We start from the raw sequence: 144179 nt of genomic DNA, 5'->3' as shown, positions 1-144179 counted from the left end.
TAAACCCACAACCTCTCTAATGAAGAAGCTGCTCTTCACTGACAAAAGAGTCATTCCACCATTCTATCAAGCAATGGCTTCAGGATGATGGGGAAAATGGTAAGAACAGTGAATTCTATGATCACCTGTCCATTGACACTTATTTTGCTATTAAGCAAACTTGACTGATCAGAAAGAATTCTGGTATATAAAGCTTTCTGTCTGTTCATACATGATAGTTGTGCCAAAAGATTGCAGGTAGGCAAGGCAAATACATAGCCCAAATAAGTAGCTGCTGTAGTGAAAACAAAGTATTTCCCCTTTCATAACAGAAGTGACCCAATTTAATCAATCTGCAACCATCCCAAGGAATGTTGCTATATCATGGACTAATGTTATTCTCTGCTGCTGGCAAATTGGGCACTCAGCAGTGACTATAGCCAGCCCAGCCTTGGTTACTAGAAGTCACTGTTGCTGAACCCATGCATCACCTCAATACCTGCCACCATGGTCACTTTGATCTTCAGCCCATTGTGTAATGAAGAACTGCCCAGATAAAGAGACTGGACTGCCTATCCACAGAATAGGTTATCCTATTCACTTATTTTAATCCTCATCTACTGAGAAAAACCCTCTAGTGAGCATTCACATGGGACACAAATATCTTCATGTTTTTACCCACTCAAAAATATCTATCTACCTGCTTCTCTTATAACTTCTATGCCATCAGTTTTCTAATCATGTTTTTTTGAAATCTCTGACTATTGAGTTAAACCACTGGCCACAGTTCATGAGTTGGTATACTATTGCAAATCTGGCCATTATTCATTCCATGCAGAATGAAAAACCAAAAGCATTGTTTGAATTTTGCATAGAAGTTGCTGTTATTCACCTTTTATGCTTGCCAAAACTTCCAAAGAACATCTCTATCTGCCAATGACACTTCAAGCACCATCATATGTGCTGGATCATAGAGCATAAGTGGCACAGAAACTTGAATGGAAGTATTGATTTGGTGCAAAGATTTCTCTTATTATGGGTCCTAAACAAAACTAGCAGCTTTTTGGGTAACTCTGTAAATGATCAGGGAAGTATATCCAAATGGATTAGGTTGCCTGTATAACTGAATAAAGCTCACTGGTGATTTTGTCACGTTTTTGTTGTGGGAGTACCCAGATGCAATAATTAGAAGGGACATCTTAACATGCTCTGTACCCCAGGAGTCTTAGAAATTTCATGGATCTGAAGACCCTTGAATTTCTGTGGGATATCTCCCCAACTACTGAAGCAAAATAGTCTTTCCAATAAGTCTAGAACAGTTGCTACTTCTTGCTCAAGGGGTCAAAAAATCATAATGTCATCAAAGTGATGTACTAATTTGATGTCTTGTAGAAGGGAAAGGTGATCAAGGTACCTGAGGGCTGAATTGTCATGTACAGCTGGAAAATTCAAATACCCTTGAAATAGGAGAAAGAAGGTATATTGCTAACCTTGTTAGCTGAAAGCAAACTTTGTCTGGTGACCTCCACTTGGCCTCTGAGACCACAGGATCCAGTTATTCTCATCATATTTAAGAACCCCAATTAAGTGGCAGTAGTTTCAGCTGTAATTTATGACATACAGAGAAGAATGACCACAGAGTACTTCAATTATGCTAGACTTCTCTCAAAAATTTATTTCTCACATTCTGGTTAAATGTGTCCTGTGTGTATGCTTCTTGGTGGTGAGTTAGCAGATCTTAAATGATAATATCACCTTAACATTCCAATTTCCTTAGGCTTTTGTATATTTTCCTCTACAGTGATGCAACACAGTTCTGTCACAGCAAAGTACAATATCTATTATTTTCCATAATCAACACAGATTCTAAACTTTTATGATGCTTTCAGATCTATTGGGAGACAATTCTTTAAGGTGTTTCTACACATCTTATATCAACCGTATTTTCTGCTCACTATCTTTTCAAGCATGTTTGCAAACCAAACAGCTTCTGAGAATAGAAAGAGAATCTCCCTCTGGGGCAGAGTGTAGATTTGCTTGATATACAGGATAATTAAAGAAATATCTCCCTATAGGACAAAGTTTGGGAAAGTTTGCTTGTCCTCCTTTAAAATATTGTCATTTCCTATACTTGGCATTCTGTAGCTATGAACAAAGCCATGATATTTGTTGCATATATGAGGGGCAGCTTTTTGTTCTCATGGGACTTGGGAGCCAAGGAAAAGGGACTTCATGAACATGAGGCTTATTTTCTCTGAAGTGCCATGATTGATGACTTTTTGTTGCTGATGCAGAACACATGCACATTGTATTTGTTCACATCTATGAAGTTACATTATACTAACTTTTTTTTAACTTTTAAAATTGTTTAATATAACATTTACATAAAGCAAAGAAAGAAAAAAGCAATAATTTTCAGAACACTCTTCAACAAGTAGTTACAAACAGATCCTAGAGTTTGTCATGGGCTACCATACCATCTTCTCAGACTTTTCCTTCTAGCTGTTCCATAATATAGGATGCTAGGAGGAATAAATTTTTTTTTAATCATCACAATCAACTTTTTTTTCATTTTTTTGGTGAAAAATAACATATATATAAAAAGGCAATAAATTTCAAAGCACAGCACAACAAATAGTTGTAGAACAGATTCTAGTATGGGTTACAAGTGCCCAATTTTAGGATTTTACTTATAGCTGCTCTAAGATACTGGAGACTGAAAGAAATATCAACTTAATGATTCAATGATCATATTCATTAGTTAAAACTTGCCTTCTATGCATAACTTTATCATAGCCTTTGATCTTTCTATCCTTCTCATTAGGGGTATTTGGATTATGCTCATTCTAACTTTTTCACATTGGAAGGGGATGTCAATAATGTGGGGTAGGAAATATGGAACTAACTGATGTTCTGGAGAGGCTGGGCCCTCTAGGTTTCAGGACTTATCTGGTCCAGGAACCCATCTGGAGGTTATAGGTTTCTGGAAAGTTACCCTAGTTCACGTACCCTTTGTAGAATCTTACTTATTGCTCTAGGTGTTCTTTATGATTGGCTGTAATGGTTTTGGTTGGGGCTTGGCCAGTTACGATAGGTAGAAATATCTAAATGAAGCTTGCATAAGAGTGACCCCCAGAGTAGCCTCTCGACTCTATTTGAACTCTCTCAGCCACTGATACTTTATTAGTTACACTTATTTTCCCCTTTTTAGGTCAGAATGGAATTGTTGATCCCACAGTGATAGGGCCAGACTCATTCCTGGGAGTCATCTCCCACACCACAGGAGAGACCTTTACCCCTGGTTGTCATGTCCCATACAGCAGGAAGGGCAGTGATTTCACTTGCAGAATTGGGTTAGAGAGTGAGGCCACATCTGAGCAACAAGAGGTCCTCTAAAAGTAACTCTTAGGAATACTTGTAGGTAGGCTAAGCTTCTCCACTATTTACATAAGCTTCAGAGGAGTAATCCTCAAAATCAAGGGCTTGGCTATTGATTAGGGTGTTTCATATTTTTTCTCCCATCCATCAAGGGACTTTGCCAATACGTTTTGATTATCTGGTTAATAAACTCTAGGATGTATCCAGGTATTACATTACATTATATAGGATTAAAGGCCCTCATTCTTATTCAAAAATCAATTGACCATGGATTTGGTGGTCCATTTCTACACTCTTGATCCTATTCCATTGGTCAATACTTCTATCTTTGTGCCAGTATCATGCTGTTTTGACTACTGTGCTTTATAATAAGTTTAGAAGTTATGAAATGTTAGTACTCCCACTTTGTTTTTTTTTTTACTAATAAAAAAAGAATTAACAAAACAATTAGAAATCATTCCATTCTACATGTACAATCAGTAATTCTTAATAACATCACATAGTTGCATATTCATCATTTCTTAGTACATTTGCATCAATTTAGAAAAAGAAATAAAAAGACAACAGGATAAGAATTAAAACAATAATAGAAAGAAAAAAAAAAAAACCTATGCCTCACATGCAGCTTCATTCAGTGTTTTAACATAATTGCATTACAATTGGGTAGTATTGTGCTGTCCATTTCTGAGTTTTTATATCCAGTCCCGTTGTACAGTCTGTATCCCTTCAGCTCCAATTACCCCTTCTCTCTTTTTTTTTTAATTAACGGAAAAAAAGAAATTAACCCAACATTTAGAAATCATACCATTCTACATATGCAATCAGTAATTCTTAACATCATCACATAGATGCATGATCATCATTTCTGAGTACATTTGCATTGGTTTAGAAGAACTAGCAACATAACCGAAAAAGATATAGAATGTTAATATAGAGACAAAAATAAAAGTAATAATAGTAAAATCAAAACAAAACAAAACAAAACAAAAACCTATAGCTCAGATGCAGCTTCATTCAGTGTTTTAACAAGATTACTTTACAATTAGGTATTATTGTGCTGTCCATTTTTGAGTTTTTGTATCTAGTCCTGTTACACCGTCTGTATCCCTTCAACTCCAATTGCTCATTATCTTACCCTGTTTCTACCTCCTGCTGGACTCTGTTACCAATGACATATTCCAAATTTATTCTCAAATGTCTGTTCACATCAGTGGGACCATACAGTATTTGTCCTTTGGTTTTTGGCTAGACTCACTCAGCATAATGTTCTCTAGGTCCATCCATGTTATTACATGCTTCACAAGTTTATTCTGTCTTAAAGCTGCATAATATTCCATTGTAGGTATACGCCACAGTTTGTTTAGCCACTCATCTGTTGATGGACATTTTGGCTGTTTCCATCTCTTTGCAATTGTAGATAATGCTGCTATAAACACAGGTGTGCAAATGTCCGTCTGTGTCTTTGCCCTTAAGTCCTTTGAGTAGATACCTAGCAGTGGTATTGCTGGGTCGTAATCCATTCTGCCATTCTATGTCTTTTGATTGGGAAATTCAGTCCATTAACTTTTAGTGTTATTACTGTTTGGATAATATTTTCCTCTACCATTTTGCCTTTTGTATTATATATATCATATCTGATTTTCCTTCTTTCTACATTTTACTCCATACCTCTCTCTTCTGTCTTTTCGTATCTGACTCTAGCACTCCCTTTAGTATTTCTTGAAGAGCTGGTCTCTTGGTCACAAATTCTCTCAGTGACTTTTTGTCTATAAATGTTTTAATTTCTCCTTCATTTTTGAAGGACAATTTTGCTGGATATAGAAGTCTTGGTTGGCAGTTTTTCTCTTTTAGTAATTTAAATATATCATCCCACTTTCTTCTAGCTTCCATGGTTTCTGCTGAGAAATCTACACATAGTCTTATTGGGTTTCCCTTGTATGTGACAGATTGTTTTTCTCTTGCTGCTTTCAAGATCCTCTCTTTCTCTTTGACCTCTGACATTCTAACTAGTAAGTGTCTTGGAGAACGCCTATTTAGGTCTATTCTCTTTGGGGTGCGCTGCACTTCTTGGATCTGCAAATTTAGGTCTTTCATAAGAGTTGGGAAATTTTCAGTGATAATTTCTTCCATTAGTTTTTCTCCTCCTTTTCCCTTCTCTTCTCCTTCTGGGACACCCACAACACGTATATTTGTGCGCTTCATATTGTCATTCAGTTCCCTGATCCCCTGCTCAAGTTTTTCCATTCTTTTCCCTATAGTTTCTGTTTCTTTTTGGAATTCAGATGTTCCATCCTCCAGTTCACTAATTGTAGCTTCTGTCTCTTTAGATCTACCATTGTAGGTATCCATTGTTTTTTCCATTTTTTCTTCTTTGTCCTTCACTCCCATAAGTTCTGTGATTTGTTTTTTCAGATTTTCTATTTCTTCTTTTGTTCAGCCCATGTCTTCTTCATGTCCTCCCTCAATTTATTGATTTGGTTTTTGAAGAGTTTTTCCATTTCTGTTCGTATATTCAGCATTAGTTGTCTCAGCTCCTGTATCTCATTTGAACTATTGGTTTGTTCCTTTGACTGGGCCATATCTTCAATTTTCCAAGTGTGATCCATTATTTTCTGCTGGTGTCTGGGCATTTGAGCAGATTTCCCTGGGTGTGGGACCTGGCTGGTTGAAAGGTTTTTCTGTGAAATCTTTGGGCTCTGTTTTTCTTTTCCTGCCCAGTAGGTGGCGCTCGTGGCACTCGTCTGTCTTCGGGGCCCACCAGTAAAAGATGTTGTGGCACCTTTAACTTGCCAATCCGAAACTCGCAGTCGGCCCGGGAAACTGCGCGTGGAGCGGGGGGTCGCCGGCCGCCGTGGCTTGGGGGAGTGCCGGTCCAAATTGCCGAGCTGGCCCGAGACGCCAAGTGTGGTGGGAGGGCCCAGCTATCCAATGTTCCCAGTCAGACCAGGGAGCCACGTGCGTGGAGGGGACCCCAGTCGCCAGCCGCCCAGGCCGGGAAAACGCGCGCACCTCGGGTATCTCACCGCAGCGGATTCTCCCTACCTGTTCAGCCGTTTCAGAATGGGGTACGCTGTCTTTTTGGTCTCTGTCGTGGCTCCGGGAGCTGTTTCGTATTGTTTCTGTTTCTTTAGTTGCTTTTCTGGAGGAGGAACTAAGACCCGCGCGTCTTACTAAGCCGCCATCTTCTCCGGAAGTCCTATTCTTTTTTTTATGATGCTTTTAGCTATCCAGGGTCTCTTTCCCTTCCAGATGAATTTGATAATGAGTTTTTCCAAGTCTTCAAAGTAGGTTATTGGAATCTTGATTGGTACTGTGTTGAATCTGTAGATAAATTTGGGTAGAATTGACATCTTAACTATGTTTAACCTTCCTATTCATGAGCAGGGAATGTCTTTCCACCTATTTAGATCTTCTTTGATTTCTTTTACAATGTTTTGTAGTTTTCTGTGTATGAGTACTGTACATCCTTAGTTAAGTTCATTCCTAAGCACTTGATTCTTTTAGATGCTATTTTGAATGGAATTATTTTCTTAACTGACTCCTCCGCTGGGTTGTTGCTTGTGTACAGAAATGTTACTGATTTGTGCATATTAAGTTTCTATCCCACCACCTTCCTGATTTTGTTTATGAGTTCAAGAATCATTCCTGTAGATTTCTCAGGATCTTCCAAGTGTAGTATCATGTAATCTGTAAATAAGGAAAGTTTAACTTCTTCCTTTCCAGTTTGGACACCTTTGATTTCTTTTTCCTGCCTGGTTGCTCTAGCTAGAATGTCTAGCACAATGTTGAATAATAGTGGTGACGGTAGGCATCTTTGTCTCATTTCTGATCTTAGGGGCAAAGCTTTCAGTCTCTCTCCAATGAAATGCTGGGTTATCATTTTTTTTTATATGCCCCTTATCTTATTGAGGAAGCTACATTTGATTCCTATCTTTTGAAGTGTTTTCATCAGAAAAGGATGCTGAATTTTGTAGAATGCTTTTTCAACATCAATCAAGGTGACCATGTGAATTTTTAACCTTTGGATTTGTTAATGTGCTTCATACATTAATTGATTTTCTTGCATTGAACCATCCTTGTTTTCCTGGTATAAACCCCACTTGGTCATGGTGTACAATTTTTTTTAATGTGTTGTTGGATTTGATTTGCTAGAATTTGATAGAGAATTTTGGCATCTATGTTCATTAGCATGATTGACCTGTAGTTTTCTTTTCTTATAGCATCTTTATCCAGTTTTGGTATTAAAATGATATTAGCTTCATAAAATGTATTAGGTAGTGTGCCTTTTTCCTCGATTTTTTGGAAAAGTTTGAGCAGGACCAGTGTTAGTTCTTTTTGGAATGATTGATAAAATTCCCCTATGAAGCCATCTGGCCCTGGACTTTTCTCTGTAGAAAGATATTTGATGACTGATTGAATCTCTTTATTTCTGATTGGTTTGTTGAAATCTCCTATTTTTCCTGAATCAGTGTAGCATGTTTGAGTGTTTGCAGGAATTTGCAACACTTCGTCTAAGTTGTCTAGGTTGTTGGCATATGGTTGTTCATAGTGTTCTCTTATGGTTTCTTTTATTTCTTCAGGGTCTGTGGTAACACACTCCTTATTTCTGATTTTGTTTATTAGCATCCTTTCTTTCTTAGTCAATCTTGCTAGCAGACCATCAATTTTATTGATTTTCTCGAAGAACCAACTTTTTGTTTTATTGATTCTATTATTCCTTTATTCTCCCATTCATTCAACACTGTTTTAATCTTTGTTATTTTTCTTCTGTTTGCTTTGGGGCTAGTTTGCTGTTCTTTCTCAAGTTCCTTCAGGTGAGCAGTTAAGTCATCAATATTTGCTCTTTTTTTTTCTTTCTTTTTTGTATTTAATATAGGCAGTTAAGACAATAAATTTCCCACTCAGCATAGCTTTTGTAGTATTCAATACATTCTTATATGTTGTATTCACATTTTCATTCTTCTCCAGATAACTACTGATTTCTCTAGCAATTTCTTCTTTGACTCACTGGTTGTTTAAGGGTGTGTTATTTAATCTCCATATATTTCTTAAAGTTCTTGCTTTTTTGTGGTTACTGAGATCCAGCTTCATTCCATTGTGGTCATAAAAAGTGCTGTGAATAATTTCAATGTTTTTAAATTTATAAAAGCCTGTTTTGTGACCCAGCATATGCTCTATCCTGGAGAACATTCCATGAGCTCTAGAGAAGAAAGTATATCCTGGAGTTTTGGGGTGTAATGACCTATATATGTCTATTAGGTCTAATTCTTTATCAAGTTATTTAACTTCTCTATTTCCTCATTGATCATCTGTCTGATTGTCCTAACTATAGAGGAGGTGGTGTATTGAAATCTTCTACTATTATTGTTCAAATATCCATTGCTCCCTTCAGTTTTGCCAATGTCTGTCTCACATCTTTAGAGCTCCTTGATTGGAATCGTAAACATTTATCATGTTATTTCTTCTTGGTGAATTGTTCTTTTAATTAATATGTAGTGTCTTTGTTTCTTATGATGTCTTTACATTTAAAGTCTATTTTGTCTAATATTAGTATAGCTACTCCTTTCTTTTGGCTATAACTTGTGTGGAAAATCTTTTTCCATCCATTCATTTTCAATGTATTTGTATTCTTTTGTCTCAGATGAGTCTCTCATAAGTGCATATAGCTGGATTATATTTCTTAATCCATTCTGCCAATCTGTATCTTTTAATTAGTAAGCTTAGTTCATTAACATTCAAAGTTTTAACAGAAAATGCATTTTTTGAATCCACCATCTTGTCTTTTGGATTTTATTTGTCAGATCCATATACTCTTTTTCCTTTTTCCCTTTTTATACTTTAAGTTACTCTTACTGATACTCTCCAATTCTGTGCCCTTCTCCAGACCTCTCTCTCCTGTCTATTTTTTAATTCACAGAACTCCCTTTAGTATTTCTTGTAAGGTTGGTCTCTTGTTCACAAATTCTTTCAGGATGTTTTTGTCTGTGAAAATGTTAATCTCTCTCTCAATTTTGAGGAACAGTTTTGGTTACAAAATTCTTGACTGGAAGTTCTACTCTTTCAGGATGTTAAATACATCATACCACTGCCTTCTTGCCTCCAGGGTGCCAGTTGAGTAGTCTAAACTCAGCTTTATGTAATTTCTCTTATGTGCAGTAGATTGTTTTTCCTTTGGTGCATGCATGATTTTCTGCTTCTCTTCAACATTTGACAGACTGATTAGTATGTGCTTTCAGGAATTGTTCTAGTTTGCAAGCTGCTGGAATGTGGAATGTAGAAACACAGTGGCTTTTTAAAAAGGGGAATTTAATAAGTTACAAGTTACAGTTCTAAGGTTGTGAAATTGTCCAAATTAAAACAAGTCTATAGAAATGTCCAATCTAAGGGATCCAGGGAAAGATATCTTTATTCAAGAAGGCTGATGAAGTTCAAGGTTCTCTCTCAGTTGGAAGGGTACGTGGTGATCAGGGTGTAGTCTGTCTTTCTCTCCTGGCTCTCTGTTTCATGAAGCTCTTTGGGAGGCATTTTCTGTCTTCATCACCAAAGGTTGTTGGATGGTGGACTTTCTGCTTCTTGTGGCCATGTCATTCTGAAGCTTTCTCCAAAATCCTTCCTCTTTTAAAGGATTCTAGTAAAGTAATCAAGATCCACCTGGAGTGGGTGGGGACACATCTCTACCCAAACAAGTTTAATACCCACGTTTGATTGAGTCACATTTCCATGGAGTTAAGCTAATTAAAGTTTCCAACATACAGTACTGAATAGAGATTAGAAGAAACTGTTGCTCCCAAAAGGTTGATTAGGATTAAAACATGGTTTTTCTAGGGGACATAAACCTTTTCAAACTGGCACAGAAAGGCATACTTGGATTTATTCTATTTGGAGGTAGTTGAGCTTCTTTGACTTGTAAATTATGTCCTTTATAAAGGTTTGTAAGTTATCCCCCATTATATCTTCAACTAATGTTCCTAGCCCTTTATTCCTCTCTTCTCCTTCTGGGACACCAATGATTCTATTTGTGCACTTTGTTTTGGCCTTCATTTCCCTGAGATCCAATTCAAAATTTTCCATCTTTTTTGCTGTTTGCTGTTTTAAGTGTTTGAAATCAGTTGTCCTGTCCTCTAGTTTGCTTATTTTCCTCCTGCCTCTTCAAATCTCATTGTTTATTTTCTCTAGTGTGCTTTTTATTTGGTCTACAGCATCTTTAATTTTTGTGATAGCTGTTATTTTTCTATTAATATCTTTTACATTCATTTTTATGCTCTTATAGTGCCTTCTTCATCTCTGTATGTCATTAACCATCCCATTTATTTTATTAAGTAGAGTTATATGAACATCTTTGATTAGTTGTTCCAACATCTGTGTCTCTGGTGCTTTAAGCTGATTGTTAGGCTGGTCTATATCTGTTTGCATTATGATACGCTTACTGATCTTCTGTTGCTTTTGCAGCAAATAAATATGTTGATTGGTTTACTTTGGAAGTTGAATTCCCTCAGTAGTCTAAAGCCTTATATTTGTTGGATGGATGTGTAGCAGAATGCAGGGAATGGGGCGGGGCACAACAGTGCAGTGATGCATTGCAACACAGGTATAGGCACAGGTTGGGGATGCTATGCTGATGCCTGTGAACATGTGTTCCTAGCAGCAGGGGAGGATGTGGCTGTGCAACTGCATGGGTCTGAGGGTCTGGGCCTTGGTATGCACTCCTCTAGGGCATGGGGCCCTTTGTTCCCATGTGCAGAGCATGGCACTAGATAAGTCCTATGTTAAGCCTGAGTAGGTTGGGGGTGGATGTGGCCTGGTTGTGCTGGTCAGCACTTTCCCAGAGCTTGAGGGCATGACTGGGGGCTGTGTGCATGCAGGGATCTGGGAAAGCTGTAAACTGATGTACCCATGTGCAGACTTCATGGGGGTGGGGTGAGACTGTGCAACTGCATATGCTGGCGGCAGGTGTAGCCTGGATGTGGAGGTAAGCACCAGCAGACCAATGCTCTGGCAGCTGCCTGCACAGGGCAGGAAGGGGAGGTAGGGCTCAGGAAGGGCAGGGCAAGACTGCTCTTGTGTAGGAGAAGTGGGTTGGGCAGTGCATAGAAGGGGTTCACATGTGAAGGTTTGGCAGGGCAGTGGCATATGGTGTGGGGCAGGTGATGAGGTTCAGGTGCATGGGGTATGGCATGAGTCACAGGTTATGGGGCTGTGCTGGTGAGGGTAGTGCAGTCAAGGAATGTGGCTTGGCTTACTTCCTAGTCCCAGTCTCCCCTTCCCTGCACTCTTGAGGGGCTTCTGCCTTAGGCTTCTGCCTTAGGCTGTTTGCACCAGCCAGAAGTTTTCTGCTTCTCAGTCCTCAGCTTTTGCAACCAGGGCCACCCAATGTGGTGCAGAAGACTCTCCCAGGTCACTTACACCCTGGAATCACTGTCTCAATCACCCTTTCATCCTTTTTCTAGCTGTTCCTTGTAGCAGAGTTGAACTTGATCTATCCTATTCTGTCATCCTTCTGGAACTAGATAACTCTAGACTAACTTTTTAACTAAAAAGTAGGGTAAAATTTAAGCTCCTTCACATTTCCTGACGGGATCCTTCCTTCCTGAAACATTTATGAAATGGGTCAAATCGGCAAGGCTCTTTCAGGAAAATGCAAGGTCTTCTTTCCCCAAATCATTTGTTCCAAGGGAAAATTTATCATCACAAATCTCTGGACCTTTAGGCCTTCACATTACTGATTTTCACTTTAATCAGTGATTAGAACTTTGAACATTCTGCTTTCAGATTTCTTTTGATACAAATTTGCACTGGGTACTTGAAACCCTTGCCTCCATAAGGCTTATGTCAAGTTCTCCCAATAATTATTTCATACTCTGCTCCTGCTGCAGTTCTTACAGTATCCAGCTATTCAGAGGGTGATAATTTTGTCTTTGGCATTGAGACTTAATCTATTTAATGGTGCTACTTAAAATCGGCAGTCCATGAATCGTTTGCTACAGGTGCTTGAGGTAAAAAACTTACACAAGACTGTATATCTGATTCTGTCACTGAAAATGTTTTACTGCAGAAAAAAATGGCAGTTTAATGAAATGGTATATTTGGTGGTGTAGAGCCTATATATTCTGGTGAAAACTCCTTATCTCATCATGAGCCAGAGGAGTACTGCCAATATTACATTTTCTTCATGTACCCCCAGTGACACTTGTTATGTGGGATCATCCCCTTTTCTTTCCAGGAAAATGAAAACCCTTAAAGCTCTTTATCCTCTTGCAGTTTCCTTCAAAGAACTTTTTTTTTTTTTCATTTATCTTTCCTATCAGTGATTGGAAGATTTGGTCACTAATACTTTGTTCCCTTTTATACTGTTGGCATGTGTCTGTCCTATACTTATCCTATCTCATCTTCAGCTTTGGGGCCATCATTAATACATTAAACTATAAGAACTTCTAATATGTGCTGAGACTCAGTTTCACATTTAGATGTGTTTGACAACAAATTATGAGCTTTTCCCAATTACATTGTGCTCTCTTATTGAAAAGCAAAGGCAGAAATAAACAACTTTGAGAAGATATTGAGAAGAATCTGCATGTGAACTCTCATAAGTGGATTGCTTAGAAGGTAATGTCAAGAAGTCTAAGGAAGTGCCTTTTAATTTCTGTTTTTATCTTTTCTTCTGTGGGAGATTGATGCTCTCTAAAAATGATACAAATAATGAGTTGACAAATAAAAATTTAAAAAATACATTTGTTCATTTTTTATCATTCAGCATTTTTATCATTTAAGTTAACTAACATAAAATTGCTCCATCAAATTATTTGTAAAGCTTCCAAATGTTTGATATCAATTTCTGTGCTAACACATTGTAGACAGTAATATACAGTTTATGGAATATAATGAGTTTTTCTTGTTTATAATGTGTGGAGTGCTACGCCAAAGTAATTTGGCTTATTAATATTATAGATAGAACCCCATGCTCTTCCTTCTTATATAAATTATTTAAAATGCCAAAGTTTGCAAATCAAGTATACTTTTTAAAAAAATTTAGACCTCACAAGTCTATTTTCGAACTTAACTAATATTTCCTTTTCAAGTCACGGTGGTGTCTTTGTAAGGGTTCTTTCAAAGGACTATAGTTTCAGGGATTATTTCTATAGTTTGTAAGGGTTATTTTTAAGTTATTGATATGATACTCTTACTTTATGTGATTCATAACTGAAATATATGTATAACCATATGCATGCAAAGTTTAGTATCTAAATTTATTTCTGTTAGCTATTTTCTTTTTTGCTACCTTTTCAAATATCCATACTAAATCCTTACCTTACATAATTTTCTTTGAAAACTTTCATTAAGCTACAAATACAGTGTTATATTTCTGGTTTCCAGAGAACATTTTCTGTTTTTAACAGTTAATTTACTAAGAGGTATCCCAATCAGAGAATAGACATCCATGAATTCTTTTAATATTTGATAATAAAATTTTCCTTCCCATTACTCAAAATCTTTCAGGAATTTGCATGATCTTCATTATTAACATAACTAGTGGATACTAATGATTGCTAATAATTTGTCTGCGTGAAAAACCCTAGATTTAGATATAGTAGTACCAGAATTTAAAAATTCAATCCATATTTATTTAATATCATTAAATCTTATTTAAAATCATATTTCTCTTTCCTGCTATTCTTTTCATACAACCATCAGGAATCTTTGGGTTTATTATTTTTTTGCTTTACTCTCTAGTTCCGAAGCTAAGGAGCCTTATAGTTCATTTCTTTATCACATTTCAAATAATAAGGCTATAACTATAGTACCAAGGCTGTTATTCCAATTCTTATTAAATCTTTTCAGATCCTACCTTCCTTTTATATTCATAGTTACTCCCTTTGCCCACTTAATCCTCCAATGCCATCTAATTTCAAAATATGATTGTCATTCTGTGTTATCTTTTATTTTCTCATTCCTAAAGGACTCTATCTTCTTCAATCAAAACTAATATGTAAAAATGAGTATCACTTTGTAGGCAATGTGACATATGATTTAAAGTAAATGCTAATAATGACAAAGTTCTGGTCTTATGGCCAGATGTAAGCTAAAAGACAAGTTTTCTTTAATTGTGGAATGTGTATTTTTCCCATTCATGTTTTTATGGTTTCTCCCAAAAAATGCTTCTAATATTCACAGTGAAGTCATTCTAATTATGTCCTTACCATCCAACTAGCAAGGGATGCTAGTTCATTTTTGGTAAGAGGAATATGAAAATCGCTTCGAATTAGGTTTTGAACTCAGCTAGAGAAAATAGTGAGGATTTGCATATGATTTGGAATTATTTGCAATCATTAATTTAATTATTAATTTGTTTTTTCTATCAATAACAAAATTATATTTTTGAGTGTCTGTTGTAGTCTCGGGAACAATATGTGCATGCAATAAAATTTAGAAAGCAAATAATAATGCATTAGCTATGTCAATATTTTTGTATTTGATATTTTTGCTTCTGAACTTTCAGAAATGCTTCATATTTATTTGGAGTATCTTATTGTATGAGTCTGAGTGCTATGCACGGCCTCATATGGCAATGTGAAAGCGGAAAGGAGACAGAAGTTTCTATTCCTTTTGCTAAGAGTTAGTTTCTGGACACTGAAACTTTGGTCAATCATATTCTTTTGCCTGGAATTTGGATCCTGAATGATTAAAATACCAAGAACCTGTGTGAAAATATTCATTGCAGCAGTCAACTTAAGTTGCCAGTTCATTGCCAGTGAAGCCAACAGTTGCATCCTCAGGGGACTGCCCCATGTATGGTGGGCCTTGTTAGTCACTGCCCCTCCTGGTTCTTGCTCATCTGAACTTGGTTTTTCAGCCTTCCCATGCATTCTAAGAAATCTCTGTCATCTTTCTCCTAATTCCTTTTCTCTTTAAGTTAATCAAATACAGTTTATGTTGCTTTGAAACAAGAAAGTTAATTAATACCTTATGTAGAAGGCTGTGAGGAAGGAAATATAGGGTAGGTTTTCTTTCCCCTCCAAAGTTTTTTGTTTTTCAACTTCTATGTCTTCATAAATGACTATTATGATTTCTAATAAAAAGGATTGGATTCAGCTAATCTTTGATGTCAAGTAAAGAAAAAGAAAAAAAAAACACCTCTCTCAATGTCTTGAGGAAAGCAATCCAGAAATAGAATGGTAGTCTGTTCTAGTAAGTCCTTCGAGGACCACATGCTTTTCAGGTTTGTGTTTTGTCATCCTGAGGCTGTAGCCCCAGTACCCATGGTCCAAGGAGAAGTTTCACTTTCTAAGCAGCAACAGGAGGAAGGAGGAAAGAAATGGTGATGTGTACAACTTTCTGTTTTAAAAAAGATTCCCAGAAATTCTTAAAAAAGGGTTATATTTTCTTCTGCTAGCATTCTAGACAGATATCTGTCTTTCATCATTCCTCAATCTCATGGCTACCCCTTACATCAAGAAATGCTGGTAGGAATGCAGTCATTATTATGGGTTGCTATTTACATGCTTAAAAAATGCTGGAGAACAAACAGAGAATTCTGCCACATTCTCCGTTTAGCCTCTTTAATGTTTATTTGTCCTCCTCTTCTTACACATAGGGCGCAGTCACCCCATATCGGTCACTGTTTAGCAGAGAAACACAACCAATAGAATTTATATTTGTAGGTAAATATTAAGAGATTTATTAAGAATGCCAGTGTGGAAATTGGCAAGTCTGAATTCCATTAGAGTAACCCACAAGTTGGGAAAACCTGACGAAGATTTTGATAAATTCCTCAGGAGAAGCTGGCAGGCTGAAGCAGAGATAGAAATTCTTTGTTGAAATCATCTGATTGGGTGAGACTACTCTCATTGCTGAAGGCAATCTCTTTTGCTGATTGTAGGTGTAATCAACCATACAGGCAATCCACTGACTACAGTCCTATAGTGCTTGTTTAACTACACAATTGTACACCAAAACTTGATCAGGATGACATAGGAATTTGACCATCACACACAGGTTGTTCAAAAAAGACAAACAGCAGATGTATTCTCCTATCTGGGTAACGCACAATGCTCTCTACCATGTTACGCTTTAGATAATTGTGGTCAGGTGATTTATAAATGAAAATACATATTACTTGCACCCCAGACCTTTTAATAATATGGAGGAGGAAGAGGATAAATGCAGTTGCAAACAATAAAACAAAGCAAAACAAAATACCCTCACATTTGGACAGAAGTTTACTGCTCAAAGCACTCAGAAATTACATGTCCATAGTAATTATGGAGTTGTGCTTGGAAAGGATAAAAAGACTTACTTCTCTCACATAATGACTTCTTTGGCTAACTCATCTGACATCCCCATGTACTGCTCATTAAGAAGAATGATCTTGCCCATTGACCTCCGTATTTCTGACTTTGCTTGGAGGTTTTTCTTTGTCTCTTATCTCCCATTTTCTCTTCTGAATTGCACATTATAGAATTATGCCCCTCCACCACTTCATATGGCATAGCTTTGTGAATCAGGACAGTTTCTAAGAGTTGAAAGTATCAAGCTGTTATGACATCTTTGACAATACAATCCTTCTGAAGCTCAGAAATCTTCTGATTTATTGCTTTTGCTCAGTTCCATCTGCAAGGAAGCACAACCAAAGATCGTGTCTTTCTAACTTTTGAAGTCTGAAGACATTATTTTTTTCTTTTTACTTAGTGGTATATGTACTCTGAACATTCCACTCTCTCAGTTTACAGTTGTCTAGGTGGAGATCACTTGAAATAATGGGTTGGATCTGAAAGCAACCATCTTGATCCAGTTTGTGACAGCAGGGTACTGATTTTTATATGGCAATGCATCAGTGTTACTTTCTACTATGACAGTCACTTCAAAGTCTCTACCCTTAACTGCTTCAATTTCAGGTAGAGAAACATTTAGCTTGTCTGAAACTATGAAACTGAAACTTAAAAGAATCATATTCAAACTGGATTGCAGGCAGAGAATTCTTCCCTTGGTAAATAAATCTGTTTCTCCTTTTCCTGTCTGCTTGAAAGCTAGTATCACTAGTCTGAGTTTATCTCTAATGGAAGTTAATTGCAAACTTCAAAGAAAAAGTCATGGCTACAAATGCAGATTTAATGCTACAATATTGAGCAGGCATAAACAAGTCACCAGTTTTCCAACCTCTGATAGCTGAAATATCACTGTCCACCTCCTGTCTGCTTCAACTCAATACGAAATATTTAGGTGTGAGCACTTGCAGCGCATTATTTTCAGTTACTATCTTCAGTATCAGTTAGGATTATGTTCATTTGCATATAATAGATGACCTTAAATAATAATGATTAAAAAATTGATAGACGATTGGTTATGATATAAAATGATGGAGGTATGCCATTTGGTGAGGGTATGACTTGGCTCTTGTAAAGTTTAGAGACTATTCCTCCCATTCTTTGCTAATCATTTCTTTTTCTTCCCACCTTTACTGGTTAAATAGATTATCCTTCGTATTAACTTTAACTTCCTATTAGCTTTAAATGGGTGAATTTACATCTCACATCTTTGCTATTTGAGGAAGAAAATGGTTAATAAGGAATTGCCTTAAAATGTTGATAATGCATTATCTTCTCTCAGAATTCACAATAGCTAAGACAATTTTCATTTAAATTCTGTGTATAGAAGTGCATTGTCATTATAGAAGATAAGCTTCTGTTTCTGGCAAATTCAGTTTCCCATAAGACCAAAGAAATGTAATACTACTAAATATCTCCCGCTACCCATCACCAAGGCCTTCATAGTGAATTTAAGATGAAAATTGAAATTCCTTACAATGGCATTTGCGATTCTATGTGACTTGACCCCTGAATCTTTCCATGACTTTTCCAACCATCATATCCTTACTTCATTCCATCTATTCGAGTTCTCTTAATTCCTCAAGCATGTTGAGCTCCTTTTTTTTTTTTTGTCTCAGGAATTTTTCTCTTGTTCTCCCTTTTGCCTGAAATGTCTTCTCTTTGAGTTCATATATGACTACTGTTGATGTCTCCTACTGTGGATTGTAATGACGATCTGATTAAATTTTACTAAGTGCTTTCAATGTAGGTCACCCTGTGTTACATAAAATGTTTTATTTCCTTTGTAGATATACCATGAAAGGAGCTTTTGTCTGTTTTTTTTATTTAAGTTACTTACTATTCCTTCTATAAGGGTATAAAAGCAATGAGTGAAAAAACTTGTGTTTTCCTGATGCTGAGTTTTTTGCCTCACACATAGTTGGTAATTAATTCAGTATTTGTGGAATAAATAAATGACTTCCATTTCTATGTAGATTTACTTGTTTTGAAAATAAAATCAAGAAATTTTCTGCAACAGAATTCCCCATACTTAATTTGCTGCTGTCCCTTCCTTCAGAGTTGTGCTCTCTTCTACCTCAATCTAAATGGAATCTATTTATAAAATCACTTTAGACTAGTTATCAAATGAGCTGGTGTTTATTATAATACCTAATTGCATTCTAAACTCTCAGTAACTGTTAATTATCAATAATAGTAAAACGTGCAACCAGAATTTGCATCAGGTTTTTTAGAAATATGATTTCTGAGGCTGCAATTCAAGGCTGATATTACTGAAGAGTATTCAAGAAAGTACTGCAATAATTATTTTAAATCTGTTCCTGAAACTCATGTGGTTTATTTCTAATGTTATTGTAATCAGAAATTTTGGATAAAATACTGCTTCCCCAAGAACACTGTCCATCTTCCCTCTTATGTGAAGTACATGAATTGGGGGGATTTGGGTCATATTTTGGGAATGTCATTTATGAGAATTGGAATAGTCCTACCTACTTGTTATGGTGGATTTCAATCTATTTATATTTGTACTGTAGTTTATGCCAAGCTATAGCAAAATGGATTAAACAGAAAGGCCAAGTACAAAAACAATAAAATCTTATCTAAAGAAATAGCCCTACTAATTTTTTTGTTGATTTCAAGTACAGAATAATGTCTATGTTTGAAACAATTTTGTCAAGTGTCATCAAATTAGGATTGCCAAAGAAAATGAAAAACATGCTTAAAATAGCAGGGCTTCATAAAGGGGATTTTTCCTAAGGTGAAAAATTACATGGGGGATTAAAAGTATGACAGATGTTAGTTTTTAATTTTTTTTTAAGATATCTTCCATCATTGGTTTTGATGTTCTTGTCTGTTAAGAGCAGAAATATCTCTTTAGCATTTAACATATATTTAAATAGGAAACAAAAGTTAAAGAAAAATATTCAGTGAAATCCACAAGAGTAGGAAATTAGTCAGCAATGTGAAAATTAGACTTGCAACTGCCTTTGTGTTTTCCTTGAACAATCAATCCTTGGTCAAGTACTGCATAATGAACATGACATGTAACAATATTGATATTAGGGCATCCCTTTTATAACCTTTGTTTACTAGGCCATGACAAATTAATGAGAATATTACTATGTGCAAGATGGTTTCCAACATGTAACAATACTGATATTATGGCATTCCTTTTATAACTTTTTTTTACTAGACCATGATAAATTAATGAGAATATTATTATGTGTGAGATGGTTTCTTTGATTTTCGTTACTCTCAATGAAAACATGTTTGTATATTTGTTATAGATAATTTTGAGCTTGGGAAATTTATATATTCCATGCATAAAATACAAAATTATCTTTGCTGCTTTACATTCTAAAGTGAAAATTAATTTAATATTTTTCAGACAAATTTAGTACCTACCTCTTTTACTTTAGTTTTTTTTTTTTTTACATGGGCAGGCACCGGCCGGGAATCGAAGCCGGGTCCTCTGGCATGGCAGGCTAGCATTCTTGCCTGCTGAGCCACCGTGGCCCACCCCCTCTTTTACTTTAGGTCAAGGAACATACATTTGTAACAGGCAAATTAGGGTTTTCCATTATATTTGAGTGATTCTGAATTTTAAAGCAATGAAGAAATTTCATAATCAGGTCCAGTGTGGAAAAAAATTGTAGAATGCATTCTTTAAATATCTTGCTGATTGCTTATTGAATGTCATTGAAATTTATACATTACCAAAAAAGCATTTTACTCCCTAATCTGTCAATATTTTGACTGCAAGCTTAATATATTTTAATAATGTTGGCTTTTGTGCAAAAGCATATAGTTTTTTTTTTATATAAATTCATGTTTGTTTTAGTCAGAGAAGTCTGACTAATACAACATAAACACTTTTTGATGTTTTAAATAATTGTCTTTATTTCTGGGGAAATTCTTTCAGAATTTTTACACTCTTCTCAAGTTTATCATAACAACCATACCAATGTACTTACAGCCCTTCTAATCCCCTGAATACTACCATAAACACACATACTTCCACATATGCAGAGATGCCAGCACCTGACATGCACAGTGGATTTTCTATTCAAGCACTCCAGGGGCCAAACTCTCAACATCCCATAGGCTGACACGCAACAAGATAGATTTGCAAATTTCCCCCTTTTTTTTTTTCCTGGAAAATATATGTTGGGAGTTAATACTTGCACACGTAGTAATATGTCATTTTCCCACACGTTTTCTTAAGGCATTCCCTTCATCATTTATTTTATCTCTCTCTTGAATCCTTACCCTCAATTTTGTTAATAACTCTTTCTCCTTTCAGCTTCAAACTGATAGTCTCTCACATCTGAAACTAGTTCTCCCTCAATTCTAAAGTCTTGAATTCATCTGAAACTGCTTTTCTGCCTCATTCCTTCATTTCGCTGCCTAAAAAATTATTCTATACTCAGTAAGTTATATAATTTAGTTGTGATTTTCCTTAATTTTGATTCTGATGTGAATTATATACTCAAGTAACCATTGATTAAAGTCACCCCCCTACTGTATTTTAATGGCCAACCTCAGTCATTGACTTGCAAAATTTTATTATACCTCACAGACTGAGTGATTCAAAGAAAACATGAAGTTAGATGTCCCTAAAGGACACGCATATGTGTGGATGTGAGTGTGTGAGGTTGTGTATGGATGGTGGACGGTTAATCATAGCTTATGATTTAATGTCACCATTGCTCTTGTTCAATGATGTTAAATGAAGAAGATCACAATTTCTCTATTGCCACAGTGATTGTAATTTCTCATAATAATTTAGTAGAAAATTTTTTAAAATCAATGAAACATACTTTCTCAAGCGAAGCATTTGGAAGTGAGATTGTTCATGTTTTATTTATTCTATTTACTGAGTACCTATTAAACTGCCAGATAATATTCCATTTACGTTAAATACTCCAGTGGCTAACATAAAACAAAACCAGAAACTTGACATTTCAAAGGCAAATACTTTAAAACCTACCATGTTCTTTGATAAGAAGGAAATTATAAACCATTTTAGGAAATTATAATGTTTTTTTAGAAGGGCATAAACTAAGTTGGGGAAAGGAGATGAAATTGAACAGGACAAAAGTGATCAATAATCTAGATGCTCAAAGTAGCGTGAAGTTTGAGAAGATATCTGCAAGAAGTGAAGACGCCATGCCCGTATTTTGGGAAGTTTGCCCCTGGCAGAGGAAAATAGCACTGTCAAGGTCCTGAGGATGGGGGATTACTGTTTTGTCTGAGGAAGAACAAGGTTGCTAGCCTAGACTAAATGGAGTAAGGAACTGTCGTAGCAAGTGAGACCAAAGAGAAAACAAAGACTTCATAGGCTCTAACTGGAAATTTGCCATCTCCTGTGGACTCTACAGTTGTTTGAGAAATAAAGACATCAAATCAGTCTAGGTTTCCTGAGAGAAGTACTGACTTCAGAAAATAAAGCAGATTGCGTATTTGACCGTATTCCTGTCTCTGTCTTTTGTTTGAATTCCCAGATAAAGCTGTGAAAATTTAATCCCTTTCATTTAAACCAGGATTTGCAGTTGAGAACACCCAACAAAGTTGCACAAATGTTTCAAATATTGCAGTCTATACAGTTACCGCATGTTAAAGACAGATGCGTTTGCCCTATCAGGGAAATCGGTTTCATACATAGGGCCTTCTGGATTTTGGTGGCACAATATGGACAGAGACCCCAGATGTCCCTCTGATTTCATGCTGATGAATAATACACTGAAACGAGCAAAATCAATTTTACTAATAAGGATAAAAATACCCCAATACATCACATATTTGGTCTGTCATAAAAAATAAATTGAAAGCATTAGTTAAAAAAAAAAACTTTTTTTTTTTTTTTAAAGTTTTTAAACTCCCACTTATCTCCTTTTAACAGCGGCTTTGCCATGGCAGGCTTACCAAATAGAGAACAAAAATCTCAGTTCAAGAGAAAAAGAGGTCAATTTATAAGCAACTATCTATGATACCTCGAAGTGGACCAGGAAATAAATTTGGCCATCTAAACCTCAGACTATCACCTGCTGCTCTGTTGGTGGTATTCAGAAATAAGAAACATTCTTCCTCATTACAGACAGGAAAAAAATACTGACAGAAATTTCCTTCATATGGGATAGGTGGGAAAAGGGATGACAAACATTGATATTTACCTCTTACTATAGTTCATTTAATCCAAAAAAAATATTTTTCTGCCCTAGGGAAGTATTGGTAAAATGATTTGGATATGTATCTGAGTAGAAAACAGGGAAGTAGACTGGAAAATATTACTTAAATGCTAGTAAAACTTTGTATGTTTTCATATGGATACTTGTAAAAGAAGATAGCTTTATTGGAGTATTTATGACAGAACGTTACCAGGAAAAGAATTATAAAAGACGTAGCAATAATTGGAATTGAATATTATTGAAATGAGAGGAAGAGTGAGAAATGTATTTTTTTAAAATATATTTTAGCTTGGAAAACAGGCAGGATAAATCTTCATGTCTGTAACTGAAATAGGGGACATAACTGCAGGAGCAAATTAGAGAGAAAAGAGTGGCATTATTTAACACACACTTGGAAGTATTTTAGAAAGCTCAGGCTAGAAATATAAACCTGATAATTATCTCCATCTATTTAAAATTATAATAGATATACTATATTTAATATATGTATTTTACATGTATATATATATATATATGTATACAAGTACAATTTATACATATATACATTTATATATATACAAAATATATATGCACATGCAGTGCCATGAAATTGAGTGCCATGTCCAAGCAGGCTTTCTCTTTTAAAAATAGCAAAGAAATTAAGCCAAACTGTCAGTATCAGCAACTTAATATTTAAATTTTCCTCAATGATATCCTCCAAACAAACAGATCAAGTAATATAGCAAAAAAAAAAAAAAAACAACACAGTTTTACATCAATTTTTAAAATATTCAATGGCAAGTTTTCCCCAAAAGAGGAGCAAAATGATAAAATCTCAGAAAAAAATCATCCATGGTGTGTAAATAACCTTGGCAGAAGAGGAAGGAACACAGAGACTTTGGAAGATCCTGAAAGCCAGAGAATTCTGAAATCCCAAAAACCAAAATCAAGCTGTGGGCATGACCGTGCTTTCTCCCCACAGTCTGTACTGTGCCGGTGCTGGCTTGCTGCAAATTTTGGGGTTCCTTGGCCTACATCTCTGCCTCCTATCACATGGAGAGCTCTTCTGATTTTTGCTGACTTCTGATTACTTTCTGTGTGGACTTCTGTGATTTCTGGTTTTCATTTTCTTCTCTCTATAAGACCTCCAGTAATATGGATTAAACACTCCCCTCTATTAAGGTGGCCATGCCTTCAATAAAAACCTCCTCAAAAGGTCGTATTTACAAACGGATTCACACCCACAGGAATGTGGTGTAAGATAACATGCATTTTGTTGGAGTACATAATTTAATTTATCACACTGCCTAAATCCTACCCCTTTGGCTAATGGGCTGATATAGGGTAGGACTTGACTCTCTTAACCTTTTTTTATAAATGAACTTCGTATTTATTTGTATGTTATATTTATTTTAAATCATTCTGAAACATCTTACAGAATTTCATTTAAAAATCAGTATCAATATCTGGAATGTAATTGTATCTCAGTGGAGAATTCTATTAATCAAACTTTAAGGAAGAAAAATCAAATGTACAGAAACTTTTCCAGCAAATTGAAGAACAACTTCCAAACTCATTCTATAAGGACAACATTATCCTGACAGTAAAAGGAAAAAGGCATCACAAGAAAAAAATTAGCAAGCAACTATTGCTCAATACCCCTCATGAATATTGATCCAAAAATTCTAAAGAGAACTTTAGCAAATTAAATCAACATTATATAAAAGGATAATATTCTTGACCAAATCGAGTTTATCCCAACAATGCAGGGTTGTTTTATAACAATAAAACAATGCTTTCATAAGTCTGACTATATATAGTCAGTTTACTAGATGCAGGAAAATAAATTGATAAAATCTAATATCCCTTCCTGAAAAATATCTGAAAAATCAAATGCATTGGAATTTATTCAACCTGATATATGTATGTATAAAAAACCAAGTACTTGCATATTTTATGGTGAATGAGTCCATGCTTTCCAACTGTGATCAAGACCAAAATTTTAATATTTCTCCTCAGCATTTTATTCATGCTTCTGAAAAGTATAACCATGCAGTTAAAACAAATGAAAGGAACTCATATTGGAGCAGAAGAAGTAAAACCTTTATTCACAGAGGACATGTTTTCTATGGAGAAAGTCTGATGAAACTACAAAAATACTAATAGAACTAATGATTGAGGTTAGTAAGACTACAGATTATAAAGCCAATATACAAACATCAGTTACATTTAATATTCTAGAAAGAAAAATCATAAATTGAGATACGAAATAATACCACATACTATAGCATTAAAAATACGAAATATGCAAAATTATAACTGAAAAAAGACATGCAAGACCAGTAAACTTAACATAACACTGAGGACAGAAACAGATTAAAACTTCAGAAAATGAAGAGTTGTCCATTGTTCTTGAATCTGATCACTCAATTAAATTGAAATGGCAATTCAAGCCAGATTCATCTATAGACTCAATTCAATCCCCATCAAAATTGAAACAGGCTTTTTATTAGAAGTTGACAAGTTAACTCAAAACTCCATATGAAAATAAAAACGACCTACAAAAAATAAAACCATTTTGAAAATGAACAACAACGTTGGAGGTCTAGCAATATCTAATTTCAAAGCATATTATATAGCTACATTAATCAAAATAGTACACTTTTGGTGTAAAGAGAGACAAAAATAAATGTAGCAGAAGAAAGAATTTATAAATAGATCCACATAAATATTAACACCTTATTTTTGGCAAGGTGCAAAGGCCATCTGCAGTGAAAGTATCACAGTAATTTAAGAAATAGTGCTAGAAAAATAGATATCCATATTAAAATGATCTCTCATCAATACATACACCACGTATAAAAACTAACTGAAGGCATTAATCTAAAACCTAAAGTTGCAATATTTCTATAAGAATACACAGGGGAAAACATTTCACCTTGGACTCAGTGAAATACATTTTACATTTAACACCAAAAGTTGATCCATGAATGAAAAAATTAAATGAATTTCTCCAAAATGAAAAAGGAAAATTGATTTGCAGAAGCCACAAACTGAGTGAAAATATTTACCCAAAAATCTAATGAAAGCTTAATCTGAAATGCATAAATAGCTTGCATCCAGAATATATAAACAGCACAATTAAAATGGGTAACAGATTTGCACAAATGCTTCAACAAAAACAATATACAGGTTTTAAATAAGCACATGAAAAGATGTTCAAATCAATATTCATTAGTGAAATACAAATTAAATCCATTATAAAATATAATTCTAATAACTATTAAAATGGTTAAATTAAAAAAATGACTATACTAAGTGTCAAGGAGGAGGTAGAAAAACTGAAACTCTCATATAACTGCTGGGGGCCATGTGAAATTGAACAACAACTCTGGAATACAGTTTTGTAGTTTCTTAAAATTGTAAACATACACTTACCATAGGATTCTGTAATTCTATCCCTAGATATTTTTCCAACGAGTAAAGAAAGCAGATGTCCATCAAACAACTAAACAACTATACACATATTTATGCAACTTTCTTTTTTAATAGCCCTAAATTCGAAACACCATCAATGTTCATCAATTGGGGAATGCATAGGCAAACTGTCACATATGCATGCAAGGAAATAGTATTCAGCAATTTAAATGAATGAACTAGTTTAACTACATGAATAAATCTCAGAATAATTGTGTTGAATGAAAGAATTGAGACGTAAAAGATGATATACTATATGATCCCATTTATATAAGACTTGAGAGGATGCAAACTAATCTATAGTGACAGAGAATGATCAGAGATGATCTGGAAAAGGGGACCAGAAAGGAAATACAAAGAGGCTCAAAAAAACATTTGGGGGAAATGGAAATGGATATGTTCACTCTCTTGATTGTGACTTCACAGGTTAAACATCTGCCAAAGCAGATTAAATTTTAAACTTTAAGTATGTGCAGTTTCTTCTGTTAATTATGCCTCAATAAAAATTAAATGTCTGATAGCTGAAATATCTGTGTCATGATCATGTGATCTTTCATTTGTTTTTATTTTCTAATCTCAGGATTTTTTTATGGGCTATCAGCAAGTAGAGACTGAAGAAGTATTATACACATCTGGAAATGGGCACAGCTCTTCTGTTTTCAAACTAGCAGTTTGATTTGGTTTGAGTTTTGTTGTTGGCATTGTTACTTTTAGTGAGCCAAGGTTTCAATTCATTGAGCATCAAGCTGATACTTCCCCATGCTGATAGTAGTAGGGTACTGGAGGGATTTTCTCATTTTTTTCTGCACTCCACTCTCAAATTATAGGCGCTCCTACACATCTGTACTTCAGAGGGTGTGTCTTTCCATACTTTCCCATAGGCCAGCTAAAGATTGCTGTTGCCTGATACTCCTGCCAGGTTTGTAGTGGAGATGGGTAAGGTATCTGCTATTCTAGTATAGCCTTTATCTTAGCAGTTCCTGTGCTTCAAAGCCTCCAGAGTAAGACTTTCTCAGCAGAACTGCCCCTGCTGTATAGAGCAACCAAACTCTGCATAGGATCTGAGACTGGTCTTGGGCCAGAGTGTTATGCTCCTCTGTACTTGGAATAGGAAGAGATATATTTACCAAGATAGTTTCCTGCACTTCCCACAAGGCCAGCAGATTGTCTTCTACTCTCCCATAGCCATAACAAGTCTTTACTTGTGCCCTCTGGGTAACATCATTGCCTGCTCCTTCTTCAGAGTTCCAAGACTTTTGTTTTTTATTGGAAAAGTGTCTAGAGGAAACAGAACTTCTTGTCCACACTCTCCCCCACCCTCCATCCTCATCCAAGCTTCGCTATATCTGGGCCTCTTAGTTATTCAAGACCAATAAGCTAATTCTCACATGGTCCTAGGAATTTAATTTGTTAAAGTGTTAAGTGTTTTCTTCTTATGCCCTTGTATAGTATCTGACCTGGTTTCCTCCCATGCTCATGTGTCCCACCTCTCCTTGATGACTTCTCCCATCTGGGAATTGGGATAACTTGGCTGTCTCATGTATTGAACGACTTCAAGACTAACAGTTTCAAGAAAAGTTATTTTGTATTTTATCTTTGTAATATTCTACAACTTAAGTAGAGTCAGAATTCCTCTAACTTTAAAATTTACTAGACTGTACATCACATTATTTTTCTTTATAAAAACTATTCTTAGACATTCATGGATATTTCTTCTAGGAAACTACAGAATACGCCATTCAAATTTCAATAAAGCAATATTTTCAAGAAATTTATGGTTTGAGTTAGAAAATACACTTTCCAAATATTGAATATTTCAATTTAAGAAAATAAAATGCCTACTTATTTAGGTCTTCTTTTATTTACTTTGATAAAAAATAGTTTTTTCTTTATTCCATTGTTGCTGTTGTTATTGTTTTGAACTGATTCAGCATTGTAGAAATTTGTTGACTTTGATTTGGATCCTTTTTATAAAAGTTGTAAATACAGTACAAATAACTTCTTTTCTGAACCACTTAACAGTAGGCTGCCAGATGATGCTCAACTATCCTGGTGTATTTCAGTATGTATTTCTTACAAAGAAGCACTTTCTATTACATAACGAAAATACAACAATCACCATCAGGAAATTGACACATTATACATCACTATCAGCCCATTAAGGGACTGACAATTGTCTCAGTAATGCATTTTGTAATAACAGGATTTGTTCAGAATCATGAGTAGCATTTATCTCAAGTCTCCTTCACTATGGAACACTTTGGTTTTCTTTGTGTTTTATTACCATGGTACATTTTAATGGTTATAGACCAAATATCTTTCCATTTGAGTTTCTCCAAAGTTTTTTCATGATTAGGTTCAAATTTTACATCATTCAAAGAACCATCACAGAGTAATGTTGTGGTCTTTTTGCAACTTTCAATTGGTTTTAGTTTATCCCATTTCTGAAGATGTTTACTTTGAACTTTTGTTTAATGTTTGTCTGCTATTCTTATACTTTTCCAATTTGTGATTGATAAGTATTTTGCGCAAAGGTATTTTTAATATGGTTATACATTCCAGTCCTCAACAAAATTTTGATTTGACTCATTAATTGCTTAGTTGTTTTGAATTTTATTCACAGTCTATATTCCATTACTATTACATTATTAGTTTTTATAATTTGTACATATTTTGTTCAGTGGAAAACCCTTCAAGATGCTTCTGTGTCTTTTTAATTTAAATCTCATCCAGATAAAATACATGATGTTTCCATCCAATGCATATGTCTATCTCACTCACGCAAGAAAAACATCATTATGGTCATGAAACATCTCATTTTTATACCCATATTGCTGTGTAGCTTACTTCAAATTTTCTAGGGAACCATAGATTTCAGGTTTGCTTACCCATAAGCAATTATAGACAAATCAAGTGCATTATGCTAAAAGCATCCCACAGATAAGGGTTCTCTTTTTAACAAAGACTTTGAACATATTTGCCAGAAGATCTGTCATTAGCAGATTTATAAGATTTTAGTGTGTCACCTTCCTTTTTTCCTTCCCGTTAGCATCCCCCAAGCAAAAGAAGGGAATGAATATTAAGTTCATATCAACTCCCAAACACTTCCATTCATTGTTTTTATCCTGCTATCATTTTGAAATCTATTAGCAATTAAAATATATTATTTTATTTATTTTCTGGGAACTTCCACCATTATATGTGAAAATAAAGGAATATCAATAAAATAAGAATAAATAGTAGACATTTATTCAGAACAAGGTAGTCACCACTACCATTGAATTTGGCATAGGCTTGAAGGCAAGCAGGGATGTTGAATAGCAAAAAGAGGATGGCTTCAGATATGTTTGGTTGAATATTGTTGGCATAGCAATGCTATGGGTTAAATAGAACCGGGGCATCTTGTGTGATTTGCTTAGGGAGCAGATTTGCCTTTCTCTGGATGGTCCAGACTAGGAAGTAGAAAAGGAAGTAAGCTTGCCAAGAGAATGGATAAGTCCTGGCAATTCTTTGTCTATTGTTTCAGAGGTTGTGGTTTGGGTTCCATGGCTGGTTGCTACAGGGATTAGGCATCAGAGTCTATTGTCATTTATTTTCAGGACATTGTTCATTTATATATATTAAGTACCTTAGGCTCCCTTTTTAGGCATTCTCTTGCTTATGAGAGGTTGCTCAATTCAGGGAAGGTCAAAGATCCAGATATTCATCACTCAGGAATTTTGCAGCTTTTCCAATAGTCAATTTTATTGCAGGACATTCATGACCTTTTTGCTGATGCACCATCGTGGCAATTATCTGATGTGAGAGAGGTTATATAAAAGCCTTGAAAACTGTAGAGCATGTAATGTTCCAGCAACTTGACTACTATATAATAACAAGAACAATTAATGGTTCCTTAAGATGTTTTGGAACTAGAGACCCGTTTTCCAACTCAGGCCAAGGGAACAAATCCCACAGGCCATGAGTATCAACCTGAGGAAGCCAAATAGCTTTTTCCTTGAGGTGGTGTGTATGTAGCCTGGTTCATTGAGCCAGGTACGCTGTAGTAGAGAACAATGCTATTACAGCCCGAATTCCTTCCCTGGGACTCAGAAACACATCCTCATCTCAACACCAGGAGTGTCAAGTTGACAGGATAAAGCACATACACCAAGTAGATGAGGGGGCTGCAGTACATTCCTTCCCCTCTTGTCCTCAAGAAATGTAAAAATTCACTGGGGACAGTCTGAATCTGGTAGGCATGTTTTATGACATCCAGTTCACACCCCAATGGTATCTCTCTTCCTGTCTTGGAGAGAGCAGGATTCTTCCACTATAACACGCACATGAAGAAATGGGTGCTATGCATAAAATAGCTCCCTGTATTGGCTATTTTGACTGAGATCCACTGGCTATGAAGAATCAACACCCACTAGTGAACCTGGCCTTGTTCTGAATCTGCTTTATGTGAGTAAGGCAACTTTCCATCAGAGCCAGTATGAGTTGCACTTTTGATGATGATAGCCTCGACACCTGTATGGGAGTGAGGTGACATCTCTTTAGATGTCTTCTGCCTGACACAGAGCAAGAAATATTAGCAATGATGTCAATGCCTTCATGACTAATCAACAATAAATATAGAAAAATATGATTAACCATCTCTATTCAAGCAAAAGAGTTGAAACTGATCTGTGTTCCATTGAAGGCAAAGGTTGCATCATTCATAATTTTGGCTAGAGTTAGTGATAAGTTTCTACAGACTTTAATATTTCTGTACTTCTCACTATTTGGAATACTTTACAGGCTGTTTCCCTAAAGAATAAGTCAGTAATGCCTCCAGAAAATAGGCCTAAATAGGTAAGAGTAGCCTCATTTTTTGTGCCTAAGTTGGAATGCTCAGACTTTATGATTTATAAAATCAAACTGTATCTCTATACAGAAAGTCTCAAAATATTATTCCTAATCCAGGAGTTGTTAGTCTGCTAAATAGGACTGGACTGCAAAAGAAGATGTATTCACTGGGGCACATGGAGATCCAGGAAAAAAGGAGTTGCTCATGATACACTGTCATAACTGAGGCTTTACATTATCTAAGTTAATATTTAGATCCTTATTATCCATAAGAAGTGTTTGGCCCATAGATCTGCGAAGGTTGCTAAATTCAATTTTAGAATTACCAAGCTCAATAAAATAACTGATTCTTTTTCTGAGAAAGAGGGACACCAATAAGGAAACCATTGGCTCTTTCAACCTCTCCAGAAGACAAACAGTGTAGTTTGGAAATAGTAGGAAACACCCTAAAGAGTTATTGTATAATAATTCCCATAAAATGTATGCCTAAATCACTTGATATAAAAGTTGATATCTTTCAAGTTGGAAGCACAAAATTAAGCAGCTTTCACCAACTATAAGGACTGTAGATTTTAAATAAAACAATGCTTCAACCCATTCTGAAAATTGACATACAATTACTAAAACTGAAAGCTGCAAAAAATCCATTTGAAGGCGTTCACATTTTGGACCCAAGTTATGCACACCTGTGCGGTTTTTCCATAATTATTTGTTGATAGGTGACAGATGAATTTTTAAAAGTTTGCCCATAAAGGTTGACCTTTGATCATTACCAATTTTTCTGAACCATGAAGAGTAGTTTCATGAAGAAATGTACTTAAAATTCATTTGAAATCATCTGAGAGTGCCAAATTATTTTAGTGAAAGGTGTAACCAGATATCCATTCTTTCTTTAAAACATCAGAGCTAAATATTGATATTTTATAATGAACTCCTTGAATATCTCCAGAGATTTATACTTTGAGGATTTAAATGATAGAATACACTTCATTCAGTCTGCTTGTTTGGTATAATCGGCTGCTTGAAAATTGCCTTTAGTTTCATATTATGTCTTTTTGCATGGGTCTCAATTTTTATAATAACCAACATTCTGAGAAGTAGAAGAGCATCTAAAAGTTATTTTTATTTGTCCTATTTTATGGAGATACTAGCAAAAGTAATAAAAACCCTTGGTTTCCAGAGCATCCCAAAGTCAAGTATTGTTTCTAGAGCACACCTATAATCTTTATGAATACATTTACTTCTTAGTCTTGCCTAGTTGATAAGCTCTAGTAAGTGCAATAAATTCTGCTACTACTGATTTTTAACTCAGGTAGTGAACTATATTCTAAAGGAGAACTTAAATTAGGGATAGTATAGGCTGCTTAATAACCATCTGCTTCAGTTTTGAGATATGATCCAAAAACAGATTTTATTAGTTCAGGGTTCTCAATGAGAATCTCTAATAAATATGAGCAGGGTACAGAAAATTTCTTGAGGTGAGAAAATCATGGTGTCCTTCTTCTGGCAGGGAAAGGAGAATAGCAGAATTCAGGCTGTCGCAGTGGTGAACAATCAAGTGAGATGCAGAATAACAGAAGCTCATACAAGGTTAATTGCTTTGTTGAAAAGTGTTTCTCACACTTTTCAGCACTAATGTTTGTACTGCATGAGGAACCATGCGATGCAGGAGGGATCCTATAACAAGTTCTGCAAAAGCTTTGACAATTTTTGCAGTGACCACTGTCATCTTAAAATGAAGGGAATACATCCTCCCAACCTGGTCAAGGTTATGGCTATAGTAAACAATGGGTTTTTCACGAGTCTCATAAAGTTAAGTTAAAACACTAAGGGCTTGCCCAGCTTTTCTTGGTCAAAGACACCAAAAGGATTTGCCTAGGGGAGGAGATTGTTAATGAACCTTCTTTAATTTATACAATGTTTGTCCATGTTTGTGATACCAGAGGAAAAGGCCTTTTATTGAGGACTTAGTCAATTCCTCAGAAGTGTCTCAATCTCAGAAATGTTTGGCAATGATTAATGCAATATCCAGTTTTAACTAGAAATCCTCTCAATTGCTGTTGGTTAGGGGCCTAGGATAAGTTTGGATAGTCTTTACTCTGTCAGAAAGAACGTATTTTGTTTCTTACATATGTTATGCTTGAAATAATGGACTTTGTTTTGGCAAAGTTGTAATTTATCTTTTGAAACTTTATGTCCTTTTATGCTGAAGTGGAGAGAAAGTCAATAGAATCCTTAGTATTTTTTGTTTCTGAACAGAGTAGGAGATAATTAATGCATTGTACCAGAAATGACTCAGGAAGAAAATTCAGATATTTCAAGTCTCAATTGAAAATCTTGTAAAAAAAATATTAGGGAGCAGGTGGCTTCATTGAACCCTAAGGTCATGGATGCCCAGGCATATTGTTGGCCTCCCCAGGTGAAAGCAAGTAGGTATTGACTGTTCTTGTCTGGAGGAAACTGAACAACGCAGAGCAAAGATTCATATAATAAAGCAAATGGTTTCTGGCAGAATTGATGACAGAAGGTCATTTGGATTAGTTACTACCAAGAAGTAGGGATTAGCAACTTTGTCAATAGTCCTGAGGTCTTGAATATATACATATTGTTGTCCATTTGGTTGGTTAACTGACAGGAGAGGTGTGTGAAAGGGCTAACTAGCGTATGAGAAACTTTGTATATATGGCCTTCAACTGCAGGTTTGAGCCTTTGATTTTGATTTCAAGTGATATTGGGGACATTTGTTTAATGTTTTGGTGGGATCCTTCTGAATTCTAACAGGTTATGCTCCAATTGTGATGGAAATTTTAGCCCATAGATGTTTTTGTACCTCAAGAAATAATCCTTTTCAAGTGCACCAAATAATATAATTCCGTTTTCAAAGTAAGTCCTCCTGATAAATTTGCAGGGGAGATATCACAGAGGCAGAAGGAATATTATTCAGTCCAGGGCACAAGGGTTACAGTTAAGGAGTAGGATATAGTAAAAAAACAATATTAAGGTTTTCTTAATATTGTCTTAGTTTCCTGGCTACTATGAGAAATATTACACAACAGATTGGTTTAGCATGAGAAGTTTATTGACTCATGGTTGCAGAAGTTAGAAAGTTTGCTTACTCTTGGGGTCAGAAATGCTGTGGTTGGTTGCTAATTTTAGGTTTCTGAATTTCTTGTCACTTGGCAATTCTCTCCTTTCTCTTCTGGGTTCTGCTGACTTCCCCAATTCCAGCTCTTCTTCATTTTTTTCTCTCCTAGAAGGCCTCCAATAATAAATGAAAACCACATCTTAAGTAAAAGGAATATTTTCATAATATTCTATTTCAATGGATTCACTTCCACAGGAATGCGATCAAGATTAAGATCATTTCACCCCTCCTGGGATACATAATTGTAGCCACCACAAATACCAACCACCTACTCTAAGGAAGAGACGAAGCAAAGAAGACAAGGTTTAGAGTAGAAAGAGTAGTGCTCGTGTCTACCAGGGATTGGTGAGATTTGGCAGTCTGTTTTTGTAATTAATTCACTGAGTATATAAGTATACATAAGAGTATTTTGCTTTGGCTTGGGTTCTGTTTTGTATGATGTGGCAAGTTTTTTTTTTTACAGATTTTGCTTAATACCTGCAATTGACCTTGTCAACAAGTCATTGGTGAGAAGTGGGCCACTATCTCTTTGATTTGCAGGGCAATAATTATATTTTGAGTCTGGTCTCATATTTGTTATAATATCCTTTAAAAATAATGTACTACCTTAGTTCAGTAAATGGAATATTTCCCATTATGATTTTTGGTTTTAAATTAGATCTTCAAGCTTAACTCCATTAATGAAATGAGATGAAAGGGCTGCTATTATATCAGAAGCTACTTTAACTTCCAAAGGTGGTAAGAATATAATTTCTAGGCTATTCTAAAAACCTCTTAGTTTCATTTTTTGTCTCTTTCCATGATTGAATTATGCTGTGATTGATTGTTTCAGGTATAGCTTTAGGAAATTTACCATACTTTTCAGGCCTTTTAATGATACCCAGACTTATTGTGAAAAACCAATACAATAGGTACTGTTCGGAAGTCAGTCAGATCAGCTTTTGCCATTCAGAATTTAGCTTCTGAGTTTCTGACCAACATCTATGCAAGCTAGGGAACCCTGGGTTCTGTACACCCAAAAGAATTTAAATTACTCTATGAATAATTTCTGTTATTTCTTGGCTTTAAGGAAATCCTTAATTGTGGCTCTTAATTTAATTATTTTATTGTTGTTGCTTAAATTTGTCAAAAGTTTCATTAGCTGGACAAAGGCTATTTTTGTGAATCAAATTTTTAATTAGAATTTTGTTTGTAGACGTCTGCATATTATCAAAAAAGCACTTCTCATGAGCCTGAGAAATTTTATCCCCTTTCTTTTCTAAGGCAAATCTAAAATGAACAATTTTGTCCATGTAAAGTGTTCCCCATTGTGAACATCAAAGACCCAAATCTCCTTCAGTGTAGCTATGCCATTTAGGGAGATTGTTTAGATGACACCATGAGAGCTGGCAACTATTGGTTGAATTTGATGCTTAAGCACACTCAGTCTCTAACCTCCAACTTTATGATCTGCCACCTCTGAATGGAGACCCTAAAACATGTATACCAGCAGGTGAAAAATCAGAAAAACATTCACTCTCTCTCTCTGGATCAAAACCAAGCTCTCAGAATAAACAACAACAACAACAACAAAAATAGGTCATCAGTTGTGGTAGTAGATTCAGTTGTCAACTTGGCCAGGTAAAGGCACCTAGTTCTGTTGCTGTGGACATGAGCCAATGGTACATGAATCTCATCTGTTGCTGATTTACATCGGCAGGAGGCGTGCCTGCTGCAATGAATAGCATTTGACTTAATTGGCTGGTGCTTAAATGAGAGAGTGCAAGGTAGCACAGCCAAAGAAACTCAGAGTACCTCATCTCAGCACTCGCAGCTCAGTCCAGGCCTTTAGAGGTGCAGAAAGGAATCACCCCGGGGAAAATTGTTGGAACCCAGAGGCCTGAAGAGAAGGCCAGCAGAGATCATCCTGTGCCTTCCCACATAAGAAAGAATCTCAAATGAAAGTTAGCTGCCTTTCCTCTGAAAGACTAACAAAATAAATCTCCTTTTATTAAAAGCTAATCCGTCTCTGGTGTGTTGCATTTCAGTAGCTAGCAAACTAGAACATCAGTACTGGAGAGGTCACAAAAACACTCTGTGTCCATCTTTCAGCCCTCACCTCCCACTTCTTTGCCCTCATACTCTTTTACATGCAGGTGTTTGTCATGTTCACACTCTTATTTGTTCACACGAAAGGGTTTGCTATGTTTCCATGTGTGCTTGATTGTCGGCAGGTATCTGATATGTTTCTATTTCACAAGAGACTTCGGCTGGGGAAGATGTGAAATCTTAACCAGCCCTACGGCATGTCATAGCACAAACTTTGCCTAGTGGCATGAGACCATCCTCCTGGGGTATATAAAAGTTCAGCTCTTGGGAAGTGTAGATGTCCTGCATCTCAGACATGAAATGGGGCATGTATTGCTGTCACTGACCTTGGCGTGAACAGTTGACCTCCTTACAGGACGAGAAATAGTCACATATTTTCCCCAGCTCATTGGAGGCTTTGTTCTGTGCAAGAATAAAGCAGCTATTTTCTGCGTGTTTCTGTTGTATGTGAGCCATGTTCCTAAGAATGTGCCATATAATAACTTGCTTTATGGGCAAGAGAATCTCATCCAGTTTTATTGGTGACCCACAGCACAGAATTTCTAAAAGTGAGAACAACAAATTCACAGTCTGTAAAACCAGTGAGGGTCAACAGTCTTACAGGGCCTGTGTCTGTGTTCCTCCTTATGGTTCTTATGACAAACAACACTATTAGACAACAACACAAAGCAGAAAGTATAAAAGAAAGAAAAAGAGGTAAGAAAAGAAAAAGATTAAAATAATTATGGTGAGATTCTACCAAGGATGTTGAACAAATAGGGAACCAATAGCAAAATACAGGTACCAAACAAAGAATAAAGAGCTGAAGGTCTAAACATTGAAGGAATAAAATTCAGACCCAGTGTAACTTATCACAGTGGTGATGAACAGTGAGCAGTAAAACACAAAAGGCCTCTGTGAGTACTGCATCAAGTCAAAGACTGGGGTTTGGTAAGAAGGTAGCTCATGGTATCTCAGTGGAAGCTTTAGAAAAACTGTGAAAATAAACAAAGACCACCCAAGTGAGAACAAACAGAAGTTATTTAGTCAGTGCTTCCTACAGAAAGAGATTCAGGTATGATCACTTGTATTTGGCAGAGACTCAAAGGCAGGCAGGGGAGTGAGAAAGTTTTATAGTGAAATAATAAAATGAAAGCTTCAAATATGATTAAAAGTTATAGCCTTGGAAAACTTGGAAGTTTGCTAACTAAAATGGAGTTTGTGACTGGTGTGGGGAGCATATTAACTTTCTCTGGTGGTCCTAAGTTGTAATTAGAGATGAAAAGTGGTAACTGGCAGTCATTGACAAAGTCCTGACTTCTCTGGATGCTTCCTACAGAGTCTTTGGTTTGGCTTCCTGCAACACTGGTCTGAATTTTATTGTCATATGTGGCTGGCCATTGCTCATTTTTGTGTTCAGTCCCTCATGTATCATAATAATCACTGATAGTGATCAATTTACCTTTCTTTTCATATTTACTTTTTCCTCATTTTATTCATCTTTTCTCATTGCATCAACCAGTATATTCTGTGCAAATAATAGTGGTAAGCTGCAACAGCAACAACAAAAAACATTCCTGGAATTTTTGAGAAATGGCTGAATCCATACTGGAATCAGGGAAGTTACAAGGTAATCTTGGTACATCCTGTGCATCAAAAAAGTATAATGTGTTAGAATAGAAACATGTTAGCAGTATTTAAAACAATGAGACCCTCAGAAAGAATTAACGTTAATTGTCTAGACTACATAGACTATATAAAATACATGAATCTTCACTTGTACAAAAACAATTTTTTAAAGAAATTATCAATATTGGAGGTGAAAATTGAAATAAATCTGTTTTTCTATAGGAATCAAATAGCCCCATGTATTAGTTTGCAAGTCACTGGAAGATGATATACCAGAACTGGAACAGCTCTTAGAAAGGGGAATTTATTAAGTTGCAAGTTTAAGTTCTAAGGCCATGAAAATGTCCAAATTAAGGCAAGTCTATAAGGGTGTCTAAATTAAGGTGTCCAGGAATGGTTACCTTGACTCAAGAAGGCTGATGCATCCCAGAACACCTCTGTCAGCAGGAAAGGCACATGGTGATGTCTGCTAACTTTCTCTTCAGTCTTCTTGTTTCATGAAGCTCCTCTGGGGCTGTTTTCCTCCTTCATCTCCAGAGGTCCCTGACTGTGTAGACTCTATTGGTTCTGGTTGCTCTCTCGACTCTGGTGGCTTTGGTGGTTCTGTTGCTTTTTTCCAAAGTGGTTCATCTTAATGAGCTCCAGTGAGCAATCCCACCTTGAATGGGTGGAGACACATCTCCATGGAAATGATCTAATCAAAAGTTACTCAAGCTTGGATGAGTTATATCTCCATGAAAACACTAAAAATGATTCCACCCAGCAATATTGAATGAGGATTAAAGGACATGGCTTTACTGGGGTACATACTAGCTTCAAACCAGCATACCCCAGTTGAGGAAGATAATCTCTTCCCCATAGAAAAATGGCAGATGATCAATATAGAAGAAATAATAACAATGAAAGAACAGTTTCCATTTTGTAAAATCTGAATTTTAGGTAAGGATCATCAATAAATTCTGAAACCATTTACCTTACTTTATAGGAATATAAACTAAATATAAGATTATTTAGGGAAGTCATGTGAAATTTGTTATAGATAATAGTATTATAATATCTATGTAGGATATACTTATTTTTTAAGGATAGTGATGTAATCAGGGGTGAATATGATGATGTCTGCAATGAATTTAAAATGGTTAAACATAAATGGCATAGAAAATGTGGATAATTCTTAGATTCTTATACAGGGGTCTATATATGTGGGGTTGTCCATTATGCATTTCTTTTAACTTCTTAATTTACTGCTTTATTTATTTTGTTATTTATACCCTATTGCACTACTTTATATATTTAATCAAAAGCAATATATTTGTATTCCTTCTTTTCTTTTCCTACTAATTATCCTCATAAATATTTCTCAATCTTTCTGAATTACCATTTCAATATTTATTTTAGGTACATCTTTATTATATGTCTTGGACTTGTGTTTGTGAGATTCAAACTGAAAATCTTTTTTTTATATTTTTAATAATTAATATTCAGCCATTTAATTCTGTTCATCTGCCAGATGTTTCCTGTTGTATAACCATTATTGATTTTCACATGGATGCTGCTTAATAAACTACCCCAAAACTCAGTAACTCAAAACAGTCATTCCTGGGTCTTTGGGTCAGCTGAGAGCTTCTCTCCAGTGGGTTATGTTCTCTTATGCTTCTGCAATCAGCTGTGGGAGAGGCAGGCAGTGCTACTGATCTTGGTTGAGCTCTCTTACATATTTGAGAGTCAGATCACTGTCAGTTGGTCCAGGAGAACCTCAATTGGAACATCTGGGCTCTCTTCAAGGTCTGCCATCTTCTACAGTTTTGCCTGGGCTTGTGCACATTGTGTTGAGGGTGTTCCCAAAGCAACTTCTGAGTTCCAAGCTCACAGCTCTTGTACATGTGTTTGCACCACATTCTATTGGACAAATGAAAGCACAAAGATGACCTACATTCAAGAGGTATGGAAATAGACTCCATCTCTAGATAGAGTTACAACTTCACAATGCCAAGTGCATTTATGTAGAGAATATTGTAAAGGACAGATGCCAGGAGAGATGAAGAACCATCTACCACTGTTTTAAAATAGTCACATATCTTTGGTTTATAGTTTTGTGTTTATAATATTTTTTAAGAAACCCAAGCCATTACAGATGAGGAAATCAGCAAACTTATTCCAGCTGCCACATGATACTAGCTGCTCTCAATTTGTGTTATTCGTACTATTACATTATCAGGACACACATATTTACACTATGTTCTATTCCCTTGCTTTCCACATTTGCTTTATTCTTAGTTCAACTTTAAAATAAAGTTAGTTTTACCACCAAACTTTAAAAATTTATGGGGTCTCATCCTGGCTTTAAATAACGAAGTAGTCAATATTCATGAGGGAAAAAGTATAAAGCCATGGTTTATACAAAAACCTTTCTTCACTTCATAAGTCTGAATTCTCCCTCATGTTTAGTTTAATTTTGACCCCTGAGCTCAGGTTATAGAAAAATATTTCGTTAGAGAAAAATATTTTTACCTTTGTTTTGACTTTCCCATTATATTTTTATTTTTGCCTGCCTTTTCTCTATTCTTGTTTCACATCAATTTGATCACATTTTCATTTTCCTTTTAAGAATTCTTGCAAGTTTCTAGTCACCTAAGGCATTTTTTAAGTTATTTCAAGCATACATAAACATAAGTAAGAAATTAATGGAATTTTATACGGAGAAGAAGGAGCTGGGTATGCTTTTGCCTGCATATTGATCAGAGTTCTAGAAACTTTTCATAACATTTCCTTCTTTTTGTTGAGCATTATCAAAGATATCAATCCCTAATATATTGGAACTGCTCAACATCAGCTTCACTTTTCTTAAAATTTTGCTCTCAAATTTTTAATTAGAATAGGATGACTAAATTTAAGTTTCTAGTACTGAAAACCAGTACTCTGTGGAAAATGTGTGGAGTCAGCTAGAATCTTGGAAAATGCATGTCTGGAAACTTTGTTATTCTCTCTTTTGTTGTTGTTGTTGTTGTTGTTACACTAAAGTAACAATGTGAGGAACAGGATTCACTTTTCCGCATTAACTTTTGTTTTGGATTCCAGTCCAGCTCCCTATGGATCCATCACCTCTTTATGATTCACTCTGAGAAATGCCTGGCACAATGTAGAAGCTCAACAAATGAGTGTTCAGTGAATGAGTGAATTAATTAAGCAAATAAAAATGTGATTCAGGCATCTTTCCTTCTTGGCACAGCTTTCCTTTCTCAGCAAAAAGCTCCTCTTTAGCAGAGTGATGTTGACCCACTAAGGAGCTTTTTGTCTGATTCGTGCCTGGGCCTTACAGTTCAACAACTTTCAATTACTTCTGACGACTAGGTTTGAAGGAGGTTGCAACTGGAGCACTCCCTTTCTGCTCAATATTCTCCACCCTGTCTTCAGACACTTTTCCAAAGATCTCCTATAATTGCTTCCCATGGCAACAGACTGTTTTTTTAGGTGAATTGAATGTCATTGAATTCTTGAGGCCTTTTCTATATATTTGTTGTTTTTTGTCCTATATGTTAAAGAAATTACAAACTCATTTTAGCTTATAGAACATAATATTCAGCTTCATTGTAGGTTAATGCAATTTCATTCATTTTATTGACCACATATATGCACACTAACAAACATAAAGATTTGCTTAATTAAGCAAAGTATATTATTTAGAATAGCATTAAAAATGAGGACTATGTGCTCATATACAGTATAAGAATTTTGCTATCTTCTCTAATAAATGGATAATCTATTTTTTAGCTCATGTTGTTACTAAATTAATATTGTTTCTATTATTGAACAGAGTTAATAGTACATTCCCATACTCTGGCATTCTTTGCAATTTTTATCTCTTTCTGTGCTAAAGGCCCTTAGTCATAATCTAAGGATATATGTTACCTGCGGCAAATAACTTAGCTATTTTAAATGGAATTGTTGACAATGATTTTGGCCAATCTTTTGGCAACTCTTTTCATCTTTATCTTTTTATGATCTTTTATTCAAAGATTCATTACAAATATTAATACATACCAATAATTTATCAAATTATTTATCAAATTTATTTAATTTATGGTGTGCTCATTTGGGACCTTTATATTTGTAAATATTCTATTTTACAAATCAAATAATCTGTATTCCAGTTTTATAATAACATTAAAGATATTTTAATTTTATACTCAACACCCTTCTAGGAGATTTATTAGTAAAGACCAAAAGCGTAGCTGAGAATAAGCCTGACAAATAATTTTATTAATATTATTTTATGTCTGAAGCATATTTTCTTAGATTATTTAAGTACAACTAATTGAAACTCTCACTTCTTTAATTTTCAATATGAAAGACAGTTATGAGTGCTGCTGAGTTACTTGGAAATATAATGTATATAACTGGAAAAAAGTTATATCTAAATTCTAAAAAATTTAGAATCTATATGCATAGAAATGTTTCCTAATAATAAATAACAAACAACGTTTCTCCTTAAAAGGGCCTGATACATGAATAGATCAGTATTAAATTAATATTCCATCCCTCTCAGAGTAAGCAGAAAAATAAACAGTTGTTGCCCACTTGTTCCCTATATTAATTACTATTACGTGCATGTCTAAATTGATTTTGTGACTGATATGAAATTTTAAAATAAATAATTTGGATATATAGAAGAAAGAATTTTTTTTTAAAAAAGAGCTCAATAATTGACATATATCACACCTTACTCTAGACACACATGAACTTTTCACTCCAAGGTATATTTTTACATAATTATGTTATTAATTATTTATTCACAGCATACTTAAGTACTATATTCTACTTTAGCAAAGCATAGTTGCAAATACAGCAATTTGTTGATTTTGATTCAATGGCATCATGTGAGTAATCACAATATATAAGACGGAAAATATTTCCTATGGCGGGAATGAACTGATAAATCAACTCACTGAACACAAATAGCATCAAAGCTATGTGGATCAAGATTTGTAGTGCAGTAAAAGGCAAATATTGACAGTGAACACCATTATCAAAAAGAAGATAGAAGCTGGTCTCTGGCTGAAGAAATGACGTGCTGAGGCTCTGTTTATTTGGGCTCTCCCTTCCGAAATGGTGGTCAAAACCCTACAACTTCATATACAGATCCATGGACAGCTTGCAAACCACTGCTGTAAAGTGTTTTTACTACCATAATCCTAGAGTGATAATACTGTAAAAGGTATCAGCATTTATAGGCTTTCAGCCTCTTTGAGAGACCTGGGGTTCTGAGATGTTGATGGCAGAGTCAGAACTGGTTGGTTACCTTGGAATGAGTTGCTACAATGGTGCATCATTGAAACACAGATTCAGAGCACAACCCAAACTATCAGCAAATGGCTCCTTTATTATTCGAATAGAACAAAGCGTCCAGAAGAGACAAATAGTCTGCACGACAAGTTTCAAGAAAACAGAGAAAGAAATCTCATCATGACCCGTCTCCCTGTGTAGTAGAAAACTGCTAATTCACCATTAGTAGATGACAGCTCCACAAGCCCCATTTTGTGACAGAGGAGAGATAAATCACTCTGGGGTGTGGTTTTACCCACCTCGTTGGGAGGGATTCCTACCACTGAAAATTCCTATTCTGTTGAGTACCTGCCTGTCCCTCATTTCCAGTTTAAGTTCTGCCTGGGACTTTTCATAAGACTTAACATCGCCTTGGGTTGTGGAATAGCACCTGACAGAAAAGGAGGTAGGGGTAAGAGAAGGCGGCGGTTTAGCTGGTATCCGCGACTTCTCCAGGGAAGGAGGTGTGGGTAGGTGAGCTTTGGGTGATGGCTTAACAGGTGTTTGTGATTTCCCTAATAGTAACTAGACACAGATACTCAATTACTGTGATTTTCATTCAGCTTATTAAAATACTATCATAAAATGAACTCACATGCAGGAGAGCCAAAATAAAAATATATTTCACACTAACATAGATACATAATTATTCAAATTTGAGATTATGAAATACTTAAGTGCATATTTACCTTATTATTTTTCCTATACTAATTTTTTCATTCATAATATTTTCGTCATCATTATTAAGTAATCTTTCTTCTCTTTGGTAAATTAACTTACCTAACAGAAAGTAAATACCAACTAGTTATTTACAGGGTTCCCTTCCTGGAAATTTTTAGCAGGGAATTTTCTTAATCCAATGAAAGGAGTCTCAGACTAATGCTCTTTTTCTTACTTCATTATTAATCATGAAGCAAAATAGTGTTTGTACTAAAAGAGATACAGAATTTTTTTCCCTCGATTTTATATGTATTATCTGGATAAATGATTTCTTTTTTTACGTTCTTCATTAAAATATTAATAGCAATTTCTATTTTTCTCTTTATAACAAATTTTGATGCACAGCAATTCATTGTAGTAATCGAGAAAACAACAAATACAGGAATGACAAGAATGTGCTGAGTTGGGTATTTTTCATCTCTCATTTGGTAGGATAGGATATTGCCGTGGGAACTGTTTACTAATTTTTCCTCCATTTTATTCAATTAGCTTAGATGAGAGAGGCTGTAAGAGCATTCATCTTTAATGTATACAGAATTGGCCTAATGACACAAGATATGCTCACAAAAATATTGAGGGATCTAATTTACTACAATGCATAATTTAATAATAGCTCCTGGTTTGGGTCTTTGAATAATAGCCTGTTTTTCTTTTACAGCTTTATTGCTCTTCTGTAATTGATCCTTTAGACACTTTTAAGGGACATGATAATTATTTTAAATGATATTATATTAGTAAACTTCTGCAAGAATAAATTCTTACTACTCCATAAAACAGTAAGTTGCAGTGAAGATACTGCTATTCTAACAAATGGCAATACATCTTAACTGATTAAAAAAAAAGATTGATAAAAATATTCATTAGTAAAAAATGTATAATTTGTGACTTTTTATATGATCTAGAAAATAAAATTTTGAATCAATAACATTGTGACATAATGGTTAATAATGTTTTCTCCAAAAATGATTATTTAAAGGAACATGTGACATTATTAGTAATGTTTAAATGTGTTTGGATAATGTAAAATATATTACAGGATAAGTAAAAGTAACTACTGTCTTGGGCGGGCCGCGGTGGCTCAGCGGGCAAAGTGCTTGCCTGCTATGCCGGAGGACCTCGGTTCGATTCCCGGCCCCAGCCCATGTAACAAAAAACGGAAAAACAAAATACAATAAAACAAGAAAATGTTTAAAAGATGTTTCCCTTTCTTCCTTCCTTCCTTCCTTCTCTCTGTCTTTCCTTAAAAAAAAAAAAAAAAAAAAAAGTAACTACTGTCTTATATTTGAAATATTATCTTAATCTATTTATGACTTTTATGATAGAGTCTTGATATCTAATTCATTAGAAATGACATTTTGATCAATTATAACTACATGAAAATCTAAACAATTTAAAATGTAGTTCCAAAGTCATCAACCATATGGCGTGATGCAAGTTGCGCATTCTGACTACATTAGCATCTCCTTTGTTACCAAAATAATTACTTCTGCTTAAAAAGTTGGGTTAATGGTATTTTATTGACAAATGAAACAGTGGATATGATGTTGTCACTGTGTTCCAGGATTATTTTACCTCCTTAGAGAAGAGGAAATCACTTAAATAGCTTTTCTTTGGTTTCTTATTTGACTAATGATGAGGCAACATTTAACCTAATATTGTACTTTATTATATTTACAATAAACTTTATCATTTTCACTAGTTTTTATTTCTTGAAACCACTCTATATAACTTAAAATTTTATTTTGCATTTTAGGAAAAGACCTAGTGTTTATAAGAAAAGGAAATGTTAATATTGCTTCTAACAATGAGATTTGCAATCTATAATTGCTGTACAATAAAATTTAAGCATTTTTGAGGTGAAAGGAAAGAACAAACAGAAATCCCTCCAAATTAGAAAAAGCGCTCACCTGAAGGATGATTAAAATTTGAGTGATTAATTAGCCATATTTCCAGTGCAAACAGCCATACTTAGTGAAGTTATACAATTATTTACCTTTGGAGGTATAAGTTATAGTATAAAAAATCTATTTAAACAATCTCATTGTATAACTGAAACTACTGAATTAAAGGCCTGGTTCCACGGTCAGTCTTTCTGGGTTTGGATACCTGTTACAACACGAATAACTATGTGACTTGTGCAATCTAATTATTCTCTTTGTATGTTAGATCCCTCATTTGCAAAATAACTATGAACTAGAATTTATCTTGTAGATTTGTTACAGGGCTTAAATGGATTTATATATATATATATCTGTAATATATGTATAATATATATAATGTATAAAAGTAATAACTATGCTGCCATATGACATTAATAATCATAACAATTATAATTTGTAATTCTATTAAATGATGTGTTTAATTTATTTGATCATTTGCTTATACATAGAGATTACTTTGTTTTACATTTTTACCTTTATAGAAAGTTTGTTCATTAATATTTCTTCATGTCCTAGGAATGTTATTAATGTATTTTTTTTGCCAGAAAATTTCCAAGTCAAAAGATATGCACAGGAGGTAGGCCATGGTAACTCAGCAGGCAGAGTTCTCACCTGCCATGCCTGAGACCTGGGTTCGATTTCCAGTGCCTACCCAAGCAAAAAAAAAGATATGTACTTTGCTATGCTATATTTCCTCTAGAATAGTTGAAATAATTATAACCTCAGAATCTAAGTTAAAGTTTGATTAAAATGTTTGCTCCTCACAGTACATAATACAATTTTATTTAATATTTACAGACCTAAGCAAGGGAAATGGTATTTTCTTTTAATTTTTGTTTCCTGAAATTTTATTCCCACATATTTTTATAATGAATTTCAAATGCCCATACCCCATTTTTAATTAGAATGATGATCCATTCTATATTAATTTGAAAGAAGAATTTTACATATTTAAGATTTTAATGTTTTTTTCATCATGTATGGCAGAAATATTACCCATTTTACATACATTTAGCTATTCTTTATATGAAAGATGTGACACACAGAGTTTTTGTTGCTTCTAATCAACCAAACCAACACACTTTTCTTTTATCCTGAACAGCTCTTCCTTGGCATTGGCTTCCTATTAATGTTGCTGTCTTGCTTTGCTCAAAGTAATAATCATAGTCCCCATAGAATTATCTGAAAACACGTACACATTTAAATTTGCTTAGTCTTGTTGGGGTACATGTAATCCAAATTATTATTCAGAATTGGAAGCTCAAAGCCATTGTCTATCACATTCCCAAAAGCTTTTAGGAAATTAGAAAAAAATATTTGAATGGTTATCTATAGGGCATACTCTCATCTATTTTTCTAAATTGTTTCAAACTTTTATCCCTGAGTGAAGTCAAGGAGTTAGGAATTGTACTATCATGACATCAGTCATAAACAAGCACAATGTCTTTGATAGAATCATCACAATATATCAGATTGATACAATCAATAACCCTGTAAAACACATTATTTTTACCTTGGACTGATGTTTTTGATGTAATTTTATATTACTTCATACAATATTCTGTTCAGGTAGTGTTTTGAGTTTCCTTTGGCTGCTCAAGTGAATACCATGCAATGGGTAGCTTAAAAAAATTATGGGACTTTAATGACTTGCGATTTTGAGCTTAGGAAAAAAGCCTAAATCAAGGCATCATTAAGGCAATGCTTTCTTCCCAAAAACTGGTGCTTTGGAACTGTCTGCTGGTGATCCTTGATTCTTGTGGTCCTCTGTCAGGTGACAATGAACATATTGGCATCTCCCTTCTCTTTGGGGTTCCCTTGATATTCAACTTTCGTGTGCTCCCACTGTTGCTCTCTTTCTCTCTCTCTGTTTGAATTTCAATCTGTTTATAAAGGACTTCAGTAATAGAAATAAGACCAATCCTGATGGAAGTAGCCCATGCTTTGACTGAAGTAACTTTATCAAGTACCCTGCTTACAATGCGTGATGGGTTTGCACCGTTGGGATTGCTATCATTTTTATGAACAAGTATTCTGTTTTTATTCATTAAAAGCTATAAATTGTATATTTAATAAAGTGTTAATTTTTGATCTAGTGGAAAGCTATTTCCAGTATGACTGTTTCAAATACCAAGTGAAAGTTTCCATGGTAGGTGATTTAAACCTAATTTTAACACTATTTCATGTCATTTTTTCTTTCATTTACTGAGTTCTTCAATGTTGCATTGAAATTCACAGATTTTTCTAACAGACAATTATAAATTCTTTCTTGAAGAAGAGGTATTATAGCTCTTAAATTAAGTAATTAACAAACATATTGACCAAATAAGTAATTAGTAGTAATTCTTTATTGAATCTGAGAATTTATTCATATTCATCTATAATTTCACCATTTTCTATAACATTTAACTCAAGTTATATGGGAAATTATCATAGTAGGCAAGTAAACAAAAAATGATCTACCATATCAATAGCCTAATATAGCTATACCATTTCTTGAATAATTCCTTTAGTCTCCTATATCCTCTCCTTGAACCTTCCCTCTTTCACCTGAAGTGTCATCTTAACTCAGCCATGACCATCTCAAGTCATCCAGTTAAAACATAAATCAGAACATGATTTATTCTTGAGAATTTTTCTATTCACATCTCATTCAGAGTAAAAATCATATTCTTTAAAACTATGCAAAATAATCTGTTTTCCGGACTTGGCTTTCCCTTCCCTCTCACAATTACTTCGAAGCTTACTTTGTTCCAGTTAAACTGTCTTTTTGTTGTTTCATAAATACATTAAACACCTATTTGAAATTGCTGCCCTCACTTGCTCAAATGCTTTAACCACCAATATCAATGTTACTTACACATTTCAAGGAAAGAGGGGACTTGAGAGGCAATATAGTGGATGAAATATCAGTGTCTAGTTAATATTAAAGTAGATTGGATCTTATTTTCAGTGTAAGCTATATAAAATACAATTGAGATTTTAATTTTAAGTACATCGATATTTTAAAAGAATAGGTTAAATCTTAGCAACATATATTTTTTTACTCAAGAATATTGTCTTTTTCTCCTTCTAGTCAAATAATTCAAAATGTATTTTCATAATGAATATAAGTAAATTGTCAAAATGACTTCATGAAGCTCAATATATAATGCCATTTTTTGAGTATTCCTAGATTTTATTTTATTTTTGCTACTTTGAGGAATAGTTGCCATACTATTTTTTCTTCTAATTACTCTTTATTGGCATTAGAGGGGGTTATTTTCTCTATGTAACTCATCTATTAAATAATCTGTACTTATTGAATAGAAATTTGCCTTTTTTCTACAATTATTGTTTTCATTCTCTCTCTGCTGAACTTTCATTCCAAGCTCACCAATGATAACTTGAACACTTGCCTTGGTGATTTTAAGATATATAAAACTCTTGGCCAGTGCACCTTAATCTTACCTATTAATTTCTGATCTCTATTTAAGAACCTAAAGTAGAGAACTTCATCACCATTGATTCTGTATATACTGAAGAGGCAGGTTAAATGCTTTGACCTGTTAATCTTCAGAGTAAGTTGGTATAAGAATTATATCCAAATTTGGAAAACAAGATTTTGTTTGCATTTCAAAATTATCATATTTCATAGATTTTTATTTAGTCAATCTTTCACAATCAATTACAGTCATTGTCCTTCTTTAAAATTTTTCTTACATAAGTACATCCAGTTCTTCTATCAAAATTATAACAAAATTCCTCTAAGGCAAGCTAAACTCTCTTCTGGGGAAACAAGATTGCAAACAACCAAATCCAAACCTATTTCTTTCAATTCTCCTGAATGTCAAGACAACATAAACATGTTGCCCACATAATTTATATTGAAATTGTTTGTGCAAACTTAAAACAAATTACATATCACTTTAAACTCCCATACTGACATTGTGACAATGTTGATGTTATTCTAATTGAATGGATGCATAGTCAATGCTGTAATATGCCTTTATAGTCTTAACCTAAGTAAATATCCTTATATTGTTTTATCTTTTATGATGAATATTAACATTTTAATGGCTTATCTGCTGTTGTAATGTTTAAATCATTGTCATGCGGAAGGAAAGAATACATTAACCTAGTTGAAAACCAAACTAACCTATTTTATTCTGATAATTTAACTGATATCTCTATTTGATGTCAAATCAAATATGAATGCTTCATTATTTATCGAGATCCTTTAAGTGCTATGCTTAATGGGATTAGTCTAGGAAACATGTGCCTTTAAATTGTCAGAATGTGAATAGTATGGATTGTATATAAATGGTTTTTGCTGCTATGGTTTGGAGATGTCATGAATTAATTAATGATTTTCCTCAATCCAATTTACTTCTGAAGTGGATACATATAAAGGAAAAAGAAATCATTTTTGGACTTGCTGTCTTAAGTAGTATCACAGTTATAATAAAAGGGGTTAAAGAAGTTAATGTTCTTTCTTTATTAAACATGTTCCTATTATTTGTTAAATATTTCTTTTCTATATCTGATATTTGTATGTATTGATTCCATTTAAAAAGGGATTGTTATGAATTGAATGGGTTGTATGTGGGTTTTCTTTAATAATATTTTAATGCATTAAAAGCCTGAGCTGAAGATGTTCTGGAACTGAAGAAAAAATATACTTAGGTGAACACTTACCTTTAAATAAAGAGATTCTATGAACACTTTAGGATGAAAATTGAAATAATATTGATAATTAATATGTATAAATAGATTACAAATGCAATTTAGAGTCATATTGAAAATATTTGAGGTAAAACATTCTATAACAACTATGCTTTTCATGCAACATACCATGTTACTTAAGACCTCTTATTTTTCTTCACATCACATCACTGAAAAATTTTAAATGAAATAATCATTTATTTCAAAATATTTGCCAACGGTAATTTTTAGAGCTCTCTCCTCGAGTTTTAGTAAATAACCTGGGCAATTTTATATGAAATAATTATAAAAAACATATATCATATATATTGTTTATAATTTATTTAACAATAATAATAAGGGAAACATTACAAGATAATATTGCTTTACAATATTTATGGTTATGTATGTCTTGGTTGTATCAAGTAATCGAATTTTAATCCTATCAAAATGAAACATAGCATGTTGGTTGAATACAAGCCCCTTTTTAACCCAACCCCATTGAATAACAGGAATTTGAATGAGGAATATCCAAGTGAATTTGAACCTTAATTTAAAGCAAACTTCCCAGAGTGTTTGACACTTAAATTCTCAGTACAGTACAGTGAGTGTCATTATTTTTATTATTATTATTGTTACTTATAAGGCATTTATTTTCCACTTTTAATAGTAAGAATATATTTCACCAATATACATATGCAGTATCTTCCTCTACTTTTATCCTAGAAAGTATTAGGGAGGAAAAAAAAAGTTCTGCTTTTTTCTCTCGAGAAAAGATTGCATCTAAAGATTTTATGACCCTAACTCAGTAAACCCAGATATATGATTGAAATGAACTTTTCTGTAATCATAAACTTGAATACGTAGGTCAGGAATAAAAGTTAAATAAATGAAGGGGTCTCTCTTTTTTTTTTATGAGATGCTAAAGAATCATGGGGACACTGATTACGAGATGCTAAAGAATCACGGGGACACTGATAAACTCTAGATGATTACTAGAGTAGTCCTATTAATTGTCATTAGTTATTTTCAAGTGACAAAGTATCCCTAGTATTGTGAGATGAAGAAAGAATTTGACACATTGTCAGCTTTTACATGAAATCCCCAAAGTCATAAGTTGGAAAATCATCAAAGAAACAAACAAACAAAATCTGCTCACTTGTGTCTAAGTTACTATGCTGGTCTAGACAACTATTTGGGCAATCTTATTTTCCTCAAGAACAGTCTTTCAGTTTTAAGAGCTGTGAAAAGCCATGAAAGAAAATAACTTTCCATAGTGGTGATTGAACCCATATTTCTTAGATCACATATATGCAGTTGGAAAATTAGATATGGATTACAAAATCTGATAAATATTTTAAAGCTTTTTCATTATGCTCATTTTGCTTAACCGTATATTACCCATAATGATTTTACAAATGATTATTTGTATTATATAAACGCTTGATTTTGGAATGTGATAGTTGCATATTTATCATGTCTTTTCATATATATCTGTATATGTACTCACGTTATGTATTTATTTTATTGTTTTAAATTTCATTCTCATATTTCATACCATAATTTAAAAATGTACTAGTTAGTATAGTATGCCCTATGACTTATAGTGTTGACTCAAAATAGTTTTCTATAGCAATATTTCGTATTTTCTATCTACAGAAAAGATCTCAGTGACAAATTTAACAGAGAAGTTACTCTAATGGGTGAATTTTATGTCCCTTAAGCAGTCTGTATCTGTATTCACAGTATAGCAGCATGTCAAATATGAAGGCCATCATATAATAACTTCTTTCAGTGCGTAATGACTAGCAACTCATATACTCTGTGAGCTATGGCAGCATGTAACAGAGAAGAATTTACATGGTCCGTTTACAAGATGAGGCTGCATAAATTCTATCGGATTATATAAAAGTGGTTATTAAAATAGGTCCTCAAGAGTTACTGGAGAGCTACAAATTCTTAAGCGATCTACTTTCAAGTCATTTTATAAGAATTATAATTTCATGCATATTGGGTACTTCTTTGTCATTGACTTTGGAAAAAAAAAATAGGACATTCAAAAGCCAGTTGCAGACTTCTTGGTGCAAGTGTCAATGCAGCCTGCACTATTAAAAGAGAAATGTTAAAGGAGAAAAATACTGTATGGTCCCACTGATGTGAACCGACATTCGAGAATAAACTTGGAATATGTCATTGGTAACAGAGACCAGCAGGAGTTAGAAACAGGGTAAGATAATGGGTAATTGGAGCTGAAGGGATACAGACTGTGCAACAGGACTAGATACAAAAACTCAAAATTGGACAGCACAATAATACCTAATTGTAAAGTAATCATGTTAAAACACTGAATGAAGCTGCATCTGAGCTATAGGTTTTTTTTTTGTTTGTTTGTCTGTTTGTTTGTGTCTTTTTTTACTATTATTATTATTATTTTAATTTTTTTCTCTATATTAACATTCTATATCTTCTTCTGTTGTTTTGCTAGTTCTTTTCCTAAATCGATGCAAATGTACTAAGAAATGATGATCATGCATCTATGTGATGATGTTAAGAATTACTGACTGCATATGTAGAATGGAATGATTTCTAAATGTTGTGTTAATTTCTTTTTTTTCTTTAATTAATAAAAAAAAAAAAAAGATTCTGTGTTCCCACAGCAGTTTGTATAAGGCCTGCAGTCATTTGTCTGGGGGCACCTCGGATCCAGGGGCTAGGCATTTCACCCTTTTTAAGCCCAGAGTTCCCTAGAACAATTTGAGAGCATGTTGCTGGTCCTAGTAGATATTTTGTTGAATAAGTAAGTAAATTTATGAATGCCCCTGGCACATGTTCCTCTGGACTCCTGCTTGGTATGGCAGCTCATTTTATTCTATGGCCCATATAATTAAAAAATTCTTCCATGCCAAAGCAGGAATCAGCTTCAAAAAAAAAAAAAAAAAAGAGAGAGAGAAATGGATACTGATAAAATTCACTTTGTTTTTTACTCAAAACAGGAATGTTAACCTACTGCAGATATTCGAAGCTATTATGAAGTTCTAAAGAAAAGCATGTTTTGTTATGAGAAAAGAAGCTCTACTTTATCAGATAAAGTCTCAAAGCTATGTACTGTAAGTCCTTGGGCTGCAGTGAAAGAAAGTTCACACATAAGAAAAAAAAATCAGAGTATTCCTAAGAGATACATTTGAAAGAAAGTTGTTTTTGTCTTGCCAAGACACAAAGATCTAGATTCTTAAAATGTGTTTGCTCATTCATTCATTCTGTTTCAAGACCTCTCCCCCCTACTGTGACTGAAAGGAAGGTGAATTCATAGAGTGCCTCTTGGAACAGTGAGAGGTCCTGTGGCTGGAGAGAGGCTTCCGGTAGTAGGTCTGTATAAGGCGCTACTCATAATTATCTATAGAAGCCGAAGAATCAGATGGAAGATTTCAGAATTCAGTCATAAAAGTATCTTAGGGTTGAACTTACTTTAATTTCACCTTGACATTTATTTTCATCTACATGACTAAAAAATTGTAAGTAATGATTTAAGAATGCCCCAAAGTCTATCAAGATGTTGTTACATCAAAATAGTGATGTAAAAGGTCTAGTTCATCATCTAGTTTATAATATCTTATTTTTATTACTCATAGGATGTTAGGAACATTAAGATAAGATACTTATTAAAGGGAACAGTCATATATTTGATTTATTTTTGTCATGAATGATTAAAAGAAAATCATAATTTTACTTATATTATTGGACAACCAAACTCCATGCCTTTGTGATACAAGGGGGAAATAGAGGGAGTTAACTTTTAAATATCTTCTAAATAAACACCTAGAACAATTAGAATTGATAGAAAGGGTAAATTTGGTAGACGGAGTAATATTCTTTTTAGAAGACTCAGTAATAAATCAAAGAGCAAAAGAAGTGTGAAAAAAAGACACAAAGTAGTTATTCTAAATTAAATTCCTAAAAGGTAAAGTCTTATAGACAAATAGGAAGCAAATATTCTGCTGCTTTTGTTGGTGTTGAAGAAAGAAGAAAGAAATTTCAGTCAAAAAAATGAGGGTCCCAAAACTCAAAATTATTTCCTATCTATTTTAATTTGAGTGAATTCTCAAAGGATGATAAAACAGAATAAAGAAATAATTTTCCTAGAGTTAGAATAGACCTCAAGATTTCATCTGGACAACCCTCCATGGTTTGGGCAAATAAATAATATCTACCCTTTGTCCACAGATAAGATAACCAAATTTCTGAAATGCCAACTATCTTATCTAGTAAACATGTTGAATCTTCCTAGGATTAAAGGTTATGTACTATTTCTTTAATAAATTCAGGGAACAGGAAGATGAATTTAAGTAAGCTTTGCAATATGAGTACAATTTCTTTTAAAGATATCTCATTTTAGAAAAAAATACCATTTTCTTTCTCACATATTTAAAGTTGTTTTTAAATTGCAGCTTAATTCAGAATTGATAAGACCATATGTATTTTACTGACTACAATGCATATATATGTTATGTATTTTATATGTTCACTTAAAAAAGCTATAATTAAACATTATCTCTTTCTCCTAAAATTTATAGGTGAGTAACATACAGAAATGATGTCTCCGAAAATTCACAATATAAATTCCTTAAAGAATTCCTATTCAGTTTATATGAGCCTATATTTATATAAACATATGATATGAAACATGTATTTATACATTAATCAACATATAATTGTGATAATAATAGCAATTGCCATTGTCAGAAATTAGTAAAATGCAATCTCTAGTGTATCAATAAAATAAATCTTCAAATATATATTCTATGAGAAACAGATTATTTTATTGGCTCCCTTGAAATTAATCCCATAATGGTAAAATGTTTATTTCATATTTTAATAAATAAAGTGTAGTAGTAAATAAAGACAAAACAGAAATGACCTTGTTTTCCAAACTGTTGATATTAAGTGGAAGGTTTTTTTAGCCCACACTTTCATTTTCTTCTGTCAATTTTTCAAAATTAATTTAGTATTTATAATACTTGGAAAGAAACATTTCTACTTTCAATGTTTTTATATTGACCCATTGAGGACTCAGCAAAAAAAAAAAAAAAAAAATTCTCATTGCTTTCATTATTAAAGTGAACAATAGTTTAATTCAGTTAAAACTAATAGAATCTCTACTTTGGGGTTAAACTTATATATATATATATATATATACATATGTACAGACTTTGGGTTTCAGCTACATCGTGCCACTGGCATGGAAGTCATCACAATCCATTTTACAATACAGAAAAAGCATAACAAACTGAAAATCAATGATAATTCTATGACTTAAATAACTGAGAGATTCCCCACCCCCAATCTGGTGAGATTTGTAAATACAGGGAATCATAAGACAAGATCAGTGTACCTGAAGTCAAAGCCATGGACCAATGTTCCATGTTCCAAAAATATCGGAACAGTTAAATCGTGATTTTGGCAATTGCTGGAAGCTGAGTGTGAACTAACCTGAACTGGAGAACACTTTACAGCTACATTCTAGGTGCCCCCACCACCACAAGCATTTTTGGGTTTAACTTTCAGGAATTCCAACAGGGTCTCATGATATGAATCCAGTTCATATTGGAAAACCAATTCATGTCTCTAGCAGTAGGATAAAAGTAACCGATTTTAAAAAAATGTAGGAGCATTTTTCATTGACAAAAGTCTATTCTCTGGGGCAAAACTTTTTTCAATTGATAAAACTTAACATGTAATACTATATACACACATTCTTAACATTCAAATATTTCATACATGGTGTACAATCAATGGCTCACAATATCATTGCGTAACTGTGTATTCATCACTATGATCATTTTTTGAATATTTACTTCACTAAAGAAAAAGAAATAAAAAAAAGGAAAGAAAAAACTCATACATACCATACTCCTTACCCCTCCCTCTCATTGACCACTAGTATTTCCATCTACCCAATATATTTTAACCTTTGTTCCTCCTATTGTTTATTTTTTATCCATAGTTTTTACTCATCTGTCAATACTCTAGATAAAAGGAGCATCAGACACAAGATTTTTACAATCACACAGTCACATTGCAAAATATATTTCATTATACAATCATCTTCAAGAAACAAGGCTACTGGAACATAGCTCTACAGTTGCAGGTACTTTCCTCTAGCCACACCAATACAACATAAACTACACGTATCTATACAATGCATAAGAATAACCTCCAGGATAACCTCTTGATTCTGTTTGAAATCTCTCAGCCACTGACGCTTTAATTTTTCTCATTTCTCTCTTTTCCTTTGGTTAATATTTTCTCAATCCCTTGATTGGGTCCTATCTCATTACAGGATTTCTGTTCCAGGTTGCCAGGCAACCCTGGGAGTCACATCCTACATAGAGGGAGAGAGCAGTGCGTTCACTTGCTGTGTTGGCTTGGAGAAAAAGCCCACATCTGAGCAATAAAAGAAGTTCTCTGGGGGTGACTCTCAGGACTAATTTTAAGTAGGCTTAGCTTATCATTTGCAGGAATAAGTTTCATAGGGGCAAACCTCAAGATTGAGGGCTTGGCCTGCTGATTTGTTTGTCCCCACTGCTTGCTAGAATATTAGAAATTCTCCAAATAGGAAAGTTGAATATTTCCCTCTTTTTCTCCATTCCCCTAAGGGGACATTGCAAATACATCTTTATTCACTGTCCAAATCACTCTGGGATTTATTGGGGCTTCACACTAACCCGGACAAACCAACAAAATCTCATGCTTTTCAAGATTTCATGTACTTATAGTGTTCCACTAAATTGACAATACAAGTTAAATTAGGAAATACACTACCCAAAATATAAATTTTGCACCAAATAAACATCTCTCCCTTTAGTTTCACACAGAAATTGAAGTTTTATCAGAGGTTTATCTCACATAGGGACACAAACCCACTAAAAGTAAAGATTTAAACATAAGATTATAGAACACTTCCCCTTTACCACTCCTTAACACTAAATCAACAGTGCCCAGCATAATAATACTGGACTACATTTTTTACAAAGCTGAAAAGCACAGGCTCTACTTTAATAGGAAACATTAGGGGAACTCAAAGAAGCTCTCAGAGGATTCTGAAGCCTCTTGAAATTACAGTTAGAGAAAACATCAAACACAGATCAACTCTCTACCCAGATTATTGCAATACCTCATACTCAATCCTATTTATCTCAGTTTTAGTTCCTTAGTGTATTATCAGCCTTCAACCAAAAATAACAAGGTAAGCTACAAACCAACAAAACAAAACAATAAAACAGAATAGGAATGCAAAGCACCACCACAATCGGAATAAAATTATCACAGTGATTTTGGATCTATTAGACAGGGCACTTAAAACTGTTATGATTAATATCTTAAGAACGCTAATGGAAAGAGTAAAACAACTTGTACAAGCTGAGAGATGGAAACTATAAAAAAGGATAAAAAAGAAATGCTGGAAACTGAAAAGCAAAACTTGTAACTGAAAGAAAGGATGCCTTTGATGGACACATCAATAGAGTGAACATGGGGAAAAAAAATATCTGTGAGGTAGAAGGTGTGTCAATACGACCTTTCCAAACAAAAATGCAGAGAAAAAGAAAATAAAAATATAAAAGAAAATATTTAAAAATTGTGGGATCATTTCAAAAGTAGTAACTACATGCAACTGAAACACTGCAGTATGTAAAAGAATTAACAGAGAATGGAGCAGAAGAATTATTTGAAATAGATATTGCCAAGACTTTCCAAAATTGATGATAAACATCAAACCATAGTCAAGTCTTTCAGAAAAATACTAAGTAGAATAGATACAAAGAGTTTATGCTTCAGTACATCATATTCAACTACAGAAAGTCAGAGACAAAGGGAAAATCTTACAAGGAGCTAGAGAGGAAAAAAAAAAAAAAAAAAAAAACACCTTACCTGCAGAGCCAAGGATAAAAACCAATGTGAAATTCTCTTATGAAAGCCAGAAGAGATTGAAGAGAAATAGCTAATATATTTTAAAACAAAACAAAACAAAATAAAACACTATCACCACCACCAGTCTAGAATTAAGTGAAACTATCTTTCAAAAGTGAAGGGGAAATGCAGATTTATTCACATAAATAAAAACTGAGGGAAGTCAATGCAAGCAGAGATGCCCAGCAAGAAACGTGAAAAGAAATGACATAGGTCAGAAACTCAGATATACATAAAGAAAAGAAGAGCATTAAAGAAGTAATAAATAATGGCAAATAAAATACTTTATTTTTTTCCTTTTCTTAATTGTTCTAATGATAATTGTTCAAAGTTTTAGTATTAGCAATATATTGGGTTATAGTAGGTGTATTAGGTAATAGCTGCTAGGATTTGCAAGTTTATAGTGGTAAGGCTGTGAAAACGTCCAAATTAAGGCAGGAACAAGAGGTTACATTCACTCAAGAAAAGCCAATGGAGTTTTCAGCAGGGAGGGCACATGGCACTGTCTCCTAGCTTTCTCTCACAGCTTCTTGTTTCGTGAAGCTCTCCCAGGTGTGTCTTCCTTCTTCATCTCCAAAGTATCTGACTGCATGGGCTTTGTTGGTTCATGTGGTTTTAAAGCTGTTTCCAAAATGGTTCCCTCTTAAAGGGCTCCAATAAGCAACCCCACATTGAATGGGTGTAGACACATTTCCACGGAAATGTTTAATCAAAAGTTACCACCCACAATTGCACAATTGTGTGGGTCACATCTCCACAGAAACAGTCAAAAAGATACCACCCAGCAATATTTAATGAGGATTAAAGGATACAGCTTTTCTGGGGTATACAATAGATTCAAACTGGCAAAATAGAATATGGGAAATTGAAATGAATGTTAGCAATATTATAAAAGATGGGAGGAAGGAATTATAAATGCTCTGTTATAAATTATTTGCTCTATCAAGGAAATACAGTGTTGTTTGAATGCAAACTTAGTTGTAAATGTAAGTTGCATACTCTAAGGCAATTCTTGACAATATTTTACAAAGGATCAAAATGAAATCATGTAAAATACTCCAATTCAGAGAAGGCAGAAAAAAAAGGGTAACATAAAAAGCAACAAAGAATTAAGCTAATGGATAAAAAAGTTATAAACATGTTAGATATTGATATGGTTATACAAAAAACACACTAAATAGGAAAAAACTAAACATACCAATTAAAATAAATTTTCAGAGTGGAGGAGAAAAAATGACCCATAATACCACGTCTGGAAGAAACTCTTTTCAGACAAAAGTAAACCTCAAAACAAGGAAAATTATCAGGGATAAAAAGAATTCTAAAATAATAAAATCATGATTTCTCAAAGAAGATCATGTATTCATCTAACAAAATACATGAGACAGAACCAAAAGGAAAAATAGTATATATACCATTATCTTGCATATCTAAACATCTCTCTGTGTCAGGGTTCTCCAAGACTATGTTCAAGCTAAGTGATTCATTGGAAAGATTCTTAAGATTCAGAAATGCTTTTATACTCCTGGTTATGGATTTTTACTGCAAAAGAATAGCAATCCACTCAGCTAAGGGAAAAAAATGCAGGCACAATATCCAAGAGATACTAGGTATAAGTTCCCAGATACGCTCTCCCATTGTTGCATGAACACTCCTGATTCTCCCAGCAGTGATGCATGACAACATGTAAAAAATATTTCTTGCCAGAGAATCTAATTCGAGCTTTGATATTCAGGGTTTTCATTGGAGTAATTCACATAAGTATGCAGTTAACCTTTACACACTCAAACTTCAGCCTTCTGAGAAGAAATCACAATAAGCATTAACCATAAATCACATTTAGCATAAACTCTGATCAAACTGATACTGTGGGAGTCAAGAACTCAGACATACAAGAACACTCACATCATGCTAAATATTCCAAGGGCTCAGAACTCATATCCTCAGAACTAGTAAATAATGAGTCCTAAAGACAGGTATTTCATGGAAATGTGCATGGTTTGAGCAACCAAGAGCTACTGAGTTAACCTTGCCCAGTACATCCTCTTTCAGTAGGAACAGATCAAACAGACAGAAAATCAGTGCATATGTAGTTGGCTGGAAGGGTACTATTTGACATTTATGAAAAATTCTATCTAATAAAAGGGGAACAAACAATATCTCTGAGCCTCACATTGAACATTCACAAGATACATCACATTCAGGGCCCTAAGACCCATTTTAATGGTTTAAAAGAGTAGAAATCATACAATACATTGTTCTAAAACAAATTTCAATTGAATTAAAAATCAATAACAAAGATATCTGGAAATAGCTCAAATATCCAGAAATTAAACACAACATTTCTAAACAACTCAAGTGTCAAAGAAAAAGTCACCATAGAAAATAAACATTGTAAGGTAAATGAAATGAAAATACATATTATTAAAATTAGTGGGATATATTGAAATTAGTACTTATAGAGATATTTATAGCAGCAAATCTATATATTTGGAAAAAAACCTTCTAAAGTGAATAAGCTAAGATTCCCCTTTTAGAAATTGGAAAAAGAAGAACAATTTATCCTTAAGAAAAACAAAAGAGTATTTAATAAAAATCAAAGCTAAATAAATTGATGAATTTGAAAGCAGGAAAAAAATAAAGAATATCAGTGAAATCCAAAGTTGTTTCTTTAGCATGATCTACAAAACTGAAAAACTTCTAGCATGGCTACACAGGAAAAAAATGAAAGAAGACACAATTGTTAATATCAGACTAAGTTATGATCACCACTGATCTCATGAACATTAAAAGGAAACTTTTTAAAACACTATAAAAATTATATGACCATAAATTTGGTAATTAAGAAAAAATAAACAAATTTCTTGAAAAACACATACTATCAAGATTCACACAAGAAGAAACAGACATAGTAGAAAGGCCTGCATATATGAAACAAATATAATCACAATTAATAGGCTTCAAAAAATAAAGCTGGGGTGGGGTGGGGGTGGTTGCGAAAAAAAAAAGTAAAGCTGTGTGCCAGATAATTTCACTGGTGAATTCTTCAAATATTTAGATAAAAATGTCACCAATTCTCTAAACCTGTTCCAGAAAGCAGAAGGAAAGAACACTTCTCAGGCAATTTTATGAGGCCAGCATCACCTTAGTACCAAAACTGTACAGAGACACTATAAGAAAGAAAAAGATTGCAGAACAATATCTCTCATGAACATGGATGGAAAAATCCTCAACAAAATGTTAGCAAATTAAACCCAGTCATTTACAAAAATAATTAGAAACTATGACAAATTGGGATGTATTATTAGATATATGTAATACTGGTTTGATATCAAACACCAAATGATGTAAAGCAAGACACAGGCATACTGAATAAAATCCTATAATCACACGTAGAAATAGAGAAGAACTTTCTAAATTTTATGAAAAAATCTACAAAAAGCATAAACACCATACTTAAAGGTCATAACTGATGTTAATTTCCTTAAATCAACAACAAGGCAAAGTCATCCCCTCTTATCTCCCTATTAAACATTATACTGGGGACCTTAATAAATTAGTGCAATTAGATAAGAAAAGCAATCAAAAGATGGATTGAGAAGAAGAAATACAGATTTCTTTTTCAAAGATAGCATGATTATCCATGTACAAAATCTCAGATTATGGACAAAAAAATGTCTAGATCTAATAACCAATAATACCAAGATTGAATGAGATAAGGTTAATGAACAAATGTCAATTACTTTTTTATAGACATGCAGTGAAAAAATAAAATCTGAATATCTTTTAAATGTATCCATTATATTAATACCAAGAAAATGAAGTACTTGAATATAAACATAATGACCACAAGATCTATATGCAGAAAAGTACAGAAATCTGGTAAAAGAAATCAAAGATAATCTAAAGAAATGGAGGTAAATTCCATGAATTGGAACACTTATTCCCAGCATGAAAGATAGATTTAATTCAAGTTATTTCGTAGATAGTGACAAACTGATTCTAAAGTTTAAATGAGAAGGAAAAGTCTTAGAAAATCAAACATAACATTGGTAAAGAAGAATAAACTTGGAGGACTGATTCTATTTCACATCAAGATTTGATATAAAACTACTTTATTCAAAGCAGTGTGGTATTTGTAAAATAATATGTACATAGATCAATAGAACAGAGCTGACAGCCCAGAAATAGACCCAGACAAATATGGTCAACTGACAATCAATAAAGGAGTAAAGGCAATTTTAAGGGTAAAGGATAGACTTTTCAACATATGGTTCTGAAAAAATTGGATGCCCATATGCAAAAAAAAAAAAAAAAATGAGTCTTGCCATCAAATTTATAACTTTTCCAAAAATTAATCCATAATGGATCATAGGCCTAAATGTACCTAAATTTATCCAGAACTGTAAAACTTCTAGAAGAAAACATAGAAAATCTAGGTAACTTTGATGTGGTCATGGGTTTTTAAATTTAACACCAAAAGCATGATCTATGAGAAAAAATTAGGTTGTTCCATATTAAATTTTTAAAAATGCCCTGCAAAAGACACTGCCAAGAGAAGAAAAAGTCAATCCAAATATTGGGAGAAAATTTAAAGGACTGCCAGAAAGTAAAGAAAAGTCCTTTAAATAAAAACACAGACAAACAAATGAAATATTGATAAGGTCTGCCAAAGGGACACAGGTGCCAACTGAAAGCATTGTAGAGCCATAAAAACCTAAATAATATTGACTTATAACCCAAAGCATAGAGTAAATATTCATGAGCCCACACTGATATAAATCAATGATTGAGTAAATAAATAGGCAAAATATATACATACTATGTGGAAAAATTCCAGATAATTCATATTGATACTCTGCTCGAAAGGAGGAGGAGCATAATGTTTCGACTTTTTTTATTCTACTGTGATTTTTTTTCATTATAATTGGTAGTTCTGACAAACAAAATTTATTATTTTATATGTTTGTCTCAGGTTGCTGTAGCAAAATGCCCCAAACCAGTTGGCTTAAATAACAGGAATTTATCTCACAGTTCTGGAAGTGAGAAGTCTAAATCAAGGTGTTGGCAAGGTCATGTTTGCTATGAATTCTCTAGAATTCTGTTAGGCTGCAGAATTCTATGATGTTCCTTGGCTTGTCGAAATTGTCAGGTAACTTCATCTCTGCCTCCACCTCAGAGTCATATTTCTCTGCCTCTGTTTCTTTCTCTCTGTTTAAATCCAAACTCCCTCTCCTTATGTGGATGCCAGGCATACTGAATTAATCCAGGTTTGCCTCTCCATAATGCTAACCCCTTCACAGATCTTATTTACAAATATGTTCGCATTTACTATATCTGGGTTTAAAATGTGACTATAACTTTGGGGGGGGGCACAATTCAATCCATAATGAAATTTTTAAAATAAAATTGCACGTGACAAATGAAGTAACTTGCAAATTGTGACAGTTGGTTTGTTATATAATTGCAAGTGCACACCTGCATGCTTTATCTATCTTTATACTTTTGAATTAAAGTAATTGAAAAATTTCTGAATTAGTCACCAATCTCTAAGCCTAGAAAAATGAGTGAGTTTTCAACACATGCTTTTGCACCCAAAGGAATTCAAAAAAAGATACTCCATCTCTAAACAAAACTTGTCTATTAAAAAAAAAAAATGTCCTTTCAGATTTTTTGAATTATGGACAGGGCAACATCTTTTCTATAAAACTGGCCATTAGGATCTGGAAAATTGAGATCTACAAGAGCAATGTAATAGCAGGTTGGCCGTTCATCTTGACCAAGCTCCTCCCTCCTAACTCGTTGATGGAAATGGACTCCTCACCCTGGGCAAGGGATTTGGAGGAGGCAACCATAAAAACTTGTCCAAACACTGGCTGCATCCAAATCCTCCTCCAAAACTCAGTAAAATTTGCAGGTATTTAAAAAATGGTCTTAAGCTTTTCAAGGTGTGAACCAATTATTCTTAATGCAGTACATTTATATAAAGAAATGTAACAGTCCTCTATGTTTCAACAGAGTAGTGATAACAAGATGTTGGCTTATTTTCTTACTATTGTCGTTTCTGGTGCATGTATGCACCCACACACACTCACACACACACGTCTAATTGGGATCACAAAGCTATAGGTACTTCGAAACTTAAAATGAAAGCCCTTGCTCCCCGCCGCTCCCCCCCAAAAAACCTTAAGGTACTTTGTATGTCAGCAGGAATCTCACACAAAGGTCAGATGCTGTAGAAATTATCTTGCCAAGATATAAACAACAAGCTGAAATCTGGAGTGGACAAATAACTGCCTCAAGGTTGCCAGTTTCATGTGTTCATATAGTTGGTTGCTTTTTTTCTTACATATTTTCTGCCCCACAGACAAAAATGACAGTCCTTTCTCATAAGCTTCCTTCTTGTTGCTTCTGCAACACAAAATCCCAGTCTGATATTTCTAAAGCTGTCTTGTTTGTTTTCATGCATTGTCAGAGGATGGGATGGAAAGAAACACTATTGTTACTATTTAGAAATTTACAATATTTTATCATCCTGAGAGCAACTGAAAGTATTTCAACTTTTGTCTTCAGGTGCTGGACATAAACATGTCTTAGGGGTTGAATGATGAAAATAAAGTTTTTCCTGAATAAAATCTACACTACAAAGAAGTTAATCTGAAAAAATAAAAACAACCCACAAAACTGCCTGGGATGAACTCTGAGTCAAATTTTTTATTTCTACTTACTCTCTGAGAAAACCAAAGTTGAATAGTGTCACTGTCAGTCAGAGCTAGCAGTAGTAGTGAAAGGAATAGCTATTGTTACAGAACAACACAGCATGTCAGCTCTCTTATTGAACTTCCTTTTTTTTTTAATAAAACCCATTTTGTTTAATATTACATACCTTCAAGTATCAAACCAGAGAGAATGTCAGTTATGACAAAGATGGCAAACATGGCTTTGGCATATCTTGAGTTTTTGTCCTATTGCTAAATCTGAAGTCTGTTCTGCTTACACTGATTTTGCTGTGTTCAGTTCAACTTCATTTTATTTTCTTGGATCCCATACTTTACTCCTACTTGTTTATTTCCAGTTTCTACCAAACATATTCTCTTCGTATTATATCATCCTTCTATAATCATGCTTATAATGTACAAGCATGATAATCTTAGAAGTAAAGAAGAAATATTTTCTAATTATAAACACAAATGAGAACAGACAATTTACTTTTTAAATAAAACTTTTGCTCACATATATAAATATATATATATATATATTTATGTTATAAGTGATGACCCTAAATTTTCTGTGAACAAGATTGATATTAGAATGAAATGAGATGCATGCAATAATTCATAAATATATATTGGGATTCACTGTGTTTTAGATCAAGTTGGAAGAAACAAATTGAAATAGAATTCCATTTTGGCCTGCCAAGAGTGAAGACTATATTTCTTAGTCTACACGAGAAAGTTTTGGTTGATGGCTGGTGTCCTAACAAAATAATTGATAGTAACTCCCTTACTCTCTCAAAACTGAATCATTTTAGAAGGTATAGTATATAATAGTACAATGTGAGGGAACTCAGTAACAATCTAAACTTTCCTGTGTCAAATCTTCCTATGTTTCCTCTACAATAAAGATTCTGTCCCTTAAAATAAAAGTGTGTATGAAACACATGTCCTCCTTCCACAGTAAATTTCTTTCCTGTACAAATTTAAAACTTTGCTTTTCAAGTTTTGATGCCCCGGAATTGTATTAGAAATCATCCTTAAATTATAAGAAGTAAACATTTTTTTATTCACTGCACCCTAAAGTGAAAACTGAAATGATACCAATAAAGTTTAAATCCATTAAAGTTGTAGAAAAAGAGTCAATGATTTTATTTAAATGAAGAAAATTGAAGTAAATATATAAACATAATAGGAACTGTTGCACATTTAAATGAATGCTCATGCCTAGATCATTCATTCTAGTGTGGTAATTCCTGAAGTATTAATTCTAGTGCTAATTCTAGCATTACTGAATCCTAGGTGTAGGTCAACTTAATGAAGTGCACATGACACACAAGCATATATATAATTTTTATACTACTTTGAAGAAATTTTCAATTTACAAATATAGTAAAAGATATTCAAATGGAAGATGATGGTTTTATGATACTATTAAGATAGATACCCCTGAATTGAACACTTTAAATGATTAAAATGTTAAGTAAATTTTATGTTATATATATATTATCACAATTAAATAAAAAAAATATGTGTTTTGTGACCTACAATGTGGTCTATCAAGATGAAAATTCAACATGAGCTTGGAAAGAGCTCATGCTCTGTTGTGGTTGGATGGAATAATCTATATATTTACTGATTTTCTGCAGGCTGGATCCATCAATTACTGACAATTTGGAGTGATGATGCTTCACCTACAATACTTGATTTGTCTCTTTCTTTTTTGATTTTTAGTTTTTGCCTCATTTATTATTATTTTTTTTTTTGGTGTTGTTGTTAGGTGCATTCATGCTTAAATGTTTAAGTTATCTTGGAAAATGTACCCCTTTATCATTATTTAATACCCCTCTTTATCCCTGATAATCTTCCTTATGGTAATGTTCATTTTGTCTGAAATTACTGAAGCTATTCCAGCTTTCTTTGAGCGTGTCAGTATGGTCTAACTTTCTAAGTCCTTTTACGAACAATAACCTATCTAAGTCTTTATAATAAAGTGAGTTTTTGTCTGCAACATACAGATGCATCTTTATTTTATCCACCCTGACAATCACTGTCTTTTAACGGTTGCATTTATGTTTCACTTTTAAAGTGATTATTGATATAGTTGAATTAGCATCTACCATGTTGCAACTTTTTTCTATTTATTGAAATTGTGTTTTTTTTTTTTTTTTCTCTTTTCTCTCCATTTCTCTGCCTTTTCTGGCTTTAACTGTGTATTTTATTGCATGTGCCTATGTGTGTGAAAGAAATTGATATAATGGTAAAATATTATATGATATGTTTTGTTACTTTTATGTTCACTGCCAGAATTGACATCATTGTGAATTATTTAGAACTTAGTTTCATTCCATATAATCATGTTTTACATATCTAACCTTCACAGATAAAATTAATAGAAAATGGTTTCTATTTTCTTTAAATTATGCTATATGTAAAGAAGTAATATGAAGTTTTATTTCAGAAAATTATATGTTCCATTCAGTTTGTATTATCATAAATTATCATAAATTTGATTACTTTTAATTTAAAATATATTTTTCCTCACTAAACACAGTACTTTCTATTAATTTAATGTGATTACCAATAGGACATGCTCTTAGTTGGCACAGTTTCCTTAGAAATAAATTAAATCTGATGACATAGCCTCTCCTAACTTTAGTAGTAATTCCCTTTAATAAGGACACTTACAGATAATCAGGTCAGGTTCAAATGGAGCTTACGGGCTCACATGCAGCCCAGAGGCTGAGTCTTCCTTTATTTCCGGGAGTTCTGTCACCAATTATCCACTAACCACAGTGATTTGCGCACTCTGTAAGATACATTTAAAGCTACTAAAGATTTTTTGGTAACATTTGTCAGGGTCTACAGGAAAGTGCTACTTCTCCCTTACCTCACAATTATCACTTCAAACAGCTCTCCCACCTGTGTGACATGGGTTAGTGAGGGGGCTGATTCTGATTCCTGCTTCACAAAACTACATAAAATTTCTGGCTCTGAAACAGAAGTTTCCATTTTCTAACTGTGTAAAACATATCCGTCATTTGTAATACTTGTCATAATCTCATTGCCTAATAGGTTTATCCATCAAAATTATGCTGTTACGTAATAGCTGAGTACCATTCTACTAATTTAACTATTAATGATTTATTCAACATTAAGTAGAAAAGTTTGTTTCTCCTTGAAAAAGTTGTTACTGTAACATAACCTGTAACCAAATAGGTGCTAAAGTGTTTGCAGATAAAAATGACACTTGGCTCATTTAATAGGTAATGTTTAAAGCTGTAAAATAAAATTGTGAATTTGTATTCATTTGTCAATTGTTAAATTAATATGCAATGAAAGACATATTGGGAAATTATCTGACAGTAACAACTCAAAGGTTTTTATTTCCACATGCTAAAATTTACTTCACAGGAATGCACTGGAAAATATATCTGCTATGTAATCTTGCCAAAAAATGTTTGAGCAGATAATTAAAAGAGCTTGAAAAGATCCTTGAGGGATGGGGAAAAGGGAGCCATTATGCTTTACCAGTGGGGAAATCCTGATACTATCTCAAATATTAGGAACCCCCAAATCAATAGGGCAAGCCCTTAATCTTGAAACTTGCCTCTGTGAAGCTTATTTACATAGCAAAGTAATGCCTACCTATAATTATTTCCAGAGAACTCCTCTGTAGCTCAGATGTGTCCTCTCTCTCTAAACTTAACTTTGCAGGTAAAACATTATTCTCCCCTCTCTTTGAGACATGACATCCAGGGGTGAAAACTTCCATTGCAACATGGGATATGACTCCCTGAGATGAGTCTGCCCTGCCACCAAAGGATCGGCCATGCTAAATGGGGAAAAAGAATTGTAACCAAAGAAGGTATCAGCAGCTAAATGAATTCAAATAGAGTCGAGAGGCTATTCTGAAACCTACTCTTGACCAAGCTTCAGCTAGATATTGTTTTTCACTAGGGTTTTCCAAACTCCAACCAAAAACCATTCTTCCAACCCTAAAGAACACCTATGACTCTATATGAGATTTTGCAAAGGCTCCATGTACTATGATTACTTTCCAGAAACCTACAACCTCCAGATGGGTTCTTAGGCCCGATGAGTCCTGAAACTCAGAGGTACCAGCCTCTCCAGATCATCAAATAGTTTCATTCCTCTAGTGTATGTTGTTGACAGCCCTTTCCATCATGACGGACCTTTCCAGCCTTTTCTCAAAGGAGAAGGAGGAATTATAACAGAGAAGACAGGATTTAACAAATGAATATGACGGCTGAATCATTATATTGATAAAGTTTCTCAGAGCAGCTAGTAGGAAAGACCTGAAATCATGAAATTGCAACCCATACCAAACTTTAAAATCTGTATCATAATTTCTTGTTACAATGTACTTTGAAATTTACCCCTTTGTTCCCCCTCTTTATGTTTTTTTTGTTCCACATTATGTTTTTATATTTTCCATGTCCATTATCAGGAAATGTGCTTTTATCTTGTTCAATTGTATTCTGATTCTTATAGAAATTAAAGAGTAGAACTGTATATTGAATATATATAGCATTATTAGGTTTCACATTTACACTTTTAGTTCCTTTTACTGACGATCTTTATTTCCTCACAGTACTCTAAATAACTCTCTCCTGCCTTTACCTATCAACCTGCAGAACTCCCTTAGTAATTTTAGGAATAAAATAAATATTTCGTTGATGATATTTTCTCTGTGTTCAGGAGTGATGTTGGTCTATAATTTTCTTTTTTGCAACATTTTTGCCACTTTTGTTATTAGGGCAGTGATGAGCAGAGAATGATTTAAGATGCTTTCTCTCTTCTTCCATTCTCTGAAGAGATTGTACAGATTTGATGTTGTTCTCATGTAAATGTCTGGCAGCACTTAACATGAAACTATCTGGGCCTTGTTCTTTACTATTTTGAAAGTTTTAAAGTATTGATTTAATATTTTTATTAGCTAAAGGGAAACTGAGTTATATATCTGTATAGAGAGAAATATATTTCTATTTACATATAAAAGTATCGATATATAAAGTATATTTGTATATTTACATGTAATTTTATATTTTCACACTATAAATATATATTTATAATATACAATATATAAATACATGCCTTGTATTATATAAATAATGCAATATATAACACATATAATTCATATAATCTATAGCAAATATACTAAAATAATATATACTATAAAATAATATATGCAATTTCATAATAGTATGTTATATAATTTTGTAATATAATTTATATAATATACATATTATATATAAATGTACATATGCATATGTTTGTATATTATAAATACATAAATACCAAATATGTTTATATATTTCTCTATATATTTACCAAATATATATAAAGGGAGATATAGATATAGATGAATAGATAGATGCAGTTTATAGCTTTCATAGAATCGGTCCATTTCATCTAAATGACAAAATTTGTGGGAATAGAGTCTTTCCGAATATTCCTACATTATCTTTTCTATGTTCATGGACTCAATATGATAATCCCTCTTTTATTTCTGTTATTGGTCATTTGTGTTTTTTCTCTCTCCTTTTCATTTTCTTTTTTCTCTTAGTTAATCTGGGGAGAAGGTTATTGTTTCCATGGACCAGATTTTGTTTTTACTGATTTACTTTATTATTTTACTATTTTTAATGTCACTGGTTTCTGACTTATTATTATTTTTTGCTTTTCTTTTAGTAGCTTTATGAATATGTTTCTCCCCTTCTCTGGTTTTCTAGGGTTGAAGTTGAGGTTATTTATTTCAAATCTTTCTTCTTTTCTAATATATGCATATGATGCTATAAATATGCCTCACATCATGCTTTTGCTGCACCCTACATACTTTAAGTTGTAATTTCATTTTCATTTTGTGTTCAAAATATATTTTCCTGTATTAGAGAAATTGTAGGCTTAAGGAACAACCATGCATAAATTACAGGATTCCAAAACACCACCCTATCACACCTTGAATTGGTATGTAACATTTGATACAATTGATGATAGCACACTTTTATCATTGTACTTTTACCTATGGTCCATAGTTTAACTTAGAGTTCAGTGTTCGTGCAGTGTCATTTCGTGGACTTTTTAAAAATTTGAATTCTGTTGCTATATTTACAATCAGACATTTTCCTTTTTATCACATTTCAGATATATATTTCAGTGTTGATAATTAGTTACATTGTTGTGCTACTATTAATACTTTTAATTACTCTTGAAACTTTACCTTTTACCCACGGTCTGTAAAATGGTCCTGATTAGTTTCATACTTGGTCTGCCAATTTGAAAGTACTATGCACACCAGGAAAGCCATGCTTTAATCCTGATTCAGTCTTGTGGAGGCAGCCCTTTCCTTTTAATTCTAGTTCAACACTGTAGGTTGGAAATGTTTTATTAGATTATTCCCATGTGTCATGCCCAATTGTGGCATTAATTTTTGGTTAGCTGGAGATGTGATCCTAACCATTCCAGGTGGCTCTTGATTAATTTATTGGAGTCCTTTAAAAGGAGAAACATTTTGGAGAAACCTCAGAAACAACAGAGCTGACAGAGAGAAAGTGAGAGCTGACCCAGATGCTGACATTTGGAGAACAGAGATATGGATGTTTGAAGATGAAACCCAGTAACCATCGTCATGAAATGTTAAGCAAGCCAGAATCTGGAGATAACCAAAGGAAGCTAAGAGATGAAAGCGAGCCCTGGAGAAGTAAAGTGAGGAATCCCCACAGGGACAGAAACTGAAAGCAATGGAGCCCTGGAGCAAGGGACCAGCAGATGCCAGCCATGTGACTACCCAGCTGAGAGAGGTGTTCCAGTACCATCTGCCTTCCTTGAGTTAAGGACTCTTTCTGTGAATGCCTTAATTTGTACATTTTTATAGGCTTAGGGATGCAAACTTTTTTTTTTTCTTTTTAGAAGTGCAAACTTGCAACTTATTAAATTCCTCTTTTTAAAAACCATCCCAGGTGGACCATGGTGGCTCAGCAGGCAGATTTCTCACCTGCCATGCTGGATACCCGGGTTCATTTCCCCATCCTTGTCCATGCAAAACAAGAAAAGCAAAATGAAAACAAAAACAAAAACAAAAAAAATCCCTATTCGGGTATATTGTATTCCAGTAATTTGCAAACTAATACACTTGGTGATTTTCCATATATCTTTATGCTATTGGTTTGTAATTTAATTTCACTGTAGTCTGAGAGCATATTTACATGATTTATATATTTGAAAAAATTGTTGAGGTTGGTGTTATGGCCCACAATATGATTTATCTTGTTAAATATTCCTTGTGATCATGAAAAAATTGCAAATTGCTTGTTTTTTGTTGGTTGGAGCAATTTATAATTGTTAATAAAATCAACTCAGTTGGCAGTTCTTTTTAGGTAAGCTAAAAGATGGGAATTTATTTCACTAAATATAATAGTGACTATGTTTATATCCACTTTGTAGATTTATTGATTTTTGTGTTACATACCTTGGCACTTTGTTGTTAGGCGATTTACACAGTAAAGATTATTAATGTAAAAATACTTATATATTATTATTATGTATTCTTGGATAATTCACCATTTCATCATTATGCATCAATCTTCTTTATTTCTGATAATCATTGTAATTCTGAAGTTTGCTTTCCACAAAATTAATATAGCTATTCTAGCTTTTTTAATATTAGTATTCTCTCTGTTGTCTCAAAGTTTTATTGTTTTATGTCTTCTATTATTTCTTCTTAGAGTAACATAATTCATTTTAAAAATGTTTTACTCATCACCTAGAGTTTCCGATATATAATTTCAACCCATTTAAATCCACTTCCAAATAAAGTTATAATCATTAACATATAATAGAGGTCTAAAACTATCTGTTATTAAGGGTATATGTATTATTATATAAAATAATATACTGTTACAACATGGCCTAACCTTATAACAAGTTATTCCCAATTTTTCCTTCCATTCCTTTTGCCATCTCTGTCATTTTCACAGATGCATATACTCTAATTATCCAGCATATTGTTACTATTATATCTTAATTCAACAGTTATTTTTGTATCAATTAAGAATAAGAAATATTATATTCATTTACTCTTTTACTGATGCTCTTCCTTCCTTCATGTGGACACAGCCTTATTAATTATATCATTGCCCTTCTGCCTATAATACCATTAATACCATTTTTAAACTTTCTATTAAGGCAGGCTTGGTAGTAATGAACTACATCAGGTTTTGATTGTTTTAAAAAATATTTTTTCCTTTCCTTTTTAAAAGTAATTTAACTGGATGTATACTTCTAGCATTTTTTCAACACTTTAAATATGTAATTCCATTCTTTTCTAGCTAACATTGTTTTTGATGAAAATCCACATAATTCTTATCCTTGTTCTGATGGTGTTTTTTCTTTGGGGCTCTTTCAGATTTTTTAACTTGTCTTTGGTTATCTAATTTTCTACAGTTTGGATATGATATGCCTTATATTTTGAATGTTATACGGAAATGCCTTGGGTGCTGAGATGCAACACGTATAACCAGACTGCTGAGAATGCATGAAAGAACATCTCTGTTTAAACAGAAGGCTGGAGGGCAAGTTTTGGGGGATATGGATGGTGGGGGGTCCTGAGACTTACAAAATGTAGGCTACTATGAGGGTCCGATGAAGGGGGAGGGGTTGAGCAAAACCCTGTATATTTTGTATTCAATTACTTCCATTTTCAGCCTCTACTATTTTTGAAATTAATATTTCCATTTTTGATCAAATACTAAGAAAACTCAATGGATAAAGTTAGGTATTTTGTGTTCAGCTGCAAGGATTTCATTTCTTTGATAGCCTGCAGCTCTTAGGGCTTTCGAATCTAATTCTGGTTTTCAAGTCAAGGCCACCATCTTCCCAGATACTTCCCTCCATCTTCAGTCAATTGAGGAAATGGTGGGGGTCCTCTGTATTAGTCATTTTGCCCAAAGTATGACTCCTCTAAATAGAAACCATACCTCTGTATCTATGCATTGGTTTTGCCAATACTTGAAACTTCTACACCATGGTCTAAAGCCTTCTCTTCTCTGTCCTTCTACTTTACCCCTTTTCTGTCATGAGCATCAAATCTAGATGTTTAGAAGGCTTCTCATGCCCAATTCTGTTTTCTACCTTTTTTAACATTCATGGACAATTACTTATCAATAAGCTTCTTGAATAGCTAGTTCCCTTTCAGTGTTTCTTTCCTGGATTATACCACTTACATATTACCATTAATAAAAATGGTCATTTACTTAAAAATCAGGTTTAGTTATTTCCATTTAGTAGAACAAACAATTGAGTGCCTCAGTTTCTTCATCTTTAAACCAGGGACTATAATAACACTTAACACACATAGTTGTTGTGAGAACTAATAAACTATCTGTGTAAAGTATTTTGAGCATTGCCTAACGTAGTGAGAACTAAGCGTTGTTGCTGTCACTATTGTTCTGGATGAAATTTACCCAAATTTGCTAACAAATATCAATAATGGCAAATTTTCAGCTTTTGACCTTAATGTTTCAAACTGTGTTTTGTTTCTCTCTATCTATTAACTTTTTGTTAGCAATAGCTTACTATCAAAGAATTCGGTGAATTTTTTCTTTTAAGTTAACAGAAAAATATGGTTATATGACTTCTATTGGCATATCCTTCACTGCTCTATATTCAGTTTCCTTAAATGGCCAAATCAAATATGTTTCATATCTATTCTAACTTTTCCCTGGCTTTTACCAATTTTATTCTTGCTATATCTTCCTTGACTAATTTATATCTAAAGAATCTGGGAGTGTGCTTCACCAAGCTTTGCTTCATTGCTTTAATTACATTTTAAATGATGATGGATACAAAGCTGTTTCTGCATAAATCCTATAAAGCTGATACTGCAGGTCCCAAGTAAAGAACTGCTTCCTAGGAACTAAGGGCACTAGTTAAGAGGGCATTTCTCAATCTGCCAAATAATTATGCCAATGTACTGTGGTGTTAACCTGTTTTGAAAAGAATTGGAAAAGATAATAAAAAACAAATTTTTTTATTAAACACAGTTCCACTCAGCTACAGACTGATTTTTTAAAAATTCAGACTTGTGTTTTGAATATAATTCCATATCATTTATTTTACAATAGTTCACTTTACAAAATCAATGGCAGTAAAATGTGTTTCCTTTATATTATTTAATATTTGTCTTTCAAAGCTTTATAAAATTTGCTAAAAATTTGTGTCTTCAAGTCTCTGTTGCTAAGGTGTAATCACATTTAAATTGTTAATCTAATTCAGGAAATTATTGAAGAAGCCTGGAGGAAGGCATTGCCATGTGCTTTTCCAGCTGAGAGAGAAACTCCAAATATCTTTGGCCTTCTTAAGCCAAGGTAGCTTTCCCTGGATGCCTTAGTTTGGACATTTTCCTGGCTTTAGAACTGTACACTTGCAACTTAATAAATCCCCCCTTTAAAAAAGCTGCTTTGTTTCTGGTATATTGCATTTGGTTTTTACAAACTAAAATACTTGTGCTTGGAATTCTATTTCATTGTTTTCCTTATAATAGATCTTTTCTCATTTAAGCATGGTGGTTTCCACATTATCTTGTCTCCATATGCTCCGAATCCTGTTAATAAGAGATCTTCCTCTTTCACTAAAATTCTAACAAAAATCTGTGACTCCCTCTAATTGGGCCAACTTGTCTCATGTGTTTACCATGGAAACAATACATGTGTTTTGAGTGATAGAATACAATGGGTGAACAATTCTAAGTCACATCAAACTCTTACACTTGAATCACATGAACTGGTATGATCTCTAGCCTTGAAGAAAAATTCAGAAACTGTTAACAAAGAAAAGGGAACGTGTCCCCAGGACTGCCAAAACAACAAATGCACAATAGGTGTTTAGCCATGCAGGGGTTCTGCAGATTATGTGAAATTTAAGACTGTATTAAAAAGACAAGAGAATAAATGGAAAACTACTCAACAGAAGTAAGTGACATAACCAATGCGCATTTTCAATTGATCACCATTCTTGCATTGGTTAAAAAGTATTGGGGAAGTTCTAGTTGGAAGGGTGAGGGGGGATGGATGATAGATATCAACAGAAGTCAGTAGATTTGTTAATCAGTGATGACTTTAAGTAAATGTTAACCATGGAAAGAAGTGGCTAGAGTCAGGTTTAGGTGTTGTTGGAAGAACACATAAGTCCTCCCAACTCCTTTTCTCCACCACCATACACACTGCACATACAGCACAAAGAACGAGAGAAAGAAGGAAAGAAATTGAGAGAGAGAGAGGGACAGAAAGACAGAGAGAGACAGAAAGACAGATAAAAACAGAAATAGAGAGGCAGACGGAGAGAAAAAGAGAGTATGACTGTAGTACACAGGATTCCTAACAATGAAAGAATAAACAGAAGCCTAAAAAATGAATGACATGGTTCACAGTATGAAATGTTAACCAACATTGAAATCATTGCTGTGCCATAATTTCCTTGTGAACCAACAGATAAGAGGTTTTCTTCTTCAAAGTATGCTTGGATCAATCACATTGATAGATTTATATAAAATACATATAAATATAAAATACATAGTTTGGTGGTTACCAATTTTACCCATAAAACCCTTTCCATGGATTAATCCAATAAATTGACTTCTGAGTTTGGAAGCCGAGTACTTATTTAAACTTTGAATATTTATATACTCATATGGCTCAAAAATAAAAAAAAGTTTCAAAAAATATACAGTAAATATCCTCTCTTACTTATGTCCCACAATTGCCTGTTCCCATTCCCTCAAACCCTAGAAATCATTAACATATCTTTGTTTATCTGATAGCATTTTCATGTGAAACATATTTTTATATTATCATTTTATTTAATATTGCTATGCTTAGCTATTTTTAATTATATTTTTTATTGAAATAGCTGTAGATTCACATGCACTTCTAAATGATAACTCAGAGAAACCCCATTGATACTTGCCCATTTTTCCCCAGTTTCTGCCAAACTTATTCAGATTTCTCTGGTTTTATTGTACCCTTGTGTTTGCGAAAGTGTGTGTGTATGTTTGCATGTGTGTGTGTAAAGTTCTAGAAACTTTTACCATATGTCTTTGTTTGTGTATATACCATGATAGTCAACACACTGAAGACTTACAATGCCTCAAAGACATTTGTGGTACCCTTTAATAAACATAGCCACTTGTCCCTCCTTCTCCCCAATCCCTAATGGTTAATGCTCTAGTTTGCTACCTGCTGGAATGCAATATACCAGAAACAGAATAACTTTAAAAAGGGGAATTTAATAAATTGCTAGTTTATAGTTCTAAGGCCAAGAAAATGTCTAATAAAGCAGGTCTATAGAAATGTCCAATCAAAGGCATCCATCCAAGCAAAGATACCTTGGTTCAAGAAGGCCGATGAAGTTCAGGGTTTCTCTCTCAAGTGAGAAGGTGCATGGCAAACACAGTCACAGTTTCTCTCTCGATTGGAAGGGCACATGGAAAGCAAGTCATCATCTGCTACTTTCTCTCCTGGCTTCCTGTTTCATGAAGCTCCCCAGGAGGCATTTTCTTTCTTCATCTCCAAAGGTCACTGGTTGATGGACTCTGCTTCTCTTGGCTATGTCGTTCTGCTCTGCTCTCTCTGAATCTCTTATTCTCTAAAATGTTTCCTCTTTTATAAGACTCCAGAAATTTATCAAGACCCACCCAAAATGGGTGGAGACATGCCAACTAATCTAGTTTAACAACAACTCTTTATTAAATCATATCTCCAGGGAGATGATCTGATTACAATTTCAAATATACAGTATCGAATAGAGTTTATTCTGTTTTTATGAAATAGGATTTAGATTAAAACATGGCTTTTCTAGGGGACATACACCCTTTCAAACCAGCACAGTTAGCAACCACTAATATGTCTTTCTTTTCTAAAATGTTATCTCAAAAATACTATATAGGTAGAATAAAAAAATATGTGACCTTTTCTTTGTCATTTTTCACTCAGTGTCATTCTCTTAGGAATCACCCAAGTTCTAGCATGCCCCAATAAATCTTTCTTCTTTATTGCTGATGAGCATTCCATGCTCCAGTTTTTTTGTAATTATAAATGAAGTTAATCTGAATATTTTTGCATGCATAAACTGAACTTTTCATTTTTCTGGAGTAGAGGCTTAAGAGTGTAATTCCTGGGTCATATGGTAAGTACTTGATAGTTTTAAAAGTTTTCATTTTTAAACTGGCAAATGTTTTCCAGAGTCACTATGCCATCTTTCCTTACCAGCAGAAATGTATGAGTGATCCAGTTTCTCTGCATCCTCTGCAACATTTGATATAATTATTACATTTCTGTTTTAGGCATTCTGACAGGTCATGATGATATCTCTTTTTTATTTTAACTTGGATTTACTTAATGGCCAATGGTGTTGACCATTTTTAATGTGCTTATTTGTCACCTGTGTATCTTATTATGTGAAATGTCTGTTCATGTATTTTGGCAATTTTCTAATAGGATTTTTTTTAATGTTGAGTTTTAAGTTTCCAAAACATATATATGCAGTATATATATGTACATGTAAATATATTATACATGCTAGTCCTTTTTGAGACATATGGTTTGCAAATATTTTCTTTCAATCTGTAGCTTGCCTTTTCATCATCTTCACACAAACTTTCATACAGAACATATTTTAATTTTTATGAAGTCCTTTTTTTCAATGTCTCCTTTCATAAGCTGTGCTGACCCTAGATTTATATTTAAAAACTTTCTCCTTTTCTACAAGTTGTATAGGTTTACATTTTGCATGGCAATCTACAATAAATTGTGAATTCACTTTTGTATAAGGTGTAAGTTTAGATGGAGGGTTGTGATTTTGCCTGTGGGAGGCTTATTTCTCTAGCACCACTTCCTGGAAATATCATCATTCTTCCATTCAATTATTCATTCATTTTTGCCAAAAATTAGTCCACTACATTTTATTAATCTATTTCTGGGTTCTCTAGTCTACTCCATCCAATCCTGTATCTGTCCTCTCTGCCAATACCACACCACAACATTATAATAGGCCTTAATATCAGATGGGGTGATTAATTCTACTTTATTCCTACTTGTCAAGGTTATTTGAGCTATTCTTGGATCTGTGTCTTTCCATATAAATTTTAGAGTGAGCTTGCCCATTTGTCTACAAAAAATCTTGCTGGGAATTCCAAAGAGGTTACATTACACTGATAGATCAGTGTGGGAGAACTGACATCAATGTTACCTATGTTGTATATTCCAGGTGACAAACAGTATGTTTCTGCACTATTTAGTTCTGATTTTCTTCATCAGTAGTTTGTGATTTTCAACATACATACTGTAAATGTTTAAGTACTTACCAAAGTATTCATTGTTCTTGGGGCAATTGAATTGTATTGTGTTTTTATTTGGTTTCCATATATTTGGAATTGTACATCGAAAAGCAAAATAATTTTATGTGTTGATCTTATATCTTACAATGCTGGCAAAGTCATTTACTAGTTCTAGGAGGGTTTTTTTTTTTTTTTGGTAGTAAATTCCTTGCGATTTTCCACTTAGATAATCACATCATCTGAAACAGATGCAGTTTATTTTATTTCCAATCTGTATGTCTTTATTTTTTTTATCCTGCTTAATTGAAGTGGTTAGAACCTGTAGTACAATGATAAATAGGAATGGTGAGAGAAAATAGCACTGCCTTGCTCTTGATTTTTTGGGGGGAAGCTGCCAGGGTTCCAACATTAAGTAGAATGTTAGCTCTATGTTTTCCTTAGATGCTCTTTATAAAATTAAGTAATTTATCCTCTATTCCTAGACTGCTGATGTTGGCTTTCCCGTCTATTGTGTTAGGTTTTATAGCAAACATTTTCTGCATGGAATGATAAGAAAACATAATTTTTCTTTTATAGAATATCAATATGATGGATTGCATTGCTTGATCTTTGAAAATTGAATCTACGTTCTATACATGAAATTAATGTTCTTGGTCATGAACTGTAGTTTTTTACATACATTATTAGTTTTGGTTTGTCAAAATATATTGAAAATTGCCAGAGACTTGGGTTCAATTCCTGATGCTTGTCCATTTAAAATATATATATATATATTAAAAATTATTTATGTCTAAGTTCAAGAAAGATATTAGTTTTCCGCTTTCTTTTATTATATACTGTATTTTTATGGCTTTTGATATAAGAATAACCATGAGTTTTTTTATTTCTAAGTTAATCATTTAACATTATTAATTTCTCTCTTAATAAGGCTTTAACTTCATCCCACATATTTTGATATATACTTTTGTTTTCATTCATAATTTTGCATTTTTATATTTCCTTTGAGATTTTCTCTTTGACTCATTTATCATTCAGAAGTGTGTAAGTGTGTTTAATTTCCACTTGTTGAGTCAATTTCCTCTTGATATTTGTTTTGATTCTATTATGATAAGAGAACCCATTTTTACATGTTTCACATTTTTTCAGAATTTTTTTATGGCCCAGGACATTGTCTCTTATGGCAAATGTGCAGCAATCATTTAGGGAAAAAAATGTGTTGAGTGTTCTATAAAAGTCCTTTAGATCCTACTGGTTATGTTTTTCAGATCTTTCCCAAACGTGCTTATTTTCTGTCTGAGAATTCGACACGTGGCTGATAGGGGGAGTTATTTCCCAATTATAATATTAGTTTTGTCTACTTACTCTTTCAGCTCTATTGGGTTTTGATTCATGTATTTGAGCATGTGCTGTCTGGTACATACATACTTAGGATTGCTGTATCTTTCTGGCAGTGTCATCTTTTAACCACCGTGCAATGTTTAGCTCTTTCTCTAATGAATTGATCATTTTAAATTCCACTTTATTAACCATAATATGGCTATTTCTTCTGATTTTTGATTAATGTGTGCATTTTATATCAGTTTTCATCATTTCATGTTGATTCTGTTTCATTGAACTTGTAGTGAGTTCTTTGTAAGCAGCATATGGTTGGAATGCATTTCTTTAACGTATTCTGCAAATCTGTTTTGATTGGAATATATAGACAATTTATATTTAAGGTAATTATCAATATATTGGCACAAATTTGTGATTTTATTACTTGTTTTACATTTTTTTCTTTGGCCCTCATTCCTCAATTTCTCTTTTCTTGCCTGTTAACAGATTTCTTGAAGATTTTCAAACTGTTTCATCTTGATTTATTTATAGTATTTTTAAGTGTGTATCTTTTTATTCCTTTTGCAGTGACTGTTCTGGTTTATGTAATATAGACAAGTGGCATTACAGTGTACTTGTGTTGACAGTTCGCCACATTGAATAAAGAGTTGAAACCTTATGACCATTTATTTCACATTACCTACTCCATTTTTAAATAGTATTAACTTGTTTAGCAGATTGTATAATAAGCTTTATTTTAATCACCAAATATGAGTTAGAAAACTCATGAGGAAAACAATGATCTATTGCATGTATTTATAATTCTGCTTTTTCTATCATTCCATGTTTCTTTCCTGATATTACAGACTTCCATTTTTATCACATACTTCTGTTTGAATAAATTTTTTTGACCAATCTTTAGGAGTTATCTGCTAGTGACAAATTCTTTTAGTTTTACTTAGGCGATAATGTTTTATTTTCCCTTCATTCCTGATAGATAATTTTACCAGATATAGAAATTATGCTTAGTATTTATTTTATTTTGAAACTTAAAAAATATTGACTACTTTTTCAGTCATCCAAGATTTTAGATAAGACATTTGTTGTCATTCAAGCTGATGTTCTCTTCTAGGTAATGGGTTTGTTCTATTTAGACTCCTTTTAACATTGTTTCTTTGTTTTTCATTTCAAAATGTTGATATTTTTTGACATGTATTTCTTTGTATTAACGTTATTTGGGTTTCCTCAGCTTCTTAAATCTGTACATTTTTGTCTTTTGGTTGGAAAGTTTTCAGACATTATTTCTCAGAAAACTTTTTCAGCCCTACTATCTTTCTCCTGGGAAGCTGAGTTTACACATACCAAATCCTTCATCATTATCCTACATGGCCCGAAGGCTGTAAAGTTTTCGGTATGCCTCTTTTTATTAGTTTTTTTTTTCATAATGGTTGCTCTGGCTTTTACGATATACACATACAACTTGTAACAGTCTACTCCTGTTAACATTTTACAAATTTGAGCGAAGTCTATATTTTCTCTGTTCAGAGAGGGTGAATTCTATTGTTCTGTCCCCAAGTTTACTCATTCCATCATTTCTGTACCACCGAGCTCATTCAGTGATTTTCTTTATTTATGTTATGGTATTTTTCTTTCTGTCGTGTCCATGTGCTGTTTTTTATAACTGCTATATCTTTGCTGAAATTTTCTTTCTTTTATTGGCTTCAAAAAATTCATAATTGACTGCTGCAGCAGATAAAACACTTGCTTTAAAATCCTCATTAGGTAATTCCAAATTCTGTTTCTTCTCAGTACTGATATAATAGTTGTCTCATCTTTCAAGTTGTGATTTTCTTGAATATTAGTGTGGTGGGTGATTCTGTTTTACTCTCAACAGTTTGGTTATTGAATTAGGCACTTCTGGGTGCTATTGACATCCTCCCCACCACATGCTTTCTTTTTTAGTAGTTTGTCATTGTGTTTACTTTTGGCGTACAGGTATTAGCTCCCTTGTTTAATTTTAAGGGACTTTTAAGTGTTTTCTTTTGTCTCCTTTGTTTACTTTGTCCCTGCTGGTGTTGTCTGAGGGGACTAAAAGGATTTCTTAAAGGCTGACTGCCAGAAAACTCCCAGTTGGACAAAGGTATAGTGATATCCCCTTATTTGCGGTGTTTCGAGTGGGGAAAAGGAGAGTCTCTGACTGATAAAGATACTGATGCTCCCTGAACTGGGCAAATTCCTAAGCTGGACATCTTGTTGGGTCTGCAAACCTGCTGCAGTATCTCCGGATGGGGAAGAGAATCTTAACCCACATAGACGAGGCTGCCTTCTGTGACTAGTTCTCTTTTTCTAGCTTTTCCTTACTCTCTAGTGTTCATTGGAGGGAAGAGGATACTCAGGCACAATGGCAAAGGGCACATTTCCCCTGTTGTATCTTTTTTTATTGTGGCTCATAATTGATTCTCCTTGTTAATTGGTGTAGGGCTTGCTTGGTGGGATTCCTGGTTAATATGCAGGAGTAATGAGCCAACCTGCAGTGCTTTTTGTTGCTAGGCCCAAAGTTAGTAATATTGAGATTGGATGATCTTCTGCCTTTGAAGGGTCACAAGATGCTCTGCTGCTGTGCTGTCCATTCGTTTGGGGTCCCAAACCAACTAATTTCCTTCTCAAACATTTCAGAGTTCTCCTTTGGTTGTCTCCTGAACCACACCTGAACAGGTTCTACTGAGCCTGTTATCCATCCTTACTCATCACACATTAGTCATGAAATCCATTTCATTTTATCATGTTTTAATTTGGCATACTTTATTTGTACTTTCCATTTTTTACTTTCTCTTTGAGTATTCACACTTTTCCTTTTTGTTGAACTATTATTTATTATGCCTTTTCCTGAGCTCACTTTTCCTCCCAGGCCCTGAAGCTTCTCTATATAATGATCTTATCTTCCTACTCTCAAGTTCTTTCACGTTAGACATATATGTAAGATAATAAAGTAGTGTTAGAATTGCTGCAATTTTCCTTTTCCATTCTTTTGTTCTCCTAATGAGTGCTGGTGTATAGGAGAGGAGGCATTCAGTCTCTCTGAGATAGCAGCAGAGTTAGATGAGAGTGGGCACGAACACATAATATGTGGCAAAGATTTGTATGTTTTTACGTAGTTACAAATGAAGCTGTGAGTTTTCTCTGTGAGAAAATACATGTCTTCAGATATTCCCAAGAAAACTTAGTCTTCAGAATAGGGAAGATGCTCTCTGGCAATGAAGGAGGTATTATTAAGTATCAGTGTTAATGATTCTGTGTGTGATTCAAAGGTGCTTTCATAGCACATATAATATGCCATCAAAAGCATCAGTCCTAGACCTTGATGCCATACTTCTCAAAAGATTCAAGAATGGCAGAAGATTCACAATATGAGAATTGACTAAACAGTACTGTTGGAGTTGGAGAAACACAGGATATTTCATTAGCAGTGAGATGGAATGGTAAAGAAGCACTGTGATCCAAATTCTACCCATTGCTGCATTTGGTAAATCCCATAGGTAGACTAATCACCACTTCCATTATTGATTACATTTACCTAATGAAATGTTAAATAAAAACAGAAGAACCCTTCAAACATAAGGGATTTTAAATGAACTGAGTTAGTAAATCACAAAACATCTTGGAATTTAGCTATTTACCAGACATATGCTAATTGTAAATCAGAAAAGACAATTACAGAAGCAAAAACATTACAGTGTTCTATGCTAATGAAAATGGGCATTTTTGAGTTAGTACTTTTAAAATATTCTTAAGGCATAGTATCATCTTCTTACAAATGCATCAACAATTCATATCGGCAATTCAAATGAGTGGTCAGTATTTAAATTTGACCATTCAGAGAGAAATTTGGGTAGGATTCCAACTGGGTAAGACCTAAAAGATACTTAGTTTGTCCCAAAATATGGGCAACAAGGAGGAAAACAATATTCAGGGACAAATACACACACACTCACACATTAATTTATCTGTTTTTTTTAAAGTGGCAGTATTAATTTTTCAGCCAATTAAAACAGATTTATGTTTATTATGTGTTCAAAATTGTTCTATGTTTTGGTTACAAAGGTGAATACAGTCTGTACTTACAAGGTAGTGAGGATATATTACTCTTCTCAAGTTCAGAACACCATTTTGTGTTTTGCCATTACATGGACTGAACCACTACTGTTCAGCCCCCAGCTGCTCCCATGAGATAAGGTAATCATTGTCCCATCACCCCAGTTTCCAGATGCCCAGATCTGGTTTTTACAGAAGTGCCAAATTCAAAGTAATATCCACTAATCGTATGTTTGACTGTCCAATATCCTCCTTGAGACAACAATAAAAGCTGCAGCCCATAGTTTTCTCTTGCTCCTTTACTTTCCACTTATGGTTGGTCTGCATCCAATTGAGCTCTAGGTAGCATGGTATGTTGTGTAATTCTCTGGGAATTTTGATTAACCAATAAATAAAACGTGTTTCCAAATTTTTCCTCCTTTTGTCTATATACCTAATTTTACCATACCTTAATAATGAATGCCTTTAGCATTGCAAAGAAGGAGGACTGAATGCAGTAACACGATCTGTTAAATACAGAGCTGGAAGTTCTGCTGTAAGATCATACCAAAAAACTGGATTGGAAGACAATTGAAAATGTTGAAAATGCAAGTCAGAGAGTATTAAATGCCCAGATTATCATTATTATGATATTTTGAATTAAAGTTCTCAGACTTTAGACCATCTGAGGATGATGGAAATGAAGTTTGCTAGGTTTTGTTCATCTTATTTTAAATAAACACTTATTTTAGTCATCAGTAATGGTAATTTTCTAGTGAGAAAATCACAACTTATTTTCCTAGTAAAGTTGAGTTTTGTGGAATTCCAATCACCAACAGGTAACAACAACAAAAAAATTCTATTATGCAATGGTTAAATGTTAATCATCCAAAGATTATCTGGTCCTAAAATAAGGCTTATTAAGTTTTTAATCATTTAAATAATACAAAGTGTATTCTCTGATCACAATGGAATGAAATTAGAAACTAACTACAAAAGGGGATTTTGGATATTCTAAAGTGAAAATTAATAAATATGTTCCTAACTAAACAAATGGGTCAATAGAAAGTACTTTGAGATGAATTAAAATGAAAACACATTATGCAAAAACTCAAGTGATACAGCTAATAAAAGTGCTTAGAGCATGGTTTAGCTATGAACATATATATTACAAAAGAAAAAATCTCATATAAACAATCCAAATTTTCACTTTAAGAGTCATAAGAAGGGCATACTAAAACTTTTCTAGCAAATAAATGAATGAATAAAGGTTAGAGCAAAAATAAATTAAACAAGATTTAAAAAATAGAGACAATCCACAAAACAAAAAGTTGCTTTATAGAAAAGATGAACAAAATTGAGAAATATTTTACTGGAAAGATTAAGCAAAAAAGAGATAATACTCAAATTGCTAAAATCAACAATGAAAGAAGGGGTATAGCTACAGACCTATAGAAATAAATCAGATCATAAAAGAATGCAATGAATGCTTTTGCATCAACAAATTAGACAACAAATTAAATGGAAAAATCTTTAGAAGACACAAACTATCAAAATTGATTCAAGAAGAAATGGAAAATCTGAACAGACTTATAACAAGTAAAGCTATTGATTAGTAATTAAAATCTCCCCACACAGAAGATCTCAGCACCTAATATAGTTGATGAACAGCAAAAAAATCAAAATCCCTACTAAACTTTAATGATTCCTTAGCATCAATGCTTAGCTCATTGAGTTCACTTCAAATTATGCATTCTTTCTGAGTAAGTCATAGGATGACTTAAAATCAAACACACGAAAAAGGAAATTTATAAAAACGTCACAGTGCGGGCAATGGTGGCACAGTGGCAGAGTTCTCGCCTGCCAGGCCAGAGACCCGGGTTTGATGCCTGCCAATGTAAAAAAGAAAAAAGTTACAAATGAAAACAAGATTTTCTATAAAATGCTAACAATACTCCTTCACATTAAAAACTATTACTTTCTCTAAGTAAACCAGGCGAATTTCCGCATGTTAGAAACATTCTTAAAATGGCTAGCACAGAAAACATTTCAAATAAATACACAGAATAAATGTAACATATTTCTCTTAATGGAAATATGCATCTGCTCTCCTGAAGCTTGCTTCTATTTTGACATATTATATTTCCTCCTTTTGCAGTCTTTGGAAAGGAATTTGCTAAATTGAAACCTCTGTTAATTGTTGTTGAGAAGGATTTCATGAATTAGTATAGTTCCATGCCTGTATTTATGAGCCTTATCAAATCCACCAAGACCGGACACTTTTATTAGAAGCTGCAGGAAAACATCTATTGTCACTGATTTAAGTGATCAGCGTGCACCCTTTCTGCTTTCAAGACACTGAGGTAGGCTGAAGCCCTATTTATTTGCCTCACTGAAGCCGTAAGAGGTCTAATCCAGATATATTTCTGTGGTAATATAACATGTATTTTCCCTTCAATAACTAAACTTTGAACAGCTAATGTCCCTTCTCAATGAATTTCCTTCTACAAGCCTCACCTTAGAAGTGTGGTCAAGCAATAGAAGCTAATTGAAAATATCATTATTAACGCATTTTTCAGCACCCACTAAGATCTTTAGTTACATGATCTATTCTTAGGAGAAAGCTTTTTTCATGTTTGTGTATATTAGCTTTATAAAATTATACATTTCTATATTTTATAAACGATTGCAATGCATTCAATTAGGTTTTTCTTCTAGGAAAATTCAATTTGATTTAAACAATAAAGGAATTTAAAAGGAGTATTCTAGTTCCTTCTAGAATGTCACATCATAAAAATACTTCTTTAGTGCTATATTCTAATGTAATGTTGTGAGTCACCAAAGCATTTTTTAAAAGTTTTGAAACTGCAAACCACAGATATGTTGGTTTTAAATTTGAAATAATGTCTCTTTTATAAACATACTCCACAGGTGAATATTCAATTATTGATGGAGGATATAGTGTTTCTCAAATATCATGATACTTACTGATTTCTCTATAGTAGATCAGTTACTGTAAAGAGTAAAATATTAATAATTTAATTAATAAGCAGAGGTAAAAATGGATTCCTTTACAACTATTAAATACTCTCTGAGACTCTGTACTCAAATGTGTCTCCGGTGTTAATATTATAGGGTTCTGTGCTATTTTTAAAAACTGTACTATCAACTCTGCTATGATAAATTAAAAAAAAATAGTAATTTATCACTACAAAAGAGAAAAACAAATAACAACAGATCCTAACAAGCTTTTTCACCCAAATAAAGAGAGAGCAACCCTTACGGGACAAAGTTTAAAAAAAAAAAAACCTGAAGACTCAAGAGTGAACCAACACAGACAGATTTAGTGAGAAATGACATGATAAGATTTCCTATGCTAGAAAGTGAAGGGTAGGTTGCATAAAAGAGTCAACTGAAAAGGAAACTTCAAATTATCTGTAAAACTAGAACCATGAGTCTGTAAAAGGTGATCTCTGAACCATTCATGAACTGGAAAGACATAAATCAGTCTTAGTTGATATCTGAGCTGGAATGGAGTGTAGCTTACAAAGTTTCCAGATTAAACTTAATTAAATTAATAATCATCTATTCTAGAAAGATGACAATGTTCAAGAAAATATAATATAGTTAAAACAATTCTTCCTTTAGTTTTGTAATCCAGCATAGATTGTCTGCAATGTAAAATACATATTCCCAATTTACAATAAAAATTTTACTTAATGAAGTCATAAAAAAGGTGACCTATATATGAGTGAAATAGCAATAAACAATTGTCAACACTGAGATGACCCAGATAATGAAATTAACAGACAAGGACTTTAAAACAACTATTGTAACTATCTACCTATGAGATAAAAAGACGTAATAAGTGCAAAGATAATGGTTCAGCAAAAAATAGGAAAGTTAAAGAAAATATTGAAATGTTAGAATTGAAAAATGCCAAATATAAATTAAAAATTCACTATATGGACTAATAGTAAAATAAAGATGACAGAAGAAAGAGTTAAACTTGAAGATTAAAAAAAATGGACAAAAACAATAGAAGAAAAATTTAAAGAAAAATAAACAAAACTGATTTAATGTGCCACGGGACAATGCCAAAAAGTCTAATACACATTTGTTTGGAGTCGCTGCAGGGAAAGAAAAAATGAATGAGGGAGAAAAACATATTAGAAGTGGTATTGACTGAAAAATTCCAAAATTTGATAAAATCTGATGATAAAACTAAAAAGGTTAGAAACTGTAAAAAGAATAAGTATAAAAAAAAGTACCTAAGGACATCGTAATTAAACTCCTGAAGTAGACTAACAATTAAGAAAAATCTTAAATGCAGCTAGAGAAAAGAGGATGCATTGCATAAATGTAAATAATGATGGTTTAAATAAATGCCATAAATATAAGTAAATATTTAAAGTGCTAAAAAGTAAAGCTATTATAAATTCTATATCAAACAAGTTTATCATTTAAGAATGAAAGCAAGACTTCCAGGAAGATGGCCAACTAGAGTAGCTTGAGCTTAGCCCTACTCCATGGAAAAGTAAGAGAAGGAGCAGGAGGGCAACTGAGGCAGCAGTTCAGGAGTGCGGTTGACCTGGGACAGCCTTCTGCACCAAATGCAGTAGCCCTGGTTGCAGAGGCCAAGGAACTGATAGTCAGAAAGCTGGAGCCTGGTGTGGAGGCACAGAGCCACAGAGCCACCACGGGAATGCATGGACTGGAGCCCAGAACTAGGAAGTAAGCCAAGCCACGTTCCTTGGGTGCTCTACCCTCGCCAGTGCAGCCCCATGAGCAGTGACTCACCCCACACCCCATCCACAGAAACCCCCTCATCCGCTCCCATTCCCCATGCTCATGGGGCCCACACCCTACCATCCCCCAGTGCATGTACCTGCCCCACACCCCCACCCCAAGTGCAGCCCAACCCACCTCTCCTTCACCCCTCCCAAGCACTACCTCCCACTCCCTGTTCCCTGTAGGCTGTTGCCAGTGCATAAAGGCTGCAGGTACTAACCTCCATACCTAGTCTACCCCTGCCCCCCACACCCATAGTGTTACACAGCATCACTTAACCCCAGCTGAGCTCTGCACATCTGTTTACAGTACTCCCAGGTCCATGCATGAGCATGGGTCCCCAATTGCATCATTCAACTCTGGGAACAGCACTTTGCAGCAGTCTTAGAACCTCACATGCACACGTCCCTCAGACACACTTACCAGCACTGAGAAAGTGCTGACAGGTCACATTTGCCCCCAATCCATGAAGGCATAACACTGACCTGCTGCCACAGCACTACACAGGGCCCTGTGCCTTAAACAAGCACACACCAGGGTTATGCCTCCCAGACCAGTGCAACTGCACAGCTACATCCTCCCTGTCTACTGGGCACCCACATTCATGAGCATCAGTGTAACATTCCCAACCTGTGCCTATACCCGCCTTGAAACAAATCACCACACAGAGTGCCCAACCTGTACCCTGGTCCCTGCTGTACAACCATCCTGTCAACACAAGGCCTTAGACTACTGAAAGAAATCAACTCCTAAAGTAAATCAATTAAAATATTTGCATGCCATGAAAACAGCAGAAGATCACTAAGCATATCACAATACAGACAGATACAGCCCTGTGTAATAACCAAATTAAAACGCCAAAGGAGACATAGATGATGGAACAACTGATCAAAGATGTTCATACAACAATACATAATAAAATAAGTGGGATAGCAAATGACATAAAAGAGGTCAAGAAGACAGTAGAAAAACATGAAGAAGAATTTGAAAGAATAAATAGAAAAATAGTGGATATCACAGAGATTAAAGACTTTGTTGACCAAATGAAAAATATTCTAGAGGCACACAACAACAGATTTGAAGAGACAGAAGAAAGAATAAGTGATATAGAAGAGAAGATAATTTACTTTGAAAACTCAAAACAGTAAATGGCAAAAAAGAGAAAAAATTGAATGGAAACTCAGGGAAATGATAGACAAAACAAAGCACACAAATATAAGAATCATTGATGTCCTAGAAAGAGAAGAGAGGAGTAAAGGTCCAGGAAGAGTAGTTGAGGATATAATCGGGGAAAATTTCCCAACCCTCATAAAGGACATAAATATACAAGTCAGAGAATCCCAAAGAACACCAAACAGAATAAAAACAAATAAGACTTCCCCAAGGCACACACTAATCTGTCTGTCAAATGTTGATGAGAAACAGAAAATCCTGAAAGTGTCAAGAGAAAAACAGTCTACTACATACAAGGGAAATCAAATAAGAGTGAGTTCAGGCTACTACCCAACTAGCACCCCAGAGGCAAGAAGGTAGTAATATGACATATTCAAGATCCTGAAAGAGAAAGACCCAGACAGAATACAAAGAGAGAGAGAGTGAAAAGAATATATAGACCTGGCAAATAAAATTAAAAAAAGATAAGATGGTGGAATCAAGAAACATCTTTTCAGTAATAACTTTGAATGTTAACAGACTAAGTTTACCAATTAAAATATACAGATTGGCAGAATCGATTAAGAAACATAACCCAGCTCTATGCTGCTTATAAAACACTCATCTTAGACACAAGGATACAAAGAGATTGAGAGTGAAAGGATGGAAATGGATTTTCCATACAAGTTGTAAACAAAAGAAAGCAAGAGTAACTATACTAATATTGGACAAAATAAACTTTAAATGTAAAGACATCATAAGAGACAAAGAAGGGCACTATATACTAATTAAAAGGTCAATTCACAAAGAACATATAACAAGAATAAATGTTTATGCTCCCAGTCAAAGAACTCTAAAGTACATGAGACAGACACTGGTAAAACTGAAGGGAGTGATAGATATTTCAACAACAATAATAGAAGACTTCAATACACCACTCTCCTCTATAGCTAGAATAACAAGACAGAAGATCAATAATGAAATAGAGAAGTTAAATAACTTGATAAATGAATTAGACCTAACAAACATATATAGGTCATTTCACCACAAAACACAAGGTTATGTATTCTTCTCTAGTGCTCATGGAAGATTCTCCTGGATAGGTCATATCTGGGGCACAAAACAGATCTTTATAAATTAAAAAATATTGAAATTATTCAAAACACATTCTCTGGTCACAATGGGATGAAGTTGGATCTCAATAATCACCAAAGAATGAGAACTTTCACAAATATACAGTGATTAAATAGCACACTCTAAAAGAACCAGTGGGTCAAAGAAAAAAATGCTAGAGAAGTAAGTAGCTCCCTGGAAATGACTGAAAATGAGAAAATGCAACTTATCAGAACTTATGGGATGCAGCAAAGGCTGTACTGAGAGGGAAATTTATTGCCCTAAATGCCCATATTAAATAACATGAAAGAGCAAAATCAAGGACTTAACAGCAAACCTGAAGAAACCTGAGAAAGTACAGCAAATTAACCACAAAGCAAATAGGAGAAGAGAAATAACAAAGATGAAAGGAGGGATAAATGAATGGGAGAACAAAAGAACAATAGAAGTAATCAATAAAAACAAAAATTGGTTCTTTGAGAAAAACAATAAAATTGATTAACTACTAGCAAGACTGACGAAGAAAAAAAAGAGAGAGGATGTAAATAAACAAAATCAGAAATGGCAAGGGGTGCATTACCACAGACCCTGAAGAAACAAAAGAGGCCATAATAAGATACTATGAACAACTATATTCCTACAAACTAGACAACATAGATGAAATGGACAAATTCCTGGGGATACAAACAAGCTACACTGACTCTGGAAGAAATTAAAGACCTTACCAAACCAATCACAAGTAAAGAGATTTAATCAATCATCAAAAATCTTCCTACAAAGAAAAGTCCAGGGCCAGATGGCTTCACAGGGGAATCTCACCAAACATTCCATAAAGAACTACAAGCAATCCTACTCAACCTTTTCCCAAAAATTGAGGAAAAAGGAACTCTACCTAACTCATTTTATGGAGCTAATATCCTTTTTCTTTCTTTCTTTCTTTCTTTTTTTGCATGGGCAGACACCAGGAATTGAACCTAGGTCTCTGGCATGGCAGGCGAGAACTCTGCTTGCCGAGCCACCATGGCCCTCCCTAAGCTAATATCATTTTAAAACCAAAACCAGATAAAAATGCTATAAGGAAGGAAAACTGCAGGCCAATCTTCCTAATGAACGCAATTACAAAAAATTCTCAATAAAATATTAGCAAATCTATTCAACAGCACATTAAAGGAATTATACATCATGACCAAGTGGAGTTTATAGCAGGGAATTCAAGGATGGTCCAACACAAGAAAATCAATTAATGTAATACAGCACATTAACAAATCAAAATGGAAAAAATCACATGATCATCTTGATTAATGCTGAAAAAGCATTCAACAAAATTCAGCCCCCTTTTCTGATGAAAACACTCCAAAAGATAGAAATCAAATGTAACTAACTCAATATGATAAAAGGAATATATGAAAAACCAATAGCCAGCATTGTACTCAATGGACAGAGACTGAAAGCCTTTCCCCTAAGATCAGGTACAAGAGAAGGATGCCCATTGTAGCCACTATTATTCAACATGTGCTAGACGTTCTAACTAGAGCAATCAGGCAGGAAAAAGAAATCAAAGACATCCAAATTGGAAAGGGAAAGTAAAACCCTCATTATTTGCAGATGATATGATACTATACTTGGAAGATCCTGAGAAATCTACAGCAAAATTACTTGAGCTAAAAACAAATTCAGCAAGGTGGTGGGATATAATATTGATGTACAAAAATCAGTAACATTTCTACACACAAGCAATGAGCTAGTTGAAGTGTAAGTTAAGGAAAAAATTCTATACAAAATAGCAACTACAAAAATCAAATTCTTAAGAATGAATGTAGAGAACTTGTACAAAGAAAACCATGTAACATTGCCAAAAGAAATCAAAGGAGATCTAAATAGGTGGAAAGACATTCCCTGTTCATGGATAGGAAGACTAAACATAGTAAAGATGTCAATTATTATATCTACAGATTCAACATAGTACCAATCAAAATCTCAACAACTTACTTTGAATAGTTGGAAAAGCTAACTACCAAATTAATCTGGAAGGGAAAGAGACCACAAATAGCAACAACCATCCTAAAAAAACACAAAGAACAAAGCGTGAGGATCAACCCTCCTTGACTTTAAAACCTATTAAAAAGCCTAGTTTTAAAACCTATTATAAAGCCACAGTGGTCAAAACAGCACGGTACTGGAACAAAGATAAAAGCATTGACCAGTGGAATTGAATTGAAAGTGCAGAAATAGACCACCAAATCTATAGTCAACTAATTTTTGACAGGACCCCCAAATCCTCTGAACTGGGACAAAATAGTCTTCAATATTTGGGAATGGAAGAACTGGATATCAATAGCCAAGCATATGAAAGAGGACCCCTAACTTATAACTTGCACAAAAATTAACACAAAGTGGGTCAAACATCTAACTATAAACTAGCACCATAAAGGTTCTAGGAGAAAATGTAGGAAAACATCTTCAAGACCTAGTAATAGGAGTTGGCTTCCTAAATTTTACAACCAAAGCACAAGCAACAAGAGAAAAAAACAGACAAATGGGAACTCCTCAAAATCAAATACTTCTGCACCTAAAAAGACTTTGTCAAAAAGATGAACAGGCAGCCAACTCAATGGGAGAAAATATTTGGAAATCACATATTGGACAAAGTTTCATTTTCTGTATATACAAAAAAATCATACAACTCAACAACGAAAGAACAAACAACGCAATTATAAAATGGGCTAAAGATGTGAATAGGCATTTTCTGAAGAGCAAATACAGATGGCTCAAAAGCACATGAAGAGATGCTCATTTTCATTGGCTGTAAGGAAGATGCAGATGAAGACTACAATGAGATACCATCTCACACCTATAATAATGGCTTCTATTAAACAAACAGGAAACTATAAATGTTGGGGAAGATATGGAGAAATTGGGAAACTTATGCACTGCTGGGGGAAATGTATAATGGTGCAGCACTATGGAAGACTGTTTTGCAGTTCTTAGGAAACTAAATATTGAGTTTCCCTATGACCCAGCAGTAGCGCTGCTTGGTATATACCCAGAAGAGCTGAAAGCAATAACACAAACACACATTTGCACACCCATGTTCATAGCAGCATTATTCACAATAGCCAAAAGATGGAATCAAACCAAATTCCCATCAACAAATGAGTGGATCATCAAACTATGGTATATACATATGATGGAATATTTTGTAGCAGTAAGACAAAATGATGTCCTGAAGCACATGACTAGATGGATGAAGCTTGAGTACAAAATGCTGAAACAAATTATCAGACACAAAGGATAGATACTGCATGATTCCGCTTTTATAATCAGCGGCTTATAATACAGAATATAGGGGACTTAGACATACATAGAAACTAGAGATGGGGTGAACTGTTAGTTAATGAGGTTGAATTCCAGTATAAGGGAATAGATAGGAGTGAAGGTGATTCTCTAGTGGGTCTAGAAGTAATATTACCATATTGAAGATAAACAAGATTGAAATGGGTTGTATAAACCTACTGTCCCACTGACTCACACTAGAAATATGAATGGGTTCTTGTAAGAATTACTTTAAAGATATGATTCTTGTATAAAAAGCATTTAAGTCCTGGGTACAGGGGGATAAATGCTATTGCATGCTATAAGCTATGTTCAAAAGGAAACCATCAGCACTGCCACAGCAACAGCAGAGGTAAACAACTGGGTGAGGAAGAAGAGTTAAGAGGAGGTTTAGATTTCCTATTAGGTGAGGGTGTTGTGCATTGGTTTTCTGTCTCTCAAAAACAATGAAATTATCTGTAATTGAGAATGTTGATGGACTGTGGACTTTGGGCCTTCTACATGATGCCTGATGAATGCAGGTGGCTGAAGGATGCACTGACAGAGAAGTAGATTGGCGAACGATGGTGTATACTTATGAATGAAGGTTGTGCTACTACACAAAGGAATAAAGTTGGTAAGTATGCAATCATGTGAATGAACATGTGGAACATTTGGTGAGATAAAATATGTCAGATAAAAAAGAACAAGAATGGTATGGTCACCTTTAGAAAATGCTTATAAGAAAGCAGCGGCCTGGATTGTAAGTTTTTAGAGCAGACACATTGAGTCTGGAGTGGTGATTATTATTTCTGGATTTTGAGAGGGTGTTTTATATATATATATATATATATATATATATATATATATATATATATATAATCTGATACTTAGAGATAAGAATGAAGCCAGGGCAGGCCACGGTGGCTCAGCAAGCAAGAATGCTCGCCTGCCATGCCAGAGGACCCGGGTTCGATTCCCATTGCCTGCCCATGTAAAAAAAAAAAGAAAAAAAAAGAATGAAGCCAAACAGACAAACAGATCGGGGTTAAAGCAATTCAGAACATAGGGGTAAGGAAGACAGTGTCAGTATTTTAGAACCACACATACTCTTTGAGACCAATGGAAGGAAGTTTTATTTGATCTAGAACTGAAATTTTCTGTAGTGCATCATCTAATTCAACCTATCTGTATAGCTCATTTGAACAATTGAAACACAGGGAGCACACAATAAGAAAGAAGTCCTTTAATCCAGTATAAATTATTGTAATGCCTGGAAACATCCTAGAGTATATTTAGCAGATAATCAAAAAGTGTTGGCAAAGTCCCCTGAGGGAGGGGAGAAAAACAATGGAACTATTAAACCTTACCATCAGGGAATCCTCTGATATTGTGTCAAATTTTAGGGACACCCAAATCAATAGGCCATGCTCTCAATCATGAGGCTTACTCTTGTAAAGCTTACGTAGATAGCGGAGAAGCTTAGACTATCTATAGGTATGCCTAAGAGTTACTTCTGAGGGTCTCTGTTGTTGCTTTGATGTGGCCTCAGTCTCTCTAAGCCCAACTCTGCAAGTGAAATCATTGCCCTCCTTAGGTAGCACACGATATCCAGGGTGAAAGTCTTCCTGGAAACATGGGAGATGACTCCCAGGGATGAATCCAGACCTGGCACCATGGGATCAACAATTTTATTCTGACCAAAAGGGAGAAAAGAAGTGTAATTAATAAATGCCAGTGCCAGAGAGAGTTCAAATAGAGTCGAGAGGCTACGCTGGAGGTTGCTCTTATGCAAGCTTCAGGTAGACCTTGCTACCTATCATAACCTGCCAACCCCCAACCATGGCCATTCCAGCCAATCATAAAGAAGACATAGGCCAATATATAGGATTCTACAAGGGTTCCATGTACTAGAGTAACCTTTCAGAAACCTACAAGCTCCAGATGGGTCCCTGGTCCAAATAAATCCTGAAACCTAGCCAAGCCTCTCTAGACATTGAGATAGTTCCATCTCTTTACCCCATATTAATGACAGTTCCTTCCAATATCAAAAATTTATAATTCTCATAGCCCAAACAACCCTGAAGAGAGGGATGGTAAGATCCAAGATGAAGGTGGAGTTATACATAGAAGATAGGATTTAACAAATGAATATGAATGCAGAATCATTAAATTGATATCTCTTTTAGTCTCCAGTTATTTTAAAGCAGTTAGAAGTAAAAACCATGTCAAAGTTTGAAATATGTTCTACAACTAATTGTGGTGCTGTGCTTTGAAATTTATAGCTTTTTTGTGTATATGTTACTTTTCACAAAAAAGAAGGAAAAAAAAGTCAATTGTGATGCTAAAATATATGTAAGCCCCTTAGCCTCCTACATTCTGGAGCAGCTAGAAGAAAAAATATGAGAGGATTGTTTGGTAGCCCATGACCGACCCTGGGATCTTTCCTTAACCACTTGTTGAAGAATGGTTTAAAAACTATTGCTTTTTATTTTTTTGCTTTGTATATACGTTATACTATACAATAAAAAAAGTAAAAAAAAAAAAAAAAAGAATGAAGGCAAAATAAAGGCAATTTCTGATAATGGGATTCTAGGAGTTTGTAACCAAGGAAATTACACTACAAAAAATGTTAAAGGGAGTCCTTCAGATGAAAGAAAATAAAGTATATTAGAGTGAAAATCAGATCTTGAAAATACGTTAAAGAGCTTTAGAAATTCACTATAGCTGTGTAAATAAATATACATAAGCATTTTCTTCTTAATTTTTTCAAATTACATATTTTATAATGTATTGGTTTTATAACACTTATAGATGTAAAACACAATAGCTATAGCATGAAAAATGTTCATGAAAGAAAATTGAGTTACATAATTGCAAAATCTCCACATTTTCATTGACAGCAGTGAAATTAAATGATAAATTAATAACCATAAATTTAAACAAAAAGTAAGATGTTTTAAAATTTAATTACACACTTCTAAATACTTAAAAGGTCAGAGAAAACCTCAGGGTAATAAAAGGATATTTTAAATTGAATGCTAATGGAAATACAATATATAATAATTTGTGGAATGCAACTAAGATAGCACTTACAGCAATCTTATTTTGATTGAAGTTGAAAATCTGATTCTAGTATTTATATATAAATTTAATTGAACCAGATGGCCCAAGCAATTTTTACAATAACGAATTTAGAGTAAAACTTTATAAAGTTTTACTATAATGTTAGAATGATTAAGACAGAATTCGAAGATTATATAGATATATAGAAATAGAAACATGCATGCATGATGATCACTTGGTATTTGTCAAAGTTCCCAAAGAAAGTCATGGGAAAAAAGTAGTTTATCAATAACAGGTCATGAAAAAATAGATATCCATATATGAAAGAGTTTTATATATCCCCCCAATAATCTTAACAAGATGTCTTAAAATGATACCCTAATAATAGTGAAAACTAAAAGTTAATGATCTGTGAAAATCTGTATTAGATCAAAGTATCCTAGATTTAAAAAGCACAGGCAAAAACATTATGAATTAGACTTTATTAACATTTAAAATGTGTGTTAGTTGGGCGAGCAACACTGGCTCAGTGCCAGAGTTCTCTTCTGCCGTGCCAGAGACCCGGATTCAATTCATGTGTGCCTGCCCATGCAAAAAAAGAAAAAAAAAAAGGCTTGTTAGTTGGAAGAAACCATTAATAAAATAAGAAAATTCAAAAAATGGGATGCAATATTTGGAATTCAAAAAAAAGGTATATATCCTAAATATACTGCTAATTTTTACAACTTAATATGAACTCAAATACATCAATAAAATGTTGGCAAAAAATAGCAGTCGTTTTACAAAGACATATGCTGGGTTGAAATTGTGTACCACAGAAAAACTGCATTCTTTAATCCTCATTCAATATTTTTGGTTGGGATCTTCTTTTTCTTATTGCTTCCATGGGGATGTGACCCACCCAATTGGTATCTTTTGATTAAATAGTTTGTATGGAGATGTGTCTCCTCCTATTTAAGGTGGGGATGCCTATCAGACTTCTTTAAGAGAGAATCATTTGGGAAAATGTTTCAGTGCTGACAGAGCCCACACAGCTAGAGACCTTTGGAGATGCAGAAGGAAAATGTTCCCAGGGAACTCTTTTGAAATGAGAAACCAGAGACCCCAGCAGATGCCAACCACATACCTTCCCCACTGACAGAGGTTCCAGATACATTAGCCTTTCTTGAACAAAGGTGTCTTTCTCTGGATGCCTTAATTTGAAAATTTTTATAGCTTTAGAAATATAAACTTGAAACTTAATAAATTACCTTTTTAAAAACCATTCATTTTCTGCTATATTGTATTCCATTAGCTTTAACATACTAAAGCATTATCCAAAAGAAAATTTTAAATACACTCAATATTATTATACATGAGATAAAATGCAAATTAATTTAACCATACCATTATAAGGTCATTAAATGACAAAATAGTGCAAATGCCAAACCTTGGTGGAAGTGCAGAGGAACTAGATGTATCATAATAAAACTCTTTAGAAAACTCTTTATTTCTTGAATAGTTTAAAAAATCAAGTTCTATATGACTCAGCCATATCTGTCATAGATGTTTATCAAAGGAAATAAAAATATAATGTCCTCATTATATTTGCATGTACATAAATTTAATGTGTATTTTGTGAACAATGATCCACATTTGGAATAGTCAAAATGTCCATCAAGATGATCGATAAACAAGTTATGTTACATTCATCAAATGTAAAAGTTCTTGATAAAAAAGGAAAAAACTAGTACTAATGTATACCAACAAATCAGTATATCTCAATTACTTTGCTGAATGAAAGAAATCAGATGCAAAAAAGTACATATCATATGATTCCATTTGTATAAAATTATAGATGTTACACACTACCTATAGTGAAAAAAACCCTCACTAGTTGGTAAGGTATAGGAAGGTATACATGGGTTGCACAAGGCTATGTGAAATGAGTGACATCTTCAACATGGCAACATAACAGCTATTGAAAACCTAGGCCGAGAATTTCAGTGAAGAAAAGGACAATTCTCACACCATCTCGGCACTCACAGCTCAGCCCAGGCCTTAGGAGACGCAGAAAGGACTCACTCCAGGGAAAGTTGTTGGAACCCAGAGGCCTGGAGAAAAGGCCAGCAGAGATTACCCTGAGCCTTCCCACATAAGAAAACACCTCAGATGAAAGTTAGCTGCCTTTCCTCTGAAGAACTAACAAAATAAATCCCCTTTTATCACAAGTCAATCCATCTCTGGTGTGTTGCATTCTGGCATCTAGCAAACTAGAACAGATTGAAACAACTCAAGTGTCAATCAACAGATGAATGGATAAACATAATGTGGTACATACACACAATAAAATTTTATTCAGCAGTAAGAAGGAATGAAGTCCTGAAGCACAAGACAACTTGGATGAAACTTGAGAACATTATGTTAAGTGAAATAAGTACACATATCTTATGATCTTACTGATATGAACTAAAAATAATATGTAAACTTATATGCACAAAATAAGAAAATCAATTACCAGGGTATAGGATGAGTCTCAAGAATGGAGAGACGTTGTTTAATATGTGTAGAATGTTTATCTAGATTGAACTTAGTTTGGATATGGACAGAGGTGATGGTAGCATGTTATTGTGAGACTAATTAAGAGTGCTGAAAGGTATGTGAATATAGTGGAAAGGGAAAGTTTAAAGTCATGTATGTCACCAGAAAGAAAGTTGAGGTTAAAACATTGGACTGTAGGACAGACCACTGTGACTCAGCAGGCAGAGTTCTTGCCTACCATGCCAGAGACCTGGGTTTGATTCCCAATGCCTGACCATGCAAAAAAAAAAAAAAAGACTATATAACACAGTGAATTTTATGGGCACAATGTCCGTGATTATTTTTACAAATATAAAAAAGTTCTTTCATGAAGTAGAACAGATGTAGGACACTATTACAAGAAGTTTATAATATAGGGTTTTATGGAAAAATATATACCTACTGTGAACTACAGTGCTTAATTAACAGTAATATTTTAATATTCTTTCATCAGCAGTAACAAGATCCATCCTAATTCAGTTGGCCACACCTTCAGTAAAAATAACATCTTCTAAAGATCCTTTAGACAACAGGTTCACATCCACAGGGATGAATTAAGATTAAGGCCATGTTTTTCTGCAGTACTAACAACTATTGCACAATCTTTAAGAAATTTTCTTTAATACATTGCTTTAATAACTTTATTTACTCTCATTATCCTAATATTTTCTTCACATCCTTCATTGAAACCTGTATTTTATGTTTTCACTAATAATTAGTTCACTGAGAATTGATTGTAATAATGGAATGATGTGCAAATTGGCATCTATTTCACTATAAATGTAAGGCCTATTTTCAAAATTAAGTTGGATAAGGCATAGTTTGCATTAACTAGAAAAATAAGAGCATATGTCTTGTCCTCAAAAACATATGTTCTTTAGAATTGACAAAATATTGAATAAAATTGGGTACTTAAACAATTGAATGCATACATAACTTTGGTGGTATAAGAGACAAATCTGCAGAATTTCAATTTAGGTAGATTCTCTGCCTTCAAGAGGGTAGAATATAACTCCTCAACCTTTAAATGTTGGCTGTACATAGCGACTTATTTCCAAACTTTACATTATGGAAAAGGTTAAAAAAGAGTGACTTTACACTGGAGAAAGCTGGCAAAAACTAAAGTCACGTAATCACAAATAATATCAGCACCAATAATTTATGCTGATGTGTGTTCTTGATATGATGAAAAGGGCATTTTGCCTCTGCATTCTTCCTCTTTCAAACTCATAATCCCAGTCTAATCACGAATAAAGCCTGAGAAAAATATCAATAGAAGCGCATTCTACAAAATGCCTGATGAGTTCTTTTCAACACTCTCAAGTTTATTAAAACAAGGAAGATCAGAGACTATCACAACATAGAGGGGCCTAAGGAGATATAATGAGTAAATGCAGTGTGATGACCTGTACAGGATGCTCGAACAGAAAAGGACATTAGATAAAAACTAAGAACATCTGAATAAAATATGGACTTCAATCAATGACAACGTATCAATATTGGTTCATTGATTGCAATGAATTTGCCACACTAATATAGGATTTAAAGAATAGGGGAAACTGGATGTGACATAGATGGGAACTCCCTGTACTATGTGTCTTAATTTTGTGGCAAATTTAAAAGTATTTAACAAAATTAAATCTATTATAAAATGGACCCTAAGGGAGTCCCAGGAACTGCTGTAGGAGTCATACATGAATTTTTACCTATGAAGTCATTTATCGTAGAATAGAGTGAAAAATGTTATGGTTTATGTATTTTTGATAGACCTCAAGTTGCCACAAATGATGAAAATAAGCCTAACTCCAATATTTGCCACGTCTTTTTTTACATGTCTTTTTTATCAAAGACTGTCAACACCCTTTTTACATATCTTACATACATAGCATTTATAAGATATATTTGTTTTACTGTCTTCATTGTATTTTATTAAATATAATATTTGTGAAAGAAAACAGTGCTCATTGATGGAGAACAAATTATGCATTTAGGCAAGGTTAACTCTGAATTTCTCTTCTGTATCTGATTAGAAATATAACTTGAAAATATATGCATGTATTTTCCATTTAAATATACTCTCGGCTTCCCAGGATATTGAGGATTCTCAGAATAGTCTCTAGCTCCTAAATGGTGGCTTTTTCTTGACTAGACAGAAACAAAATTTAGATTAACACTAAAATGAGACTGTCAGGTAGAGGTTTCCAGAGAATTACCTTGAATAGGCACGCATCCATAAGAATTCTCATGTATTCTTATTAATGGAGATGGGAAGGATTTTATGAGTTGCCGTATCATCTCTTCATAAACAACTTGCAGAATCACTTTCCAGAAAAATAAAAGGAATAATTAGAACTTGAGTTTGACTGTTTTTTAACCTACCAAGCTTATCAGTGCAAATTGTGTATTTCTTCAGGTAATTTTTTCATTCACATTTGTATTTTCATTATTTGATGGTGAAATTTTTGAAAGTTGTATCTCTATTTGCAAGGCACATGGAAACTGTCTTGAATATTGTATACATTCAATGAAATCTTCTTTTAAGTGAATTGAATTGAAAAAAATGCATAGGATTTTCCTCAGTTTTAGATGAATTATAAATCTTCTAATGTGGTAAAATTACTTAGCTGTCAAAGATCTTAAAGCCCATCAATATTCATTATTTATTTCATAAAATAAATGCATTAGAGTACATTTAAATATCATGGAATATCATTTACAGAAATAATTAAAATATTTTGACTTGAAACTATAATAATATCTGTCATCTACATGAATTTGCTTAGGAAAGAAGTGATAAATTAGGATGGGATTTTCTTGATGTTTTTGTTGGTTTTATAACTTTTCTGGTTTCAGTTAAATTAAAACTGAAAAATACTCAGTCATTAGATATTTTTACTAATCTAAAATGACAATCTCCATTTTCATCTTACAAAACATGTTATTCCAAAACACCTGACGTATAGATATAATTGAGTTATACATCAAAATATTTTAATTGTTTGTGTACAAGACATTCCTTGAAATTCAAATGTACTTAAATGCATTTATTTTATGAAAAGCTTTAGCTCACTCTTTATATTCTTCTGCACTAACATTGGATATATAAATGGCTCTAATATTTCCCACATGGAAGAGAATAAAAAGTCGAAGACATACTGAAGATCATATTACTTAAAAACACTAGTTTTGAAACATGTGCCTTGAGGAAAAAAAAAAAAAAAAACTGTGAAATGGATGCTCATTGCAAGCAGTGGGATTTATAATGAGCAGAGGCACCAAGATCCAAACCTTAGAAATGTACGCTGTCAGGTACTTAACAAGGAGAGTTCCTTGCATCTCTCATGCTGAGAGGAAAATAATTTATAAGAGAACAAGTTCAACTTTCCTTGCCTCAGAAAAGATTCTGAGGACACTGTTCTGAACTTGATAACCACTCACCATCCACTGTTGTAAGGAGCAGATGACACCTGTAGAAAATATTAACTAGTAAATGGGAAGTAATCTCAATAAACTGATAAAGGCTTGGTAGCATCAATATAGTTATAAGGAATTAAAGGTAACTGTTTCCATTATAATCCCTTTATATGAGTAGAAAAAAGTTGTAATAGAATAATCAATTCAAGCAAACATATATATATAGTTAAAATATGTGCTAAAATATTGAATTTCTTATAGTTATCTTAATATATAAATTTTCTCATTTCAATTTCTGATACTGTGTTGCCAAAAAAAACAAAGAAAAGTAAAAGAAATGTTAAAGTCCCTTTCCTCCTTGATATTGAAATAAGACTCACTAGACAAGCTTCCACCTTTCTCCTACTCATTTTCTTCTCCCTGGAGTCTCTTAAACATTATCCTACTGTCTATTCATTTACTGGTTCATCAATAATTTATTACCTACTTTGTGAATTAGCTGTATTAGATGGCTGTAATAAAGAGGTGAATAAAACATAGTATTTGGCTTTATAGAAGCTCACATTGCAATCAATATGATAGGTAAACACCAATTCCAACAGAATGAATTACACTGCTAAATTGGATAGCTTAGCAGAATGATTACAGAAATTCAGAAGCAAAACTTATTAGCTTTCCCCACACAGCTACGCACAACTTTACAATAGAAGAAAGGCCTGTACTGTCCCTAAAGTGTAGGTAATATTTTCCCAGTCAAACAAACCAGGCATCCCAAATAGTGTTAATAAAAGCATTCTCATGTTGAAAATGTTTTTGGTGATTCAAAAACACCAAATAAATAGAATAAAAGGGACAGGTACTTTGTGTCCAGGCTACATAATAAAATGGGCTAGAATTCCCCTCAAATAATGTGGGGACATTGGATAAATTGCAAAGATGCATAAAAACATTCATTACATGTGGGCGGTGTGAAGGTGGATCGATGGCCGAGCTCTCACCTGCCATGCCGGAGACCCGGGTTCAATTCCCAGTGTCTGCCCGAGAAAAAAAACAAAAAACAAAAAACATTCATTGCATGAGTACCTTTGCTTTCCAGATAATTTCATATAGTTCTACTGGCACTATCAGGTTGAAAGTGAAAGAAAAGAGTTATTTAAGATATTTTCTGCCTGATTGAATATATTGTTCCAGGCAAGAAATTGTATAACTGAGCAGCTAGGATAACGGCAGCAAAAACAAAGAAAAATTATTTCTTGGGAAAATTGAAGATACATTCACTTTTTCATTATTTTAGATAACAATGATGATTTTAATTTACAATAATTTAAATGATTTTTTAAAAATTATTTATTGTTTTATTAAAAAATTAAAATCATCCATCAGTGAGCAATGTCAAAGAATGGGATATTTCCTTGCATATCTCATTATATATAAAGGATAAAAAAAGTCACCTCATGGTTTAAAGATAATATATCTTTATACATTGTCTATCTCTGTAACTAAATACATTGGAAGAACTTGATAGAAAAGCAAATTAGAGAACTCTGTCCCAGAGCGAGGGCCCGGCAATGTGTGTTTTACCAATTCCGCCAAAGTTGAGTAACCATTGCATTGTGACAATGAAAGAATAAAAGATGGTTGCATATTAAAGTAGATCTGAAAGCTCTACTTGAGAGAATTTTCATTTGGTGTATACCGTTTTCTATGTGAACTAATAAGGAGAGTGGGGAAGTGAAGGAAAAGGAGAAGAATGTGTTTGGGACATTTGAAATAAATGTTAGAAAGGAAACCAAGTTTGGAACACTAGTAATGGCCATAATTTATCAGTTACAGAATAAAAGACCTTTCCTCTTCTGATAACCTGTAGTTTACGGATACTTTATATAATTCTATTTTTATAACTATTTATATGCTGCTTAATGCCTTTAATATTAATATTCTGTTTCTACTGGTATGTTTTAGCTCTTCGCCTTTTAAAAATATTTATTTTGCTTAATCATGGCCAGAACAACTGCTTCTAAACCATTTTGCTTACTTCAGTATTCCTAGAATGGTGTTTTGAATGGATTTTAAAAATGTTTGAAAGGATGAATTAATCAATTCATACATTAAAAACAAATGCTGTGGATATCTAGTTGTAAAAAGAAAATTGAGGTGAAGGCTCAAATAATAAATGGACCTTGATTCCTATTATCCTGGTACATTTCAAAAGTTCATAGCAGATATTATGAAGTCAAAGTGAATCTACTAAATGCTTTGGGAGAAGTTATAAAAAACAAACAAAACGCTTTTGCTGCATGCTTTACTGTCCAGCCTGTTGGGCTACAGTAAGGGCGGTCTGTCTGCTGTCACGCTGTAGTTTACATGTGAGAAGACAAGCAGCTCCTGACGCTCTGAAATTTCCTTTACTCACACAGCAACCACGGGGCATGATCCATTACACGCATGTTTCTGTAAACTGAAATTCACTTCTCCTAAATCGTTGAATCGAAAATGAAGAAAAAGCTAGTGGAAAATGCTAGTACCCTTTTTCATTTTCATTCTTTGAAAGATTAAAAATCATATATAATAATAAACACAGAAAGTCCTACAGAGCGCCGTAAGTAGTCAGACAAGATTACAGATGACCCATCTGTGAGAGAAGTAATAGCAACTGATTGAAAATGACTGGGGCTTATTCCCTTTGAGACAAACCTGACAAATTAAGTGAAAGGAGGCCAAGGCGAAACGAATTCCAAGGAAGATTGACCTGCCTCACTGAGTCATATACAGGCAATTCAACAGCCTTGTATAAAGACTAGTGAGCACTCATTCATTTTTAATATGCAGACTCCGTCCAGCTTCCAAAATGTCTCATATATATTGGTGCAGATATTATGACCAAAGTGAAAAATGTAAAGTTCTCTGTTAAACAGAACTGATGTAGAACCATTTCGAATTTGCAAGGAAACATAAATGGAGGTTTAATGTAAATAAGGATAGGTAATATGCCCCCCCTAAATTCATGAAAAACTGGCTAAAATTTGGAATTATTGTTAGAAATAAATAGGCAACATATATTGTAAATCGTCAGAAACCCTAATCCATAACATAAAATTCATAACATACTATTAAGTAAGCTGTTTTATTTTCCATATCTGTTCAACTTATATTTATAATTTCTTGAGTCCTTAAACCTTTCTTAAAGAGTCACAGTTGTCATATTTCCACAATGGAGGAAAACATCAACAAGTTTGTTCTACAGTTAAGCAAATATTTTTGGTTAAGAAACTTGTAAATTGTGCATAAAAATTCAAGGTGAGATCTTTTAATTTCTACTATTTTTTTTTTCTCATTTTGTCAGTAAGGTAGATTTTGACAAGTATACTGAGTACACCAGTCACTGCTATTCTATGATGTGGCTGCATCAAAGACTTTTAGGGATTTTTTAAAATTCACATCATTCATCAATATCAAAAGTGTCGGCCAACTAAAAGTCAGTTTCAGCTGTAACAAATTATCACACATTAGGTGGTATGAAAATAACAGAAAGTTACACCCCCAAAATTGTGGACGCCAGAGGTCTGAAATCAGGGTGTTTGCAGCACCGTTAACCCTCTAGAGGCTCTATAAGAGACTATATTCCTAGCCTCTTCCAATTCCTGGTGGCTTCTGATATTCCTTGGTTTGGGAATACTTCACTCCAGTCTCTGCCATCATCGTGACATCGTCTTCTCCTTTTCTGTGCCTGTGTGGTTTTTCTCAGCCTCACTTTAGTAAGGAAATTTGTCATCGGATTTAAGACTCACAAGGATAATGCCTGATAATGTCCTCCTCTCCAAATTCTTGCCTTAATCACATCTTTTACCATTTAAAGTAATATACAGATTCCCAGGATTAGGAGATGGACATATCTTTTGGGAAGCCTCCATTTGGCCCACTGCACTCTTCCATTTCAATTATAAAATGAGATCAAATCAATTTATATCCTTTGAAAACATTGTTTTTAACTATAATTTATCATTGAAAATGCGTCAAACATGAAAATAATACTGTTATAAGCTAACAAAAGAGCAAAGACATTTTCCAATCTGAACACAAATAATGTTTTAAAATATTTCTAGCTGCAGATGAAAAATAATTTCTCATATCCTACTTTGAAACAAAAACGTTTTCACTGCCAATTTATGTTTTAAATAATATAGCCTCAAATCGAGGCAAAAAGCAAAGTCTAGACGCAATTTTTTAAAAGTGACCATTTGTGTTTGGTAGCATGCCAAATTTCAAATGATTCATTTTTAAAGAAATTTTATAACTGCGTTTATTTTTTAAATTCAGTTCTAAATCTATTGCAAGTATTATTCAGAGACGTTATGGAGTCATTTTATTGCATTTTAATTAAGTTTCAGTTTTAATGTTCTACCATATCTTGCTCAATACATTTATAGCGTTTTAGTTGTTTCCATTGTCTATGTATTATTCCATTGTAAATAAAATTGCGCTAAAACACTGAAAAATATACTTTTCTTCAACAAAAGTGTAAAACATCAACTTGTTTGCTTTTTAAATATAAGATATCTTTCTGAACTGTTTCTAGCTAGAGATTTACTTTCTTCTCTCACCGTTAATAAATACATATGTATATAACTTCTTTCTTGATACACTTAAAAATTTAACTAGCTAGTCACTATTTATTTCCTCCCATGGGACATTGTCGTTTAAAACTGAATATCAAATAATTAGATAAATTTTCTTTCTCACCTTTATATTAATTTTATTTTGAGTTAATATGTATTATAGGCATATTTAAAGCATACAGGTTATTAGTGAATTATTCTTACAAATACTGTCAACGTCTATGGTAATTACATATAACCATTAAAATTTCCATGCCTAAATTTGAGTTACCTAGAAAAATTGTAAACCTTTTCTTTGAATAAAATGCAAAAATCCAGGAAAGGATTTCTAGTTGATAATATATAGTAGTATATGCAATCATCTGTTTTTTAGTTATGCACTGACGTAATGACCTACCTGCTTTCTGGAATCCACATATTCCTGTTCCCATGCCTTTCAGCAATACACTTGTGCGCGCACGCACACACACACACACACAATCACACATGCAAGAATATAGAGAACAAAATGAAATTTTTCCCAAGACCACTTATGCAGCAAACCCAAAAATGCATCAGTGAAGCATTAATAAATATCTGTATTAAACATCAAACACAGACCCTTCTGATAAAATAGAATGAAATGATGTTTCTTCTTCCTTTGTACTCTCTCAATGATGCCAAAACTATTATTCCTCTAATTTTTGAAGACTGAACTTATGTTTAATCTATTTCTACCCAGTACATTTCAGTTTTCTAATATAATCACTATAACCCATCAATAAAGTGAGTAGCAAAACATTTTCTTAGGGAAATTTTAAGTGTTTTCTAAGACTAGTTCATCCAACAAGGGTGGATTTATGTGACTATGTAAAATAACATTCTTCAGGTATTATTTTTAAAGTTCTAATTTTTGATGGCTGGGGATTTGATACAATCAGAGAATTCTGTACCAGATGTAATCCTCAAGGAAACTCATTGCCTACACACTAGATGCGGGACTCACAAGGGCTCAGTACAATATTTGAATCAGGGAAATCTGGGCATTATCAATGCACACATATTTAATGTCTAATAGATATTTACTTTAGTACAATTTATTATGATGGCAATTAAATTTCATAGTTTGTAATTTATTATTATCATTATTATTATTATATATAAATTAACCATTAAATTATCTCATTTTGCTACATACCACCCCACTAATCCATTTTGTCCTAATATGGTTCCCCTAAATTAGAAGTCGGAAAATATTTACTACAGTCTTATTCCTGTTAATAACTGTGAAATAAAGCATGTCGTTTCACTGTTTGGGTATTTAACTCTCTGAAAAATTAAGAAGCTTGACTAGGTAAACACCAGAGTTTTCTTAGGCTTTAACATTATTTGACAAAAGAGAAAAATACCAGATAAGTACATTCATAGAACATGCAAATGCTTCGTTCCTAAAATGTGTTTTCCAAAAAATTATTTATTGAAGTTCCTATTACAGAATCTTAAATTATTTCTAATCCTTTACAACTTCAGAATCTTTTATTTATTTCAATTATATATTTACATTTTAGCTAAAATTACCTTTTGCACCTATAAGTTCCAACAATAGAACTGCAAACCATTAGCTATTCATAAATTCCACTTCAATTTTTCTTACTTTACCCATCATTCACTGTTAAATTCTTTATTCAAAACAATAAGAACATTTTAGTGAAATTCAAATATGAAATTCCTATTTTTCTTCTATTTTGTATGCTAATGATATCTGAAACAGCTACAGAGCAAGGGGATGTTAGGAGACACAGTACCTTGCCTTGAACTAAAGTTGTTTTTTCAGGATGAGAGATCACACAACTTCTACCATTAGTACTTAAATTCATTCAGACTGATTTGATGGGACTTTCTGTAAAGTTAAACATATGACAAATAAATGCAGGAAAATATAGCTATTCAAGTATTGTGTTTATGTTTCCTTTACAAGAGATCTGGACATTTCAAGGTTTTGTTCTCTCCATACATATTTTCTCCTAGGGCTCAGAGATGAGTATTGGTTACTGCTTTAAATTGCATAAAATAAATTAGTAGCTCCACATGTCACCCATAACTGACCTTTTTGAGCAAGAACATATAATCATACAATCCTACCAGCCTCTTCACTGTTACACATTTTGTCCTTTAATGGAGAAAGGGATATGTTGCATGAGAGAGTTAGGTTACACAGTAGAAAAGAAGAGAAATAAGTTGCTAGTGTTTCTCATGCAGAGGGCATATATATATACGTAAATAATATATATATAAATATATATAAAATAGTATATATATACACTATTTTCCTGGATAGTATTATCTCCAGGTAGCATTATCACTTGCATTACAATGTTTGAGGTTATGCCTTTCTTATGTCCATGAAAACTTTCCACTTTATAGTTGTAGAGCTATAATGGATACGGATATTGATCCAAATATATGCCCACTACATACCTTATTTTTAAAGTATAGAGTTTTTTATTATTTCACTTCAGAATATGGAAGACATAACCATATAATACTTTCTACGAGAGAGAATTGGATTCCTTGAGTATCAAATGAAAGAAAGAACATATAAAATAAACATATATTAATCACATTAACTGTACCTTATTCTGGATCCCTTTGAAAGCAGAAGTTGAGTCAAAAACCAGAGTGCTGATGATTTATTTGGCAAATGATCCCTGGGAACAGGAAGGAATGGCCAGATCGTGGACCAAGGAAAAAGGGAAAGTCAGTGCAGGAAGCATTGCCATGGTGACCACTGTTGAGTCACTGTTGAGTATGTTCACTGAATCTTTCTGTGGAGTTAGAGACTTTATTATAGGGCCTTCTGCCTAGATGATTAAAGAAAATGGCTTATGTTTTAAAGAAGAAACTAGGCTTCAAGGCAATTCTTGAACATATCATTAAATTTCCAGAAATTTTTAAACATCTAAATAAAATGCGTTCATTAATCTTTTCTCAAGTAGCAGAGCCTTGGAGTTTTGACATTGAACAGAAGGCAAACTGTGGGAAGCAAAGGGGACTAAAGCTGGAGTGTGAATGAAGTGGAAGCATTTCCCACATCAGTCTCCTCTAATCAGAAATGAGGAGACAATTGGGGTACTTAGATTGGGATCGCTAGAGTTTGCATTTCTGAGAGTCACATCCTAAATTCTAGAGCATTAAATTCCCTTCAGCAAAAAAAACAAAAATACTGAGTTGGAAAGCACATAATAAGTGAAACACAAAACTGGGATTTATGTCCGTGGGGTTTCTTTTGGTCCTGTTAACTTGTTCTCAAAACAAGCCTGGCCAGAGAGGATGCAAACTGGCGCTAAATTCTGCCCATATCACAGTGAATGACGGGAAACGTTTGACCAGACAGAGTCAGCAGAAGTTCCACTGCTAAGAGATCATTGACTTCGGAAAGCTAGTTTAAAGAAAATATCTGGCCACTGCTGAAATGAGGTGGTATAAATAATATCCCCACTCACCTATTCCTGAATCTTCTGCCTGCTGAAAAAAGCAGAAGGTATTTATCCACAAACTGCCATTCCAAATAGACAAGGCTGACACTGCACTACTGGCTCTATGCTTTTCCAAGGTTCATGTACATGTGTGATTGTCATGTCCTTTCCCTCAGATTTCACCTCCTATGGTATCAGTGAAGTCTGCAGGGAAAGAAGAGGTTGATAGCAAGATTTTGGGTAAGGAAGCTGTCCAGTTGCACCTCAACAAGTCTAACTAGAGCCTGTTAGAAATGGATTGCTGATGGACCAGCTATAGCAAGAGTTGAGGCCAAGAGAATTCTTCAATGTACACAAATGGTGCCCCACAGGATGTGTCATCTGGAAGAGCTGTTACATGCAGTGTTAACTAAAGTGCAATTCACTGTTCTGAGTTACTTTGGTCAGCATAGTACAATTTGTATATCCACATCACTCAGGTGAAATTTATTGGACTTAAAATAAAGTATAATATAAAATTGTTTTTATTTTTGAATATTTTGACTCACTCACTTTTAGAGTTCATAACTTGATTTAAAATAAGAAGAGCCAGGTCAGTTGAGGTGTTCTGAAATAAAGTCACAAGGAAAACTGGGGAAAAACATTTTTAGCTGCAGATTATACATACGGCTACCCAGAAATATCACGACCATAGGATATTTTGGAAATAAATTCTGGCTTCTTGATTTCATAAGTGGTTCTAAAGCAGATGTTTTCATGGGAAAATATGAATGTACAGAAGTTTATTTTCTGATAAAAAATGATAGTTTATTCATATTATAGATGTTCTCATGTCAAAATTGCATAGTCTATGAAATGACCTTGAGATTATCATGTAATATAATATAATATAATAGTTTGCAGGACTATTTTCTATTTTTTAAATGCACATCTAATTTATATAATTCTCAACGCTGTTGTTTCTAGTACAATAATGTATACCCGTTAGCTGTTCATTGTTAAATTAAATAATAAGATGTAAAAAAAAAAAAACAAAAATGAGTAAAAAAGTTAATTAACCTAACAAAAGAACACAGAAGAAACAGGATGCATCTACAGGTGGTAAATCATTTCAACTGTGATGAAAATGGGAAAGTAAAAGTGATTGCCAGCTGTTCAAAGAAGTGCAAATTGTGCACAGCAAACCTGAACCTGAAATCCAAGGTAATGTTTAATGTAATCTCTTCAAGGTAACAGATGCTCATGGGGAAGAAATGAGGAAAGCAAATTTTTTTGCAGAAAATTCCATTTATATTATGATTTGTAATCTAGACATTAAATTGAAGATCTCTCATAGCCAATAGTTCAATATTAGAAACACAATTTGGCTCCACTGGCACAGAAAGCAGCTTCGGTATTAAAATACTTAGTATGACCATCTGGAATGAGACCCCATTAGAATACCATCCACCTTTACACAGATTTGACAAATTCTTTGAGAATAACTAGACAAGGTGCATTAAAAAATGAAATACTTAATCACAGGCTGTTTGCAGTATAAACCATTTTAGGGTATTTTGGAGAGTAGAAATAGAAAGTAAAAAATAAAAAACTCAAAATCTGTTTCATAGCAGAGAATGCCAGCAACAAATCAACAGAAAAATACAGAGTTAATTCCACCACTGAGAAGAATATAAGATGAACCATAGTAAACAGTGAACATCTGCAATATTTAACCAATCAGTGTACTTCATTAATGAACTTATCATATAGTAGGTTGTAAAATCATTTACTCATATAAGTTATCTTCTGGGGTATTGTTGTACAACTGAAAATGATGAAATTTTCCATAATAAACACTGTGCTTGCTCTTTAATTTACAGTGTTTTATCCTTTTATGTTTGCGTTGATGTCCCCCCCACCCCCCGCCAACTTGCCACCAATGGAAGATGTAGGATGTGAAAACAAGCAATGAGTCATCTCCAAAAAAGAACCACATATTACTATCTTCCCTTCTTAGCTTTCTTCAGATTTTTAATCATGTTTAACTTGGCTTTTGGATCACATAAGAAATTTTGCCTGAATGTGACGAATTTCCAGAGAAATACCTGTTTTCAAAGTATTCCCTCTAGAAATTGCAATATATATCTTGAACATCAGAGAGAAGACAAAGACAATTTTTAACATTTCACTTTACAAAAAAAGGAAGTCATACAACTGTTTAGGTTCTTTGTGGTTTAGTTATCATATATGTTGTATCTGCCTACATAATGAAGCATCAGAATACAATGTTATAATTTTGCTTTAAAGCCATGTGTACTTTTTTAAAAATCAAGAGGAAAACCAATCTTTTATAATTCACCTACATTTCGGATGTGCTGCCTCCTGTCCTGAAAATCTGTTTTTCCTTGATCTTTTTCATGTTAGCCTATATAACATACATTAGCATTTCCTGATATGTATTAGCATGTCTGTCTGCTGGTGATTTTTTTTTTTTAGTTTTTTTTTATCTGAAAATATCTTTATTTAGCTTTTTTAATAGCATGTTTTTACCAAATATAGAATCCCAGGTTAACATTTTTTGTTCTTTCAGCAATCTAAAAATGTTGTTCCACTCCCTTCTGACATCCATATTTTCTAAATATTCACCCAAGTTACTCTATTTGAAATGTGTCATTTTTCTCTGGCTTCATTAAGTTTAACCCCTTGATCTTTGATTTTTTACCTGTTTGACTATGATGCATCTAGGTGAATTTTGTTTGTTGCTTGGTATTTTCTGAGCTTCATGGTTTTTTAAATTAACATAAATATATGCTTTTGACAAGAAATTACTTTCTCATTTACTTTCTTAACTATTCTGTTCTTTCCATAGGGACTAAAATTGTACTTTTGACATTTAGATCCTGCTCTACATGTTCCTGAGACATACTTCTTTTCTTAATCACTTTCTTCTCTCTTTTTTGTTTTGTATTTGACCTTTTCTGTTGGTCAGTCTTCAAGCTTACCATCTCTTTCCTTTGTCAATTTGAATTAGCTGTTAATTATCTTATCTAGTGACTATTTTATTTTAGGTATTAAAATTTTTCACATCTAAAACGTTAACTTAGTTCTTTCCAAGTTTTTAAATTCTCTGATGAAAATTATCTTTTCATTCATTATCAGCATATCTTCTCTATACCCTTGAGAATAAATATAAATATGCTTGGTATGGTCAGGTTCATGTGTCACCTTGGCCAAGTGGTGGTACCTGTTTGTCTGGTTGGGCAAGTGCTGGCCTGTCTGTTGCAAGGAGGACATTTCATAGAATTAAATCACGATCACATCAGCTGCATCCATAGCTAATTCCATTTGCAATCAGCCAAGGGGAGTGTCTTCTGCAATGAGTGATGCTTAATCTAATCAGTGGAAGCCTTTTAAGTAAGATTCAGAAGAGAAAGGCTCTCTTCCTACTTGGGCTGGTGAGTATCTCCTGTGGAGTTCATCCAGACCCTCCATTGGAATCATAGGCTTCACAGCCTGCCCTGCAGATATTAGACTCTGTGTTCCATGGTCACATGAGACACTTTTATAAATTTCATATTTGTGATTGCTCCCTGTTGATTCTGTTTCTCTAGAGAATTCTAACTAATACAACTTGGTATCAGGAGTGGTTCTTAAGAAACAGAATCTTAAAAATTGTTTTTTCTGAATGTTTTTCAACTCTGACTGGACTCAAAGGCACTAAGGACTCGAATTCCCATTATCAGAATGACACTCCCAATCCATGGAGTGAGTTGACAAAAGAGACAGTCAAAATACCACCATTCAATTCTCCTAATGCTTTGCTTGTACAAAGCCAGGATCTGGGGATAATGTTTTTGACACCTTTATGGAGTTTTATGGAAATAAGAGTAATAGGGATGTTGATTGGTTGTTGTTAGATACACTGAATACATTAAGTCATGAAAGAGATGGGCTAAAGGCTTCAAACGAGAAGCTTAAGCACCGTCTGACAGATAGAGAAGTTTCTATGAATATCCTGAAGGAAAATCTTATTTCCTGCAGCTCTAGACTTGAGATCTTTGAAATTCAGACTCAGAATCTTATTGTGAGAGTAACAACTTTACAACATAAATTAAATCTCAGTCTTGCATGGTGTCTGTCCTTAAAGTGAGGGCATAGATTGGATAGGAATGGGGCCCTGAAAAGTAGGATGCTGACATATGGTTTATAATGATGTCGAGGGTGAGGTTAAAACCCTAGGTCATACTGAGTCTTCTCTAGATTACCCTGTAATAGTCTTCCCTGAGGACACAGCTGCCCCACCTCCAGCCTGCCTTGAAGACTTGGTCACCCAACCTCTTCCTGAAGGAATTAGCCCTAAAGTGATCAATCCTGTTTTACCGGATGGAACTGCAAATGAAAGCCTTGAAGCAAATGGCTTGGAAGATATTTCAAATTATTTTCATGACCCACCCCCAACACCCTTCATTTCTTCCAGACCTATAACTAGACTAAAATCCCAACAGGCCCCTAAAGGTGAGGTACAAAGTATCACACATGAGGAGCTATGTTATACTCCAAAAGAACTGTGTGAGTTTTCCAATTTATATAGACAGAAATCAGGGGAATATGTGTGGCAATGGATTTTAAGGATGTGGGATAATGGTGGGAAGAATATAAGGCTGGAACAGGCTGAATTTATTGATATAAGCCCACTTAGCTTCAGGGGTTAGAAAAGGTATTAACAGTTTGTTTGATAGTTGGTTGAAACATGGATCAAAAGGTGGCCGACATTATCTGGAAGATGAAATGCCAGAAATGCCCTGATATAATGTAGATGAGGGGATCTAGAGGCTTAGAGAGATTGGAATGTTAGAGTAGATTTATCATAGAAACCCTGCTCTTACACCTCAAAAATGTCTGGAGGATGCACCTTTTACCAGAACAGTGAGAAATTAATTTGTTTAACTAGAGCTATCATCCCTGAAGAGCTCTGCAGTATCACCTCTCAGTAAGTCAGCTATTACTTACTGTGGGAACTGCTGTCATTGAGCTGGCATCCTTAAACACAATGGGGGTGATAGGATCACGAGTTGGCAGAAGCCGGGTGGCAGCACTTAATCGCTAAAAACAGGGTAGACATGGCTATTATAATAGACAGCAAATTCAAAGCAGGAGTCAAAATTGTATGACTCACAGAGATTCGTGGCATTGGTAGTAAATTTTGGAATACCTAGAAATACAATAGAAGGGCAGTCTACTACATTGCTATTCAAGCTGTATAAACAAAAGAGTTCTAGGTCCAGTGAACAGAAGTCTAACTTAATTTAAAAAAACACAGAGTCACTGCCCCTTAATCAATTTCCAGACTTGAGACAACTTAAAAAACCCAGAGCCCCTTGAATAAAGGGGAGGCCAGGTCCCTTTGGGGGAAAGCCCTGTTACACTGCCACAAATTTAAACTGTTGACCTCCCTCCAAGCCTTCTCCAAGAGGATCGGCAGCTTTATACCAGGGTAACTGTATTGGGGAAAAGGAAATGATCAGATATTTCAGGGATTATTAGATACTGGTTCAGAAGTGATATTAATTCCACAGGACCCAAAATGTCACTCTGATCCACCAGTCAGAGTGGGGGCTTATGGAGACCAGGTGATGAATGGAGTTTTAGCTCAGGACCATCTCACAGTGGGTCCAGTGGGACCCTGGACCCATTCTGTAGTTATTTCCCCAGTTCCAGAATGTAAAATTGGAATAGACATACTGAGCAACTGGCAGAATCCCCATGATGGCTCTCTAACTCATGAAGTGAAGGCTATTATGGTGGGAAAGGCCAAGTGGAAGCCAATAGAACTGCCCTTACTGAGCAAAATAGTAAATCAGAAGCAATACCGGATTCCTGGAGGGATTGCAGAGATTACCGCCACTCTTAAGGACTTGAAGGATGCAGGGGTGGTGATTCCCACCACATCCCCATTCAACTCTCCTATTTGGTCTGTGCAGATAACAGATGGGTTTTGGAGGAGGGCAGTGGATGATCGTAAGCTCAACCAGGTGGTAACTCCAATTGTACTTGCTGTTCCAGATGTGGTATCATTGCTTGAGTAAATCTGTACATCCCCTGGTACCTGGCATGTAGCTATTGATCTGGCAAATGCTTTTTCCTAAACAGCTATTAGTAAGATCCACTAGAAACAGTTTGTTTTCAACTGGCAAGGTCAGCAATATATGATGTACCTACCTCAGGGGTACATCAACTCTCCAGTCCTATGTCATAATCTTGTCTGCAGGGAGCTTGATCATTTCTCCCTCCCACAAGACATCACACTGGCCCATTATATTGATGATATCATGTTGATTGGACCTAGTGAGCAAGAAGTAGCAACTACTCTAGATTTACTGGTAAGGCATTTGCGTGTCAGAGGATGGGAGATAAATCCAACAAAAATACAGGGGCCTTCCATCTCAGTAAAATTTCTAGGTGTCCAGTGGTGTGGGGCATGTCGAGATATCCCTTCTAAGGTGAAGGATAAATTGCTGCATCTGGCCCCTCCCGCAACTAAAAAAGAGGCACAACGCTTAGTTGGTCTTTTTGGATTTTGGTGACAACATATTCCTCATTTGGGTGTGCTACTCCGGCCCATTTATCAAGTGACCAGAAAATCTGCTAATTTTGAGTGGGGACCCGAACAAGAGGAGCCTCTGCGACAGGTACAGGCTGCTGTACAAGCTGCTCTGCCACTTGGACCATATGATCCATCAGATCCAATGGTGCTGGAAGTGTCAGTGGCAAATAGAGATGCTGTCTGGAGACTTTGGCAGGCCCCTATGGGAGAATCACAATGCAGGCCCTTAGGATTTTGGAGCAAAGCCTTATCAACTGCTGCAGATAACTACTCCCCTTTTGAGAAACAGCTTTTGGCCTGCTACTGGGCCTTACTAGAGACTGAACACTTAACTATGGGCCACCAAGTTACCATGAGACCTGAGTTGCCTATCAGGAGCTGGGTGTCATCTGACCCACAAAACCATAAAGTTGGACATGCGCAGCAGCACTCTATTGTAAAAGGGAAATGGTATACATGAGATAGGGCCAGAGGAGGTCCTGAAGGCACAAGTAAATTACATGAAAAAGTTGACCAAATTCCCATGGTCTCCACTCCTGCCACATTACCTTCTCTTTCCCAGACCAACGCTTTGGCCTCTTGGGGAGTTTCTTACAGTGAATTGACTGAGGAAGAGAAACTCGGGCCTGGTCTACAGATAGTTCAGCATGATATGCAGGTACCACCCAAAAGTGGACAGCTGCAGTACTACAACCCTTTTCTGGGGTGTCCTTGAAGGACAGTGGTGAGGGGAAATCCTCCCAGTGGGCAGAACTTCCAGCAGTGCACCTGGTTGTTCATTTTGCTTGGAAGGAGAACTGACCAGAGGTTCATCTGTATACTGACTCATGGGCTGTTGTTAATGGTTTGGTCCGATGGTCAGGGACTTGGAAAGACCATAATTGAAAAATTGGTGACAAAGAAGTCTGGAGAAGAAGTATGTGGATAAACCTATCTGAGTGGGTTAAAAGCATGAACATATTTTTATCCCATGTGAATGTGCACCAGAGGGTGACTTCAGTAGAGGACACTTTTAATAATCAAGTGGCTAAGATGAGCCATTCTGTGGATACCAGTCAACCTCTCTCCCCAGCATCTCCCATCATTGCCCAATGGATTCATGAACAAAGCGGTCATGGTGGTCGGATGGATCTTATGCATGGGCTCAGCAACATGGATTTCCATTAAGCAAGGCTGACTTGGCTACAACCACTGCTGAGTGCCCAATCTGCCAGCAGCAGAGACCTACACTCAGACTCCAATATGGCACTGTTCTCCGAGGTGACGAACCAGCTACATGATTGCAGGTTGATTACATTGGATCACTTCCTTCATGGAAGGGGCAGTGATTTGTTCTAACTGGAATAGACACATACTCCAGATATGGGTTTGCTTTCCCTGCACACAATGCTTCTGCCAAAACTACCATCCGTGGGCTTACAGAATGCCTTATCCATTGTCATGGTATTCCACATAACATTGCTTCTGATCAAGGAGCACACTTCACGGCAAATGAAGTGTGGGAATGGGCACATGCTCATGGAATTCTCTGGTCTTACCATGTTCTTCATCATCCAGAAGCAGCGGGATTGATAGAATGATGGAATGGCCTTTTGAATCCTCAATTATAGTGCCAACTAGGTGGCAATACCTTGAAGGGTTGGGGTAATGTTCTCCAGGAAGCTGTATATGCTCTGAATCAGTGTCCGCTGGATGGTGCTCATTCTCCCATTGTCAGGAACCATGGGTTCAGGAACCAAGGGGTGGAAATGGGAGTGATACCACTCACTATTACCCCTAGTGATCCACTAGGAACAGTTTTGCTTTCTGTCCCTGTGACCCTGAGCTCTGGTGGTCTACAGGTTTTAGTTCCAAAAGGAGCAATACTTCCACCAGGAGAAATAACAACGGTTCCATTGAACTGGAATCTAAGACTGCCATTTTATCACTTTGTGCTACTCATGCCCCTGGATTAACAAGCCAAGAAGGGCATTACATTATTGTCTGGGGTGACTGACCCTGACTATCAGGGGAAAATAGGACTTCAGCTACACAGTGGAGGTAAAGAAGAGTTTTCTTGGAACATAAGAGATCCCCTAGGGCATCTTTTAGTAGTACCATGCCCTGTGATTAAAATCAATGGAAAATTTGCAATGATCCATCCAGACAGGATACCAGTGGCTCTGAAACTTCAGGAATGAAGGTTTGGGTCACCCCACTAGGCAAAGAACCACGGCCAGTTGAAGTTCTTGCTGAGGGTAAAGGGAACATGGAATGGGTAGTGGAAGAAGGTAGTGATAAATATGAACTACAGCCATGTGATCGGATACAGAAATGAGGACCGTCATGCTGTTTTGTTCCTGTTATACTATTTAAGTTGTAAGATATCAAGTTTAAGAATGAATATTATCCGAGAATTTGCAACCTATTCTGGAAAGATTTAATGTGTTTCCAGTTATATACAGGGAAGTTGAGTATTGTTAGGTGAAAGAAAAAAAAAGTGTCATATTTCATTCTTCCCCCTTTTGGTCGAGAAGGTTTTCTCAATCTCTCGATGCTGGTCCACACCCCTGGGATTCATGTCCCACATAGACGGAGGAGGGTGGTGAGTTTGCTTGTTGTGTTGGCTGGAGAGAGAAGCCACATCTGAGCAACAAAAGAGGCTCTCTTGGGGGTGACTCTTAGGCCTAATTTTAAGTAGGTTTGACCTATCCTTTGTGGGGTTAATGTTCATATGAACAAACCCCAAGATTGGATGTTTCTTTTAAGAATATTTTATTTCTAAGTAAGCAATTAGGGTAGATGAGTTCATTCTGTAAATTCTATCACTCTGAAAACAGGTGGAAGTCCAGATTTCAAGTCAGTCTTTTCACTTTCCCGTTGCCTGCCTGATATCTGTATTATGCATATTTGATTTATAAATAAGCTATTAAATGGGTAAAGACTACATGAATTTAAAGCTGACTCCTTTGGCTTCCACTGCTTTTCAAAAAATGTTGTCATCCCAAACCCTATTTTGTCTTTTTCAGGACAACATGATTGCTTGCATGTTTTCCACTGATTTTTTTACTGTCCTGTATTGTAGCTGGGATCTGCTCTAAGACGTATAAAAATAAGAAAATTACAGATGCATTTGTTAACTGCCACAGTGTTCATTGCACATTGTGAAAATTTTGCCTTGTGTTAGTCTCTTACCTGGGGCCAAACTAGCCCTTAGTTAATACATTGTGGAATGCTCCTCAGTGCAGGGCCTGTGTTTGCTATTGTCTTTATCTGGAAATCAGTAGAAACACTCTATATTACCGTACCGATCGTACACAAGAACAATATAAAATGGGACCAATCTCAGTCCTGATTTTTAGATAGGTCTGATGTTGAACTCATAAATAATTACAACAATTTTGTCTGCTAACCACTAATGGATTTATTGATTGTTAGGGTCCTATTCCTGATTGTTTCAATATTATTTAAATAAGGAGACAAAAATTCAAAGCACAGATCCATCTGAAAAGCACAACTAATTAGTATATTTCAAGTTAACTGTTCACTCCAGAACTCAAAAATATTCATTAGAAAATGCACTGATATGATTCAGTACATTACAAGATTAACAGAGAAAAATGTGATTATTTCAATAGTAGCAATCTATATCCTGCATCAAAAAAATAGCCATCTGGCAGAGGAAAAGGCAACTGTAGTTCTTAAGTTCACTTAATGAGAAAGTCTCCATTCTCTGGAATATAATATGTCTAGTTTTTGTTGTTGTAAGGGGCTCATTTTATTATTCAACTTTCAACTATGCAGCTATATGATATGCACAGCTATATATTATGAGGTATAATGAACTCATAAAACTTCCCACTAAAATAAATTTTTGAATATTTTTATTTAGGATATGTGAATGTATTCCAGTGATCTCTCATTGTAATATTAGCATCTCATTTGGCATTTACCATAGATGTTATGTTAGTATTAGTTTGATCTACGTACAACAGAAATTTGAAATATTTGTGGCTTAAACTCATAACAGGGTTTATTTATTTTTTTATTCCAAATGTTGGCAGTCAGCTACTAGCATGTTACTTACAAATCATTTCAAACTTTACATTTCTGAGGGATATTTTGACATTAGGCACAAACCCTTAAAGTTACTTCTGAGGTTATACAGCTGATGAAGCCCCTAGAATCAGACATGCATTACAAATAGGAGGGAGGAAAACATGTGAAGAGCAAAAAGGTCCATGCCATTTGTTTCTTCCTCTTAAAATAAGCTTTCTCTGAAGTCCTGCTCAGCAAGGTCAGCTTACATCTCATTGCTATAACCTAGTCGCATCATCATACTGAATTGTCATGGAGGTGGAAGAGTATATTTTTTTGATCTGTCACATTGGTGACTCATATGCCATCAGAATTCTATTACTAAGGAGAAAGAGAAGGTAAATAGCAATCTCATTTGTGATTGCTTTTCTCTTGGTTCAATCTCAGCCTACTGAGAAATGAATTCATTTCTGTATTAGGGTTCTCTAGAGAAACAGAATCAACAAGAAATACTCGCAAACATAAAATTTGCAAAAGTGTCTCACATGACTGTGGGAACTCAGAGTCCAAAATCTGTAGAGTAGGCTGTGAAGCTGACAATTCCGATGGAGGGTCGGATGAATTCCAAAGGAAAGGCTTGCCAGCCAAAGCAGGAAGAGAGCCTTTCTCTTCTGGATTCTCCTTATAAGGCTTTCAGTGATTAGATTAAGCATCACTCATTGCAGAAGACACTCCTCCTGGCTGATTAAAAATGGAATTAGCTGTGGATGCAGTTGATGTGACCATGATATAATTATGTGAAATGTCCTGATTGCAAGAGACAGGCCAGTTCTTGCCCAAACAGACAAACAGGTACCACCACTTGGCCAAGTTGACACATGTACCTGACCATGACAGTCCATCCTTGTCAATTTAGTAGCTATATATATCACCTTAAACCATATTTAATTTCTAAATAAAAAACATTAAACACACACATTTTTTTTTTCACCTAACAATACTCAGATGTCCTGGATATAACTGGAAACACAGTAATTCTCTCCAGAATTGGGTGCAAGTTCGTGGGTAATATTCATTCTTAAACTTGATGTTTTACAACTTAAATAGAATAACAGGAGCAAAACAGCATTACAGTGCTCATTTCTGTAACTGACCACATGGTCACAGTTCATATTTATTACTACCTTCTTCCACTACCCATTCCATGTTCCCTTTCCCCTCAGCAAGCACTTCAACTGCACCATGGTCATGTGCAGTTTTCCATTGATTTTAATCACAGGGTATAGTAGTACTAAAAGACATCCTAGGGGTTCTCCTGTATTCTATGAAAACTCTTATTTACCTCCACTGTATAACTGCAGTCCTATTTCCTCCTGATAATCAAGGTCAATCACCCCAGACAATAATGCAATCCCCTTCTTGGCTTGCTGATCCAGGGACATGAGTAGCCCAAAGTGACCAGGTGGCTGTCTTAGATTTCTGTTCAATGGAACTGTTGTTGTTTCTCCTGGTGGAAGCATTGCCCCTTTTGGAACTAAAACCTGTAGACCAGCAGAGCTCAGGGTCACAGGAACAGGTGTGGCTTAAACTCAAAATAGGTTTCTTTATTTTTTTTATTCCAAATGTTGGAAGTCAGCTACTGGCATGTTACTTGCAAATCATTTCAAACTTTACATTTCTGAGGGATATTTTGACATTAGGCACAAATCCTTAAAGTTGCTTCTGAGGTCATACAGCTGATGAAGCCCCCAGGATCAGATATACATTGCAAATAGCAGGAAGGAGAGCATGTGAAGATCAAAAAGGTTCATGCCATTTGTTTCTCCCTCTTAAAATAAACTTTCGCTGAAGTCCTGCTCAGCAAAGTCAGCTTACATCTCATTTCTATAACCTAGTCGCATCATCATACTAAGCTGTCATGGAGGGGGAAAAGTATATTTTTGATCTTCACATTGGTGACTCACATGCCATCAGAATTTTATTACTAAGGAGGAGGAGGAGGCAAATGGCAATCTCATTTGTGATTGCTTTTCTGTAGGTTCAATCTCAGCCTACTGAAAAATGAATTCATTTCCCTCTACCAAAAAAAAGCTCACTTGTCTTTAATTTTTAAATACTTACAAAACATTCTCAAAGTTACCTTCTATATCAATTCCTCATTTTATAATTGTTTGTATTTTTCTTCCTAAAATCCCATGATACAAATGTTTTCTCCATTAAAAATAATAAATTCCACTTCTCTTCTGTCCCTAAAGACTGACATCTGAATTACTTAACACCAACATTCAAAGATCACTGCCCCTGGATCCTCATTTATTTCTCTAACCTGATTCATCTTGTTGCTTACATGTAGAAGCTACTTAAATCTAATTAGTTTGATAATTTTCCTTTGTATATCAGAGAATTAGTAATTCTTTGTCTGTCACAAACTACTCAAATTTCCTCCAACTACACTTATTCCTCCTACTTTCAGCTTCAAAACCTTCTCCTCCAGATCTTTCAAGCTCCACTACCTCAATCTTCCCAATCTCCAACCTCAAAGTTTAGCATTTGCAGAATTTATCATCTGAACCATTCATTTATATTTAATATATGCTTCCATATGTATATTTATTCGTATTCTCAGGATCATTCTAATTACTGTTGATTGTAAGAGCTTTGGTTTATACTATATTGTAACACTACAGTACAAAGATAGAAACTAGATATACAAATTTTTTAAAATAATGAAAATGAACTATGAATGTATCCATGGTAAATCTAAGACTTAAAGATGAACAGATAAATCAGTTCTTTACTCCCTACTATTGCTCTTCTAGAATCATTTCCTTCCTACTTATTTGTCATGAGCTAATATATTGAATTTTATACTCTAATGACCATAACTTCCTTCATCTAAGATCTAAATTGAATCTTCCTTGACAATATGTTAAATATGTCAACAATTTAGCAATTAAAGATTAGAATATTAATTTGCCTAAAGAAATAGTGCCTGCATTTACTACTTTTTGACCATAGGAAGAGAAAAATCCTTTAAGCTTTAGAGCAGTCCTATGTATAAAATACGACATAAGAGAGGGGTAAAGTGTAATGAATTATGGTATTTTTCTTTCTAATCTTTGACTTTTTAATGATTTAATATTTAAATGCTTAGAAACACTGGAGATAGAAAATAATTTCATTTAATGCTTTAATGCATTTTAATTTTAATTCTCATAGCTGAGGGATAAAACCATCTGTGCTATATTAGCTGGGATGAGGATTAAAAACAGAACTTCCTCAAGTCTGATATATAGGTGCTATTGCTCATGCTGTGAGAAGGTAGTTAAAGTATTTAACTGTATCGTCTTACTGTCACAATGAAGCTGTATCATCTAAATTTGTTTGTTAAACAATTGTTTGTGAAACAATTTAGGTGATACAGTGAACTGTATCATCCAAATTTGTTTAACTGTGTCCTCTAACTCTCGCAATGAAGCCACGATTGTCAATTGCAAAAACTGAATTCTGTGCTCATGATAAGATTATTGCATCAAGTAAATGAAAATGCTTCACTGTTTGCTCACATATGCTAGCTGCTGATAAGATGCTCCTTTGGTTGCATTATTATTATTATTTTGCCATTTCTCTTTAATAGACTTAGCTTCTTCTTTTTTTCAATCACCTAGTTGTTTTTTGATGACTGTTTATTTGGTATCTTGATGCAAGGATATTTATAAGAATGCAAAACCAAATAATTTGCCAGGGAAAATTATGATTTATAGTTCTATATGCTCATTTAATATTTAGTAATTTTCCTGGATCTCACAAATAGAAGAAAATTACAAGACCCTTGAATATCCTCCAAATGTTAATTTTAAAAGAGGAGAATATATTGTAGTGAAGTTAAGGATCCACTAATTTTTTCTTTATTTTTGCTTTTCTAAATGATTGCTTAGTGATTATTTTGGACTTATCATTGAAATAAATATTTTAGGAATTAAATTCCTTTGAAAAACCTCATGGCTTCAGCAATGTCTAGAATATTTTGTGCAACTCAGATCAAGTTTTTTCAACATAGGGTAAGTTCACTCTAAAGAATGATTAAGGCAGACAAAGTCATTTTTAATTGCTCTTTTAATTATTTTGAAGAGATTATGAAATTTCAGAAATAATACAAAAATTGAAAAATAAATGTGTTCCTCAAATCTCCTATAAAGGTAAACACTATTTCTTGGGATACTTAGGATAGATATGAATTAAAGCAATATATTTACTCTTACGAGAAAGTAAATAAACTACAGCTCCACAGAACGCAGATCTATATAGAATGCTGAGCTTACAGTCATGACAGAAGTTGTACATCGGGGATGTCTACCTCTAAGAATTGTCCAGAATCCTTTGTCTTCATTGCTATATTGAAGGCCTGATCGGTCAATGGCTTATACATGTTGAATTAAGGATGCAAATTAATTATCAGTAAACATCAATAATTGTTTTGTTTAGTGGCTAATATGTTTGAAGCAGTCTGCTTCAAATTCAGAGTAGCTCCCTCCAAGTGCTCACAGTTTTTGGAGAGATACAGAAACACAACAGCTGATTTCTCTAGAATATAGTAAGATATATAATATGAAGTTCTCTAGGAACGTGAAGGAGGAAGGATTATTTTTCACAACTATAATTTCAAATATAGAAGACAAATTCTTTAGCCAGTAGTCGCAAACAGGAAAACATACAGCCTGCAGGCATTGCAGGCATCCATATGAGCCAGATGTTGCGCTAGATAAAAAATATTAGCGCATTTTAGTGAACATATTTCATGCTTAATTGCTTGTCTCCTTCTAATTTTTGAGTAGGCTTCATTGCTTTAACCCTTGAGTATTTGGTTTAGCGTCCCAACAGAAAAGAGATTGCACACTCAAATTGAAATAAATCAAGAAGGGTTTAAAGGTGTAAGCAGGGGGAAAACGCCAATAACCCTCTGAGGCTCAAAGAACTGGGTAGAATTTTTCTTGGAGAGGATTGTATTGAGAGAAATGTAGCAGATACAAGGATAGAAACAGTGATTTTTGTGTGTGTGTGTCTTACAAATCTGCTCTCGGAGAAAGCTAGAAGGGTAGAAAAAGAGCAGTGAATGTAAAAGTAGGATGTCTAAGATAATGAGTAAAAGCTATAATTCATTGAGAAGAAAAGGAAAAATGTTTACTTTCTTTCATAAAGAGCATGCAATTTGGTATATGGTATTTTTCCAACTTGTTGAACACTATTTGAAAAAATGTAGAATAAAACTCTGATAGAATGGTCAGAGTTCACACTATAAACTAGTTTAACATCTAGGTAAATACTGTCTTACTTTCAGACTGAAGAGGTGGAAGATAATTGTTACAAATTGAAGAAACTAAAATACATGTTCTTCATTACTGGCAATTGTTCTCTGTGAACATGAAATATATTTACAATTCATAGGCATTTTGAATGCCTACCAAATTGTTAGCATAGGACTTCTTTCAAAATGCTTATAGATTTCTTCCTAGCTACCCTGATACGAAGTCTTTAGCATGTACGTGACAACTTCTATTGCGGTCCGTAAGTTGCGGTCTGTATTTGCACATGGGGGAAAAAGAAAGAAGTGGGAATTGTTCAATTTCTTCACTTCAGAATTTTTTTGATGCCAGACATTTGCAAAAGGAAAAAAATTAAATTCTAATTTTTAATGTATCAGCACTTCTCCATGTATTTTGAATTAGTTTGTGAGAGACCTGTTTCTTTGCTCCTGATTCTTTTCTAATTAAAAAAAAACTAAGTTACAACTCTTTCCTCTTTATTTGCCATGCTTTAAGCTTAAATTGCAACTGTTTTTTTGCTTAAGCCCTCTGGTAAATGGAGTGTTTTATTTATTTATTTTTTACTCTGCTTCTCCAACCTCCTAACAACTATTAACACCACACTAAAAATGACTCACCCTTACCTAAACATAATTTTTTCAGCCAAATTTTCTCGTCACTCCATTCCATGGAGGAAAAAGCCTGTTTTTAATGCATATTTTTGATATGTCTTTATAACTCTTATCACATTTGTAAAGATTTGTTTTTCTACCCTGAACAATTTTGAGCATGAATGAGGTTGAAAGACCATATTGTGTTCATATTCCCTGGGTCCCTGGGCGGCCCGGCATGTAATCGTCCTACAGTCAATATTTGATGAAAAGAATACCCCTAACTATAGCATAACTTAATTTAGGCATGCACAGGTTTGTTGAACTGATTGTTATATAGACCATTAGAAATGCAGGCAACCCATTTCACCAGTCAATATTGTACTCGATATTCAAGCCAGTGCAATAAAGCATGAAAGTAAATAAATGACATGGAGATTAGAGAGAAACAATTAAAATTATCTTTATACTAAGTTGGTATAATTGCATTCACAGAAAGTCTTTAGAAGACACCAAAAAATCTCTTAGATGCAAAAATTGAATTTAGCAAGTCACTGGTTACAAGGTTAATATAACATATATATTTTTCAGAGGCGATGGTGAAATTATACATAAAAGATAGGACTTAACAAATGAATATGAATACTGAGTCATTAAATTGATATCTCTTTTAGTCTCTAGTAGTTTAGAGCAGCTAGAAGTAAAAACCTAAAATTGTGAACTTGTAACCCATGTCAAAGTCTGAAATATGTTCTACAACTAATTCTGATGCTGCTCTTGGAAATTTATGGCTTTTTTGTATATACGTTGCTGTTCAAAAAAAAGAAGGAAAAATAAGTCGATTGTGATGATAAAAAACTATTTAAGCCCTCTAGCCTCTTATTTTATGGAGTAGCTAGAAGAAAAATATGAGAGGATCATATGGTAGCCCATGATGAACTCTGGGGTCTGTCCTGTAACCACTTCTTGAAGAGTGCCTTGAAAACTATTGCTTTTTTGATTTTTTTGCTTTGTATATATGTTATACTATACAATAAAAAGATTAAAAAATAGGTTGAATTAAAATGTGGTTGCATGCGAAATGTTATTTTTAAATAAATAATTATGATAATAAATATATATTAATTTATATATTCTTAGATTTTGAAATTAAAGCTAGAACAATGCAAGTTCTATTGAACAATTTCATGAATATACTACTCAGGACAATAAAACAAGAAAAAATAGCTAAAAGAAATATAGAATAGAAAGGAAAAGTGAAACTGTCTCTATTTATAAATAAATACCACTATCATCTATGGAGACTACCCCATGCTATTTACACAAAATCTGCTAGAGCTAATAAGTGAGTTTGTAAGTCTTAAGGAAGCAGGTACAGACAAAAAAAATGATAATTTTAATTATATATACCGGTAATAATCAAAAATGAAATTGTAAAAGTGTTTTAATAGCATTATATACAAAATGTTTAAAGCTACATTTAAAAAGATGTGCAATACTTATACACTGAAAGTACAAACTCTAAGTGTGCTGAGAAAATGTAAAGAAAGCCTACTTAAATGGAAAAATATGTTATCAAAAATTAAATAATGCTAGGATGGTAATTCTGTATTAATTGATCTGTAATTTCAATGTGTTCCCATCAAAATACAGCCATATTTCTGCATAAATTGACAAATTTAATTTAATGGAATTGCAAAGTAGTCAACCAACCAATATTGAAACAATAGGAAAAGTGACAAGACACCACAACAAAGACAGGTTTAGAGAACTTACACAACTTCTATTCAAGATTCATTATCTTGACCCAGTACTAAAGACTGTATATTTTTAGTGTAAGTTACATATATACATCCTAGCTACTGTTCAGAGTTGATAAATAGAACTCATAAATATATGGTTGCTTTATTTTTTGGCAAATTCAATAACATAATCTACGGAAAAACATCATGAACTAACTCATCGCCTCAACCCCTACACAAAGATTAACTTGAAATGCATCATAAAACTAATCATAAAGCAAAAACTGTATAACTTCTAGAATAAAAACATAGGGGAACTGATTTGTGTTTTGTGCTAGACATATAGTTCTTAGGTACAAAAAAAACAAAAACAAAAACATAAGGGTAAGAGACAGAGAATGAATTTGTATTTAATAAGAATTAAAGACTTCTTCAAAAATATTGTGATATCTTTGGATCTCAGCCCTGTGTAAATAAATTCCCAGAAAATCTCAACAATGAAACTCTGCTTTTATTATCTTGACCAGAACATAGTGCTATGATGACATCTATCTTAAAGGGAGAATAAGAGGTGTACATTTTATTTAGGGGCATGGTTATCTTGCTTAAAATTGAGATTCCTACTAAGGAAGAGAAGAGAAATGATAGAATTCATATACTCAGCCATAAAATGAAAGTGCTTGTAACTTAAATATTCCATGATTTTGATATTGACATATGATATAATTTCTATTCATATATCCAGCTAGGTTGTAGAATGATTTTTCTAAAAAGATAAATATTTTATCACATTAATCCTATTTGTCTTCTACTGAACTTTTTCTTTCTGTCCTAGCATAAATGAAGCTGAATTTTGTGTGAACACGGTAAACAGAATTTGTTATTCAATGTCCCTGATGCATTCCTGAAATATTAAGCTAAAATTTGGAGATGTGAAAACCATATTGCATTTTTTTAATGCAGAATAAAATTCTATGTTTTTGTTCTGTTAGTATGTCTGTTTGTTTTACTCCAGGTTTAAATAGATTGAATTATGATGCCATGGAAACCAATGAAATAGTGAAGCAAAAGTCCAGGCAAAAAATATTGTATGCTATAAAGGCTATATTTTCATTGATACTATTCTTTGATGTAGCTTGTTGAAAATTAGCTATTCATCTTATAGATCTTATAATTGCAAAATTTGTTAGCCATAATATATAAATTCAGGGGAGATATATTGTCAATTGCCTGTTGTTGTTTAACAAATAAAATTAGATAAGGAAAACAAACACGCAAAAAACACAGTGTATTATCTAAAATAGAGAAAATGCAATGTAGAAAACTACCAATTATTTACATTCATAGGTGTAATAATGTATTACAGACAAGTTCTACAAGCTAGAAGAGTCAGGCAGATAGAAATTTATAGGTCTTATATATTTTTTTTACTTATTTAGTATATTTTGATACACAATCTTTTTTTTTTTTTTTTTTTTTTTTTACATGGGCAGGCATCGGGAATCGAACCCGAGTCCTCGGGCATGGCAGGCAAGCACTCTTACCTGCTGAGCCACCGTGGCCTGCCCTTGATACACAATCTTTTAATTTGTAGATTATTATGGAGATCTATTGTGAGAACATAAAGAATATATTTTGGTGTAAAAGACATACTAAAGTGACTGTATCATATACATATATAAGCTCAGGTATATGTGTTTCCAGTGCTTGAATGTTACACTGTATTCTATGATTTTTAATTTTAATCAAAGTTTCAAAAAACTGTAGTTAATTTGCACAATGAGAATTCAATATACATATAAAATTGAAGCTTTTCTTACCTAGCAGGTTTGTAAAATCAGCCTTCAATTTTTTGTCTGCCACATTTTCTCAGGTGTTTTCCAGGAGGAAAGAGTTATCCTAGTTCATGTTAATCACAGATAGTTATAAAGCATTACAATCTTTTGTGCTTAACCTTGGGAACTAGTATTTTAAAAGATAGAAAGATTTACAGATAACCATGACATTTGAATGTTGAAGGAAATCCTCAATTTATTCCACATCTCCTTTACATGAATTTGCTATGGTTAGATCTTCTTTCTTCTTCACAAGTCTATATCCCAACTAATTATATTGGGTCATTATTTGAAAGTATAAATATGGAGTACTCTTATGAGTTCTCCTGGACCTAAATTAACTAGTTGTTACTTAAAATATATCTGATTCAGGACAGGTAAATTTCCATGGGAGCAGAAATTGTGAGTTGGGTTGATGGAAAATAATGAACGTAACTCCAATGAATGAGTTTTAGGCTACAGCAGAGTTTTACTCTTCAAAAGTTGAGCTTAGAAAGTGAGAGCTATCTTATGAGCAAATAGATAGAAGACTGTCTGGGGTATAGTTCTAAAAAGCTTTTAGAGTAGGTAACATTGCATCCCAAGCCTGGCTTAGTAAAGAGCTCCCTAACCCTGAAAATATGCCCTATTAACATCAGCATATTTCATATTCATTATCTGTAAAATAGAAGAGAAACAAAACTATCAGGGTTACTATGAGGGGCAAATGATTTTGTATGTGTGAATTGCTTAGTAAATTAGATTTTTCCCCCAAGCATGGGGGTAAATTTTATATTGTTCAGTTAGTATTTACTGCCCTTTCCATGAATGAAAATGTTGACAAACAGTATTTTTGTCCATGGTTGTATTTGTTCAAAATACAACCAATATTTTGACCATAGTTGTGTGTCCAAAATACAACTAGCATTTTGTCCATGGACTTCAGTAGTTTCTGAGCAGCATCTTTACATGTCCTTGAAGAGTTTGGCTTATTCTTTAACACCTCCTCACTAAGCCATGAGAAGAACATGCCCAAGTATTTACACGCTGTCATGGGCAGGTTCATGTGTCAACTTGGCCAGGTGGTGGTGCCCAGTCATCTGATCGGGTAAGCGCTGGCCTGTCTGATGCTTTGAGGACATTTCATGGACTTAAATCATGATTACATCAGCTGTATCCACAGCTGAATGCATTTTTAGTCAGCTAAGAGGAATGTCTTCTACAATGAGGGATGCTTAACCTAATCAGTGGAAGGCTTGTAAGGAGGATTCAGGAGAGACAGTCACACTTCCTGCTTCAGTCAGTGACCCTCTCCTGTGGAGTTCATTCAGACCCTTCGTAGGAGTTGCCAGCTTCAGTCTGCCCTCCAGATTTGGATTCTTCCATCCCCAAGGTTATCCAGCTAGCCTCTCCTGAGAGTTCATTGAGGACTTCATTGGAGTTACCCTACAGAACTTGCACCCTACATTCCCACGGTTATGTGAGACACATTTATAAATTTAATATCTATGCATATCTCCTGATGATTCCGTTTCTCCAGAGAACCTTAGCTAATGCACGTGCTTTATGAGCTTGGCCCTAGAATGAGATGCATAGAACAAACCTGAAGCATACCTGCAGCCTGTCACCTCATGAACTGAGCTCAGTGATGCCACAGCCAAACTGCAGTTATAAAAACCAGAAATAAACATTTGTTATTCTAAGCCACTAATATTTGTTGCTGTTATTAAAAGTTGACTGCAATAGGGGGCTAATAAACAATACATTTTCTTACTTGTTTCAGAGATTTCTTGAAGGCAAACCCCAGCAGGAAAATTCTTTATCTATTTAAACTCAACCTTTGAAGTGCAGTTTTATTGTTCTATTATGGAAGAGGATAAATATGTGAAGTGAATGCGTTTATGTTGTCTTTTTAAAACTCTGAAGCAAGTGACTTATAACAAGCTTAATAATGAAAAGGTGGCATGTGCTACATCCTGATTATATAAAATAAGGCCTGATGAAAATGAATATTAATATGCAGGTTATGTTAGATGCTGCTACAGAGTTTCAGAAAAATGAACAGTAATCAAATGAGGGTGTCACATAATAAATACACAGCAAGCAGAGAGCCAATTATGTAAATGAATACCCAAGGTTAGCACAATACAATACTTTTTAATTTGACAAATATTAAAATGAACGTGTTCTTAATGTAATAGATGACTGTGACAACAGTTAAAGAGCACCAAATGTTTTTGTAATCCCTTGTCAAATTTAAAATGTTGTTTTGAATGACCTGTTTTCCTCAGTACAATACTGGGAAGGTGCAATATGTAAAATATTTTCTTGGTTTAAGAACATTAGAGTAAAATGTTTCTGAGATGAAAGTCAAAATGATCACTGTGCATCACCTACTATGATAGAAAAAACATAACCTGCGTACATTTCTTAAATAAGATATTTTTTAACTTAATTTCTAAAATAAAGACACAGTGCACTTCTAAAATAAGGAGTCTCTTGCTTAACTTATTTCACTTGAGTTTAAGAGATAAATTGCAAATACATTTTTTAAATTATGTGAATTCTATTTATAGCTTCATAACAAAAATTTTCAACAGAATCTGTGTTCCCCTTTCATTTTCACTTTACTAATGTACTAGTTATATTAGTAAATTTTTCATCATTGTTCAAGATATAAATACAGAATAGATACAAATTCCTTTTAAAATATTAATGTGTCTATACACATATGTTCATAAATACAAATGTGAAAATACATGATCACATATAAATAAAAATGTACAGTTATAAAATTTCAACACAAAAAGTGATACTATCAAATAATGAAATATTTACCATTGTTTAATGTTCATATCTAATTTTGGTAAAAATAGTGTTTCATTTTAGTGTTTAGTACTTTATAACTGAATGTAATTCCTTTCCATAAAACTACAAATGTAGTACCCTCATAGGCTATTGATTATCTTCTAAGAAGTGACAAAATCATTTTCACCTATACCGTGTTTGTTCTCTCTATGTGTCAGAATCTCTTTATGTGTTTGCCAACAGTTTTCACCAAGGGGAGAAAAAAATGACAAAAGGGAGAGCTATATGTGGATATTTCCATTTAAGTATAAATTAAGTAAATAAAAAAAATTAAAAATTCAGTCCTGCAGTTGCACTAGCCACATGTAGCTAATGATCACCCTATTAAGCAGATATATAGATTTCTATTATCAGAGTAATATTTTTTTGTATTATAGCTTATAGAGATTTGAGAAATTGATTCAGAATTCATGTCCATTGCATGAGTAAAAATCTCCCAATAATAATTTGAAAATCTCCCAGACACCTTCATCATTTTGCCTTAACTTGCTGTTGTAAGTGTTCTTATTTGATGTATGCTGGCTGGTTTTGGTTGTTTTTTTAATTGTTTCATTACTTCAAAAACTGTGATACTCAATGAACTTATGAAATAGAATTGCATACTTTTAAGAAGTTCTTCCTTTAATCTTGTGGTCGGTTGAATTACATACTCCAACAAGTACATGTACTTAATCTTAAATCGAGAACCCACTAGAAATAAGACCTTTTTAATACATTATTTTTGGTTAAGATGTGGCTCAATGAAGCAAGGCCTCTAGATTATGTATTAACCCATATTACCAGAGGACTTTTAAATAGAACCTGAAAGTCCCAGAAGCCAGATAGGAAAGGACCCTTTGCCATGTGATGGGAGGCAAAGATAGAAGCCAAAGTGCACCAAAGATTACTGGTTGCCAGCACCAAAACATTACAGGCTCTGGGAGAAAGCAAGTCATGCAGACATCTTGATGGTGGACTTCTAGCTCCAAAGTCAATAAATTGCTGGGGGGTAAGGGTGGTCCAGTGGTAGAATACTCACTTTCATTTTAAAAGTTTTTAAATAAAATAAACTTTAAACATATTGAAATACTGACAGAATAGCACATAATTAATAGAGCAATAGAAAAAAATCTTAAAGATGTTGAATGTTTAGATAATATACAAAATTAAATATAACCAGCTGAAACCTATTAAATAATTATAACCAACAACTCAGCAATACACACTATTTCAATACACAAATAATATTTACCAATACAGAATGCAAATTCTGGGTCACAAAACAAATCATACTAAATTTCAAAGGTTTAAAGTACATTATATGTGTTATTTTATTGCAATTGCTTTATATTAAATATCAACAAAAATCAGATACTTGGAAAAATACTAAGTATTTAGAAGTTAATCATAACAATTCTAAATGACCATAAGTGAAGAAGACATTAAAAGAAAAAAATACATAAGATAATTCAAATTTAATATTAATAAAACCACAATATATCAAAAATCAGTGCTTAGAAGGAAGATTTAAATTATTATATTATATACAGGAACAGTCTAAAATCAATAGTCTAAAAACCCAATTTAAATGAAAGGAAAAATCAACTTAAATCTCAAGTAAATAAAAGGAAGGGAAAGCCAAGATAAGAGTAAAAAAGCAATCAAATAGAAAAAGGACAGCTATTTCAGATGGTTAATGTGGTGGTTTGAAGCTGGTCTTACCCCAGAAAAAAGACCATGTTCTTTTAATCCATTCCTATAGTATAGACCTACTATGTTTGGGTATTTTGAATTAGGTTATTTCAATCGAGGAGTTGGCCCAAGGTGGGTCTTAATCACCTTAATAGAGTCCTTTATAAAAGATGAAATTAAGAGGGGCTTATATAGAAAAGCCCTGGAGAAACTAAGAGAGGACCCACGGAATCAGAAGAAGCCACTCAAACCACAAGCTGAGAGCATGAAATCCAGGACTGAAGGAACAGCAGACACCAGCCATGTATCTTAGCATGTGACTGAGGTGTCCAAGATGCCATCAGTCTGACTTCAAAGTCCAGGTATCATCCTGTTGATGCCTTGAGCTGGACATTTTCACAGGCCTAGAATTGTAAATGTGCATGCAAATAAATCCCCATTGTAAAAGCCAACCCATTTTTAGCATATTGCATTCCAGCAAACCAAAAGACTTAACAGAACCAAAAATTTCATTGTTTGAAAAAATTAGCAAAATTGATAACAAACACTAAATAACCCCTAAGTTGCCTAAAAATATTAACTACATAAAACATGGTAACACGTTATATGAAAGAATACATTCTGAAATAACTCATCTTACCAAATCAGAAAGAAGACCTATAATTAATTTAATATGCACATTAAAGATTTCCCACAAAGAAAAACCCATACCAAGACAGCTTTGATGATGAATTCTATCTAATATTTAAAGAAAAAAAAAAATACCAGTGCTATTTTTTTTTCAGGAGAGAAAAGACTAAAAACCAAAATTACTCATGATCCCAGAAGAAAAGTTCCTTAATATACATTATTAAACTAAATCCAGCAAAATACAAAAAGTCTTATGTACTATGGCAAAGGCAACTTATCCTAGCTATACAGGATTGTTTCATAATTTGAAAATCAATCTGTGTAGATAATCAAATTAACTAAATATAGAAAAATAAAATAAAACTGAAATCGTCACAAAGAGATGTAGACAAATCTTTTGCCTAATTTTGGTATCAACTCATCAAAAATGTCAGAAAAATAGGAGTTGAAGGTAGCATCCCACTCTTTGAAAGGTGTTTTCAGAGAGTTAAACATCTCACTAAAAGCAGACAGTGAACATTTTGAGTTTGGAAAAAGAACTACTATCTATTGTCTCCCATTTTATTCAGTGCATACCAGAAAAATAACGTCAGAAGACACAAGAGATATAATAGATATACAGTTTTGAAGGAAAGAAGAAAATATATTATATTCATAGATGGTATCCCTAATGGGATATACATGAAAAGTAAAAAGTCATTTTCACAAAGGTACTGATGGCAAGATCAATAAAAATACCAATTGTATTTCAATGTTCTAGAAAATAAAACATGAGAAATAAAATTTTAAAGTGGCACTTTTGCTGTCATTACAAAATATCAAATATTCCAAATAAATTTGAGAGATATACAAGACTGATAAAAGGTACAAATTAATGCTGGACATGCGTGTGTCTATATAGAATAATCAGAATCCAAAATATGTAAAGAATTCTTAAAAATCAACAATTAAAAAACATGCCAATAAAAAAAATGGGTAAATCTTGAAGAGCACTTTCACAAAAGAAGATCAAGGAATGGCCAATAAGCCTGTGTAGACTTGCTGAACATCATTAGCTGTCAGGAAAATGCAAATAAATCCTCAGTGAGATATATTTACATAACCTGTAGAATGGCTAAAATGTAAAAAGTCTGACAGTACAAAATCGATAAGAATATACAGCATCTGGAAACTTCATTCACTTCTGGTTACAGTGTATAATGGTACTAGAATTGGGGAGAAGTGTTTTGTAATATCATGTATAGTGCCATGCATCTGACCTATGACTCTACATTTTCAGGCTTCTTAACATTTATGTATACACAAAAAAGGATATTAATAGCAGATTTACTCAAATGCTCAAAATGGGTAATGATAAGTCCATGAACAGGCATTTCACAGAGAAACATAAGTATAAGAACAAAAAAGCATATAAAGAGATATTCACTACACCCCATGATCAGGAAAAATGCAAATTGGAGCTCAGTGAGATATCATTTAATTGAAATTTGATTGGCAAAATATACAGTTCTGACAATACCTAGAAACATGTAGAAATATGTAGAAAATGTGGATCCATATGAACTCTTTCATATTGCATCTGTGAGTATCAATATTTGAAGCTCTTTTGGAAAAATTGATTGACTTTGCTTCCTAATGACCTTATTACCCAGCAAAACAATGCTACAAATAGGATTCAAGACATTAGTAAACTTGAATTAGGATAACAGATGTGGGTTCTTGTCAAGATAACAGATTTGTTTTTAGTAATGTGTTTGCAGTTGCTTTTTGGTTTATTAAAATGATGTATCCATTATTAAACCAATTCATAAAAGCAGGCCATGAATTAGCCAGTTATAAGACTGTGTCAATAATCAACGTTTTTTATTCATCTAATTATTTGCACTTGACTTACAAAGAAAAACATTTATACATTAAAATAACATTAGGATGGGAAAGGTAAAATACTTGGTGTTATTAAGGAGATGATTTGTGGAGATTAAAACAAATGGTAAGTAAATAGTAAAAAAAGTGTACCAATGTACAAAAGATTGTCAAAATCTAATTTGAAATGTGGATTCAGGTCTAACACAGGTATTTTAATTTTAACTTTATGTGGTACCTTAAAACTTTTAAACAGCAATGAAATAAGGTCATCAATGCATTTAAACATTGTTTTTTAATGTTTCTGCTTTTACACAAAATATAATTAAGTACAGATAACTTAAGAATAAACTTATTATAAGAGGAAGAGAGCATTTATTTTTTATGGGTTAACTTTTACTGCTTTTCAATTTATGTGGATGACATCACCCTGAAGAGCAGATTCTTGGAGGATCATTTTTCCAATAAAATAAAATTTCATTCCTTTAAACACTGAACTCTTGAATGTGCCAGGACTCTGTGTATACAATAATATACATAAGTCATGTTTTCTTTTGCCAATATGAAGCTTACAGTATAAGGAGATGAATATGCAATTTAAAATGTGGGAAACATTCACAGATTGCTATGGAAGAGCAGTAATCAAATTTTGATGGTTAAGAGATGGTCTCTCTGTCGAACTCATACACGTAAGCTAAGATTTAAATTGTGAGTCTAATTCGTAAGGAAAATTTGAAGGATATATTCCAGGCAGAGAATATAGCATGTTTGAAACTTCATTGGCAGAACTAATCTTGATGTTTTGGAGGAAACAAAAGAAGGCCATCATGGATAAATTGAGCATTAAAAATGAATAGATGCTATAAAAGTAGAGGTTGAAGAGGTAAACAGGGTCTAATTATGTAAAGTATTTTAAGGAGTGAGACCATAAAACTTATCACCAAAACTTAAGGCTATCTTAAGAATTTAATCAGTCACCCTGCATAAATATGACAGGATCATAAATGTAAAAAGTATACCATTACATGCACAGCACATGGAAGGGCCCTTGGAACATTCAAGTGTTCAATATTTAAAAGAATGAAAATTTACTGCAAAGACGACCCCCCAAGAATCTGCTCATCAGGATAATGTCACCCTTCAAATTATGCTCACAAAAGATCTAATCACATATGCAAACTTAAAAAAAAAAATACTCCATAGGAATATTGCAAATGTTGATGTCTTTAAAAATCGCATTCATAGACTTTATAAATTCTTCATAAAAATAAAAATCTTCATAAAGTGTTTGTGTGAGAAGGTAAATGGAAGGAGGGCAATTAAATAATCATTCACTTACGCTAACTTTCAAACTTTTATACCAGTGATTATTATTGCCTTGATTTTGATATAGTAGAAGTATTGATTGCTCTTTATTTGAAATAAAGATTGGTAAAAGTGTTACATGATATAGGACCATAAAATATGATATTTTGAAAATAAATTCTGTCATCCAATGGAGTTTTACATTTTTGCTCTAGTAAGGTTAGTCAATTTCCATTGATATTTTCATTGTTTGAAATGTTTCGGAGTTTATTTAAAAAGAGCTGCATTTAAGTCAATGTATACTTCACAACTTTCAGTTACATTTTTATGCAATGAATTCAAAATCAGATATTCATAAGAATTCTAATTGATTGACGTATCAGTTCTAGACACAATTATGAAAAGGCAGATGCCTTTTACGGCATTTTCTTTGTTTCTTTCTTCACTCTTTATGCACAGGTCCGATTCAATCATTATCAATTGATAAATACTGAGTGCGTTCTGGGAATCAAAATATTCCCAGTTTCTGGGGCAGATAATTGAGTATTAAAGATGAGGACTTCCTGTCATGATGTTCACATTCTAGTGAAAAGAGGCAGGCAATAGACAAGTGAGTAAAATGTAGTACAGCTTAGATAATGGGAAGTGCCATGGAGAAAACACATTGAGAAAGTTAATAAGAAATGCTCATGGATGGGAAATAAGATGTATCTCTAAATAGTGTGACTGAGAAGGGTCTCTCTAAGGATGTCAAAACCGAGCAAGGACTGAGGTAAGTGAGGGACACATCATACAGATATTTAAGGAAAGTGTGTTTCAAGCTGGGGCACTCCAAATGTGGCACCCTTTGTAAATTATTCCAGCTCCATTCAAAGAGAAGCAGAGTTCTGCGTGTCTTGAATTGAGTGAATAGATTAAACAGTGTCAGAGAATTAAGAACGGAATAATAAACAAAGGCCGAAATACCCAGGGCTTTATAGGTCTTATAGATTTTGAGTTAATATGGAAAGCCCTAGCAAGCTATTAAATAGATGCATTCCATTATCTAACTTAATGTTTCTGAGATGACTTCTCTGGCTGCTTTGTTGCAAAGAGGCTGTAAAAGTGTGTAAGGACAAAAACAAGAAGACCAATTAGGAAAATACTTTGTGACCAGATAAGAGATCTTTTTGGCTCAGACAAAATGGTAGTTCTGGAGGTAGATAGAAACAGTTGAGTACTGGACTTAGTTTGAAGATAGATTCAAGAGCAATTGTTGTGAGAGTGAAGGCATGATATGAAGAAAAAATGGATTAAGGAATAACAAGCTTTTTTTTTTTTATGGAGCATTAAGAAAAATGGAGTTGCAAAATGATCAATGAGGAGAAATCTGTGAGGGGAACACGTTACAGATGTTTAGATTTGACATGTTAAATATAAAATGTCTAATCAAAGTCAAGGGGAAGTTTTTGAATATATGTTTGGTTATATTAACCTGAGCTGATTTTTGAGTTCAGTAAAAAATTCTGGACTGCTAGTATTATTTGTTTTGCCAAATGCTTAAACTATATAATTGGATAAATAACCGATAGAGTGAGTATAGATAGGGAAGATTAGAAGCCAAAGTCTCACACTTCAGCTTTCCCGCTATTAGATTGCTAGAAAAGTGAGAAGGATCGAGCAAAGGTGAAAGAAAGGACAGTGAGGTCAAAGGAAAGCAGGGAAGTGTGTCATTTAGGAAGCTAAGACAAGAATATATTAAGAAATGATGAAAGATGGTAACTTTCCAATATGACTAACAGAGAAATTAAGATGAAGACATGAGAGCTAAAGGTAAATTGTAGGATTTAGCACTATAGATGTTATTGATGATCTTAACATTTGCAGTTCCTCTGGAGTTAGTGAGAAATTCGGAAGAAAGAGTTTCACTGACAAAAGTGATGAGTAATTGGTTATAGTGAGTAAAAATAACTCTTTATTAATTCCTAAGGATGTTCCCAGTTCTGCAGATGATTTCACTCCAGTACCTACCCACATATACTTTATGCTTCATTTTGGATGTTGAACACTATATGGTTCATGCCTGCTTTCCAAGTTTGGATAGCATTATACAATCATCTTACCAAATTTCACAAAGTAGTACTGTTCTAGTTTGCTAGCTGCTGGAATGCAATATACCAGAAACGGAATGGCTTTTAAAAAGGGGAATTTAATGATTTGCTAGTTTACAGTTTCAAGGCCGAGAAAATGTCCCAATCAAAACAAGTCTATAGAAATGTCCAATTTAAGGCATCCAGGGAAAGATACCTTGGTTCAAGAAGGCCAGCGACATTCAACGTTTTTCTCTCAACTGGAAGGGCATGAGGTGAACAGGCTTAGGGTTCCTCTCTCATCTGGAAGGGCATATGGCAGCCATGGCATCATTTGCTAGTTTCTCCTGGCTTCCTGTTTCATGAAGCTCTCTGGGAGGCATTTCCCTTCATCTCCAGAGTCGCTGGCAGGTGGACTTCAGCTTCTCGTGGCTATGTTGCTCTGCTCTGCTTCGTGGTGCTGCAGCATTCTCTGCTCTCTCTGAGTCTCTCATTCTCCAAAATATTTCCTCTTTCATAGGACTCCAATAAACCAATCAAGACCCACTCAAATGGGTGGAGACATGTCATCACCTAATCCAGTTTAACAGCAATTCTTGACTAAATCACATCAACCAGGGAGATGATCTCATTACAGTTTCAAATATACAGTATTGAATAGGGATTATTTTACCTTTATGAAATGGGATTTATATCAAAACATGGCTTTTCTTAGGGGGCATACTTCCTTTCAAACCAGCACAATTACCTTACGATGTTCTGGCCTGAACAATTAATTATATGGTCACCTATCTAATGTAAATAACATAGTTAATATTATGCTATATATTATAATATTACTTCATTTTCACACTAGGAAAAGCTCAATATTTTCAGAAGACTTGGAGAACTCCTAACTGATATATTTAGCTTGAAGTTGACATTTTGCTTTGTCATCAGAAAAATTCTACAGACATTCTAATGATTTTGGTGTTATGTTATGCAAAATCTTATAAGTTCCCTATCATAATAACTTTTTTTATACCGAGTATTACACACAATCTGTGCATCTAAATAACTGAGGATTCTTCTCTGTGATTGCAGCAATGTTTTTCCTTATTAATTCATATACATTTTAACTTTGGCTGTGGTGACAAGCATCTCCTACTTA

General features: G+C 34.0%; 1 long non-coding RNA gene across 5 annotated transcripts; it reads right to left on the bottom strand.

Moving 5' to 3' along the window:
* Window positions 1-39453: 39453 nt before the first annotated feature.
* LOC143679372 (uncharacterized) lies at window positions 39454-111820 on the bottom strand. 5 transcript variants are annotated; one of them, XR_013173695.1, is made up of 4 exons: window positions 111708-111820; window positions 103279-103386; window positions 68023-68143; window positions 39454-39890 (listed from the first exon to the last, which is right to left on the bottom strand). It is a non-coding gene; the product is annotated as an uncharacterized LOC143679372 (long non-coding RNA). The 5 variants fall into 5 exon arrangements; XR_013173696.1 differs by lacking the exon at window positions 39454-39890 and adding an exon at window positions 40901-41520; XR_013173693.1 differs by lacking the exons at window positions 39454-39890; window positions 68023-68143 and adding exons at window positions 98970-99088; window positions 99633-99699.
* Window positions 111821-144179: the final 32359 nt, after the last annotated feature.

The sequence above is a fragment of the Tamandua tetradactyla genome, chromosome 4, assembly GCF_023851605.1.
Source record: "Tamandua tetradactyla isolate mTamTet1 chromosome 4, mTamTet1.pri, whole genome shotgun sequence".
NCBI classification, from domain to species: domain Eukaryota; kingdom Metazoa; phylum Chordata; class Mammalia; order Pilosa; family Myrmecophagidae; genus Tamandua; species Tamandua tetradactyla.
This window is presented reverse-complemented; position numbering and strand designations above follow the sequence as displayed.